General features: G+C 52.1%; 1 long non-coding RNA gene across 1 annotated transcript; it reads right to left on the reverse strand.

The window, feature by feature from the left end:
- Window positions 1-13,233: 13,233 nt before the first annotated feature.
- On the reverse strand, window positions 13,234-58,336 carry LOC147117585 (uncharacterized). The gene is made up of 3 exons (XR_015078485.1): window positions 58,220-58,336; window positions 14,579-14,691; window positions 13,234-14,107 (listed from the first exon to the last, which is right to left on the reverse strand). It is a non-coding gene; the product is annotated as an uncharacterized LOC147117585 (long non-coding RNA).
- Between the last annotated feature and the right edge of the window lie 85,843 nt (window positions 58,337-144,179).

Raw genomic sequence — 144,179 nt, forward strand, 5'->3', positions numbered from 1 at the left:
CGGCAAACAGTTTCAGCCGCTGGGCTGGCTCTTGCTCAGTTCCCCTTACTCGGGCTCTGTCTCTCTCCCGCTCGCTCGGCTCTACCGGCGCTGGGTACACCCCGTTGACGGCGAACAGTTTCAGCCGCTGGACTGGCTCTCGCTCAGTCTCCCTTGGTCAGCTCTGCCTCTCCCGCTCGCTCAGCTCCCAATCGCGCCTCCCAGCCCTCTCGCAGTCCGGTGCTTCCCTCCCCGGCTGCGGCTGAGTTTTTATATCTTCCCGCGCCTACGCTCCCGGTCACAGCGCTTCGTGGCTTCGGTCGCTGCCCGGCCTTTTTCGCCGGTCACGGTCTAGCTGTCTCACGACGCCGTTGCGTCCCCAGCCTGTCTGTACCGCGGCTTCCTTGCTCCACGCTGCCCCAGTCTCAGCGCCTCTGGGCCCGACTTCTGTCCGGCTCCTTTCCCCCTCGACCGTGGTCGAGTGCACCGCCCTTATCCTCCGGTTATTCTTTTTACTTTTCCCTTACTCACAGTCACCGTGGCCGGCTTGCTTCTCGTGCTGATCGGCTCACTCCTCACCGTGGCAGAAGGGACAGTCAGTGCCTGTTGCTGATGGAAGTCTTTGGCCTAGAAATTCAGTGCCCTTAGCGCCGATTTTGCGGCGCTAGAGGGCCTAGCGCTGCAATTGGCGCCGGCGCCGAAATTGCCTGGGGCCCTTCCGCCGCGGTAGACCGGTAGCGCTGCGCCGGCACCGATGACGTCATCGGTGTGCGCAGCATCCCGGTTGCCATGCCGACGGGCCCCAGCGCCGAAATTCAGTTGCGGCCGCCTCGCCCGTGGCAGCCGCAACTAAGACTCTGGCAACAGAGTCTTACATGACTTTGCGCCGGCGCATTAAAGGCCCCGCGGCGGCCGGCTGCTTTCCCGCCGGCCGCCTGGCCGCAGCTCCCTCCCCGGACTTCCCCCCCACCCCCCGGAACAGAAGCAAGCCCGGCACTTGTCCGAGGTGCCGGGCTCATTTTTACAATGATTTTCGCGGGCCGCGGCCGGGTGCAGGCAGCTCCTCCTTAAGGGAAGGAGGAGGCCTGCACTTCCCGAACCTGCCGCACCGCAGCGGGCGCCGCAGCGCCGGAATAGCGCCGATATTCAGCGCGTAGCGCCAGTTTTCAGGCGCAAACAGCTCTCAGCAGCGCCGGCAGCCGTTTGGGCGCAGAACTATTGAATTTTTGGCCCGCCCAGCGCGACTTAGCTCCGGCACTAACTTCCGGCGCTAAAGCCGTCGCTGCGCCAAAACCCAATTTCTAGGCCTAAGTCTCTGAATTCTTCCTCCTTTCCAGCTCTGCAGACTCGAGTTTTCTCCCAGCAGAATGACAAGGGCGGTTGCCTCTTCTCGACGCTCGTTAACTGCTTCGGAAGTATTGTTGCCGCAGGGTACGATCGGACTCGTCGCCACTGTAAAGTCTGTGGGTTGTTTAGTTAATTAATACACAGACTACCAGAGTAACTTAAAACAGGACTTTACTATTCGAAGGTCAGGGCGAATCTGCCCAATAAATCCTGACACAGCACTTATATACCGGTGTGGTCACCGTCGGTATTACAGTATACAGAAGCCAACAAAGTAGTGCAACACCTAAAGTAGTTCTCTTAAAGGTGGACGGTTACATACAATAGTTCTCTTAAAGGTAGACGGGTACATACACTACACATATAGTTTAGGAAGAGTCGAGTAGCTCATGTCAGAAAGGTAGTGGATTTCTTGAGTGCATTCAAGTTAGTTTTCTGGAGCGGTATGTTCTGGAACCAACAAGGTGGCAGGCCATACTAGATTAAAGAATGAGTAATGAGCCAGACTTAGTTACTAATCTAACAGTAAGGGAACATTTATCTAACAGTGATCATAATATGATCGAATTCAATGTTAGGTTTGTAATGGAGAAACTTACAGTTACTAAGATTTTTGATTTTGGTAAGGCTAACTTTAACGGAATGTGACAGAGACGGATGACAGCAAACTGGTCAAAACTGTTATCGGGTAAAACTACAGATGAACAGTGGAAGGTGTTCAAAAAATAATTTAGCTTAATACAGGCCAGTATATACCCCTAAGGGGCAAGAGCCCTACTTACCAAATAAAACAGCCATGTTTGACAAAAGAGGTGAAAGTTAACATAAAACTAAAGTAAAGAGCATATAAAAGTGCAAAGAATAGTGTAGATCCAGGGGACTAGGAGAGATATAATGAACAGCAAAGGAAGACATAAAAGATAGGAAGAGCTTCAAAAAGGGAATATGAAAAGAAATGTATACGAAAAGAAACAGATGCAAGTAATATTGCAAATGAAAATAAGGAAATGGCAGACATGTTGAATTTGTGTCAGTCGTCACTGTAGAGGAAGAGGATAATATACCTGACAATCCAGGGAAACTAATAATGAATCAAGGACAGGAACTCACTAAAGTTATCCTAAGCAAGAAAATAGTATTAGAAAAATTAATGGCACTAAAGACTGACAAGACTTGATGGTTTCCACCCAAGGGTTTTAAAGGAAGTAGGTGAGGAAATTGCAGATGCTTTATCTATAATCTTCCAAAGCGCTCTCTATTCAGGAATTGTCCCTTTAGATTGGAAAATTGGAAATGTAACTCCATTATTTGAGAAAGCTGAGAGAGAGAGAAATTGGGAAATTATGGACCTGATAGTCTAACATCTGTTGTGGGGGAGGTATTGGAATCTATAATTAAGGACATGGGCCTAGAAATTCAGTTGCGTTCGCCAGCCGTTAACGCCTTAGGAGGGGTAGATCTCGAGCGCTAGGCACTTAGCGCCCGGGCGCAGGACGATCTGCGCCTACGCCCAACTTCAGTAGACATTTAGCACCGGCGCAAAGTGTTTGCCCGCGCTCAGCTGCGCACGCAACTTATGACGTCATTTCGTCGTGCAACGCCCTTTGTGCGCCCCAAACTGGAACTTCAGTCGCGCCCGCCCAATGTGGGCGTGGCGGTGTTAAGAACTGTGAAGTGGAACGCAGCAGAGGCCCTGCGGGCCTCGGGGAGCGCTAATTAAAGGGCACTTACACTGAACTATAAAGGCCAGCCATTTTGCTGCAATGACTTTTCTGCAACGGATTTCTGGACAGAGACCAAGGAAGAGACCTTACTGATTTGGCCCAACATAGGAGAGGTATTTTTGGCTTCTGGCCAGAGCTTGGAAATTTGCCTCATTGTGATTTCATTGTTTGCAAGTATATTATGGGGGCTGCATGGGGTTCCAACCCTCAGTTCCAGCATTATGTGCGAAGGGCTCGCAGACGCTGTGTGAGAGGGGCAGCCATGCCTAGACGCAGAGGGGGCATCAGGCATCGGCAACGTAGGCCTTAGCCACTCAGGGAATACCGCCAGCAGGTGTCCTATCTCACCATGACTGCCGCGCAGTGTGTTAAGAGGCTGCGCTTCAGAAGGGAGGTGGTTGCAGAGATCTGCCAGCTGCTTCACAGAGATCTGCGTCCACAGCTGATGTGCAGGACGTCTCTGTCGGTGGAAGTGAAGGTCACGGTGGCTCTGAACTTTTATGCAAGCGGCTCCTTCCAAGCCACTGCTGGGGACATAGCTAACATCTCCCAGTTCGCCGTGCATCGCTGCATCCGGCAGGTCACCGATGCCCTTTTCACAAGGAGACACCAATTCATCTCCTTCCCCATGACCCTAGAGAGGCAGGAGCAGCGTGCAGTCAGATTTGCGAGGATCGCCAACTTCCCCATGGTGCAGGGCGCCATTGACTGCACGCATGTGGCTTTGCGGGCACCTATCGACAATGCCGAGGATTACCGCAACCGGAAGGGCTACCATTCCCTCAATGTACAGCTGGTGTGTGACCACAGGCAGCGCATCCTAGCTGTCAATGCCTGCTTTCCATGCAGCAGCCACGATGCATTTATCCTGCGCCAGACTGCTGTGGCTGACATGTTCCAGGCACAGCCTCCCCCAAGAGGATGGCTTATCGGGGACAAAGGCTATCCTTTGTGTACATGGCTCATGACCCCGCTCCGCGCGCCCAGGACCCCTGCAGAGGAGGCATACAACGAAAGCCATCAAGCCACAAGGAACATCATAGAGCAAACGATTGGCGTCCTCAAGCAACGGTTCCGCTGCCTGGATCGCTCCGGCGGATCTCTGCAGTATTCGCCGGATAGAGTCTCCCAGTTCGTCGTCGTTTGCTGCATGCTGCACAACCTGGCTATCCGCAGGACTCAGGCACTGCCACCTCACGTTGGACCACCACCTCAGGAGGACGAGCAGGAGGACCATGAGGAGGAGGAGGAGGAGGAGAAGGAGTACCAGCCCAGGAGGGAGCCACAAGGTCCAAGGGCCGTCCGTCGGCGGCTTATTGAACGACACTTCTAGGCCCGCTGTCAGGGAATGGCTTGTGGCAATGAAGGCACATGAATGCAGCCGCTCCGCAAGCCCTCAGCCGGTTAACGCAACAACCACTTGAAACATCACACATGGACAAGCTGAATAAAGAAAAAGCTTTATTGAACAAACTCAGGGCCCTTCCCACATGAAACCCAAAAACAGACAACACCCCCAAAAAACAGTCAAAAACATATCTCACTCCCACAACCTGGGGAGGAATAACAAAACTTGTCCATCCAAATGGCCTTCATCCTCGGCCTTACCAAAAGAACCCCCCCCATAGACAACACAACCACCCCCATATAAAAAAACATTTGCCAACACACTCTACTTTGTGTGCCGAGAGGGCGAGTCCTTGTCCAGGCTTTTCCGGCCCCCGGCCGACCTGCTGCTCCGCCTCAACCTGGGCCCTGTGGGTGCTGCAAGGCTGGGGGAAGGCTCCTGAGGGGCACATTGCGTGACGGCAGATGCCCTTGGGGGTCGGCCTAGATGAGCTCTGGCCCTCGAGGGGCCGGCTGCTGACTGCTGCAGCTGTGGCTGGGCAGCATCAGTCCCTCCAGCAGCTCGTCGCAGCTTCGCTGGGGGAGTGGCAGTGGCGGCTGCAGCAATGGGGGCAAGCTGGCTGATGCCAGGCGCTCGCTGCTCGCCTGAGACACTGGCACTCGGCTGGGCTGGCACTGCAGCAAGCGCAGCAATCTGGTGAAGGCCAGACCGCTGTGCTGCTGCAGCGCGGCGGGTGCCCTGGCGATGCCTGCCTGACACAGCGAGTGTGGCAGCAGTGAGTGCCCGTACTGCCCTGGTCTGTGCCCACATCAGACCAGCCAGTGACTGCACGGCACCACTGATCAACTGTCCACTCGCTGCATGTGCTGCCCTGAATTCGTCCCGACTCGTGTCCTGTGCTGCCCTGAATTCGGCCCGACTCGCGTCCTGTGCTGCCCTCAATTCGGCCCGACTCGCGTCCTGTGATGCCCCGAATTCGGCCCGACTCGTGTCCTGTGATGCCCTGAATTGTTCGAGACCCCTGGCCTGTGCTGCCGCGAGTTGTTCGAAACCCCTGGCCTGTGAGGCCCCGAAATCGGACACACTATGAGCCAGGGGCTCAATGGCCTCAGGCAACCGTGCCACAACCCCCATGAACTCGGTGTGCCGACGATCCGAGTCCGCGGACATTTGATCAAGGAGGCGCACCTCCTGGGCGAGGACCGTCTCCGGACTGGAGGCCGGACTCTCCCTCTGGGGAGAAGGCAGCCGAGCTGCCCGACCCTTCCCGCGTGGCTGCACGCCACTGGGCCCAGCAACTACACTCCCCTGCAACACTTCCCCCCTCTGGGGAGAAGGCAGCCGAGCTGCCCGACCCTTCCCGCGTGGCTGGACGCCACTGGGCACAGGAGCTACACTCCCCTGCAACACTTCCCCCCTCTGGGGAGAAGGCAGCCGTGCTGCCCGACCCTTCCCGCGTGGCTGGACGCCACTGGGCACAGGAGCTACACTCCCCTGCAACACTTCCCCCCTCTGGGGAGAAGGCAGCCGTGCTGCCCGACCCTTCCCGCGTGGCTGGACGCCACTGGGCCCAGGAGCTACACCCCCCTGCAACACTTCCCCCTGGCTCTCCTCCAGGGAAGACGTGTCCCCTCCATTGCCATCCCCTGGCGCGGATGAGGGTTCCCCCGATGGGCCGCCTTCCTCTTGCTCCTCCTCGTCCTCCTCTTCCGAGGGACTGACACTCGCAGCTTCAGGGACCTCCTCCTCACCAGCTGAAAGCAGGAAGGCACAAGAGTAGCTTTAGAGTGAGGATAGGGCGTCAGCGAGGGAGGCATGAGTGGTGGCATTCTGCGCATTGGTCGGACAGTGGCAAAGGATGTAGATCTGAAGCGCAAGGGGAACGAGAGAGGTCCAAAAGGTCATGTCCTTACCATTGGGGCCCAGCACAGGGTTGGCATCTCCAATTGCAAAGGGCCCAATCACCCGGGCACCCATGAGTCGACCCACGCGCTCCTCCAGGGGACTGAGCTGCTGGAACTGGGGACGGCCTCCCCCGGTGACAGTCCGGCTCTTCAGATTCTGGGCCAGCTTGGCCTGCAAGAGAAAGGACGGCCTCTAAGTACAGCGTGGTGCCCTGTTGTTGTGTGCACTGCCTCCCATGGTCAAATAGCTTGGCCAGTGTGGTGCCCTGTTGTTGTGTGCACTGCCTCCCATGGTCGAATAGCTTGGCCAGTGTGTAAAGTGCAGAAAGTGCAATTGATGTTCATGCCAGTGCCATAGCTGCTGGATGAGGGCTGGCCATTAGGCCTTTGAGGTCCCTTTGCCCATAATGTGAGATGCACATGCAAGGATGAGGAGGACACTGGAAAGGGTACTCACCCTGACAATCCGAGTGAGGTCGTTAAACTTTTTCCGGCATTGGACAACAGTCCGGGGGACATCGCAGGTGGCTGTGACCCTCTGGACGATATCCCTCCAGGCTCTCCTGTACACCCTGTTGGGAGGCTTCTTGCCACTGTCCGGGAACAAGATATGGCTTCTCTTCTCCAAAGCCCTAACCAGCACCTTTAAATCATGGCCAGAGAAGCGCTGTGCTCGCTCACGGGCCCTCTGCATCCTTCCTGGCGCTATTTCTCTCCAGCAGCAGTGTTTAGGCCTAGCTGGAGGGCTGCAGTATCCAGGGCGTGGCAGCAGACCAAGTCGACCCTTCCCCCTTTAAGAGCTGGCCGGCGCCAGGGTGTCTGCTGTCAATCAAAACATGACCGCACCTGCGCTGCGCCCGGCCTCGGCGGTATCAGTCTGCACCGCCGGCTTAGCGCCTAAGGATAGCCGTGCATCGCCAGTTTTAGCGCTCGAGCAAACTCCTTGGCCAAAGCTACTGAATTTCGGCGAACTGCCCTCCACTTTCCGGCGGGCGCAAACTTTAGCGGCCGCCCGACTTTAGCACCCCAAAAGTGGCTATACTGAATTTCTAGGCCAGAGTGACTGAGAACGTAGAGAAATTTGAGCCGATTAGAGAGAGCAAACGTGGATTTGTAAAGGGTAGTTTATGTCTAACGACCCTAATTGGGTTGTTTGAGGAAGTAACTAAAGCAGCAAAATGTCTGTGGATGTCATTTATACAGACTTCCAGAAGACACTTGATAAGGTTCTGCATTAGAGACTTAGCTAAAATTAAAGCTCATGGAATTGAAGGAAAGTTATTGACTGGTTAGGAGATTGGTAAGGCGGTAGAAGACAAAGAATAGTGATAATGGGTATGTACTTGAATTGGAAGTGACTAGTGGTGTCCCACAAAGATCTGTGCTGAGGCCTCAACTATTGACTATATTTATAAATGACGTGGATAATGTAATAGAGAGCCATATATCCAAGTTTTCTGATGACACAAAGATTGTTGGCATAATAAGTAGTGTAGATGGGAGCATAAAATTACAATAAGACATTGATTGATTAAGTGAGTGGGGAAAACTGCGGCAGATGAATTTCAACGCAAGGTCATCCATTTTGTACAAAAAAAGGTTGGATCCGATTATTATTTAACAGCGTGACTGCTGCCAACAAACTGGAAGCTGCTGCCAATGACCGGAAGCTGCACAGAAGCGTTCTGCGCATAATTCTGTAGTGGTTTAAGTATGAATGTATAATAATATAGTCATATTGCATGCCTAAATCTATGGAATCTATGGGGGCGATTTTCTGACGTCCGAGGAGGCGGGTCTGGTGGCGGGAAAGGCGGGAAAATCAGAAACAATGAGTGTGGGTTCGGAACCCGCCTCCAACCCGCCTCCGCGGGATTTTGCCAGTGCCGGTTTTGGAGCGCGGGAAATGGTCCCGCCTCCAGCTGGCCATAGCGCTTGATAAGAGGATTAAATGCTCATTAAGGGCCTCTCAAAGCCATTTATTCCAACTCTTAGTTTCCTGTCTGCCAACCAGTTCTTTATCCAAGTCAGTACCTTGCCCCCAATCCCATGTGCCTTAACTTTACATGCTAATCTCTTATGCAGGACATTATCGAAAGCCTTCTGAAAGTCCAAATACACCACATCCACTGGTTCTCCCTTATCTATTCTACCAGTTACAGCCTCAAAAAATTCCAGTAGATTAGTCAAGCACGATTTACCTTTTGTAAATCCAAGTTGACTTTGTCCGATCCTGTCACTGTTTTCCAAGTGCTCTGCTATTACATCTTTTATAATGGACTCTAGCATTTTCCCCACTACCGATGTCAGGCTTACCGGTCTGTAATTACCCGTTTTCTCTCTACCACCTTTTTTGAATAGTGGGGTAACATTAGCTACCCTCCAATCCATGGGAACTGTTCCAGAGTCTATCGAATTTTGGAAGATGACCAGCAATGCATCTACTATTTCTAGGGCCACTTCCTTAAGTATCCTAGGATGTAGATTATCAGGCCCTGGGGATTTATCGGCCTTCAATCCCATCAATTTCCCTAACACCATTTCCCTACAAATACTGATTTCATTCAGTTCCTCCCTCTCATTAGACCCTATGTTCCCTGACATCTCTGGGAGATTATTTGTGTCCTCCTTTGTGAAGACAGAACCAAAGTATGTATTTAATTGGTCTGCCATTTCTTTGTTCCCCATTATAAATTCCCCTGATTCTGACTGCAAGGGACCTACGCTTGACTTCACCAATCTTTTTCTCTTCACATATCTATAAAAACTTTTACAGTCAGTTTTTATGTTCCCTGCGAGCTTACTCTCATACTCTATTTTCCCCGTCTTAATTAATCCCTTTGTCCTCCTTTGATGAATCCTAAACTGCCCCCAATCCTCAGGTTTACTGCTTTTTCTGGCCAATTTATATGCCTTCTCTTTGGATCTTAGGCTATCCCTAATTTCCCTTGTTAACCACAGTTGAGTCACCTTTTTTGTTTTATTTTTATGCCAAACAGGGATGAACAAATTCTGTAGTTCATCCATGCGATCTTTGAATGTTTGCCTTTGAGTAACATTCCCCAATCAATCCTACCCAACTTGCGCCTCATACCATCGCAGTTTCCTTTATTTAAATTCAGGACCCTAGTCTCTGAGTCAACTACTTCACTCTCCAACTTAATGAAGAATTCTATCATATTATGATCACACCGACCCAAGGGGCCTCGCACAACAACATTGCTAAGTAATCCTTTCTCATTACATAATACCCAGTCTAAGATGGCCTGATCTCTAGTTGGTTCCTCGACATATTGGTCCAGGAAACCATCTCGTATACACTCTAGGAATTCCTCCTCCACAGTATTGTTGCTAATTTGGTGAGCCCAATCTATATGTAGATTAAAGTCACACATGATAACTGCTGTGCCCTTATTGCACGCGTCTCTAATTTCCCATTTAATGCCATCCGCAACCTCCGCATTACTGTTTGGCGGTCTGTATACCACTCACACTAACGTTTTCTGCCCCTTGGTATTTCTCAGTTCTAACCATACAGATTCCACATCATCAGAGCTAATATCCTTCCTTACTATTCTGTTAATCCCCTCTTTAACCAGCAATGCTACCCCACCTCCTTTTCCTTTTTGCCTGTCCTTCCTGAATATTGAATACCCCTGGATGTTGAGTTCCCAGCCTTGGTCACCCTGGAGCCATGTTTCCGTAATCCCAATCATATCATATCCGTTTACCCTATTTGCGCAGCTAATTCATCCACCTTATTACGAATGCTCCTCGCATTAAGACACAAGGCCATCAGGCTTGTTTTTTTAACACTCTTACACCTTTTAGAATTATTATTTACTGTGGCCATGTTTGATTTGAACCCTTGATTTCTCTGACTGCCACCTTTGTTTTTCTCCTTCCTTTCTTTTGCTTCTATCCTTGTTTCCCTTTCCTCTGTCTCGCTGCTCAGGTTCCCAACCCCCTGCCATTTTAGTTTAAACCCTCCTCCAGAGCACTAGCAAACACTCCCCCTAGGACATCAGTCCCGGTCCTGCCCAGGTGCAAATCGTCCGGTTTGTACTGGTCCCACCTCCCCCAGAACCGGTTCCAATGTCCCAGGAATTTGAATCCCTCCCCCTTGCACCATTTCTCTAGCCACGTATTCATCTGAAATATCCTTCTATTTCTACTCTGACTAGCACGTGTCACTGGTAGCAATCCTGAGATTACTATCTTTGAGGTCCTATTTTTTAATTTACCTCCTAACTCCCTATATTCAGCTTTTAGGTCCTCATCCCATTTTTACCTATATCGTTGGTACCTATATGCACCATGACAACTGGCTGTTCACGCTCCCCTTCCAACATGTTCTGCAGCCGTTCTGGGACATCCTTGACCCTTGCACCAGGGAGGCAACATACCATCCTGGAGTCTCGTTTGCGGCTGCAGAAACGCCTACCTATTCCCCTTACAATAGAATCCCGTATCACTATAGCTTTCCCACTCTTTTTCCTCCCGTCCTGTGCAGCAGAACCACCCACGGTGCCAGGAAGTTGGCTGCTGCTGCCTTCCTCTGATAAGTCATCTCCCTCACCAATATCCAAAGCGGTATATCTGTTTGAGAGGGGGATAGCCACAGGGGAACCCTGCACTACCTGCCTGCGCCTACTATTCTGCCTGATGGTCACCCATTCTCTTCCTGCCTGTGCAGCCTTTATCTGCGGAGTGACCAGCTCCCTAAACGAGCTATCCACGATGTCCTCAGTATCACGAATGCTCCAGTATGTATCCACTCGCAGCTCCAGTGCCACAATGCAGTCTGTTAGTAGCTGCAGCTGGACACACTTCCCGCACACATGGTCATCAGGGACACAGGAAGTGTCCCTGATTTCCCACATAGCACAGGAGGAGCATACCACGGGGCCGAGCTCTCCTGCCATGACCTACCCTTTAATTAATTCGAATTAAATTAAATCAAATCAATCCCACCAATTACACTACAATTAAATGATATACTTAAGGTCCCTGGTTTACCAGCAGTCCCTGCTACACCACAGACACCCTATAAACTATAAACCACAAAATTTAAGTTTGGAAAAAAGGAGAAAGAGAGAAATACTCACCAACCAATCACTTACCTGCTTTCTGGTGACGTCACACTTTGATTACTTTTTACTTCTCTCTCTCCCTTCCTCTGAGCTCAGAGATTGGTAAACCTACCTGCTCTGCCGCCTCTTTATATCCTCAGGCTCCTGCTCCACACAGATCCGCCGCCACTGTGGGGCCTACCTGCTCCGCCGCCTCTTTATATCCTCAGGCTCCCGCTCCACACAGGTCCGCCTCCGCCGCCGCTGTGGGGCCTACCTGCTCCGCCGCCTCTTTATATCCTCAGGCTCCCGCTCCACACAGGTCCACCGCCGCCGCCGCTGTGGGGCCTACCTGCTCCACCGCCTCTTTATATCCTCAGGCTCCCGCTCCACACAAGTCCGCCGCCGCCGCCGCTGTGGGGCCTACCTGCTCCGCCGCCTCTTATATGCTCAGGCTCCCACTCCACACAGGTCCACCACCGCCGGCGCTGTGGGGCCTACCTGTTCTGCCGCTTCTTTATATCCTCAGGCTCCCGCTCCACACAGGTCTGCCGCCGCCGCCGCTGTGGGGCCTACCTGCTCCACCGCCTCTTTATATCCTCAGGCTCCCGCTCCACACAAGTCCGCCGCCGCCGCCGCTGTGGGGCCTACCTGCTCCGCCGCCTCTTTTATGCTCAGGCTCCCACTCCACACAGGTCCACCACCGCCGGCGCTGTGGGGCCTACCTGTTCTGCCGCTTCTTTACATCCTCAGGCTCCCGCTCCACACAGGTCTGCCGCCGCCGCCGCTGTGGGGCCTACCTGCTCCGCCGCCTCTTATATGCTCAGGCTCCCGCTCCACACAGGTCCGCCGCCGCCGCCGCTGTGGGGCCTACCTGCTCCGCTGCCTCCGCTTTATATCCTCAGGCTCCCGCTCCACACAGGTCCGCCGCCGCTGTGGGGCCTACCTGCTCCGCCGCCTCTTTATATCCTCAGGCTCCCACTCCACACAGGTCCGCCGCCGCCGCCGCTAAAGTGGGTACATGCTTTCTGCACTGCACTACAGAACCACACAGAGCAAGCAGGAGCCAGGTTTGATTGCTAGTCTGTACTGTGTTAACCTATCTCAGTCAGGGTCTGTGGAGGGCAGAGGGGGCTAACAAAAGGAAAAAAATCATTCAAGGTTCCCATTCCTGATCAGTATCCAGTAATTTAGGAATGTCCAACTTTTGGAGCTGGGGGTCAGACACATGTCAAACCCAGTAAGTTGGCCAGATATGATTACACAGAAATGCAACCCCCAACACAGGAAATCCTACCGCTTCCACAAACAACATCCCGGCTATCATGCTGAAGACTTGTGCTCTAGAACTAGCCGCGCCTCTAGCCAAGCCGTTCCAGTACAGCTACAACACTGGCATCTATCCGACAATGTGGAAAACTGCCCAGGTATATCCTATCCACAAAAAGCAGGACAAATCCAACCTGGCCAATTACCGTCTCATCAGTCTACTCTCAATCATCAGCAAAGTGATGGAATTTGTCATCGACAGTGCTATCAAGTGGCACTTACTCACCAATAACTTGCTCACTGATGCCCAGTTTGGGTTCCACCAAGACCACTCAGCTCCCGACCTCATTACAGCCTTGGTCCAAACATGGGCCCCCTGACTCCACCATTGTATCTGGCTGATCCTCTGGATAGGGAGTTGTGAGTCAGGATAATGACATGGGTAAAAAGGATCTTTGTCACAGAAAACAACCCAGAGCATGAAGTAAAAACAGTGGAACAAATGGGTTGCCTCATGTGTCGCTAGGCTTGAGGAGAAAGAAGATAATGTGGATTATATTTATATACAATGAAGTAGATAGTACAACCCATTTTCATTTTATTAGTTTATTACAGCTAGCATGAAGATGAATAAACAATACTTCAGGTCGATGCTGCACATGGCATGTCACAGGTCAGAAATCACACTAGTTTATCTCAGTGCTCCTTACTATATTTAGTGGGAAATGGCTGGATACCCTCCAAGAAATTGTAGCATTTGGAAGGTATGAGTGAAAAGAAAAGTTTATTTGTACTTGACCTTGTGTTATTTGCCAAGATTGAATATAATAAAAGAGGAGAGAAATAGACAACTAGAGAGATCTGAAATATTCAACGTGGTTAGGGCTCCCCTATGAGAGTATAAGGATAATATGAGGGTAATTTGTCCAGATTTTCAGTTGTTTTATCAGAATGGCTCGATAAGCAGGTTATTACTATGTTTTCTTGTTTTCACATGTATCTATTGAGTTTTTGTCAAGCCTTACTCCCCACCACAGATTCACACAAGAGCTCAGAACTATTTCACTTCAGTGTCAGTGACTGAGGCTGGGCTGATGGGACCGTGGCTGCTTCAGTTCCCATGTTCAAATAACATTGAGAAACCCGAGTGAAGAGCCAAGGCCCATTGGGCCTATGGCGCTATCCTCATATCTTCATTCCCTTTAAGTCTGAAATCAGTGACTTTCACCCTAAGGTGACATAAATCAGGAAGTAATGATTAGGTGATGCCAAACTTGGGTTTTAAAGCCTGAATATTGCAAGAGGAAACAAATACAGAGAGGAATAAAGCTTTCCACAGTTTTGAGAACATGGAAAAGAATTGAGAAGTCAGTGGAAATAAAAATGGGGAGAGATGTGAAACAGACTGCAAGTCGCCATCATCTGTTTTTCACTATCGCGCAGTCAGAATCAGTCCCTGTGTGTCTGTAAGCATATCAGGTAATTCAAGATTAGTTGGTAGGAAGCACACATGTGCAAACGTACATCAGCTTTCATTTGGCAAACCAACATTTAAAGTAATCACAAGCCTCAAATTGTTCTAAAAGAGTAAGCATGCACCATGTGTACTAGGAAAATAATACAAATAAATCTTATCATATCTGTAACAGAGTACTGACACTATGATAAATTATCTACACTGCTGTGGCTAAATTTAATCATTCTACAAATCTAATATGAGGGTATACAGCCAGTTATAATCATCACAGCAAAGTGTTCTAGCTGAAACTTTTCCAAGAAACTGCAATTAATTAGGTATTTGTAAACTTGTAAATCGAATTCACGCCTCAGGTAGTGTGCTGCGTAACTAACAGGCAGACAGAAAGTGGATCACCTCGATTTTGTAAGCTGATGAAGTTACGAAAACACAGCTTGGAAACAAAATCTATTAATTACCTTGGTAGACAGTGGGCATTCATCTAGTAATAAGGTGATCACGGCACGACCCAAAGGGTCTTCTAAAGGGGGGACGTCAATCAACGAGAGGACGACATCCAGCCAACCACAATCTGGAATAAAAAATCAATTTTAATATAAAGTTAGCTGTTACAGGAACACTAGTCAGCTTGGTGTCACTATTACTGTGGTGACTGATGCAAACACACATTTGCAAAGCTGATGATGACATATTAGGACTGATTTAGGGATGCACACTCCCAGTAGGGATCCTCACTCACTGGAAGTGCATGTTGGTGTGCACCCACAATTTGTCCATTTATTAATTTAACCCACTTCCAACCTTACAGTTGGGGCTTACCATGTGAACACTAGACTTACCATATTTCCTCTACCGTCATCTCAAACTGCAACACAGAAATATTGTGACAACTGAAAGTTTATACTGCTTTCATATTTTGAGAAACAGAAAGGGAAACTCCAAAGGTAGTCCTGAGGTGTGTAGGGAAGGTAGGATGATGGGGGAAGAGTCACATACTAAAATATTGTATAAGACTCAAAATTTTAGATTGTTGGATGGCAACTTCCATACCTGAAAGCCACTTGCAGTAGACCGTGGTTTGTTAATGATGCAGATTTGGAGCACTCATGCATGAACTGAAAACTGTGCAAGAAGCACTTTCAGGGCAAGGTTTTGTAAGGGGTTTTCCTCGAGAGATGTCCCTGAGGTTTCTCTCTCTAGAGGCCTCTCTCTCTTGCACAGTAAAACCTTGAGTGGTTCGACCCACTCGCCCCTTAGATTCTGTACTCTGGACTTTGGGGCAGGAACTACAATGTAGAGAAAACTCTTGTAGACCAAGTTTGATGAAACAAAATGAAATTTTATTGCATAAGGAAAAATATCAAATCAAATGCAAGCAGATAAGAGAGTACATAGGAGGGAAAAACACAAAACAAATCATAACGACACAGTACTAACTAAAGCAAATACAGGCATCTTATACTCTACAAAGATCATCATGAAATAAGGAAACACACGGAACATCGAGGGACAACAACTCATGTTAATTGTACCCTTTAAATCCACCCCCTTATTAAACCTATCTAGATCTGATTGTGAAGGGCCAGAAACATGCTCACCAATCCCACTAGGAAGTGCAAGGTTTTGAAATCGAGTCTGTGTTTGGTCCTTTCAGGCGTTTCGTCTCCATGTGGATTGTGGAGCCCCTGCGAGCTGCGCCACAGCTCTCTCCTGAGGTGGGGGTCGGGGGCGGCTGGACACCAGCGGGCCTGGATGTCGGCGGGGTCGAGGATCGTCGGCTCGACCCTGGTCAGAAGAGCCTTGGGCTGGCTCCCATCGCTTCTTCAGTTTCTTTTTATCTCTTCACCCGAGCCGGGGTGGCTGGAAGGTTTCTTCTCTTAGGGTTTTATTTTTTTGTTTCTTCTCCCAAGTTGGGTCAATGGCCTCTCGTTCCAGCAACGGCCCGGGGATGGTCGATGATCTCCCGATGTGTTTCCCCGGGGCGGGACGCTGGCTTCGAAACGGCCTTCTTGATATTAGCTTGGTTCTTCTTCCTCCTCCGATTGCCTGCTTCTTCTTCTGAGTGTCCGGATTCAAGCTGTGTGTCCAACTGCCGAAAAGTCTTCCAGATATACCTTTCTTCCAGAAACTTCCGTCTCCCGCCCAAAATCAGGTTAGTCTTTGTTTTACTTTTGGCGGGCTGGGAGCACAGCGGGGTAGTTATTATATTTTAAAATGTTTTTGATGGCCGGTAAAGGCCCATCTCTGGTCTAGAATGACCTCCATTGTTTTTAATGTCCTGCTGATCTCGTTATCTAGTCCTGGGTGCTGTTCTCATGAATATGAAATTGCCCCCTTTTGTCTGGGTCAACATTTAGATGGCCTCTGTCACCAGGCCGATCTTGACTGGATCTGCATCTAATCCATATGCATACATGTAGGTTTGGTTTCGTTCTCTCAGAAACGGCTTCCAGAACTTGCTGTGGGTTGAATCCACAAAGTTGTCTGAGGTTGCGCAGGAACCATTTTAAAGTGTCTCAATAAGCTGGTCACATGGTATGGCAGCCATTTTGTATGCCCCTTTTTCTGGGCTTCTTTTAAAACAGTCTTTAAAATCACAGCCTCTTCTGCCATTTGATCCTTATTAATACAAAGTCCAATTTTGCGAATCCTACAGTTTTTATTTTAAAAATTGATGTAAAATTTCAAATGCAGGGGTAAAGAAGGTCAATGTATTCTCATGTTATTGGATGGGCACTGGGATTAAGGATTGTTCCTTTATTTGAGAGCTGGAGAAGGGAGTGAGGCAGTGGTGACAAAGGGAGACTCCATTTGTTCCTCAAATAATTACTGCCACTGTATCAGTGGTGGTAAGACTAGCTACAAGATATCTCGAGGCAGACTGAAAGTAAATGTTTCTTGGCCTACATAGTGATCTTTTTGTACTTTGGGGATTGAGTCAGGACTTTTGCTGCTACTTTTATTCAGCTCTGCACAATGTACTGCTTTTCACTCTAGATTTGGATCTTTCAATGAGAATACCTTTATGTTGATGTTATGAAGCGGAGGAGGATGAAAAATAAAAAAGGCTAGGTTGGAGGATTTCAGAGTGAGGCATCACTGAAGGTATCTCTTCCCAACATCTAGACATTCACTCAATGGGCTAGAAATTTGGCTCCTTTGCACCTGCCACTAGCGACTCCGGAGGGCTTATCGCTGCGGAGGCAGAAAAAGCGCCTCCCGAGAAATTCAGCGGGGCGTTACTGAGGCATTACCCGATAGCGCCGTGCCCCCGCCGATAGCACCCTGGGCCACTGCACCACCCACGGCAGAAATTCAGCTGTGTCCTGCAAGGCTGCCACAGGCACTGTCAGTGCCAGCCTCGCGGGTCGTGAACCGGGCCGACTTCCACTCGAGGGGCGGTATTTAAAGGGGAGATGCGGTCCCGACCCACGCCACCATTTTCTTTTTTTGTCTGACCTCCAGGTTGGCCCTCTGTGGTGTGCCGTGGCGTGGTTATGGCCGTCATTGCGTAGCCCGGCACCGCGTCTCGGCTCCGGGCTGCGGCCGCGGCACCATGCCGCCCTGGTGGCCTACTGTGGGCCATCGGAGGCCCTGCAGAGTATACAGCGGCCCTCCCCTTTAACTGAAGGGGAGGGTCGTTGAAATGCGGCAGTGCTCCGCAGAGCCCCCACGGAGCACTGCTGACCACGCCCCAACATCGTCTCGGTTACCGCCCCACCAGGAAGTGGAACACCTGAGACTGCGCTCCACTTCCTGTGCAGGGTGGCAAGCCGAATTTAGCGGCCGGGGCAGTACTTCCACGCCGGATGCTAAATGTCTGGCCTTAATTCGGTTACCACCTCCAAACGCGGTGTAACTGAATTTTGCTCCCAATATGTCTACAGACAAGAAGGTCTTACTTAGGCATCCCAACATCACGAGAAGGGCGCACAAGGAGAGGAAATAGAACAGGAGATGGAGCAGTCAGGTGCCAAAACAAATAAGTCACTGAAGAGTCTGCGTGCAGGTCATCATAATGCTTTCTTCTATGTACTCCTACTCCTCCACGATAATTGCATGCAAGGGTGTGCCCACAAGGAATACCACACCTGCTTCTGAGAATCCCTCACTGTGAGTGTGGGGGTTGAAAATCTCCCTGTGATCTCACAGGCAGAAGCAAGTCCAGGTCTGTGTAGGCAGAATGTCAGAAGGATTGCTGCAAAAAGTCCCTCACAGGTGTAGAAATCGCTACTGAAACTGTCCACATTATTCAGCCTCACAAACTCCTCACTTTTGCCTGTATCAGCTGATCCTGGCAACACCTGTGCCTTACAATTATCAGACTAACATACACCGAGTACAAGTGTCAGACTAACATACACCGAGTACAATTATCAGACTAACATTCACCTAGTACAAGTGTCAGACTAACATACACCGAGTACAATTATCAGACTAACATACACCGAGTACAATTGTCAGACTAACATACACCGAGTACAATTGTCAGACTAACATACACCGAGTACAATTGTCAGACTAACATACCCCGAGTACAATTGTCAGACTAACATACACTGAGTACAATTGTCAGACTAACATACACCGAGTACAATTGTCAGACTAACATACACTGAGTACAATTGTCAGACTAACGTACACCGAGTACAAGTGTCAGACTAACATACACCGAGTACAATTATCAGACTAACATACACCGAGTACAATTGTCAGACTAACATACACCGAGTACAATTATCAGACTAACATACACCGAGTACAATTGTCAGACTAACATACCCCGAGTACAATTGTCAGACTAACATACACTGAGTACAATTGTCAGACTAACATACACCAAGTACAATTGTCAGACTAACAATCTGATTATATATGTAGAAGCAGGAAAACTTGAAGCTGCATCGTCACCAGCCCACATTCTAATATATGTAAATGAGCTCGGTGGGCATGTCATTGGATGAGCTGAAAAGCACAAAGTGATGCAGCGGTGGGGGGGATCAATTTTGGGGTGGAAAACCAGCGTAAATGGCTTTTGCCCATTTGGTGCCAAAAAGAGTTATTTGTCCGATTGTGCACTGAAATTATGTCAAAAAGAGTGAGTGAGGAATTTTTATGCCAATAATTTCAAATCTCAACTGGCAGTTGTTAAGTCTGTGTGTTCCAGTTATGGTTAATATGAATCACTGCACACAGACCACAAGAATAACTTTAACAGGTCTTTACTAGTCAAAGGTCAGGGCTGAACTGAATACAATATTGTTACACAGTGCTTATATACCGGTGTGGTCACCACCGGTATTACGTATCCAGCAGCCAAAGAAAGTAGTACCTTTCTTAAGGTGGACCAGGCTTAAGTTCTCTTAAGGTGGAACAGGTTACATACACCACAATCCTCCCTTTTTAGCTTAACAGTCATATCCCCAAATAAACATAACATATATACATATGTAACTTCAGGTATAACAGTTCAAAGGTTCAGTCTCTCAGGAGGCTTTCTGATTCGGCTTGGATAACGCCTTTCAGTGGTCTCTGATTCTTGTTGTTGAGGTGCCTCCTCTAGTTGGTTGCCAATGTATTGGGTGTCATCATCATCAAATACATTCTCGGCCGAGGTAGATGCTTCAGGTTCATGAACGTCTTCCACAGCTGTCTCTGTCACAACCATGGGTTCGACCCTTGCTCTCGACTCTACCAGTTGATCCGCATGACGCCTTATCACATTATGACCAATATCTACGGTGTACATCAGAGGTCCTTGTCTGGCCCAGATTGTTCCGGACTGCCATTTGTCGTTTCCATAGCCCCTTGCCATCACTGGTTGTCCTACGTCGAAAGTTCGAGTGGTCTTGCTGTTAATATGCCGAAACTGTTTGTTTTCCACTTCCCTCAGCACATTTGGTTTTAACAAGTCCAACTTGGACCGCAACCTCCTGTTATAAAACATCATAGCAGGACTTTGGTTAGTCACGGCATGATCAGCGTTTCTATATGACATCAGGAACTTATCGACCTTGTGTTGCAGCGGAATCTGATCATCATTCATGGCCTTAATAGCCTTTTTGAATGTCTGGACAAATCTTTCAGCCAACCCGTTTGTCGCCGGATGATATGGGGCAGAGGTATAATGTTTAACTCCATTCTTCTTTAAGAATTGTTGGAATTCTTCCGATACAAACTGTGGTCCGTTGTCCGAACAGATCTGTTCTGGCAATCCGTTCCTTGCGAATATTGTTCTTAACACCGCAATTGTCTTTTCTGAAGTAGTGGTATTCATCTTGATGACTTCTGGCCATTTGGAATGTGCGTCCACCGCGATTAGGAACATGGAGTCCATGAATGGACCAGCAAAGTCAATGTGTACGCGTTGCCATGGGGCTGAAGGCCATTCCCATGGGTGCAGCGGTGCTATCGGAGGTGCATTTTGCACTTATTGACACCCAGCGCAGCTTTTCGTTAACTCCTCAATCTGTTGGTCAATACCCGGCCACCATACGTAAGCCCTAGCAAGACTTTTCATTTTAACTCCCCCCAGATGACCTTCATGTAGTTCTTTTAAAACTCTTTCCCTTAACTTGGGAGGAATAATCACTCTTGTCCCGTACATCAAAGTACCATGGCAGACGGACAGCTGGTCTCGCCTTGCCGAGAATGCCGGTAACAGAGGATCACCCCGTGTTGGCCATCCTTTCACTGTCACCTCGTAGACTCTGGACAGTGTCGGGTCGTTCCTGTTTTCTCTTTCAATACTTGCGTTGGTGACAGGTAAACACTCGATAATGGTCGAATGAAATAACTCAACAGGGTCAACTTCCATCGTGTCTTCATCTTCAGGTAGTGGCAGGCGCGACAGGCCATCAGCATTGCCATGCTGTTTCGTACCTTTGAATTCTATCTGATATTGATGTGCCCCTAAGAAAAGAGACCATCTCTGGAGACGCTGTGCTGTCATCACCGAAACACCCTTCTTAGGGTTAAAAATGGACACCAACGGTTGATGGTCCGTCAGAAGTGTGAATTTTTGGCCCTGTTGGTAATGATTAAACTTCTTCACTCCCCATACAAGGCTAAGGGCCTCCCTATCGATCTGCGCATAGTTGCGCTCAGCGGAGGTCAATGATCTGGATGCAAACGCGACTGGCCTTTCCGTGCCATTTGGCAATTTATGTGAGAGCACGGCCCCAATACCATATGGAGAAGCATCACAAGCCAACCGAATAGGCAGTGTCGGGTTGAAGTGAGCCAACACTTCCTCTGAGGTGATCAATTCTTTGCTTTTGCGAAATGCCTTCTTACAGTTTTTGCCCCAGTCCCATGGTACCCCTTTCTGTAAAAGAGCATTCAACGGATGCAGCACCGTGGATAGATTTGGCAGAAATTTATGGTAGTAGTTAATTAATCCTAGAAACGACCTCAACTGAGAGACATTCTCCGGAGTGGGAGCCTTTACAACTGCCGCTATCTTGTCAGGAGACTTATGAAGCCCCTCCCGGTCAATGACATGACCACAGTATGAGATCCGCTTCTGGAAGAACTCACATTTCTGCCTATTTACCCTAAGTCCATACTCTTTCAGTCTGTTGAGCACCAGTTCCAAGTTAGCGAGATGCTGTTCATCACCATCACCTGTGATCAGAATGTCGTCCAGGTAACATTGTGTGCCTGGAATTCCCTGCAATACCTGCTCCATGGCCCTCTGCCAAATTGCTGGAGCTGATGCCACACCAAAAACCAGCCTATTGTACCGGTACAACCCTCGATGCGTGTTGATCGTGAGGTATTGGCGTGACTCTTCTTCAACCTCCATCTGCAAGTACGCCTGCGCCAGGTCTATCTTGGTGAAGTGTTTCCCACCAGACAGTGAAGCGAAAATATCCTCAATCCGTGGAAGCGAATACTGCACCGTGTGAAGCACCGGATTAACGGTGATCTTGAAATCTCCACAGATGCGAACCTTCCCTGGATCTCCTGGCTTATTGTTCGCAGGACGTTTCATAACGGGAACAATGGGTGTAGCCCACTCACTCCAATCTACTTTAGACAGTACCCCTGAACATTCTAGTGCTTCCAGCTCCGCTTCAACCGCAGGTTGTATTGCATAGGGTACCGGTCTGGCTTTAAAAAATTTTGGTTGTGCATGTTCATCAATCTTGATGTTTGCCGTAATTCCTCTCAGTGTTCCCAGTCCCGGCTGGAACACCTCTTTAGCCTCATCCAATATTCTGGACAATCGTTTAGGTTTGACAGCTGTTTCCCCGGAATCTACCGTTAGTGCTTTCAAGGAGTGCCAGTCCATATTCATTTTCCTAATCCACTCCCGTCCTAGTAGTGGTGGACCTCCTTCAGGTAGCACATATAAGTCCATTACTTGGCTTCCTTCGCCCTTGTGGACCACTTCTACCTCTATTTTTCCGATGGGGTACACTCTTTGCCCCGTGTACGTTTTCAATATAATCTCCGTATCCTGTAAGGGAATATGTTGGAATAACCTTCTGTAATCTTTCTTATTCATGACCGTCAATGCCGATCCAGTGTCCAATTCCATTTTTACTTGGACTCCTGCTATCTTAAGAGTGACCCAAATTGTCTGGAGGTCTGTATCCTTACCAACGTTGTGTATTCTTAAGCTATCCAGTTCATTACTGCTAGCGTCTGAATCTGACTTCTGTTCAGTCAAACTGTTCTTTGTCACCTTGTGTACCTTTGCATATTTTCCTTGCGGTGACTTTTTATTGCTGGTCTTCTTTCCTGACCGGCATACATTAACTATGTGGCCAAACCTGCCACACGTTCTGCATTCTTGGTTTTTAAACCAACACTGGTTCTGATCGTGCGTTGTCTTTCCACAACGATAACATTTGACAGAACTCAAACCCAATTTGTTTGTACCGAGTTCCGGTGGCCGTAGCTGCATTACTGCCATGCCTCTCGCTGCGGCCTCGTGTGCTGCTGCCATAGTGACCGCCTTCTCGAGAGACAGCTCATTCTCCTCGAGCAGTCGCCTTTGTGTATCCTGTTTAAATAAACCACACACAAATCTATCTCGAAGTGCCTCTGTCAGTCCCGTTCCAAACTGACAATATTTTGCTAGCTTACGTAATTCCATCAAATATTCAGCATTGTTTTCATTTTGCCGCTGTCTTCTATCGTAAAATTTAAATCGTTCCGCTAGCATCAGCGGCGTGGGGCTAAGATGATTTTTTAGGACAGTAACAATCTGTTCGAACGTCTTATCCGCCGGTTCATCTGGTGATAACAGGTATTTCAATTGCCCGTATGTCTTCGCACCCATTAAGTTTAGTAATGTTAGTGCTTTATCTGTCTCAGGAATTTTATTTGCCTTACAATAGTTTTGTATGCGTTCTACATACATAGCCCAGTCTTCTATATCACTGTCGAAGGCATTAATGTTCCCATGTTTAGGCATCCTTGCAATCTTCTTGAGAAACAAAAAAAAATTCTCTTTTATTTTAAAATGGCGGTTTCCCTCGCTTGTCTTCTTCCCCCGCCTACTAAAATGGCGGCTTCCCGCGCTTGTCTTCTTCCCCCGCCTATGAAAATGGCGGCTTCCCGCGTTTGCCTTTCTCCCCCGCTGGCTGTAATGGCGATTGCCGTATTGCTGCCGTTCGCGCCTCCCCAGCGGTTCTCAATTCGTGCCTCCCAGCCCCTCTTGCAGTCCGGTCCTTTCCACCGGCTGCGGCTGAGTTCTCCGCGTTTTTTTTAAAATTTTCTCCCGCGCCTTACGCTGTCCCGGTCGCTGCGCCTTGTGGCCTCGGTAGCTGCCCGGCCTTTTTCACCGGTCGCGGTCGAGCTCTCTCTCGACGCTGTTGCGTCTCCCAGCCCGCTTGCAGCCCGGTCTTTTACACCGGCTGCGTTTGCATTCACCGCAGCTCCCGTGCCTTACGCTGCCCCAGTCTCAGCGCCTCTGGCCCCGACTTCTGTCCGGCTCTTTTCCCCGGCCGTGGTCGAGTTCTCCGCCCTTATATCCTCCGTTTTCCCTCCCCTACTCCACAGCCAACGTGGCCGACTTGCTGCTCGTCGCTGATCGGCTTACCCACCACCGTGGTAGAAGGGATGATCACTGCCTGTCGCTGATGGAAGGCTTCGTGTCACGATTCTTCCTTTGCTCTTCAGACCCGAGTCTTTTCTCAGCAGGATGATGAGGGCGGATGCCTCTTCTCGACGCCCGTTAAACTGCCTTGGATGTATCTCTGCCGCAGGGTAAGGTCGTACTCGTCGCCACTGTTAAGTCTGTGTGTTCCAGTTATGGTTAATATGAATCACTGCACACAGACCACAAGAATAACTTTAACAGGTCTTTACTAGTCGAAGGTCAGGGCTGAACTGAATACAATATTATTACACTGTGCTTATATACCGGTGTGGTCACCACCGGTATTACGTATACAGCAGCCAAAGAAAGTAGTACCCTTCTTAAGGTGGACCAGGCTTAAGTTCTCTTAAGGTGGAACAGGTTACATACACCACAGCAGTGTAGTGGCGCTTTGTTTTTGTGTTCGAGTGTGCTGTGCTACAAATTAGTCGGTCACAGGTTTGTAAGAATAGTTTTCAACATTGCAAATTCCCATTCTTGACTGTGATAGCAGAATGAGAAGATGCCAGCCACTTTCACCTTGGGGCAGAGGGAAAACTGGAGGGCAAGTCACCTTGTAGATACTGACACATGTGCCTGCAGCCAGCACAAGAAGCGCTGGTAGAAACTTGACAGGAACTATTTTCCGAAACTCTCAGCTAGGAAATGGCATGTGGCATGCAAAGATTTAAAGTACTCCCCCAGACCTTCCATTCCTTGAAAAAAGAAGGGAAGGAATGCATTTTAAAATGAAAGAAAGAAGTTTAAAAAGTTTTTACTTTAAAGCTTTAAGATAAAACCAACCATTTCCTGCCAGTTCATGAAGTACCATTACCGAATAGGGTGGCTCCAGGTCACGAAAAGAAGCAAAAAACATCAATTACTATTTTCTTGTACAGAAGTTACAGCTGTTTAAAGCTTTCTGAAATCTATGTAGAACTAAAAGAGGTGAATTGGTTTGCGGTTGTGTTTGGGCATATACCGGATGATGTGAAAGCTGCATATCCCACCCAAAATTGGTCCTTGAGCTTCATCTGGTTCCCTCCAATTATGGGCCACCTGTCTCGCCAGCTGCAGCCGCAAGGTATGTCCCAAGAAGAGGGAACCAGCAGCGGCCCGCAGTAGTAATAAGAACTCAGGGAAGGTACTCCTGCTCCATTAAGGTACATTGGGGGAAAAATTCGGTTGGTTCGCGCCTCACGTTAGTGCCTTAAGAGGACACTAATGGGGCGCAAAGCAACTAGCGCCCGGGCGCGGCAATGCCTGCGCCGCTCACAAAATTGACAACACATTTTGCAGCGGCGCTAAACAATATCACCCCGATCTCTTAAGCCCGCAAATCCTGATGTCAGTTGAGCGTGCAACGCCCTTGTGGCGCCCCGGACCGGATATTGAGTGGCGCCCCCCTCCTTTCCACCTGGCGCAAGCAACGACAGGTAGGCTGGAACATTTTCCAGTCGGTGTGGGGCTGGGGGGGGCGCTATTTAAAGGCGGCCTCTTCCTGGCTTTTTCTGTGGTAGACATTTTTGCACCACTCATTCTGACAGAGAGAGAGATTCTGAGAGAGAGGAGAGACTTCTGCATAGAGTCAACGCTGTGTGAAGTAGTTTTGGCTACTGAGCATCACTTTGCAGGTACTTTTGGATTTGACCTTCATTACTTTGATTACCAAGAGACTATGGGGGCTGCACTGATTCAGGGCGTCGTCCTGCGCCTGCAGAATCGGAGGCAACAGAGATGTAGAGAAAGAGTGGCAATCATGGCCAGATGGAGGAGGGCCAACAGGCCTCTGCACAGGAGACCTTACCCTCCCAGGGTATTCCGGGAACAATTCTCCTACATTCATTTGTCTGAGGAGCAGTGTTTGCGCAGGCTGCGCTTCAGCAAGGAGGTGGTCACTGAGCTCTGCCACCTGCTGCAGCCAGATCTGCAGCCTCAACTGAGGACCAGGACGTCTCTGTCAGTGGCAGTGAAGGTCACAGTGGCTCTGAATTTTTATGCCACTGGCTCCTTTCAAGCAGCTACTGGGGACATTGTCAATATCTCCCAGTTCACGGTCCATTGCTGCATCCGCCAGGTCACAAATGCCCTCTATAAAAGGAGACACCAGTACATCTCTTTCCCGATGACCCGGGCCAAACAGCATGAACGCGCATTGGGCTTTGCGAGGATAGCGGGCTTCCCCATGGTGCAGGGCGCCATTGACTGCACGCATGTGGCATTGCGGGCACCGCATAAGAATGCAGAGGATTTCCGCAAATGCAAGGGGTTCCACTCCTTAAACGTCCAGTTCGTCTGTGACCAGAGACAGCTGATACTCACAGTCAATGCCCGCTATACTGGCAGCAGCCACGATGCTTTCATCCTGCGCCAGACTGCTGTGCCAGAACTTTTCCAGGCACCGCATCAGCCAAGTGGTTGGCTCCTCGGGGACAAGGGTTATCCACTCTGCACCTGGCTGATGACACCGCTCCGTAACCCCAACACCCCTGCTGAGCTGCGGTACAACGAGAGACATCTCGCCACCAGGAACATCATTGAGCAGACGATCGGCATGCTCCAGCAACTGTTCCACTGTCTGGACCACTCAGGAGGAGCCCTGCAGTACTCGCCTGAGCGAGTCTCCCTCTTCATAGTTGTGTGCTGCATGCTGCATAACCTGGCAATCCTCAGGACCCAGCCAATGCCACCAGGCCTTGGCGCACCACCAGAGGAGGAGGAGGAAGAGGAGGAGGAAGAGGAGGAGGATGATCATCAGCAGCCCCAAGGTGGGAAGGAGGTGTAGGGGGTTTCTCTTGCTTGCTCTGGTCTCCTGCCAGGCTTCTTGCAATAATTACCCTTGAGTGGTTCGACCCACTCGTCCCTACGGTTCTAGACCTTGGACTTAGGTGCAGGGAACTGTAGTGCAGAGAAAAACTCAATAGACCAGGTTGAATAGCACGAAATGGATGCTTTTATTAAACAGTTTGCAGCATTATAAAATACATGTCATAAGCACAGATTAAAGCTACTACAAGCATGCACACATCTATGAACTTGACTCTATGGAAATGGGGAACACACGGCACATCGTAAAAGGGGTGACACATTACAACTACCCTTAACCCCCTCCCCTAGACCTAACTAAGTTTCGACTTGAGGAACTCGGGATCATGCTCACCACTTTCAGAATTGCGAAAAGGGGTTCGCAGTCTTTTTGGCACAGCTTTCCGTCGTCACGTGGATTTGGAAACTTCTGGCGCAGCTTGTTTTCCTCTTGGTTCTCCCGCGATGAGGCTGCCGATACAGCCTTGGTGAGTGCTCGCCACGGATGAATCCGTTACCGGCGTGGTGTTGAAGCACTGAATGCACCTGTGTTACCGTTACCGATGGGCTGTTGAGGCACTGGAGTGCTGGGCCCGGAGTGTCCTTTTATCTCCGGCCTGGATCGTCGTTTTCCCCGAGGGTGTCTTCTCCTTCGGCCTGGGTCGTCGATGATCTCCCGACAAAAGTACCCGGGCCACCCCCGTCGGCTTCCCGTCGTGGCCGAGCCTTGCCTGGCCGAACACCGACCACCCGAAGTGCTGCCTTAACCGAAGAGTCGTAGAAGTTCCGAAGCTACGAATCATCCTGAAGAAGTGTACTACAAGTGAAGCGTAGTGAATCGTGAAGTGAAGCGTCCCGCAGAAGTTCCGAAGCGTACTCCCAAGCGTTGAGCGTGCTGATGGACCTTTTCAATCCACAGTTATACCTTTTTGGAACATTCTTATCTCCCGCCAAATCATAGTCCTGTCTTTGTAATATTTTTGGCGGGCAGAATTCTCTGCAGGGGTGTTTTGCCTTCATAACGGGAGTCGGTGATAGCTGAACTGGCCTTCCTGGGCCGATAATGTCTTTGCTTTGTCACCGTAACTCGGTTTGTATATTGATCGGTCTGGAGATTGCCCTTGATGGCTGTTAAACGGCTTTTCTTTGTACAGTCAATGGGTTTAAGTGTTCATTCAATTGTCCGCCCATTTCTTGATGGGCCTCATCCTGCTACCCAAATCTGTCCTGTACCTATAATCTAATTAATATGTATACTCAGTTCCATGAGTTTCGGTTTCCCGAAACTGGTTCTCGCGGGCTTACTGTCCTCAATCCACAAGCCTGTCTGACTTGCAGTAACAGAAATTCAAATGGTCCCAGAAACTGGTCACGAGGTCCGGCGGCCATTTTGTGTGCCCTTTTATCAAAGGTTTCCCTGTACAAGCATCTTTTGGTCAATAAAACTGTCTTATTGACCCTATTTTACTGCGTGGTTATTAATGAAAATTTCGAATCTTACAGTGGCCCACAATGTTGAAACTGCAAGGGCCGTCCATCAACGGCTGATAGCAAGCTGCTTCTAGGCTCCTACTGAGGAAATGGCTTCTGCCATGGAGAACAACATGAATGAAACCAACCCGCAACCCCTAAGCCGGCCAAGGCAACAATGATTCCAAAGACCAAGCATGTACATTTTGAATGCAAAAACTTATTTATTTTACAAACTCTGTGGGCTAGACTTTTGTGGAGCCGTCAGGCGGTGTTTCAGGCGTGTGGGGGAGGGGAAATCCCGAATTCGGGGGTCCCGACACCATCCCGCCCAAAAACCCACCCCAAGTAAGTTTCAGGGGCGGCGGGTACCCGCCCCGCACTGGGACCCACCGAAACCAGGCGGGAAGGGATTAGTGCCAATTAACTGCCTGTTAACAGGTAGTTAACAGGCAGTTTTTAGCCTAATCCCTATTTTGAGAGGTTTCGTGTGGATTTCCCGACGGCTCCAAACCACGCCAGGTTAGAGCAGGCGGGCCGTTGGGCTGAAGGAGTTGGAGGGGTCGTGATGTCGGTGCTCAGGTGAGTGATGGGTGCATGAGTGCAAAGGTAAGTGTGTTTGGTGTGTGTGAAGTGTGCAAAGAACTTATATTTACCTGTACTTACCTTAACAGCCTTTCTTCCTGTAGCCGTCGGGAGCCCATCACTCAGCCAGAACTGAAAGCTGAACGGCTGCGATCTGTGAAAAGTGACAGCCCTCAGCTTTGAGTGCCGGTAGGAGTTCCAACTGAGTCTGTGCAGAAGGACTCATGTTAGAACTCAGAGTGTTAGTGTTTCACAGCTTCAAACAGCTGTGAAACACTGATATTTCATCTGTCAAGAACTCTTGACAGATGAAATTGCAGTCTGTGACATCACCTGTTGCCAGGTGGCCCTTAATTGGCCTGCTGAGCCCGCTGGGCGGGCTTAACAAGGTCAATCAAGGGAAAATCGCACGGCTTGGCCGGATGCCGAAGTAGGCGGGTCAAAAACCCGAAAGGGGAAGTCCCGCCTTCTTCCCGACAGGTTCGGGAAAATCTACCCCTGTGTGTGTCATTTCTTCATGACAAACTAATAGAAACAAACACAAAAAATCATTCATTAACATAACTGCTTCTCACAACCTGGAGATAATGGCCCAGAAATTCGGGTCGGGGGCTTCCCGCGGGTGCAAGCCCCCGACCTGCACTTACATACCGTGCCAGCTGTTGCGCTGTGGGTCCCCGTGGGATTTCAATCCTGGGCCTGCTCCAACTGCCGGCGCGCAGTGCTTGCGTATCCCAGGGGCACAGTTAGCTTGATGCGTCCCCTGGGATCACGTGGGCCATGGAGAGCCAATCGGAGCAGGGAATGCTTCATTAATAAGTTTGACAGGGAGAGCTGTCAAAACTTATAAATACTACGGGCCCCAAAACATCACTAAATTTTTAAATAAATTTTAAAAAAACATCACATTTTTTAAATAAACTATAAATTACATGAAATAACTATTTTAAACAATAATTTAAATTTTTGAAAAAAATAATTTTATTTTCTAACGGGGCTAAAAATAAACTTACCTTTCTTTAAAGTATTTAAAAATAATAAACCTGTGGAAAAAATGTTTTAATTTTAATTAATTCACCACTTACCTTGTAAAAAGCAGGCCTTGAGTATGGGTCCTGGGCACCATGCTCCATTAGGAGACGTGCTGAGCCACCTCCCTCCACACTCTTCTGTAGTTGCACGGCAAAGGCCTCCTGCCACTCTCAGGGTATAGATCTTTTGCGCTCCACCGCACCAACCAGAGCCTCCAAGGCCCGCTCGCTGAAGTGCTGAGCTCGTTCTCTCACCCTCTCCATAGTCATTGGCTGAAAAATGTAGTCACAGGTCCCTCCAGACAGAGATTCAAGGCTCCAATGAGCAGGGTGTGGCTGGAGAGCAAGATTGACCCTCCCCTTTGAGAACTGTCCGGCGCCGGTGTGTCTGTGTTCCATCGCTAACTGACATTACCTGCGCTGCGCCCGCGCTCTGAGTTAGCGCTTCGCTCCTCGGCCTTTGCGCCTTAAGACAGGTGTGCAGCACCTGATTTAGTGCTCCAATCACCTCCAGGGGCGATAAAAGCCAAGTTTGCAGTCGGAGGTGATAATTAGAGCCAGGCGCTAAGCTTTGCGCCCGGCCGATAATTGCGCCCCAAACGGGGCGATACTGAATTTCTCCCCTATTTTATAAATTAAACTTCCATTTTTGATGGCGGCCTCTGGCTGCATGTGGACCTGTTTATCCTGAATGTAACAGGCCCGATCCCTGAGGGGAAACAAATTTATGAAATGGGTCCAAAAATAGACATTAAGCCACTTATTAGCATATTCAAGACTCGTAATGTTTGCTTTAGGCAGCTGGCAGGCACGATCCTACAGAATCCGAACCAATATGGTGTCAGACGTATTTCTGACGCTGTTCGGGCTCAGGGTTTGGCCCCCTAAATTGGACGTCTGTGCCCCCAGAAAACAGGTGTAATGTGATATAATTTCACCACAACATTATTTTGTGTATATATATTTAATTTTTTACTAAAGGCTTCTGGCAACCAAACTTCCCTTTATATTCCAACAATTATTATTTTCTTTTAAAAGGTAAAGTGTATTCCTTTTTAAATTAATCTCACTGGCATTATTGCTTAATAGAAATGGAAGCTTTAAAAGTCGATGGAAAAATGCCAGAAAGTCTGTTTCTTCACACCTGCTGTTGCTGAAATGTTGATCAAGCACCATGACAAACTGCTTTCAGCTATCAGCACTCCAGAACTTTATCAGTGATAATAAACAGGAGGAAGTCTGTTAATGATTTCACTGTCCTTATACATACTACAGCTTTGAGAATTCTCAGCTCAGAATTTTATTCTGTAGCAGTGTGTGAACATTATGTTGACACCTTTTTGTAAAGTCTGTAAGTTGTGCAGTAAATAACTTCAGAGACTTAGGAGTACAAACAAAACAGGTCTTTACTATTCAGAGGTCTGGGCGATTTCTGCCCTAGTTAACGTATTCCAACCCTTATATACTGGTGTGGTCACTATCGGTATTACAGTATACATGAGCCAATAAATAGTGCCACCCTGAGTCGTGCTCTTAAAGGCGAACGGTTACATTCTATAGTTCCCTTAAAGGTAAACGGTTACATACACAACACTCCTCCCTTTCTAGCTTATTACTTACAGAATCCCATTAAACATACAATCTTCAACTTATATAGACAGTTTGCAGATATACTCTCGATGGAGTCAACGTCATATAACTTCATGTTTAACATAACATAATAACATATATAACTTCATGTCAAAACAGATCACAGATTCAGTCTCTGTGGAGGTTTCCGGATTCTGTCCGGATAACGCCGCAGTGGTGTCGTCATTCCCAGCGGTCCAGTAGGTGTCTCTGGTAAAGTCGATTCAGCTGGAACAACAGTGTCAGGTTTATCTGATTCTAGTATTACTAGATCAGAAGTAGGTGTTCTGGGTACTTCAGTTTCAACATTACTCGGGTAAGGTGGTGAAGTCGACTGTTCATTTGTGGCGGACCCTATGATCTGGTCAACGTGGCGCCTTATTACCTTGTCCCCAATGTCCACCGTGTACATCAACGGTCCTAGCCTTTTTTTAATAGTTCCAGGCTGCCATTTCTCCGTACGGTAGTCCCGGGCCAAAACTTGTTGCCCCATCTGGAAAGATCTGGTGGCCCTTTCATTCATGCCCTGGAATTGCCGGTTCTCTACGTCCCTTCTTACGTTTGGTTTGAGCAAATCCAGCCGGCATCTTAGGCGTCTATTGTAAAACATCATTGCGGGAGTTTGATTCGTGACCGCATGTGTTGCATTTCGATAGGCCAACAAAAAGCTATCCACCTTATGCTGTAAACTTATGTCTTCATTACTCATGGCCTTTATGGCCTTCTTGAAGGTCTGGACAAATCTTTCAGCCAGTCCATTGGAGGCGGGATGGTATGGGGCTGATGTGTAATGTTTAACCCCATTGCTTTTTAGAAATTTCTTAAATTCCTCAGACACAAATTGCGGCCCATTATCGGAACAGACCTGTTCTGGCAGACCATTCCGCGCAAACATTGTCCTTAGCACCGTAATGGTTTTTTCCGTCGTGGTGGTGGTCATCTTAATTACTTCCGGCCACTTGGAGTGGGCATCTACCGCTATTAAGAACATCGAGTCCATGAAAGGCCCCGCAAAGTCGATGTGTACTCTTTGCCAGGGAGATGAGGGCCACTCCCATGGGTGCAGAGGAGCCTGTGGTGGCGCGTTCTGAACCCTCTGACATCCTAGGCAATTCTTCGTTATCTCCTCTATGTCCCCATCGATGCCTGGCCACCACACAAACGCCCTAGCTAGGTTCTTCATCTTTACGCCCCCCAGGTGTCCTTCGTGCAGCTCCTTGAGTATTTTCTTTTGGAGTTTGGGTGGAATCACCACTCTAGACCCACACATCAGGGTTCCTCGACACACAGACAGTTGTGCTTTCCTCTGTGCGAATGCTTGCAGTGTTGGTTCGCACTGCGCTGGCCATCCCTCCACCGTTAAGTCATAGACTCGTGAAAGAGTCGGGTCATTCCTTGTCTCATTTTCGATCATTGAGTTCGTGATCGGCAAACACTCCACTATTGATGAGTGGAACAACTCTACTGGGTCTACTGTCCTCGCTTCTTCTACCATTGGCAATGGTAAGCGTGATAGCCCATCAGCGTTTCCATGTTGCTTGGACCGTTTGTATTCAATATCATACTGGTGTGCCCCAAGTAAGACTGACCATCTTTGTAGCCTTTGTGCTGTCATGTTGGACACGGCCTTGTTCGGGTTAAATATGGACACCAACGGCTGGTGGTCTGTCAGCAATGTGAACCTCTTACATTGCAAGTAATGGTTGAATTTCTTCACGCCCCACACAAGACTGAGGGCCTCCCTGTCTATCTGGGCGTAATTTCGCTCCGCAGGTGTCAAAGATCGGGACGCAAAAGCCACTGGCCTTTCCGAGCCATTTGGTAGCCTGTGCGAAAGTACTGCTCCAATTCCGTACGGTGAAGCATCACACGCCAGCCGAAGGGGTAATGCTGGGTTGAAATGAGCCAACACTTCTTCAGAGGTAATCAACTCCTTGCTTCTGCGAAAAGCCTTTTTGCACTCCTCACTCCACTTCCATGGTGTCTCCTTTCGCAACAGCTCATTCAGTGGATGCAGCACCGTGGACAAATTTGGTAGGAACTTGTGGTAGTAATTGATTAACCCCAAGAATGATCGTAACTGTGACACGTTCCCTGGAGCGGGAGCCTTCACGACTGCTTCTATCTTCTCCGGTGATTTATGTAGTCCCTCGCGGTCAATGATATGACCGCAGTATGAGATTCGTTTTTGGAAAAACTCACACTTATTGCGGTTAACCCTAAGGCCATACTCCTTTAACCTGGTGAGTACCAGTTTCAAATTCGTGAGGTGTTCCTCTTCATCCATTCCCGTGATTAGGATATCATCCAAATAGCACTGCGTGCTTGGAATTCCTTGTAACACCTGTTCCATGGCCCTCTGCCAAATTGCTGGTGCCGAAGCCACTCCAAAGACCAGTCTGTTATAACGGTACAACCCTCTGTGGGTATTGATAGTTAGGTATTGGCGTGACTCTTCCTCAACCTCCATCTGTAAATATGCCTGAGCTAGGTCTATCTTCGTGAAGTGTTTTCCTCCAGCCAACGAAGCGAAAATATCTTCAATCCTTGGCAGCGGGTATTGTACCGACTGAAGCACCGGGTTCACTGTGATCTTGAAATCCCCGCAGATACGGACCTTCCCCGGTCCCCCTGGCTTACTACTTGGTGAGGATTTCATGACGGGTACAATGGCCGTGGCCCACTCACTGTGGTCTACTTTTGACAGAACCCCTGATCGTTCAAGTTCTTCTAGTTCTGCCTCCACTGCTGGTCGTATTGCATACGGTACCGACCTGGCCTTACAAAACTTTGGGCTTGCATGTTCTGCAATCTTGACCTTTGCTTTAATACCTCGTAGCTTTCCCAGTCCTTGCTGGAATACCTCTTTAGCTTCGTCTAATATTCTGGCCAACCGTTCAGGTTTGACGTCCTCTTTTTCGGGCTCCACCGTCATGGTGTTTAGTGCATGCCAATCCATCTTTATTTTCCGGATCCACTCCCGTCCCAGAAGTGGTGGGCCTCCCTCAGACAACACATACAGCTCCAACCGGTGGTGAACTTTATCTTTGTATTTCACCTTGACCTCTATCTTCCCGATGGGGAATACTTTTTGCCCCGTGTATGTCTTCAGTATCAGATCCGCATCCCGTAGTGGAATATGCTTGAAAAACTTTTGATAATCATGCTTATTCATGACCGTCAACGCCGATCCGGTGTCCACTTCCATTTTTACTGGGACCTTTTCAATCGGTAGCGTTATCCAAATAGTTTGACGGTCGGCTTCATTGCTCACGTTGTGAATTCTTAGACCGTCCAGTCCTCTGCCTTTGGCGTGTGTGTCCGACTTCTGTTCCTTCAGACTCTTCCTATTTGCGTCATGTACCTTTCTGTCCCATTTTTGTGAGGACTCATTATTGTTGCACGTCGTTCCTGACCGGCACACTTTAGCTATGTGCCCGATCTTGCCACATTTCCAGCATTCCTGGTTTTTACCCCAGCATTGCTTTTGGTCGTGTGTTGACTTCCCACAACGATAGCATTTGGTGATATTACCTCGTTTAGGCATCTTCTCTTCTCGAGAACAACACAAGTATTTCTTTACTTATTACTTTTCTGAAATTCTTAATAATTTCCAAGATGGCGGTTTCCCGCTTCTTCCTTCTTCTTCAGCGGTTTTTCCCGAAAAATGGCGGCTTTCCCGCGCTTCTCGCTCTCCCCGCCCACTTCAATGGCGGTTTTCCCGCGCTTCTCGGCTCTCCCCGCCCACTTTAATGGCGGTTTTCCGCTTCTTCCCCTGGCGGGAGGGGTACACTTTCCCCCGCGGGCGACGGCCGCTGGCTACCGGTCCCCAGCCTGTGCGTCGGCTTCAGCGCTCTCCGCTGGCTTTCAGACCCCCAGCCCGCGCGTCGGCTTCAGCGCTCTCCGCTGGTTTTCAGATCCCCAGCCCGCGCGTCGGCTTCAGCGCTCTCCGCTGGCTTTCAGATCCCCAGCCCGCGCGTCGGCTTCAGCGCTCTCCTTCCCGCGGCAGGCAACCGGCTCCGGGTACCCCCGATGACGGCGGACAGTTACAGCCTCTGAACTGGCTCTCGGCCAATTCCCGATTTCTCGGCTCTGTCTCACCCGGCCTGCTCCCGGTCTCAGCGCCTCTGGACCCGACTTTGTCTGGCTCCTTTCCCCCTCGACCGTGGTCGAGTGTACCGCCCTTATCCTCTGGTTTTACTCCTTCCTTATTTTCTTTTACTGTTCCCTTACTCACAGTCCGTGGCAGCCTTGCCTCTCTTGTCGATCGGCTCGCTCCTCACTGTGGCAGAAGGGACCGTCAGTGCCTGTTGCAGATGGAAGTTTTCAATGCCAAAATCTTCCTCTTTGCTATCGCTGCAGCCTCGAGTTTTCACCCAGCAGAACGACGAGGGCGGGTGCCTCACTTTGACGCTCCTTAGTTGCTTAGGAACTACTGTTGCCGCAGGGTACGATCGGCCTCGTCGCCATTGTAAAGTCTGTAAGTTGTGCAGTAAATAACTTCAGAGACTTAGGAGTACAAACAAAACAGGTCTTTACTATTCAGAGGTCTGGGCGATTTCTGCCCTAGTTAACGTATTCCAACCCTTATATACTGGTGTGGTCACTATCGGTATTACAGTATACATGAGCCAATAAATAGTGCCACCCTGAGTCGTGCTCTTAAAGGCGAACGGTTACATTCTATAGTTCCCTTAAAGGTAAACGGTTACATACACAACACTTTTGCCTTTCAAGTTCGTTTAGAAAGCTCTGTAAAAATGGTAAATAGAAGAATGCCATATGAGCAAGTTAAGAGCTAATATGTTATTTATGACAAAAGTAATGGCTGGAATGTTAATCGGGAGGCGGGTTGGGAACGGGCAGGGTGGGGGTGTTTCTCGGAAGCGGTCGGGAAACCCGGGAGAACGGATTTCCCGCAGGCCCTGCCGAATTTAACGGCAGGGCCTGAATTGCATTTGAAATCTCTGTTTCACACACACAGCCAGCCAGATGGAGAGGCTGGCTGCCTGCGGGCGGGTAGACCTGCGGCATTAGGCCGCTGAGAGGAGGGAGGGAGGGAACGAATGGGGGCTGGGGACTCATCGGCAGCCAAACTCGAGCATCAGGGGGCTGGACTCGGGCATCAGGGGGCCGGAGTCTGATCGGGGTGGGGGCCGGACTCAAGCATCAGGGGGCCGGAGCCTGATCGGGGTGGGGGCCGGACTCAAGCATCAGGGGGCCGGAGTCTGATCGGGGTGGGGGCCGGATTCGAGAATCAGGGGGCCGGAGTCTGATCGGGGTGGGGGCCGGACTCAAGCATCAGGGGGCCGGAGTCTGATCGGGGTGGGGGCCGGACTCAAGCATCAGGGGGCCGGAGTCTGATCGGGGTGGGGGCCGGATTCGAGCATCAGGGGGCCAGAGTCTGATCGGGGTGGGGGCCGGACTCAAGCATCAGGGGGCCGGAGTCTGATCGGGGTGGGGGCCGGACTCAAGCATCAGGGGGCCAGAGTCTGATCGGGGTGGGGGCCAGACTCAAGCATCAGGGGGCCAGAGTCTGATCGGGGTGGGGGCCGGACTCAAGCATCAGGGGGCCAGAGTCTGATCGGGGTGGGGGCCGGACTAAAGCATCAGGGGGCCGGAGTCTGATCGGGGTGGGGGCCGGATTCGAGCATCAGGGGGCCGGAGTCTGATCGGGGTGGGGGCCGGACTCAAGCATCAGGGGGCCAGAGTCTGATCGGGGTGGGGGCCGGATTCGAGCATCAGGGGGCCGGAGTTTGATCGGGGTGGGGGCCGGACTCGAGCATCAGGGGGCCGGAGTCTGATCGGGGTGGGGGCCGGACTCGAGCATCAGGGGGCCGGAGTCTGATCGGGGTGGGGGCCGGATTCGAGCATCAGGGGGCCGGAGTCTGATCGGGGTGGGGGCCGGACTCGAGCATCAGGGGGCCGGAGTCTGATCGGGGTGGGGGCCGGACTCGAGCATCAGGGGGCCGGAGTCTGATCGGGGTGGGGGCCGGATTCAAGCATCAGGGGGCCGGAGTCTGATCGGGGTGGGGGCCGGATTCGAGCATCAGGGGGCCAGAGTCTGATCGGGGTGGGGGCCGGACTCGAGCATCAGGGGGCCGGAGTCTGATCGGGGTGGGGGCCGGATTCGAGCATCAGGGGGCCGGAGTCTGACTGGGGAGGGGAGGTGGAGAACATCGGGGGGCCGGAGTCTGACTGGGGGGGGGAGGTGGGGAATATCGAGGGGCCGCAGTCTGACTGGGGGGGGGAGGTGGAGAACATCAGGGGGCCGCAGTCTGACTGGGGGGTGGGGAGGTGGAGAACATCGGGGGCCACAGTCTGACTGGCGGGGGCAGGTGGAGAACATCGGGGGGCCACAGTCTGACTCGGGGGGGAGGTGGTGGAGAACATCAGGGGGCTGGAGTCTGACTGGGGGGTGGGGAAGTGGAAAACATCGGGGGGTCGGAGTCTGACTTGGGGGGGGGAGGTGGAGAACATCGGGGGGCTGGAGCCCCCCCGCTGGAGAACCCCAGCGGTTCTCAATTCCCCGACGCTGCTTTGCCTCGCAGCCCCGCTTGCAGCCCGGTCCTTTACACCGGCTGCGTTTGATTTCTCCGCGGCTCTCGTGCCTTAAGCTGCCCCAGTCGCTGCGCCTCTCGGCCTCGATTGCAGCGCGGCCCTTTTACCGGCCGTGGTCGACTTCTCCGCCCTTATTCCTCCGTTTTCCCTCCCCTACTCCACAGCCAACGCGGCCGACTTTCTGCTCGTGTCGCTGATCAGCTTTCCCACCACCGTGGTAGAAGGGATGATCACTGCCTGTCGCTGATGGAGGGCTTCGTGGTCAGAATTTTTCTTTTTAACCCGGGTTCTCGATGCCTCCCGTGCGATGGTGCTCAGCAGGATGATGAGGGCGGATGCCTCTTCTCGACGCCCGTTCTGAGGACGAAGCTGCCTTGGATGTAAAACTGCCGCAGGGTAAGATCGGACTCGTCGCCACTGTTGAGTCTGTGTGTCCCAGTTATGTTTAGGATCAATCACTGTCCAGGGTCTACGAAGTGACAGTGAAGGGATGGCCAGCACATGGTGATCCACTGTTACCGGCATTCTCAGCAAGACGAGAACAGCTGTCCGTCTGTCAAGGAACATTGATGTATAGAACAAGGGTGATTATTCCTCCTAAGTTAAGAGAGAGAGTTCTAAAGGAACTGCATGAAGGTCATCTGGGGGGAGTCAAGATGAAAAGCCTTGCTAGGGCTTATGTGTGGTGGCCGGGTATCGACCAACAGATAGAGGATCTGACGAAAAGCTGCTCAGGGTGCCAAAAAGTGCAAAATGCACCTCCAATTGCACCGCTACATCCATGGGAATGGCCTTCAACCCCATGGCAACGTGTACATATTGACTTTGCTGGTCCATTCATGGACTCCATGTTTTTAATTGCGGTGGACGCACATTCTAAATGGCCAGAAGTGATTAAGATGACTACCACTACCTTGGAAAAGACGATCGCGGTGCTAAGAACGATATTTGCAAGAAATGGATTGCCAGAACAAATATGTTCAGACAACGGACCACAGTTCGTGTCAGAAGAATTCCAGAAATTCATGAAGAAGAATGGGGTGAAACATTATACCTCTGCCCCATATCATCCGGCTACAAACGGGTTGGCCGAGAGATTTGTACAAACGTTTAAAAAAGCAATAAAGGCCATGAGCGAAGATCAGATTCCACTACAACACAAGGTGGACAAATTCCTACTGGCACATCGAAACGCCACTCATGCAGTGACAAACCAAAGGCCTGCCATGATGTTCTATAACAGGAGGTTGCGGTCCAGGTTGGACTTGTTAAAACCAAATGTGTGGAGGGAAGTTGAAAACAAACAGTTCCAGTATATAAATAACAAGACCACTCGGAGCTTCGAAATAGGACAACCAGTGTTAGCCCGGGACTATAAAAACGAGAAATGGCAATCTGGAACAATTCGGGCCAGACAAGGACCCCTGATGTACACGGTAGATATTGGTGAAAATGTAATACGGCGTCATGCTGACCAACTGGTAGAATTGAGAACAAGGGTCGAACCCATGGTTACGGCAGAGACAACCGTGGAAGAAGTTAGTGAACCTGAAGCATCTACCTCAGAAGTGAATGTACCTGAGGATGATGTCCAATCCATAAGAGACCAACTAGATGAGTCACCCCAGCAACGAGAATCAGAGACCCCTGAAAGGCGTTATCCAACTCGAATCAGGAGGCCTCCTCAGAGACTGAATCTTTGAACTGTTTTGCATGAAGTTGTATATATATATATGTTATTATGTTATGTTAAATGGGGATATAACTGTTAAGCTAAAAAGGGAGGATTGTGGTGTATGTAACCTGTTCCACCTTAAGAGAACTACCTTAAGAGATGTACTACTTTCTCTTGGCTGCTGTATACTGTAATACTGTAATACCGGTGGTGACCACACCGGTATATAAGTGTTGTGTAGGGATTTGCTGGGCAGTTCAGCCCTGACCTCCGAATAGTAAAGACCTGTTAAAAGTTATTCTTGTTGTCTGTGTCCAGTGATTGATCCTAAACATAACTGGGACACACAGACTCAACACCGATAATGACGGCACAACGGCTACAGAGGTGGTCCCTTTTCCTAGGGGCACACCAATATGACATCGATTACAAAGGAACTAAACAGCATGGGAATGCTGATGGATTGTCGCGCCTACCGTTGCCGACGGTGGAAGAAGAACTGGCAGTGGATCCAGTGGAGTTATTCCACTCGACTATAGTCGAATGTCTCCCTGTGACGAATGCAAACATAGAAAAGGAAACACGAAATGACCCGACACTCTCCTGGGTCTATGATTTAACGGTGAAGGGATGGCCAGCACATGGCGAACCACTGCTGCCAGCATTCTTGCTGAGAAGAGAACAGCTGTCAGTGTGCAGAGGAACCTTGATGTGTGGATCCAGAGTAGTAATTCCACCCAAATTGAAGGATAGAGTGCTCAATGAGCTTCATGAGGGTCATCTGGGAGGGGTAAAAATGAAGAACTTAGCCAGAGCATTTGTGTGGTGGCCAGGAATCGATAGAGAAATCGAAGAGATGACCAAGAGCTGTGCAGGATGCCAGAAGGTCCAAAACGCCCCACCACAAGCCCCTCTACATCCATGGGAGTGGCCCTCATCTCCATGGCAAAGGGTGCACATTGATTTTGCTGGTCCCTTTATGGACTCGATGTTTTTAATTGCGGTGGATGCACATTCAAAGTGGCCAGAGGTAATAAAAATGTCCTCAACCACCACAGAAAAAACTATCACAGTCTTACGAACCATATTCGCCAGAAATGGGCTGTCTGAACAGATTTGCTCTGACAATGGGCCACAGTTTGTGTCTGAAGAGTTCCGGAGGTTCTTAAAGAACAATGGTGTTAAGCATTACACATCCGCCCCATATCATCCAGCCACTAATGGATTGGCCGAGAGGTTTGCTCAAACATTCAAGAAGGCTATCAAGGCAATGTGTAATGAAGATATACCACTACAACACAAGGTGGATAACGTCTTGTTTGCCTACCGGAATGCGACACATGCGGTTACCAACCAAACTCCAGCCATGATGTTCTTCAATCGAAGACTACGATGCCGCTTGGATTTGGTTAAGCCAAACGTCAGAAGAGATGTGGAGAACAGGTAGTTTCAGAATATGAATGAAAGGCCGACCAGGAGTTTTAAGATAGGTCAACCAGATTTGGCCCGGGACTACCGCACAGAGAAATGGCAGCCAGGAACGATCTGTACACGGCAAGGACCTCTAATGTATACCATGGACGTTGGAGAGAGCATTGTAAGATGCAATGCTGACCAGATTCTAGAGTCACTGGAAAACGTCAACTCCACACCACGATCTGATACACCTGGCGATGAAACCAAAGTACCAATTGCATCTACCGTAGAATCGGTGATATTGGAAGCAGACGAACCAAACAACGACATTGATCCCGACTCAACCTTGCCGGAAGAACCTGGTATCCCAAAGAGGCGTTATCCAGACAGAATCAGGAAGCCTCCTCAAAGACTGAACTTATAATTGCTTAACTTCAACCAATGTATCTAGCAACCGTAATTGTAATCGTAATTAGTTATTATTTAGTTGTTAAATGAATGTTATGTACTGTTTATCTAAAAGGGGAGGAATTGTTGTGTATGTACCTTTAAGGGAATAACTGGTCTCAGACTGCAGTACCGGCAGTGACCACCCCTGTATAAAAGGCCCTAGCAGGCTTCTGTAGTTTCAGTTTCCAGGTTGTCTCCATTCAGTAAAGACTTGTTATAATTAACTCCTGCAGTCCGTGTCTCAATTATACACGGACATAATAGGGGGGCCGCAGTCTGACTGGGGGGAGGTGGAGAACATCGGGGGCCGGAGTCTGACTGGGGGGGGAAGTGGAGAACATCGGGGGGCCGGAGTCTGACTGGGGGGGGAAGTGGAGAACATCGGGGGGCCGGAGTCTGACTGGGGGGGTGGGGAGGTGGAGAACATCGGGGGGCTGGAGTCTGACTGGGGGGGGGAAGTGGAGAACATCGGGGGGCCGGAGTCTGACTGGGGGGGGAGGTGGAGAACATCGGGGGGCTGGAGTCTGACTGGGGGGGAGGTGGAGAACATCGGGGGGCTGGAGTCTGACTGGGGGGGGAGGTGGAGAACATCGGGGGGCTGGAGTCTGACTGGGGGGGAGGTGGAGAACATCGGGGGCCGGAGTCTGACTGGGGGGGGAGGTGGAGAACATCGGGGGCTGGAGTCTGACTGCGGGGGGGAGATGGAGAACATCGGGGGGCTGGAGTCTGACTGGGGGGGAGGTGGAGAACATCGGGGGCTGGAGTCTGACTGGGGGGGGAGGTGGAGAACATCGGGGGGCTGGAGTCTGACTGGGGGGGGAGGTGGAGAACATCGGGGGGCCGGAGTCTGACTGGGGGGAGGTGGAGAACATCGGGGGGCTGGAGTCTGACTGGGGGGGGAGGTGGAGAACATCGGGGGGCTGGAGTCTGACTGGGGGGGGGCGGTGGAGAACATCGGGGGGCTGGAGTCTGACTGGGGGGGAGATGGAGAACATCGGGGGGCCGGAGTCTGACTGGGGGGGGCGGTGGAGAACATCGGGGGGCCACAGTCTGACTGGGGGGGGAAGGTGGAGAACATCGGGGGGCTGGAGTCTGACTGGGGGGGGAGGTGGAGAACATCGGGGGGCTGGAGTCTGACTGGGGGGGGGAGGTTGAGAACATCGGGGGGCCGGAGTCTGACTGGGGGGGGAGGTGGAGAACATCGGGGGCTGGAGTCTGACTGGGGGGGGAGGTGGAGAACATCGGGGGGCTGGAGTCTGACTGGGGGGGGATGTGGAGAACATCGGGGGGCCACAGTCTGACTGGGGGGGGAGGTGGAGAACATCGGGGGGCCGGAGTCTGACTGGGGGGGGAGGTGGAGAACATCGGGGGGCTGGAGTCTGACTGGGGGGGAGGTGGAGAACGTCGGGGGGCCGGAGTCTGACTGGGGGGGCAAGTGGAGAACATTGGGGGGCCGGAGGCTGACTGGGGGGGTGAGGTGGAGAACATCGGGGGGCTGGAGTCTGACTGGGGGGGGAGGTGGGGAACATCGGGGGGCTGGAGTCTGACTGGGGGGGAGGTGGAGAACATCGGGGGGCCGGAGTCTGACTGGGGGGGGGTGGAGAACATCGGGGGGCCGGAGTCTGACTGGGGGGGGGGAAGTGGAGAACATCGGGGGGCTGGAGTCTGACTGGGGGGGGCGGTGGAGAACATCGGGGGGCTGGAGTCTGACTGGGGGGGGAGGTGGAGAACATCGGGGGGCCGGAGTCTGACTGGGGGGGGGCGGTGGAGAACATCGGGGGGCCGGAGTCTGACTGGGGGGGGGAAGTGGAGAACATCGGGGGCCGGAGTCTGACTGGGGGGGCGGTGGAGAACATCGGGGGGCCGGAGTCTGACTGGGGGGAGGTGGAGAACATCGGGGGGCCACAGTCTGACTGGGGGGGGAGAGGTGGAGAACATCGGGGGCTGGAGTCTGACTCGGGGGGAGGTGGAGAACATCGGGGGGCTGGAGTCTGACTGGGGGGGGGAGGTGGAGAACATCGGGGGGCCGGAGTCTGACTGGGGGGGGAGGTGGAGAACATCGGGGGCCGGAGTCTGACTGGGGGGGAGGTGGAGAACATCGGGGGGCTGGAGTCTGACTGGGGGGGGAGGTGGAGAACATCGGGGGCCGGAGTCTGACTGGCGGGGGGAGGGGGAGAACATCGGGGGGCCTGAGTCTGACTGGGGGGGGAGGTGGAGAACATCGGGGGGCTGGAGTCTGACTGGGGGGGAGGTGGAGAACATCGGGGGGCTGGAGTCTGACTGGGGGGGGAGGTGGAGAACATCGGGGGCCGGAGTCTGACTGGGGGGCGAGGTGGAGAACATCGGGGGGCCGGAGTCTGACTGGGGGGGGAGGTGGAGAACATCGGGGGCCGGAGTCTGACTGGGGGGGAGGTGGAGAACATCGGGGGGCTGGAGTCTGACTCGGGGGGGAGGTGGAGAACATCGGGGGCCGGAGTCTGACTGGGGGGGGGAGGGGGAGAACATCGGGGGGCCGGAGTCTGACTGGGGGGGGAGGTGGAGAACATCGGGGGCTGGAGTCTGACTGGGGGGGAAGGTGGAGAACATCGGGGGTCTGGAGTCTGACTGGGGGGGAGCTGGAGAACATCGGGGGCTGGAGTCTGACTGGAGGGGGAGGTGGAGAACATCGGGGGGCTGGAGTCTGACTCGGGGGGGAAGGTGGAGAACATCGGGGGCCCGGAGTCTGACTGGGGGGGGAGGTGGAGAACACCGGGGGCTGGAGTCTGACTGCGGGGGGAGGTGGAGAACATCGGGGGGCCGGAGTCTGACTGGGGGGGGAGGTGGAGAACACCGGGGGCTGGAGTCTGACTGCGGGGGGAGGTGGAGAACATCGGGGGGCCGGAGTCTGACTGGGGGGGGAGGTGGAGAACATCGGGGGCTGGAGTCTGACTGGGGGGGGAGGTGGAGAACATCGGGGGGCCGGAGTCTGACTGGGGGGGGAGGTGGAGAACATCGGGGGCTGGAGTCTGACTGGGGGGGGAGGTGGAGAACATCGGGGGGCTGGAGTCTGACTGGGGGGGGAGGTGGAGAACATCGGGGGGCCGCAGTCTGACTGGGGGGGGAGGTGGAGAACATCGGGGGCTGGAGTCTGACTGGGGGGGGGCGGTGGAGAACATCGGGGGGCCACAGTCTGACTGGGTGGGGAGGTGGAGAACATCGGGGGGCCGCAGTCTGACTGGGGGGGGAGGTGGAGAACATCGGGGGGCCACAGTCTGACTGGGGGGGGAGGTGGAGAACATCGGGGGCTGGAGTCTGACTGGGGGGGGAGGTGGAGAACATCGGGGGGCTGGAGTCTGACTGGCGGGGGGAGGTGGAGAACATCGGGGGGCCGGGGTCTGACTGGGGGGGGAGGTGGAGAACATCGGGGGCTGGAGTCTGACTGGGGGGGGAGGTGGAGAACATCGGGGGGCTGGAGTCTGACTGGGGGGGGAGGTGGAGAACATCGGGGGGCCACAGTCTGACTGGGGGGGGGAGGTGGAGAACATCGGGGGGCCGGAGTCTGACTGGGGTGGGAGGTGGAGAACATCGGGGGGCCGGAGTCTGACTGGGGGGGCAAGTGGAGAACATTGGGGGGCCGGAGTCTGACTGGGGGGGTGAGGTGGAGAACATCGGGGGGCTGGAGTCTGACTGGGGGGGGAGGTGGGGAACATCGGGGGGCTGGAGTCTGACTGGGGGGGAGGTGGAGAACATCGGGGGGCCGGAGTCTGACTGGGGGGGGGGAAGTGGAGAACATCGGGGGGCTGGAGTCTGACTGGGGGGGGCGGTGGAGAACATCGGGGGGCTGGAGTCTGACTGGGGGGGGAGGTGGAGAACATCGGGGGGCCGGAGTCTGACTGGGGGGGGGCGGTGGAGAACATCGGGGGGCCGGAGTCTGACTGGGGGGGTGAAGTGGAGAACATCGGGGGCCGGAGTCTGACTGGGGGGGCGGTGGAGAACATCGGGTGGCCGGAGTCTGACTGGGGGGAGGTGGAGAACATCGGGGGGCCACAGTCTGACTGGGGGGGGAGAGGTGGAGAACATCGGGGGCTGGAGTCTGACTCGGGGGGAGGTGGAGAACATCGGGGGGCTGGAGTCTGACTGGGGGGGGGAGGTGGAGAACATCGGGGGGCCGGAGTCTGACTGGGGGGGGAGGTGGAGAACATCGGGGGCCGGAGTCTGACTGGGGGGGAGGTGGAGAACATCGGGGGGCTGGAGTCTGACTGGGGGGGGAGGTGGAGAACATCGGGGGCCGGAGTCTGACTGGCGGGGGGAGGGGGAGAACATCGGGGGGCCTGAGTCTGACTGGGGGGGGAGGTGGAGAACATCGGGGGGCTGGAGTCTGACTGGGGGGGAGGTGGAGAACATCGGGGGGCTGGAGTCTGACTGGGGGGGGAGGTGGAGAACATCGGGGGCCGGAGTCTGACTGGGGGGCGAGGTGGAGAACATCGGGGGGCCGGAGTCTGACTGGGGGGGGAGGTGGAGAACATCGGGGGCCGGAGTCTGACTGGGGGGGAGGTGGAGAACATCGGGGGGCTGGAGTCTGACTCGGGGGGGAGGTGGAGAACATCGGGGGCCGGAGTCTGACTGGGGGGGGGAGGGGGAGAACATCGGGGGGCCGGAGTCTGACTGGGGGGGGAGGTGGAGAACATCGGGGGGCCGGAGTCTGACTGGGGGGGGAGGTGGAGAACATCGGGGGGCTGGAGTCTGACTGGGGGGGAAGGTGGAGAACATCGGGGGTCTGGAGTCTGACTGGGGGGGAGGTGGAGAACATCGGGGGCTGGAGTCTGACTGGAGGGGGAGGTGGAGAACATCGGGGGGCTGGAGTCTGACTCGGGGGGGAAGGTGGAGAACATCGGGGGCCCGGAGTCTGACTGGGGGGGGAGGTGGAGAACACCGGGGGCTGGAGTCTGACTGCGGGGGGAGGTGGAGAACATCGGGGGGCCGGAGTCTGACTGGGGGGGGAGGTGGAGAACACCGGGGGCTGGAGTCTGACTGCGGGGGGAGGTGGAGAACATCGGGGGGCCGGAGTCTGACTGGGGGGGGAGGTGGAGAACATCGGGGGCTGGAGTCTGACTGGGGGGGGAGGTGGAGAACATCGGGGGGCCGGAGTCTGACTGGGGGGGGAGGTGGAGAACATCGGGGGCTGGAGTCTGACTGGGGGGGGAGGTGGAGAACATCGGGGGGCTGGAGTCTGACTGGGGGGGGAGGTGGAGAACATCGGGGGGCCGCAGTCTGACTGGGGGGGGGAGGTGGAGAACATCGGGGGGCCGGAGTCTGACTGGGGTGGGAGGTGGAGAACATCGGGGGGCCGGAGTCTGACTGGGGGGGCAAGTGGAGAACATTGGGGGGCCGGAGTCTGACTGGGGGGGTGAGGTGGAGAACATCGGGGGGCTGGAGTCTGACTGGGGGGGGAGGTGGAGAACATCGGGGGGCCGCAGTCTGACTGGGGGGGGAGGTGGAGAACATCGGGGGCTGGAGTCTGACTGGGGGGGGGCGGTGGAGAACATCGGGGGGCCACAGTCTGACTGGGTGGGGAGGTGGAGAACATCGGGGGGCCGCAGTCTGACTGGGGGGGGAGGTGGAGAACATCGGGGGGCCACAGTCTGACTGGGGGGGGAGGTGGAGAACATCGGGGGCTGGAGTCTGACTGGGGGGGGAGGTGGAGAACATCGGGGGGCTGGAGTCTGACTGGCGGGGGGAGGTGGAGAACATCGGGGGGCCGGGGTCTGACTGGGGGGGGAGGTGGAGAACATCGGGGGCTGGAGTCTGACTGGGGGGGGAGGTGGAGAACATCGGGGGGCTGGAGTCTGACTGGGGGGGGAGGTGGAGAACATCGGGGGGCCACAGTCTGACTGGGGGGGGGAGGTGGAGAACATCGGGGGGCCGGAGTCTGACTGGGGTGGGAGGTGGAGAACATCGGGGGGCCGGAGTCTGACTGGGGGGGCAAGTGGAGAACATTGGGGGGCCGGAGTCTGACTGGGGGGGTGAGGTGGAGAACATCGGGGGGCTGGAGTCTGACTGGGGGGGGAGGTGGGGAACATCGGGGGGCTGGAGTCTGACTGGGGGGGAGGTGGAGAACATCGGGGGGCCGGAGTCTGACTGGGGGGGGGGGGTGGAGAACATCGGGGGGCCGGAGTCTGACTGGGGGGGGGAAGTGGAGAACATCGGGGGGCTGGAGTCTGACTGGGGTGGGCGGTGGAGAACATCGGGGGGCTGGAGTCTGACTGGGGGGGGAGGTGGAGAACATCGGGGGGCCGGAGTCTGACTGGGGGGGGCGGTGGAGAACATCGGGGGGCCGGAGTCTGACTGGGGGGGGGAAGTGGAGAACATCGGGGGCCGGAGTCTGACTGGGGGGGCGGTGGAGAACATCGGGGGGCCGGAGTCTGACTGGGGGGAGGTGGAGAACATCGGGGGGCCACAGTCTGACTGGGGGGGGGGGAGGTGGAGAACATCGGGGGCTGGAGTCTGACTCGGGGGGAGGTGGAGAACATCGGGGGGCTGGAGTCTGACTGGGGGGGGGAGGTGGAGAACATCGGGGGGCCGGAGTCTGACTGGGGGGGAGGTGGAGAACATCGGGGGGCCGGAGTCTGACTGGGGGGGGAGGTGGAGAACATCGGGGGGCTGGTGTCTGACTGGGGGGGGAGGTGGAGAACATCGGGGGCCGGAGTCTGACTGGGGGGGAGGTGGAGAACATCGGGGGGCTGGTGTCTGACTGGGGGGGGAGGTGGAGAACATCGGGGGCCGGAGTCTGACTGGCGGGGGGAGGGGGAGAACATCGGGGGGCCTGAGTCTGACTGGGGGGGGAGGTGGAGAACATCGGGGGCTGGAGTCTGACTGGGGGGGAAGGTGGAGAACATCTGGGGGCTGGAGTCTGACTGGGGGGGAGGTGGAGAACATCGGGGGGCTGGAGTCTGACTGGGGGGCGAGGTGGAGAACATCGGGGGGCCACAGTCTGACTGGGGGGGGAGGTGGAGAACATCGGGGGCTGGAGTCTGACTGGGGGGGAGGTGGAGAACATCGGGGGCCGGAGTCTGACTGGGGGGCGAGGTGGAGAACATCGGGGGGCCACAGTCTGACTGGGGGGGGAGGTGGAGAACATCGGGGGCTGGAGTCTGACTGGGGGGGAGGTGGAGAACATCGGGGGGCCGGAGTCTGACTGGGGGGGGAGGTGGAGAACATCGGGGGCCGGAGTCTGACTGGGGGGGGAGGTGGAGAACATCGGGGGCTGGTGTCTGACTGGGGGGGGAAGGTGGAGAACATCGGGGGGCCGGAGGCTGACTGGGGGGGTGAGGTGGAGAACATCGGGGGCTGGAGTCTGACTGGGGGGGAAGGTGGAGAACATCGGGGGGCTGGAGTCTGACTGGGGGGGAGGTGGAGAACATCGGGGGGCTGGAGTCTGACTGGGGGGGGAGGTGGAGAACATCGGGGGCTGGAGTCTGACTGGGGGGGGAGGTGGAGAACATCGGGGGGCCGGAGTCTGACTGGGGGGGGAAGTGGAGAACATCGGGGGGCCGGAGTCTGACTGGGGGGGCGGTGGAGAACATCGGGGGCTGGAGTCTGACTGGGGGGGGAGGTGGAGAACATCGGGGGGCCGGAGTCTGACTGGGGGGGGAAGGTGGAGAACATCGGGGGATGGAGTCTGACTGGGGGGGGAGGTGGAGAACATCGGGGGCTGGAGTCTGACTGGGGGGGCGGTGGAGAACATTGGGGGGCTGGAGTCTGACTGGGGGGGGAGGTGGAGAACATCGGGGGCTGGAGTCTGACTGGGGGGGGAGGTGGAGAACATCGGGGGCCGGAGTCTGACTCGGGGGGGAGGTGGAGAACATCGGGGGCTGGAGTCTGACTGGGGGGGGAGGTGGAGAACATCGGGGGGCTGGAGTCTGACTGGGGGGGGGAGGTGGAGAACATCGGGGGCTGGAGTCTGACTGGGGGGGGAGGTGGAGAACACCGGGGGGCTGGAGTCTGACTGGGGGGGGAGGTGGAGAACATCGGGGGATGGAGTCTGACTGGGGGCGGAGGTGGAGAACATCGGGGGGCTGGAGTCTGACTGGGGGGGGAGGTGGAGAACATCGGGGGGCTGGAGTCTGACTCGGGGGGGAGGTGGAGAACATCGGGGGCTGGAGTCTGACTGGGGGGGAGGTGGAGAACATCGGGGGGCCGGAGTCTGACTGGGGGGGAGGTGGAGAACATCGGGGGGCCGGAATCTGACTCGGGGGGGAGGTGGAGAACATCGGGGGGCCGGAATCTGACTGGGGGGGGAGGTGGAGAACATCGGGGGCTGGAGTCTGACTGGGGGGGGAGGTGGAGAACATCGGGGGCCGGAGTCTGACTCGGGGGGGAGGTGGAGAACATCGGGGGCTGGAGTCTGACTGGGGGGGGAGGTGGAGAACATCGGGGGGCTGGAGTCTGACTGGGGGGGGGAGGTGGAGAACATCGGGGGCTGGAGTCTGACTGGGGGGGGAGGTGGAGAACATCGGGGGGCTGGAGTCTGACTGGGGGGGGGAGGTGGAGAACATCGGGGGCTGGAGTCTGACTGGGGGGGGAGGTGGAGAACATCGGGGGGCTGGAGTCTGACTGGGGGGGAGGTGGAGAACATCGGGGGGCCGGAGTCTGACTGGGTGGTGAGGTGGAGAACATCGGGGGGCCGGAGTCTGACTGGGGGGGAGGTGGAGAACATCGGGGGGCCACAGTCTGACTGGGTGGGGAGGTGGAGAACATCGGGGGGCCACAGTCTGACTGGGGGGGGAAGTGGAGAACATCGGGGGGCTGGAGTCTGACTGGGGGGGGAGGTGGAGAACATCGGGGGGCCGGAGTCTGACTGGGGGGGGAGGTGGAGAACATCGGGGGGCTGGAGTCTGACTGGGGGGGGAGGTGGAGAACATCGGGGGGCTGGAGTCTGACTGGGGGGGGAGGTGGAGAACATCGGGGGCTGGAGTCTGACTGGGGGCGGAGGTGGAGAACATCGGGGGGCTGGAGTCTGACTGGGGGGGGGAAGTGGAGAACATCGGGGGCCGGAGTCTGACTGGGGGGGGAGGTGGAGAACATCGGGGGGCCGCAGACTGACTGGGGGGGGAGGTGGAGAACATCGGGGGGCTGGAGTCTGACTCGGGGGGGAAGGTGGAGAACATCGGGGGCTGGAGTCTGACTCGGGGGGGAGGTGGAGAACATCGGGGGCTGGAGTCTGACTGGGGGGGGGAGGTGGAGAACATCGGGGGGCCGGAGTCTGACTGGGGGGGGGAGGTGGAGAACATCGGGGGCTGGAGTCTGACTCGGGGGGGAGGTGGAGAACATCGGGGGGCCGGAGTCTGACTCGGGGGGGAGGTGGAGAACATCGGGGGGCCGGAGTCTGACTGGGGGGGGAGGTGGAGAACATCGGGGGCCGGAGTCTGACTGGGGGGGGAGGTGGAGAACATCGGGGGCTGGAGTCTGACTGGGGGGGGAGGTGGAGAACATCGGGGGCTGGAGTCTGACTGGGGGGGGCGGTGGAGAACATCGGGGGGCTGGAGTCTGACTGGGGGGGAGGTGGAGAACATCGGGGGGCCGGAGTCTGACTGGGGGCGGAGGTGGAGAACATCGGGGGCTGGAGTCTGACTGGGGGGGAGGTGGAGAACATCGGGGGGCCACAGTCTGACTGGGGGGGGAGGTGGAGAACATCGGGGGGCTGGAGTCTGACTGGGGGGGGAGGTGGAGAACATCGGGGGGCCGGAGTCTGACTGGGGGGGGAGGTGGAGAACATCGGGGGCCGGAGTCTGACTGGGGGGAGGTGGAGAACATCGGGGGCCGGAGTCTGACTGGGGGGGGAGGGGGAGAACATCGGGGGGCCTGAGTCTGACTGGGGGGGGAGGTGGAGAACATCGGGGGCTGGAGTCTGACTGGGGGGGGAGGTGGAGAACATCGGGGGCTGGAGTCTGACTGGGGGGGGAGGTGGAGAACATCGGGGGGCTGGAGTCTGATTGGGGGGGGAGGTGGAGAACATCGGGGGGCCGGGGTCTGACTGGGGGGGAGGTGTAGAACATCGGGGGCCGGAGTCTGACTGGGGGGGAGGTGGAGAACATCGGGGGCTGGAGTCTGACTGGGGGGGAGGTGGAGAACATCGGGGGCCGGAGTCTGACTGGGGGGGAGGTGGAGAACATCGGGGGCCGGAGTCTGACTGGGGGGGAGGTGGAGAACATCGGGGGGCCACAGTCTGACTGGGGGGGGGAGGTGGAGAACATCGGGGGCTGGAGTCTGACTGGGGGGGGAGGTGGAGAACATCGGGGGGCCGGAGTCTGACTGGGGGGGAGGTGGAGAACATCGGGGGGCCACAGTCTGACTGGGTGGGGAGGTGGAGAACATCGGGGGCTGGAGTCTGACTGGGGGGGAGGTGGAGAACATCGGGGGGCTGGAGTCTGACTGGGGGGGGAGGTGGAGAACATCGGGGGCTGGAGTCTGACTGGGGGGGGAGGTGGAGAACATCGGGGGGCCGCAGTCTGACTGGGGGGGAGGTGGAGAACATCGGGGGGCCGGAGTCTGACTGGGGGGGGAGGTGGAGAACATCAGGGGGCCGCAGTCTGACTGGGGGGGAGGTGGAGAACATCGGGGGCCGCAGTCTGACTGGGGGGGAGGTGGAGAACATCGGGGGGCCGCAGTCTGACTGGGGGGGGGAGGTGGAGAACATCGGGGGCTGGAGTCTGACTGGGGGGGGAGGTGGAGAACATCGGGGGCTGGAGTCTGACTGGGGGGGGAGGTGGAGAACATCGGGGGGCTGGAGTCTGACTGGGGGGGAAGGTGGAGAACATCGGGGGGCTGGAGTTTGACTGGGGGGGGAGGTGGAGAACATTGGGGGGCCGGAGTCTGACTGGGGGGGGGAGGTGGAGAACATTGGGGGGCCGGAGTCTGACTGGGGGGGAGGTGGAGAACATCGGGGGGCTGGAGTCTGACTGGGGGGGGAGGTGGAGAACATTGGGGGGCCGGAGTCTGACTGGGGGGGGGAGGTGGAGAACATCGGGGGCCGGAGTCTGACTGGGGGGGGAGGTGGAGAACATCGGGGGCCGGAGTCTGACTGTGGGGGGAGGTGGAGAACATCGGGGGCTGGAGTCTGACTTGGGGGGGAGGTGGAGAACATTGGGGGGCCGGAGTCTGACTGGGGGGGGGAGGTGGAGAACATCGGGGGCCGGAGTCTGACTGGGGGGGGAGGTGGAGAACATCGGGGGCCGGAGTCTGACTGGGGGGGGAGGTGGAGAACATCGGGGGGCCACAGTCTGACTGGGGGGGGAGGTGGAGAACATCGGGGGGCCGGAGTCTGACTGGGGGGGGAGGGGGAGAACATCGGGGGCTGGAGTCTGACTGGGGGGGGGAGGTGGAGAACATCGGGGGGCTGGAGTCTGACTGGGGGGGGGAGGTGGAGAACATCGGGGGGCCGGAGTCTGACTGGGGGGGGTAGTGGGAGAACATCGGGGGCCGGAGTCTGACTGGGGGGGAGGTGGAGAACATCGGGGGCTGGAGTCTGACTGGGGGGGGGAGGTGGAGAACATCGGGGGGCTGGAGTCTGACTGGGGGGGGAGGTGGAGAACATCGGGGGGCCGGAGTCTGACTGGGGGGGGAGGTGGAGAACATCGGGGGGCCGGAGTCTGACTGGGGGGGGAAGTGGAGAACATCGGGGGGCCGGAGTCTGACTGGGGGGGGAGGTGGAGAACATCGGGGGGCCGGAGTCTGACTGGGGGGGGAGGTGGAGAACATCGGGGGCTGGAGTCTGACTGGGGGGGGAGGTGGAGAACATCGGGGGGCCGGAGTCTGACTGGGGGGGGAGGTGGAGAACATCGGGGGCCGGAGTCTGACTGGGGGGGAGGTGGAGAACATCGGGGGGCTGGAGTCTGACTGGGGGGGGAGGTGGAGAACATCGGGGGCTGGAGTCTGACTGGGGGGGAGGTGGAGAACATCGGGGGGCCGCAGTCTGACTGGGGGGGAGGTGGAGAACATCGGGGGCTGGAGTCTGACTGGGGGGGAGGTGGAGAACATCGGGGGCCGGAGTCTGACTGGGGGGGGAGGTGGAGAACATCGGGGGGCCACAGTCTGACTGGGGGGGAGGTGGAGAACATCGGGGGGCCGGAGTCTGACTGGGGGGGGAGGTGGAGAACATCGGGGGGCCACAGTCTGACTGGGGGGGAGGTGGAGAACATCGGGGGCTGGAGTCTGACTGGGGGGGAGGTGGAGAACATCGGGGGCCGGAGTCTGACTGGGGGGGGAGGTGGAGAACATCGGGGGGCCACAGTCTGACTGGGGGGGAGGTGGAGAACATCGGGGGGCCGGAGTCTGACTGGGGGGGGAGGTGGAGAACATCGGGGGGCCACAGTCTGACTGGGGGGGAGGTGGAGAACATCGGGGGCTGGAGTCTGACTGGGGAGGGAGGTGGAGAACATCGGGGGGCCGGAGTCTGACTGGGGGGGAGGTGGAGAACATCGGGGGCCGGAGTCTGACTGGGGGGGGAGGTGGAGAATATCGGGGGGCCGGAGTCTGACTGGGGGGGGGAGGGGGAGAACATCGGGGGGCTGGAGTCTGACTGGGGGGGAGGTGGAGAACATCGGGGGGCTGGAGTCTGACTGGGGGAGGAGGTGGAGAACATCGGGGGGCTGGAGTCTGACTGGGGGGGGAGGTGGAGAACATCGGGGGGCCGGAGTCTGACTGGGGGGGAGGTGGAGAACATCGGGGGGCTGGAGTCTGACTGGGGGGGAGGTGGAGAACATCGGAGGCTGGAGTCTGACTGGGGGGGAAGGTGGAGAACATCGGAGGCTGGAGTCTGACTGGGGGGGAGGTGGAGAACATCGGGGGGCTGGAGTCTGACTGGGGGGGAGGTGGAGAACATCGGGGGCCAGAGTCTGACTGGGGGGGAAGGTGGAGAACATCGGGGGGCTGGAGTCTGACTGGGGGGGAGGTGGAGAACATCGGGGGGCTGGAGTCTGACTGGGGGGGAGGTGGAGAACATCGGGGGGCTGGAGTCTGACTGGGGGAGGAGGTGGAGAACATCGGGGGGCTGGAGTCTGACTGGGGGGGGAGGTGGAGAACATCGGGGGGCCGGAGTCTGACTGGGGGGGGAGGTGGAGAACATCGGGGGGCTGGAGTCTGACTGGGGGGGGAGGTGGAGAACATCGGGGGGCCGGAGTCTGACTGGGGGGGGAGGTGGAGAACATCGGGGGGCTGGAGTCTGACTGGGGGGGGAGGTGGAGAACATCGGGGGGCTGGAGTCTGACTGGGGGGGGAAGTGGAGAACATCGGGGGGCCGGAGTCTGACTGGGGGGGGAGGTGGAGAACATCGGGGGGCCGGAGTCTGACTGGGGGGGGAGGTGGAGAACATCGGGGGCTGGAGTCTGACTGGGGGGGAGGTGGAGAACATCGGGGGGCTGGAGTCTGACTGGGGGGGGGAGGTGGAGAACATCGGGGGGCTGGAGTCTGACTGGGGGGGGGAGGTGGAGAACATCGGGGGGCTGGAGTCTGACTGGGGGGGGGAGGTGGAGAACATCGGGGGCTGGAGTCTGACTGGGGGGGGGAGGTGGAGAACATCGGGGGCTGGAGTCTGACTGGGGGGGGAGGTGGAGAACATCGGGGGGCTGGAGTCTGACTGGGGGGGGAGGTGGAGAACATCGGGGGGCCGCAGTCTGACTGGGGGGGGGAGGTGGAGAACATCGGGGGCCAGAGTCTGACTGAGGGGGAGGTGGAGAACATCGGGGGCCGGAGTCTGACTGGGGGGGGAGGTGGAGAACATCGGGGGGCTGGAGTCTGACTGGGGGGGAGGTGGAGAACATCGGGGGGCTGGAGTCTGACTGGGGGGGAGGTGGAGAACATCGGGGGGCCGGAGTCTGACTGGGGGGGGAGGTGGAGAACATCGGGGGCCGGAGTCTGACTGGGGGGGAGGTGGAGAACATCGGGGGGCTGGAGTCTGACTGGGGGGGAGGTGGAGAACATCGGGGGGCCACAGTCTGACTGGGGGGGGAGGTGGAGAACATCGGGGGGCTGGAGTCTGACTGGGGGGGAGGTGGAGAACATCGGGGGCTGGAGTCTGACTGGGGGGGAGGTGGAGAACATCGGGGGCTGGAGTCTGACTGGGGGGGGAGGTGGAGAACATCGGGGGCTGGAGTCTGACTGGGGGGGAGGTGGAGAACATCGGGGGCTGGAGTCTGACTGGGGGGGGAGGTGGAGAACATCGGGGGGCTGGAGTCTGACTGGGGGGGGAGGTGGAGAACATCGGGGTGCCGGAGTCTGACTGGGGGGGGAGGTGGAGAACATCGGGGGGCTGGAGTCTGACTGGGGGGGGAGGTGGAGAACATCGGGGTGCCGGAGTCTGACTGGGGGGGGAGGTGGAGAACATCGGGGGGCTGGAGTCTGACGGGGGGGGGAGGTGGAGAACATCGGGGGCTGGAGTCTGACTCGGGGGGGAGGTGGAGAACATCGGGGGGCTGGAGTCTGACTGGGGGGGGGAGGTGGAGAACATCGGGGGCTGGAGTCTGACTGAGGGGGGAGGTGGAGAACATCGGGGGGCCGCAGTCTGACTGGGGGGGGAGGTGGAGAACATCGGGGGCTGGAGTCTGACTGAGGGGGGAGGTGGAGAACATCGGGGGGCCGGAGTCTGACTGGGGGGGGAGGTGGAGAACATCGGGGGCTGGAGTCTGACTGAGGGGGGAGGTGGAGAACATCGGGGGGCTGGAGTCTGACTGGGGGGGGAGGTGGAGAACATCGGGGGGCTGGAGTCTGACTCGGGGGGGAGGTGGAGAACATCGGGGGGCCGGAGTCTGACTGGGGGGGAGGTGGAGAACATCGGGGGGCCGGAGTCTGACTGAGGGGGGAGGTGGAGAACATCGGGGGGCCAGAGTCTGACTGAGGGGGGAGGTGGAGAACATCGGGGGGCTGGAGTCTGACTCGGGGGGGAGGTGGAGAACATCGGGGGGCCGGAGTCTGACTGAGGGGGGAGGTGGAGAACATCGGGGGGCCGGAGTCTGACTGGGGGGGAGGTGGAGAACATCGGGGGCTGGAGTCTGACTGGGGGGGGGAGGTGGAGAACATCGGGGGCTGGAGTCTGACTCGGGGGGGAGGTGGAGAACATCGGGGGGCCGGAGTCTGACTGGGGGGGAGGTGGAGAACATCGGGGGCCGGAGTCTGACTGAGCGGGGAGGTGGAGAACATCGGGGGCTGGAGTCTGACTGGGGGGGAGGTGGAGAACATCGGGGGGCCGGAGTCTGACTGGGGGGGAGGTGGAGAACATCGGGGGCCGGAGTCTGACTGAGCGGGGAGGTGGAGAACATCGGGGGCTGGAGTCTGACTGGGGGGGAGGTGGAGAACATCGGGGGGCCGGAGTCTGACTGGGGGGGGAGGTGGAGAACACCGGGGGCTGGAGTCTGACTGGGGGGGGAGGTGGAGAACATCGGGGGGCCGGAGTCTGACTGGGGGGGGAGGTGGAGAACATCGGGGGGCCGGAGTCTGACTGGGGGGGGAGGTGGAGAACATCGGGGGGCCAGAGTCTGACTGGGGGGGAGGTGGAGAACATCGGGGGGCCGGAGTCTGACTGGGGGGGGAGGTGGAGAACATCGGGGGCCAGAGTCTGACTCGGGGGGGAGGTGGAGAACATCGGGGGGCCGGAGTGTGACTGGGGGGGGAGGTGGAGAACATCGGGGGGCCGGAGTGTGACTGGGGGGGGAGGTGGAGAACATCGGGGGGCCGGAGTCTGACTGGGGGGGGGAGGTGGAGAACATCGGGGTGCCGGAGTCTGACTGGGGGGGGAGGTGGAGAACATCGGGGGGCCGGAGTCTGACTGGGGGGGAGGTGGAGAACATCGGGGGGCCGGAGTCTGACTGGGGGGGAGGTGGAGAACATCGGGGGGCTGGAGTCTGACTGGGGGGGGGGAGGTGGAGAACATCGGGGGGCTGGAGTCTGACTGGGGGGGAGGTGGAGAACATCGGGGGGCCAGAGTCTGACTGGGGGGGGGGAGGTGGAGAACATCGGGGGGCTGGAGTCTGACTGGGGGGGGAGGTGGAGAACATCGGGGGGCCAGAGTCTGACTGGGGGGGGAGGTGGAGAACATCGGGGGGCCAGAGTCTGACTGGGGGGGGGGAGGTGGAGAACATCGGGGGCTGGAGTCTGACTGGGGGGGAGGTGGAGAACATCGGGGGGCCGCAGTCTGACTGGGGGTGGGGAGGTGGAGAACATCGGGGGCTGGAGTCTGACTGGGGGCTAGGGGGGAGGGGGAGAACATCGGGGGCGTCCTGAAGATCAATGGTGGGGGCTGGCCGGGAAGGCGATCAGAGGCCTGGGAGGGGGGAATCAGAGACCGAGCAGGGGGGATCCAGGAGTGGGTTAGGCAGGGACACTGGATCCAGGAGATAAGTATAAAGGCACTTACTTCCTCGACCCAGCACTCCACGCCTTCCTCCCGACACCTCCGAAACCCGACCAGCCACCGTTAAATTTAAAATGATGGTTACATTTGAGGCATTCCAGCCTCATTATAATATTTAAATGGCTGACCCGCCTCTTGGAGTGGTTTGGCTGCCCGCCCCCCATCCCACCTCCATTAAAACCGGAAGTGGGTGGGTTGGAGGTGGGTTCTGGTCAAGATTCAGATTTTAAACACTTTGGGCTACAAATTTGGTACATTTGCACCTCCCTTTAGCGCCATCCTAATAAAAGCCATTTAATAACACAGAGAATACAGAATAGCAATAATTCCCACAAGTTTTGGGCTATTACCAACTTATTAGAATCAGTAATTAATATAAAGTAACACATGACCACAGGTAGAAAAAAAAAGAAACCCTCCAAAATCGATTGAGAAATAAGGATTCTGCAAATCTGCATATCTGCTGGCCTTCTGCCTTTTCATCAGCTCCTAGCAACCACAAGCACCTGTTTTAATACTGGTCTCAATATGATTGGGTGCAACTGGGACAGTGTCGATGAAAAATGATACGATGTCGCTATTTCGTTATTATGTCATTTTAACGTGCCCGCCCAATATCCTTCCCCACCTGCTCGAGAAAAAGGCTGTAAAACTCAGAGGGGGAGAAATTCGGTTGTTAGCGTCACCTAAAGAGGCTGAGAAGTGGGGTGCTAGCCAATTTCCGGGCGGGCGCAGGGCGCCTAGCGCCTCGCCCCATATTGAGCATGCATTTAGCGCCGGCGCTAAATCTTAGCGCTCGCTTATGGGCGCAGGCTGATTATGACGTCATTTGAGTGTGCAACGCCTTTTGGTGCCCCGGACCGGAAATTCAGTGGCGCCCCCCTCCGTAGCACCTGGCGCTAATAGTGACAGCTTACCTGGAACCTTACCAAGTCGCTCTCGGGCTGGAGGAGCGTTATTTAAAGGGGACTGGTGTGGTTTAAAAGCGGCAGCCATTTTTGGAGCACAACTTCCTCGAGAGCTACAAAGAGTTGCTGAGCTGCACACTGAGAGCCATTTGACCACTGAGCCAGCACAGGCAGACGATCTTCAGCCTTCTGACCATCACCTTGCTGTTGGTGAGCCTTGACAACGGGGAAACTTCCTGTGGGCACTTATTATGGGGGCTACATTGGAGGGGAACATCCTGCTGCTGAATCATCTGGAAAGGGCACTGAGACGCTGGGAGAGGGGGGCGGGTATGGCCAGACGGAGGAGAGCCAACAGACGTCGCCGCAGCAGACCTTACGCTGGCAGGGTTTTCCGACAGCAGTTTTCCTACATGAACATGCCGGAGGAGCAGTGTGTCAGAAGGCTGCGATTTAGAAAGGAGGTGGTGACTGAGCTGTGCCAGCTGCTTCAGCCAGATCTGCAGCCTCAGATAAGGTGCAGGACATCTCTGTCGGTGGCTGAGAAGATGCCTGCTGGCCTGAACTTCTACGCGAGCGGCTCTTCTCAGGCTGCGCGTCAGAGGCTGATCAGAAGTAGCTTCTAGGCCCCTCTCATGGAATGCTTGCTGCCATTCCAAGAACAGGAATGGAACCGGTCTGATACCCCCAAGCCTGTGAAGGGCAAGATGCATGTAAATAGCAGGCATGGCCATTGTAAATGAAGAAAGTGTTTCATTACACAAAATGTGGTTCCTTCAAACATGAGAAAGCTATGGCAATAGAAAGCAAAACTAATACACTGACACATAACTGGCTCTCACACCCGGGAGACTGTCCAAAACATAAATCACATTCCGGCCATCTTCCTTGGCCTTGATCCCACTGCGCCAACCAAAGCATCCAATGCCCCATCAGTGAGGCGTTCCGCCCTCTGCCTCACCCTTTCCATGTCTTGCTAGGCTGGTGCGCCACAGGTAGGCTCCCACCGCTTTGAAGGCCTACAAGGCAGTGAGTGTGTCTGGTGATGCCAATTGACCTGCCCCTTTAAGAGTTGGCCAGCGCCAGTGCATCTCAGGGAAAGTGATTATTGACAGCACCTTCGCTGCACCCCACCGCCGCGAAATTGGGTTGCGCCGCCGGGTTAGCGCCTTAAGAGTAGCGTGCAGCACCTGATTTAGCGCCGCAATCACCTTTAGGGGCGCTGCAACCCAACATCGCGCTAGGTGGCGCTAAATTGCGCCTGGCGCTAAACTTTGCGCATCGCCAGGACTAGCGCCCCAAACGCGGCTATACCGAATTTCTAGGCCAGATCTCGGGCTTGAGTTTCAACAGGCATCACAGTTGAGTACAATCCTGTTTTCGCCCAACGTCCTGGTCTGTATGGTCAACTGTTAACTATCTCAACCTTCTGAGCCATCAGGAGAGTCATGTTTAGGCATTCTACATTCAGTTTCTAGTCAGCGTCTATTCACAACAAAGAAAAACTAGCCAAAAGGTTGTAATTCTATAGATTGCAATGTTTTCCAACAGCAGAACAGTATGAAGAAAGTGGCATGCTTTTTCTAATGTTAGAAATGGGAAACTGAAGATGCTATGATAAAGCCAATTAGGTTATTTACTGATTTTTATCTCATTAAGTGGACCATGTTGTTGTTTCTGCACAATTAGGGAGCTTGCAGGCCTGTTATGCCCAGCTTGGAGCAGTCACTAAAGGAAATAAAGTCTTCATCAAACCCAGAAGCAGCACAGCTGCCATCATTTTTTCTGATGCTAAATCAACTCTATTATGCCACTTTTTAAAAAGCCTATTTTGTGATTTTTGTGCTCTTCAAGGTGAGGGATATTAGTGCTAGGGAATTAAATAGTTTCAATTTTCAGCAACCAGTGTCAACATTGAGAACTCCCAGGTCAGATATGGCATGATTCAAAATAAAGTAAAGCTCTCTTTACTCTGCCCCAACAAGATACTGAGGCCTAGAAATTCGATAGCCCCCGAAAACGGGCGCGGGGATTGGCATGCAATTGATACCCACGCCAGTTCGGACGACTGCAGGCAGCACATAACAATCATGCTGCCTGCTAATTAACATGATTGTAGCGTTCAGCCGAGCCCAAGTTCGTGCGAGGCTAGCTCCTATTAAAGCTAGACTGCACTACTTAAAGGCAGTATGCACTTCTTAAAGTGGAGGTGCCTTCTGCCTGCAACTGGTGATAAACGTGGTTGTGAAGGCTGCTATAAGGAAAACAAGATTGAGTAATGGCTCAACAGGCCAGAGAAAGGGCTCCGAGATTCTCAGATGCAGCACTGGAGGCGTTGGTCCAGGAAGTCAACTCCAGGAGAGAGGTCCTCTTCCCACAAGGGGCCAGGATGATCAGGCAACAGATGAGAGTGCAGCAGGAGCAGATAGCCAATGTGGTCAATGCCAGCAATATAGCCGTGAGGACCTGGACTCAATGCAGGAAGAAGGTTAATGACCTCACATATGTCGTAAAGGTCAGTAAATTCATCTTCAAATGCTACATTCCACGATCTGCACCACTGGCCTCACACACTACTCAATGCACCACACCCCCATCACTCACCTACCAAGAATCTCTACCAAATACGACTTGTTATGAATCTTATGATCCATGAAGACTCATGAAATAACACTGGACGGCCAGCTGGTGGCGCCGTCCAAGGAGTATAAATACTTGGGCGTGGGCCCAGCTTTCCCAGGACATTTTGTAAACAGGAACTAGTGAAAGATAACTAGACCTCCATGTTTTGAAACAAGTTGATTAAAGCCTTGCTTTATACTCAAACCAAGTGCGTAGTGAATTTTATTACGTCAATTTAATCAACTTGGTATCGACTCCACGCTCTGGGTGATTTTGTAACAGCCAGCTACGACTCGAATCGTAGAAGGGAACTCAGACAAGTAATCGATCCAACATGGGGAAACTACTCAGACCCGCCCATCTCGACCTGAACCCGAATTCACTTACAGCTGCTAAGGTATGGAAACACTGGTATCGTACCTTTAGCAACTTCCTTGAGAAGTGTGGTGAGAATGTTCCTAATAAGCTACGAATGCTTGCTAATTATGTATCCCCTCATGTGTTTGACTATATGGAAGACTGTGTAGACTATGACGCCGCTATCCAAATACTACAGCAACTATATGTCAAGTCCCCAAACGAAATTTTTGCTTGGCATCTACTGGCCACAACTCGACAACAACCCAGGGAATCACTTGACTAATTCCTTCAGAAACTTCGCAGGCTCAGCAAGGATTGTAATCTTAAAGCAGTTACAGCTGAGCAGTACCAGGGGGAGTTAATTCGTGATTCCTTAATTAATGGGATTGCGTCTCCCTTCATACGTCAGTGTCTGTTGGAGAATAAAACCCTCAAGTTACAGGCTGCCTATGACCAGGAATGTTCTCTGGACTTAGCAAAGAGGAATGCAGATACCTATCTTTCACCATGTGCACGGGCTGCCACTATCACTTTTAGTGACTCCTTCAATAGGCCTCGGGCGGAAGCCCTCATGGATGATGACTCCAACCTGGCTGATGACAACCCTACCCTAGAAGCCTTCACTGATGACGACCCTGCCCTAGCGGCATCTTGGCAATCTGGAAGGAAGTGTTTCTTCTGTGGAGGTGCGTTCCATTATAGGAAATTTTGTCCTGCTCGTGACGCAACCTGCAATCATTGCAGCAAGAAAGGTCACTTTTCTATGGTATGCCAGTCAAGAGTCTCTGTTAGTAAGAAAGGCCACTTTTCTAAGGTATACCGGTCGAGAGCTCCTGTTAGTTTTACAGCTGCTATCTATGAAACTGCTCTTCCCCCAAGAACCACTACTAAGGTGATGCACTATCAATTACTCATAAAAGACTGAGAGTTAAGAGAGTAACTAAAGGCTTTTATTAACAAAAGAATGAAGGTCTGCCTCGAGTGGCCGACCGGTCCAGAAATACAAAGGGCTGGGGAGCAGTCACCTTTATACTAGGACTTGTGGGAGGAGTCAGCCGAGGCATGTCCAGGCATGTACACAGTGGAATACAAACAGTGGTTTACCACATTCACCCCTTGTTTAAAATTGAGTCCGGCGGGGTGAAGTGTATTAAAACTTAGTGTATTGGAGTCTCTCCGGAGGTCTTGTCTGCTGCTGTGATCGGCATGGCGACGGCAGGGGTAGTGGAGCTTCTGGCGTCGAGTCCTGCGTGGGCTGTGGCACAGGCGTGTCGTCCTCGTAGATGTCGAGCGGGTCGCGGGGCCCAGGCCTGCCGTCTGCTGGGGCTGGATATCGGATCGTGGGGGGGGGTGGTAGTGAGTAGTGGGTTACTGCGGCCCCCGAGGGTGCAAGGTCTCTTATGGAGACTGTGTCCTCCCGCCCGTCCGGGTATGCAATGTAAGCATACTGGGGGTTGGCGTGGAGGAGGTCGACCCTCTCGACCAGGGGGTCCGTTTTATGGGTCCTCACGTGTCTTCTCAGTAGGACCGGCCCTGGGGACGTCAGCCATGGCGGTAGCGATGTCCCCGATGTGGACTTCCTTGGGAAGACAAACATTTTCTCATGAGGGGTGGCGTTAGTGGCAGTGCAGAGCAGTGACCGAATAGAGTGGAGTGCATCGGGGAGCACATCCTGCCAGCGGGAGGTTGGAAGGCTCCTAGACTTTAAGGCTAGCAGGGCGGCCTTCCAAACTGTCGCATTTTCTCTTTCCACCTGTCCGTTCCCCCGGGGGTTGTAACTGGTGGTCCTGCTTGTGGCAATACCCCTAGTTAGCAGGTACTGACGGAGTTCGTCGCTCATAAACGATGAGCCCCGGTCGCTATGGATATAGCTGGGGAAACCGAACAGGGTGAAGAGGTCGTTCAGACATTTAATGACCGTGGCACTGGTCATGTCCGGGCAGGGGATGGCGAACGGGAAACAGGAGTACTCATCAATAATATTGAGGAAGTACACATTGCGGTCGGAGGAGGGGAGAGGCCCTTTAAAATCAACGCTCAGGCGCTCGAAGGGGCGAGTGGCTTTTATCAGGTGGGCCCTGTCTGGTCTATAAAAGTGCGGTTTGCACTCAGCGCAGACTTGGCAGTTCCTGGTCATGGTCCTGACCTCCTCAATAGAGTAAGGCAGGTTGCGGGCCTTGATGAAGTGGAAGAACCTGGTGACCCCCGGGTGGCAGAGGTCATTGTGGCGGGCCCGCAGTCTATCGATCTGCGCGCTGGCGCAGGTGCCACGCGATAGCGCATCCGGGGGTTCATTGAGCTTCCTGGGCCGGTACAAGATCTCGTAATTGTAGGTGGAAAGTTCGATTCTCCACCTCAAGATCTTGTCATTTTTGATTTTGCCCCTCTGCTTGTTGTTAAACATGAAAGCAACTGAACGCTGGTCAGTGAGCAGGGTAAATCGTTTTCCGGCCAGGTAGTGCCTCCAATGACGCACAGCCTCCACAATCGTCTGGGCCTCCTTCTCAACAGCGGAGTGTCTGGTCTCCGGGCCTTGGAGGGTTCGTGAAAAGAAGGCCATGGGTCTCCCCGCCTGATTGAGGGTAGCGGCCAGGGCAAAGTCGGATGCGTCGCTTTCCACCTGGAAGGGGATGGATTCGTCCACTGCGTGCATGGTGGCTTTGGCAATGTCCTCCTTGATACGGTGGAAGGCTAAGCGGGCCTCTGCCGTCAAGGGAAAGGAGGTGGACTTGATCAGCGGACGTGCCTTGTCCGCATAGTAGGGGACCCACTGGGCGTAATAGGAGAAAAACCCTAGGCACCTCTTCAGGGCCTTGAGGCAGTGGGGCAGTGGGAGTTCCATAAGGGGACGCATCCGGTCGGGGTCGGGGCCGATGACTCCATGTTCCACAACACAGCCAAGGATGGCGAGGCGGTTTGTGCGGAATATGCACTTCTCCTTGTTATATGTCAGGTTCAGGAGTTGGGCGGTGCGGAGGAATTTTTCGAGGTTTGCGTCATGGTCCTGCAAGTCACGGCCGCAGATGGTCACATTGTCCAGATATGGGAAAGTGGCCTGCAACGCATTTTGATCGACCATCCGGTCCATCTCCCTTTGGAAGACGGAGACCCCGTTGGTGACGCCAAAGGGAACCCTAAGGAAGTGATAGAGGCGGCCGTTTGCCTCAAAGGCAGTATACTGGCGGTCCTCAGGGCGGATAGGGAGCTGGTGGTACGCTGATTTCAGGTCAATGGTCGAGAAGACGCGGTCTGATTGACCATATCAGCTATGCGGGGGAGTGGGTAGGCATCCAGCAGGGTGTAGCGATTTATTGTCTGGCTGTAGTCGATGACCAGGCGCTGCTTCTCGCCGGTCTTAACGACCACAACCTGGGCTCGCCAGGGGCTGGTGCTGCCCTCAATAATCCCTTCCTTCAGGAGCCGCTCCACTTCGGTTTTAATGAAAACCCTGTCCCCGGCACTGTATCGCCTGCTCTTTGTGGCGATGGGCTTACAGTCGGGGGTGAGGTTAGCAAACAGTGGTGGGGGGGTGACTCTGAGTGTGGAGAGGTTGCACCTGGTGCGCGGCGGGCAATTTGGAAGCTGCTGGCTGCGGACTGTGAGTGGGGGTAGGGGTCCACCGTACGCCATCGTAACACTTTTAAGGTGGCACTGAAAATCTAGCCCCAGCAGGACGGCAGCGCAGAGGTCGGGCAGGACCAGAAGTTTCAAATGATCATACACAGTCCCGTCTACTACGAGTGTCACCACGCAGTAGCCGCCGATGTCCGCCGACTGGGACTCGGAGGCCATAGAAATCCGCTGGTGCGCAGGCAGGACTGGGAGAGAGCAACGCCGCACCGTGTCGGGGTGGATGAAGCTCTCCGTGCTCCCAGAGTCAAAAAGGCAGATTGTATCGTGACCATTTACCTTAATGTCCATTGTGGAACTGGCCAGCTGGTGCGGTCTCGCTTGGTCCAGTGTAACGGATGCCAGCGTAGGGGTCGGTGTGTCACTGCGGGTATCAGATGAGGCGGTGTTGGGGGCCTGCTGCGTTCCGGCTGCCATCCAAGATGGCGGCGTCCATGATCCCCATGTGGCTGGAGGCATCCAAAATGGCTGCTGTACTGGTGGTTCGCACATGGCCGGGGAGGCCCAAGATGGCGGCCCGCATGGCCCACATGCGGCGCTGCTGGGGTTCGGGGTGGCTTTGGCCCTGCAGACGCTAGCGTAGTGTCTCTTCTTCCCGCAGCCCGAGCAGATCGCGTTTTTCGCCGGGCAGCGCGCTCTGGGGTGTTTTGCCTGGCCACAGAAGTAGCATTTCTGGCCTTGGGGCACTGCTGTCTGGCCTTGGGACACTGCTGCGGTAGTTGGGCCGTTGCTGGGGTGTGGCTGGGGTGGCACGGCGCTATGAGGCGGTCCTACCGTGTCCCAGGCTGTCATTCCCCGTGGCGTCCACGGTGCAGAGGAGTAGGCATCCATGCCCCAGTAGGCTGCATCCAATGATAGTGCGAGTTCAGAGGCCTTGTTGAGGTCGAGGTCACTCTGCTCCAACAGTCGCTGTCGGGTGTAATTGGATCTGTGGCCCGCTACAAAAGCGTCCCGGATAAGTTCCTCTGTGTACACGGCGGCCTTTACATCCTTACAACCACAGGCCCGGCCAAGCACAGACAGTGCCTGAAGGTATTCCACGGTCGATTCCCCAGGTTGTTGTTTACGACTCCCCAGAAGGTGCCTGGCGTACACTTCGTTCACTGGGCGCGTGTACTGGTCCTTGAGGAGCTTGATAGCGTCCGCATACGAGGTCGCATCTTGGATGACCGAGTACACTCGGTGGTTCACTTTGGAGGTCAAGACATCCAGTCTGTCCTCGTCCGATTTGATTGCTGCGGAGGCGGTCAGGAATTTTTCGAAACACTTAAGCCAGTGAGTAAACTTGGTGGATGAGTCCGCCTCCCGATGATCTAAGTCCAGGCATGCTGGTGTGAGGATCTTCTCCATTATAAAAATTTTGTTAATAAAATTGATGCGCTATCAATTACTCATAAAAGACTGAGAGTTAAGAGAGTAACTAAAGACTTTTATTAACAAAAGAATGAAGGTCTGCCTCGAGTGGTCGACCGGTCCAGAAATACAAAGGGCTGGGGAGCAGTCACCTTTATACTAGGACTTGTGGGAGGAGTCAGCCGAGGCATGTCCAGGCATGTACACAGTGGAATACAAACAGTGGTTTACGGCATCTTGGCAATCTGGAAGGAAGTGTTTCTTCTGTGGAGGTGCGTTCCATTATAGGAAATTTTGTCCTGCTCGTGACGCAACCTGCAATCATTGCAGCAAGAAAGGTCACTTTTCTACGGTATGCCAGTCAAGAGCCTCTGTTAGTAAGAAAGGCCACTTTTCTAAGGTATACCGGTCGAGAGCTCCTGTTAGTTTTACAGCTGCTATCTATGAAACTGCTCTTCCCCCAAGAACCACTACTAAGGTTACAGCTGTCAAGGGTAAAACTGCCCCTCCTCCCGTCACAGCTGTTTTTCCCCAAAGTCTGTCCCATGCAGCCACAAAGGTTTCGGTAAATGGACACATTCTGAGCGCACTAATCCACTCATGCAGCTCTGACAGCTTCATTAGTGAGCGGGCTGTCAGTAAGTTAAAACTGCGTATTTATCCCTCAGACAGGGAAATTGCAATGGCTCAGACGACACTGACCGCCAATTCTTCCGGCTTTTGTCTTGTCGACCTTATTCTCAATGGCCACACTTATTTCTCCACCCGGCTCGGGGTGCTCAAAAACCTATGCAGTGATGTGCTCCTGGGACAGGATTTCCAGAAACAACACAAAAGGCTCACTTTTGAGTTTAGAGGGTCAAAGCCAGAGCTTACTATTTCCAACGTACCGTTTTGTGCGCTTTCGGCGGCTTCGCTCGACGAGCCCTCCTTGTTTGCCAATCTTTCCCCCCGATGTAAGCCCATAGCCACTAAATCATGGCATTTCAGCCAAGATGATCGATCCTTTATCGAGGCAGAAATCTCTCACCTTCTAGCTGACGGTATCATTGAGCCATGTTCATCTCCCTGGCGGGCTCAAGTCGTCATTGTTAAAAATTCTCTGAAGCAACACAAGAAACGTCTTTGCATCGATTACTCGCAAACTATTAACCAGTATACCGACCTGGATGCCTACCCACTACCACGCATCGATGACATGGTCAATAACCTTGCCAACTACAAGGTATTTTCAACTTCTGATTTAAAGAGCGCATACCATCAAGTGCCATTAAAGGACTCTGACAAAAAGTATACGGCCTTTGAGGCCAATGGTCGGCTTTACCAGTTTTGTCGCCTTCTATTTGGGGTCACCAGTGGGGTGGCTGTCTTTCAACAGGCAATGGCTAGCTTAGTCAAACAGGAGAACTTAACGGACACGTTTCCATATCTAGATAATATCACCATTGCTGGTCCTGACCAAAAGGAGCATGATGCCAACCTCCAGAAATGTTTTGACGTTCTCCGTCGTCGCAACTGAACCTTAAATGAGTCCAAATCTGTGAAATCAGTACCATCAGTCAACATCCTTAGCTACTGGGTGGGCAACAGTGTCATCAAACCAGACCCGGAGCGACTTTGTCCGCTTCAGGAGCTCCCGCCCCCTACGAATCTCGGCTCTCTTCGTCAGGCACTCGGCATGTTCGCCTATTATGCGAAGTGGATAGTTTTTAATGTCCTGGTGATGTCCTTAATGGGCCCTTGATGCTCTTCTCATGAATATGAAACTGTTCCCTTTTGTCTGGTTATACATTTAGATGGCCTTTATCTACAGGCCGATCTCGACTGGATCTGTATCCAATCTATATGTATATGTGGGTGTCTGGTTTTGTTCTCTCAGAAACGGCTTCCAGAACTTACTTTGGGCTGAATCCACAAAGCTGTCTGAGGATTTGCAGGAACCATTTTAAAGTGTCCCAATAAGTTGATCATGGGGTCTGGCGGCCATTTTGAATGCCCCCTTTTTCTGGGCTTCTTTAAAAACTGTCTTTAAAATCATGGCCTCTTCTGCCATTCGACCCTTTATAAGATAAAGTACAATTTTGCAAATCCTACAGAGGCCATTTGGCATTGGCACCACACTCCCTCATATTCACCCTCTACAGATGAGCGCCGCTGCTGGTGCAATCTGGACCTCAAGATCCTCCTGCTCCTCCTCCTCATCTTCCAGCTGATGCTCCTCCTCCTCCACCTCCTGCTCCGAAGAGGCTGTGCACTTTGCGCCTTGCTCCTTGCTCCTCAAGCTCTAATCCTCGTTGCTGTGCTATGTTGGGCAGCGTGCAGCATACAACTATGATTCTGGAGACTCTGGCTAGTGCATACTGAAGGGCTCCTCCAGGTCTGTCAAGGCATCTGAAGCGCATCTTGAGCATGCCTATTGTTTGCTCTATGACACATCTGGTGAACATGTGGCTTTCATTATAATGCTCCTCGGCCTCACTGCTTGGCCTCCTCCAGGGTGTCATGAGCCACGTCTTTAATGGATAGCCCTTGTCTCCAAGCAGCCAGCCAGTAAGTGGGTTTGGTGGTGAAAAGAGCTGAAGGAGGGTGGACTTGCGCAGGACGAAAGAGTCATGACAGCTGCCAGGGAATTTGGCGCACATATGCATGATGATTTTCCATAGGGTTGCAGATGAGCTGCACATTGAGGGAGTGGAAGCCCTTGTGGTTCACAAACTCTCCTGGGTGATATGGGGGTGCCCTGATGGCCACATGTGTGCAGTCGATGATGCCCTGCACCTGTGGGAAGCCAGCCAGAGCAGCAAAGCTGAGCGCACGCCCAATAACACTGGCTTCATCAGTGGCAAAGTTCACATAATTGGCTGACTTGTTAAACATGGCATCGGTCACCTGGGTGATGCATCTGTGGGCCGCCGACTGTGAGATGCTGCAAATGTCTGCTGCAGATCCATGGAAGGAGCCTGAGGCGAAGAAGTTGAGGGTGCTGGTGACTTTGATAACCACTGGTAAGGAGTGTCCACCAGGTCCTCTAAGCTGCAGGTATTGCTCCAGTAAACTGCCAATGTCTGCGACGATCTGGCACGATAGCCTGAGCCTCCTTTGGCACTGTTGCTCCATCATGTTGCAAAAGCTCATCCTCTGCCTGTATACCCTGTGTTGGGGGTATCGCCTCTGGTGCGGTGCAGCCCTGCGCTGATGCTCTCTGTCCTGTGCAGCATCAGGTTATTGAGAAGGTTGATGGTGATGTTGCTGCTGCTGCTGGTAGTGGGGCTCATCCTGGACCGATTCTGAGGACCAAGGTGAAACAGTATAAACGACACCCATGCTGATTTAATAAATGGCAGGCCAAGTAGAGATCAGAGGACCAATCTGTCAAGGTTGTGATAGTTACTAGCAATGTGGTGTGAGTGGCTTCTGAGGTTGCAGAAAAGACTAGCAGGGGGCTAAATTTGGTTGATTTGCGCCTCCCGGCGCTAACGGGGTGCAAATTTACTAGCGCCTGGGCGCAGCGCCGCGAACGCCTCCTGCAAAATTCAGCGGGAAGTTACCAGCAGCGCTAACCGTTTGCGCCACATGACGCTGCACCACCGGTGATGACATCATCACCATGCACAGCGCCCCGCTCACACTCGGCTATAATATTGGGTGGCGCCCCCCAACTTACCGTCGGACACTATGTCCGCTGGGGTCAGGGGGGCCTAGCTGTGGCCAGGGCAGTGCTAGTTAAAGGGGAGGTGGCGGGTGGCCATTTTTGTTGCTGGCCGCCTGCCAGCACCTGCCCCCGTTGCTGTCCCCAGCCCCCGTGAAGCTCCCCCGCGGGATGCCGGCTGCTCTCCATGAGCCCGGCACTCCTCTTGAGTGCCGGGCTCATTTGCCAGCACTCCCAATCCCTGGTGGCCCAGCTAGGCGCCGAGGCGTGCTGCGCCAGGCCCCACCCCTTTAATATTGGCTCGCAGTGCCCCAAGAGGATGCGGGGAGCTTCCAGTAGTGCCCCTCCTCCCTCTCGGGGCGCTACATCGGAAAATCGGCCGCGGGGGCGCTAACTTTTTCGGGGCGCAACCCAATTTTTACCCCGCAAACTCTAGACACCTAAATCTGTGCTCAATGTGGAGTCAGCAAGAGCCTTTCCCTTGGGCAAGTGGGAAGGTATCACATGGGAGTATTTATTTGGATTTCAGTGCTCCCCATTAATGACATTGCTCAATGGCCACTGACATGTTGACAGATGCGTGATTCCCGTGGTCACCCAGTAAAAATCTAAAGGCCTGGTTAAAATCCCATTCAGGGTCTCACAACAAGGATTTAATGAGCTTAATTAGGTCATCCGTCTCTCTCGATCGGTTCCATGGCGCACTGGCAAATGTGCCCGAGTTAAAGGCACGAGGAGGTGTGATGACGGCGAGTTCCCAACGAGCTTGCAATTTCGGCAACTTTTACTGCCGACCCACCTCCAAACCCACACGCTCGGCAGTGAGAAAACTCCCGCCAGGGTATTGAGTTGTATTAATAGAACCATTCAGTATAAATGAAAGGACACCATTTTGACGCCATAGAGGTTGCTGTTCAGACCGCATCTGGAGTACTGTGCCCAGTTTTGTCCCCCGACAAGGTGGGTGATATAATGGCCTTGGAAAAGGTCCAGAGGAAAGCTGCAGAAAAGATTTCTAGCTTTTAAAGGACCTCAGCTACTCGGATAGGCTCAAGAACCTTGGTCTATTTACTTTACAGAAGCGTCGACTTAGAGATGACCTGACAAGGTCTATAAAATAATTAAAGGGCTGGATAGCGTCCCTATTGATAGATTTATCCAGTTTAACAGATTGGGGAGGACTGGGGGCACAAGTTTTATACTATGTCAGAATAGGAATAGACTGGATGTTGGGCGGTTCTTCTTCTCCCAGATAGTAATGAACCTCTGGAATAGACTGCCGGCTGGTGTGGTGGGTGCTGACTCTCTGCAGGCCTTCAGGTGGGAGCTGGACTGGTTCTTGACTGGGACAGAGATCGCAACATATAAATAACACTTGGTGCATGTGATACCCTAGCCTGGTTAATATTGCCTGAGGGTGTCGGAGAAGAATTGGCCCAGGGATTTTTAAATCTGTTTTTTGCCGCTCCCAGGAGATTACATAGCTGCGGGGTTGGGCGGGGGGTGGTTGAGATATGGAAGAAATGTTTAGTCATGATGGTCAGGCCATCATGGTGTGGGGCAGGCTTGATGAACCAGCTGGGCTTTTCTTGCCCGTTAATTTCGTATGTACATACTGCCCCACTGGAGTATTATTTCAAATATTTATCATTATGAAAAGTTCTTTCTTACATCTCTTTTAAATGTATGTCCTCTTAATTTAAATGTACTTCTTCTAGTCATATTTTCCTGGCTAAAGTAATATCCTGCATTTATTGAACCTGTACCATTTATTATTCATTATAGCTCAATGAGGCTGACTGTTAATTGCCTTCTTTCTAGACTATAGAACATTCTGTTTTTTATTATTATTATAAATACTCTCTGGCCTGTCCCTTAGAACAGACTCCATTACTTAACAGGTATTCTTCCAGAATGGATTTCATTTTGATGCTTTTACTGTTAGACTAATGGCCCAGTAATTACCTAAACAGTTTTGTCATCCTTTTTAAGTATAGACATCATATTTCCTTGCTTCCAGTCCCGCACCACACCAATACCCAGTGATTTCTCTATGACAATAGACAGTACCCAACAAATCTCCTCCCTTGTTTTTAAGATACTTTTGGGGAAAAATTCAGTATCGACCCATTTGGGGCGCGATTATCGGCCGTGTGCAAAGTTTAGTGCCTGGCGCTAATTATCGCCTCCGACTGCAAACTTGGCTTTTATCACCACTGGAGCTGATTGGAGCGCTAAATCAGGCGCTTCACACCTGTCTTAAGGTGCAAAGGCCGAGGAGCGAAGCGCTACCTCAGAGCGCTGGCGAAGCTCATGTGATGTCAGTCAGCAATGGAACGCAGACACAATGGCACCGGCCAGTTCTTAAAGGGGAGGGTTGATCTTGCTCCCATCCACATCCTGCTCATTGCAGCCTTGAATCTCGGCCTGGAGAGACCTGTACATCAAATCTGCTGGAAAGAACAGTGGAGAGACCCAGGGAAAGAGCTCAGAGTGCAGCACCCACAGATTCTTCTAAATCGATACAAGGAAGGGCAAATCAAAATGAACCTGCAAAGTGCTGCTCAGTACCCAAAGCTCCTAAACACAGCGTTGACTCTCTCCAGAAGTCTCTCTCTCCCTCTCTCAAAATGCATGGTGCAAAAATGTCGCCAACAAAAAAAGGCAGGAAGCGGTCGCCTTTAAATAGCGCTCCCCCAGTCCCTTCCTGACTGCAAAATGCTCCCCTCAACCTGTCGTTGCTAGTGGCAGGCGGTAAGGCAGGGGGCGCCATTCAATATCCGGTCCAGGGCGCTACCGGGGCGTTGCACACTCGACTAACGTCACGATCTGCCAGCACAGGAGATCGTGGCGGTAGTGTTTAGCGCTGCCGCAAAATGTCTAGTTAATTTTGTGAGCGGCAGAAACATCGCCGCGCCCGGACGCGAGTTGCTTTGCGCCCCATTAGCGCCCTCTTAAGGCACTAATGGGAGGCACAAAATGTGGTAAACCACTGTTATTGTTGTTCACCGTTGTTGTTGCACACTGTTGTACCTATGCATGCCTCAGCATGTCTCTGCTGGCTCCGCCCCTGGCTCCACCCACAGGCCCAGGTATAATGGTGACTGCTCTGCAGCCCCCTGCCTTCTTGGAACCCAGTCAACCACGAGAGGCATGCTCTGTTCTTTGCTAATAAAAGCCTTTTAGTTACTCTCCTAACTCTCCGTCTTTTATGAGTAATTGATAGCACATCAATTTTACTAGCAAAAACAAAATGTTGGCAACAAACGCTGAGCAGCAGGCTGCTGCACCAAATGCTGAGCAGCAGGAGCTGCTGCGAGCCCTCAGACCAACATGCCTGGACCTAGACCCCCAAGAAGCGGGTTCGGCTACCAAATTCGCGCATTGGCTGCGTTGCTTCGAGGCTTACCTGCAAGCCTCAAATGTGACCCTGGACGAAAACAAGCTGGAAATCCTGGCCTCAAAGGTGAGCCACCAAGTTTATACAATAATCCAGGACGCGACGACCTGCGCGGCGGCTATCGATCTGCTAAAAGGGCAATACGCACGCCCGGTAAATACGGTCTATGCCAGGCACCTCTTAAGATCCCGCAGACAGCAGCCCGGGGAATCGGTGGAGGCCTTCCTACGGGCACTACGGATACTCGGCCGAGGCTGCGATTGCAAAGAAGTATCAGCCGCAGCTCACACGGAGGGACTGATCCGAGACGCTTTCGTTGCGGGTCTAAGGTCCGACTACTCCCGGCAGAGACTGTTGGAAAAGGGAGAAATGGACCTGAGAAAGGCAGTGTCCCTCGCGCTCTCGCTCGACGCGGCCCACAGGAATATGGACGCCTTCTCCCCTAACCGCTCCGCAACGTGGACGCCACAACCTTGGGTCATGGGACCGCCACCTTCAACTGCTGCTGCGCTGTCCAAGGCACAGAAATGTTATTTTTGTGGCCAGGCAAAACACCCCAGAGCACGCTGCCCGGCGAGAAACGCTACCTGCTCCGGCTGCGGGAAGAAAGGACACTATGCCAGTGCCTGCAAAGGTAAAACCGCTAACGCCAGCAGCGCTGCGTGCGAACCGTGGGGGCAGCCATCTTGTCCGCCATCTTGGGCTCCCCCAGCCACGTGAGGATCGGGATCATGGGCGCCGCCATTTTGTCCGCCATCTTGGACGTCTCCAACTTCAACCACGGGGGACCCGGACTCAACCACCGCCTCATCTGATGACCACATCGACTCGCTCGACCATACGCTGGCCTCCGTGACGCTGGACCAATCTCTCCCTCATCAACTGTCCAGGTCCATGATGGACATTACGGTAAACGGCCGCGCCACTACCTGCCTTTTTGACAGCGGGAGCACGGAGAGCTTTATCCACCCCGACACGGTGCGCAGTTACTCTCTCCCGGTCCTGCCGACGCGCCATCGGATCTCTTTGGCTTCCAAAGCCCAGTCAGCGGACGTCGGTGGCTACTGTGTAGTGACCCTTTCAGTACGGGGCACAGAATACAAACATTTTTAACTTCTGGTCATGCCACATCTCTGCGCTGCCGTTCTACTGGGGTTGGATTTTCAGTGCCACCTTAAGAGTGTCACATAAGCGTACGACGGACCCCTCCCCCCACTCACAGTCTGCAGCCAGCAGCTTTTAAATCGCCCGCCGCGCACCATTTGCAGCCTCTCCACCCTTAAAGACCGCCCCCCCTCCTTGTTCGCTAACCTCACCCGCGACTGTAAGCCCATCACTACCAAAAGCAGGCGTTACAGTGCCGGGGATAGGAGCTTCATTAAATCCGAGGTAGCGAGACTCCTGAAGGAAGGGATTATTGAAAGTAGCACCAGCCCATGGCGAGCACAAGTGGTGGTAGTGAAGACTGGCGAAAAACAGCGCCTAGTTATTGACTACAGCCAGATGATCAATCGCTACACCCAACTAGATGCATACCCACTCCCCCGCATATCTGACGTGGTCAATCAGATAGCACAATACCGGGTGTTCTCGACGATTGATCTGAAGTCGGCATACCACCAGCTCCCCATCGGGGCTGAGGACCACCAGTACACAGCTTTTGAAGCTGACGGTCGTCTCTACCACTTCCTCAGAGTTCCCTTCGGCGTCACCAACGGGGTTTCAGTCTTCCAACGGGAGATGGACCGGATGGTTGACCAGAACGCGCTCCAGGCCACTTTCCCCTATCTAGACAACGTCACCATCTGCGGCCACGACCAGCAGGACCATGGTGTTAATCTAGAGAAATTCCTCTGTACGGCCCAGCGGCTGAACCTAACATACAACAAGGACAAATGTATGTTTCGTACCACGCGCCTTGCCATTCTTGGCTGTGTAGTGGAGAACGGAGTCATCGGCCCCGATCCCGACAGGATGCGCCCCCTTATGGAGCTCCCCCTCCCCCACTGCCAAAAAGCACTGAAGAGATGCCTAGGGTTTTTCTCGTACTATGCTCAGTGGGTGCCCAACTATGCGGACAAAGCCAGGCCCCTCATCAAGTCCACCTCCTTCCCCCTGACAGCAGAGGCCTGTGCAGCCTTCACTCTCATAAAAAGAGATATTGCGAGGGCCACGATGCACGCAGTGGATGAGTCCATCACTTTCCAAGTGGAGAGCGACGCATCCGACTTTGCCCTAGCTGCAACCCTTAACCAGGCGGGGAGACCCGTGGCCTTTTTCTCAAGGACCCTCCAGGGCCCCGAGATTCGTCACTCCTCTGTCGAAAAGGAGGCCCAGGCCATTGTGGAAGTTGTGCGACATTGGAGGCATTACCTGGCCGGAAAACGATTTACCCTGCTCACTGACCAGCGTTCAGTAGCTTTTATGTTTAATAATAAGCAGAGGGGCAAAATCAAGAATGACAAGATCTTGAGGTGGAGAATCGAACTCTCCACCTACAATTACGATATCTTGTACCGGCCCGGGAAACTCAATGAGCCCCCAGATGCCCTATCACGTGGTACATGCGCCAACGCGCAGGTTGATAGACTGAAGACCCTCCACAATGACCTCTGCCACCCGGGGGTCACCAGGTTTTTTCACTCCATCAAATCCCATAACCTGCCCTACTCCATCGAGGAGGTCAGGACCATGACCAGGAACTGCCAAATCTGTGCCGAGTGCAAATCGCATTTTTATAGGCCAGACAGAGCAAGCCTGATCAAAGCCACGCGCCCCTTTGAATGGCTGAGCGTCGATTTTAAAGGGCCCCTCCCCTCCTCTGACCGCAATGTGTACTTCCTCAACATAATTGACGAGTACTCCCGTTTCCCGTTTGCCATCCCTTGCTCAGACATGACCAGTACCACGGTCATTAAATGTCTGAATGACCTCTTCGCCTTGTTCGGTTTCCCTAGCTATATTCATAGCGACAGGGGCTCATCCTTTATGAGCGATGAACTTCGTCAGTACCTGCTCGCGAGAGGCATTGCTACAAGCAGGACCACCAGCTACAACCCCCGGGGGAATGGCCAGGTGGAAAGGGAGAATGCGACGGTCTGGAAGGCAGTCCTTTTAAACTTGAAATCTAAGGGCCTTCCGACCTCTCGCTGGCAGGAGGTCCTCCCTGCGGCGCTCCATTCCATTCGGTCACTGCTCTGTACAGCCACCAATGCCACCCCTCATGAGAGAATGTTCTCCTTCCCCAGGAAGTCCACAGCGGGGATCTCGTTACCGACATGGCTGACTTCTCCAGGACCCGTCCTACTGCGGAAGCACGTGAGGTCCCATAAGACGGACCCCCTGGTCGAGAGGGTTAGCCTCCTCCATGCCAACCCTCAGTATGCTTACGTGGTGTACCCGGACGGGCGGGAGGACACAGTCTCCATACGAGACCTCGCACCTTCGGGTGCTCCCGAAACACCTCCTTCGCCACCCACCACTACCCACGCCTACCCCCAGTACGCTTACGTAGCGTACCCGGATGGGCGGGAGGACACAGCCTCCACACGAGATCTCGCACCTTCGGGTGCCCCTGAAACACTACCATTGCCATCCACCACTACCCACAACCCAACCCCGCTAGACGGCATGCCGCAGCCCCAGGACCCGTCATTGACCACCCAACCACTCAATGAGACGCCTGATTCAACGTTGGATGCTGCACCATCACCGCCGCCACCACGACGATCAGGACGGCATACAAGGCCACCTGATAGACTTACCTACATGAACCTTTAGTACACTTCACCCCGCCGGACTCAATTTTAAACAAGGGGTGAATGTGGTAAACCACTGTTATTGTTGTTCACCGTTGTTGTTGTTGTTGCACACTGTTGTACCTATGCATGCCTCAGCATGTCTCTGCTGGCTCCGCCCCTGGCTCCACCCACAGGCCCAGGTATAAAGGTGACTGCTCTGCAGCCCCCTGCCTTCTTGGAACCCAGTCAACCACGAGAGGCATGCTCTGTTCTTTGCTAATAAAAGCCTTTTAGTTACTCTCCTAACTCTCCGTCTTTTATGAGTAATTGATAGCGCATCACAAACCAACTGAATTTTGCCCCCTTGCAACCTGGCTGTGGCAACTTGTTAGTCTTAAGTCCCTTTAACTTTTTTAAGGGGGAGAAATTCGGTATCGCCCCGTTTGGGGCGCAATTATTGGCCAGGCGCCAAGTTTGGCGCCTGGTGCTAATTATTGCCTCTGACTGCAAACCTGGCTTTTATCACCCCTGGAGGTGATTGAAGTGCTAAATCCGCTGCTGCACACCTGTCTTAACACGCAAATCTGTTTTTTGCCTCTCCCAGGAGATTACATAGCTGCGGGAGTGGGCGGGGGGTGGTTGAGGTAAGGAAGAAATGTTTAGTCATGATGGTCAGGCCATCATGGTGTGGGGCAGGCTTGATGAACCAGCTGGACTTTTCTTGCCCGTTAATTTCGTATGTACATACTGCCCCACTGGAGTATTATTTCAAATATTTATCATTATGAAAAGTTCTTTCTTACAGCTCTTTTAAATGTATGTCCTCTTAATTTAAATGTACTTCTTCTAGTCCTATTTTCCTGGCTAAAGTAATATTCTGCATTTATTGAACCTGTACCATTTATTATTCATTATACCTCAATGAGGCTGACTGTTAATTGCCTTCGTTCTAGACTATAGAACATTCTGTTTTTTATTATTATTATAAATACTCTCTGGCCTGTCCCTTAGAACAGACTCCATTACTTAACAGGTATTCTTCCAGAATGGATTTCATTTTGATGCTTTTACTGTTAGACTAATGGCCCAGTAATTACCTAAACAGTTTTGTCATCCTTTTTAAGTATAGACATCATATTTCCTTGCTTCCAGTCCCGCACCACACCAATACCCAGTGATTTCTCTATGACAATAGACAGTACCCAACAAATCTCCTCCCTTGTTTTTAAGATACTTTTGGGGAAAAATTCAGTATCGACCCGTTTGGGGCGCCATTATCGGCCGTGTGCAAAGTTTAGTGCCTGGCGCTAATTATCGCCTCCGACTGCAAACTTGGCTTTTATCGCCCCTGGAGCTGATTGGAGCGCTAAATCAGGCGCTTCACACCTGTCTTAAGGCGCAAAGGCCGAGGAGCGAAGCGCTACCTCAGAGCGCTGGCAAAGCTCATGTGATGTCAGTCAGCAATGGAACGCAGACACAATGGCACCGGCCAGTTCTTAAAGGGGAGGGTTGATTTTGCTCGCCATCCACATCCTGCTCATTGCAGCCTTGAATCTCGGCCTGGAGAGACCTGTACATCAAATCTGCTGGAAAGAACAATGGAAATACCCAGGGAAAGATCTCAGAGTGCAGCACCCACAGATTCTTCTAAATCGATACAAGGGCAAATCAAAATGAACCTGCAAAGTGCTGCTCAGTACCCAAAGCTCCTAAACACAGCGTTGAATCTCTCCAGAAGTCTCTCTCTCCCTCTCTAAAAATGCGTGGCGCAAAAATGTCACCAACAAAAAAAGGCAGGAAGCGGTCGCCTTTAAATAGCGCTCCCCTAGTCCCTTCCGGACTGCAAAACGCTCCCCTCAACCTGTCGTTGCTAGCGGCAGGTGGTAAGGCAGGGGGCGCCATTCAATATCCGGTGCAGGCGCTACTGGGGCGTTGCACACTCGACTAACGTCACGATCTGCCAGCACAGGAGATCGTGGCGGTAGTGTTTAGCACTGCCACAAAATATCCAGTTAATTTTGTGAGCGGCACAAACATCGCCGCGCCCGGACGCGAGTTGCTTTGCGCCCCATTAGCGCCCTCTTAAGGCGCTAATCGGAGGCACAAATCAACTGAATTTTTGCCCCTTGCAACCTGGCTGTGGCAACTTGTTAGTCTTAAGTCCCTTTAACTTTTTGAAGGGGGAGAAATTCGGTATCGCCCCATTTGCGGCTCAATTATTGGCCGGGTGCCATGTTTGGCGGCTGGTGCTAATTATTGCCTCTGACTGCAAACCTGGCTTTTATCACCCCTGGAGGTGATTGGAGTGCTAAATGAGGCGCTGCACACCTGTCTTAACACGCAAAGGCTGAGGAGCGAGGCGCTAACTCAGAGCGCGGGTGCAGCGCATGTGATGTCAGTTAATGATGGATCACAGACACACTGGTGCCAGCCAGTTCTTAATGGGGAGTTTTGATCTTGCTCTCCAGCCACACCCTACTCATTGGAGCCTTGAATCTCGGCCTGGAGAGACCTGTGCCTAAATTTTCCAGCCAATGACTGTGGCAAGGTGAGAGAACGAGCTCAGCAAGCGGGCCTTGGAGGCTCTGGTTGGCGCGGTGGAGCGCAGAAGATCTATACTCTACCCTGACAGTGGCAGGAGGCCTTTGCCGCGCGACTACAGAAGATTGTGGAGGGAGGTGGCTCAGCACGTCTCCGCCTGGAGCATGGTGCCCAGGGCCCATACTCAATGTCGCAAAAAGTTCAACGAGCTTGCAATTTCGGCAACTTTTACTGCCGACCCACCTCCAAACCCACACGCTCGGCAGTGAGAAAACTCCCGCCAGGGTATTGAGTTGTATTAATAGAACCATTCAGTATAAATGAAAGGACACCATTTTGACACCATAGAGGTTGCTGGTCAGACCGCATCTGGAGTACTGTGCCCAGTTTTGTCCCCCCACAAGGTGGGTGATATAGTGGCCTTGGAAAAGGTCCAGAGGAAAGCTGCAGAAAAGATTTCTAGCTTTTAAAGAACCTCAGCTACTCGGATAGGCTCAAGAACCTTGGTCTATTTACTTTACAGAAGCGTCGACTTAGAGATGACCTGACAAGGTCTATAAAATAATTAAAGGGCTAGATAGCGTCCCTATTGATAGATTTATCCAGTTTAACAGATTGGGGAGGACTGGGGGCACAAGTTTTATACTATGTCAGAATAGGAATAGACTGGATGTTTTGCGGTTCTTCTTCTCCCAGATAGTAATGAACCTCTGGAATAGACTGCCGGCTGGTGTGGTGGGTGCTGACTCTCTGCAGGCCTTCAGGTGGGAACTGGACTGGTTCTTGACTGGGACAGAGATTGCAACATATAAATAACACTTGGTGCATGTGATACCCTAGCCTGGTTAATATTGCCTGAGGGTGTCGGAGAAGAATTGGCCCAGGGATTTTTAAATCTGTTTTTTGCCTCTCCCAGGAGATTACATAGCTGCGGGGGTGGGCGGGGGGTGGTTGAGATATGGGAGAAATGTTTAGTCATGATGGTCAGGCCATCATGGTGTGGGGCAGGCTTGATGAACCAGCTGGGCTTTTCTTGCCCGTTAATTTCGTATGTACATACTGCCCCACTGGAGTATTATTTCAAATATTTATCATTATGAAAAGTTCTTTCTTACAGCTCTTTTAAATGTATGTCCTCTTAATTTAAATGTACTTCTTCTAGTCCTATTTTCCTGGCTAAAGTAATATTCTGCATTTATTGAACCTGTACCATTTACTATTCATTATACCTCAATGAGGCTGACTGTTAATTGCCTTCTTTCTAGACTATAGAACATTCTGTTTTTTATTATTATTATAAATACTCTCTGGCCTGTCCCTTAGAACAGACTCCATTACTTAACAGGTATTCTTCCAGAATGGATTTCATTTTGATGCTTTTACTGTTAGACTAATGGCCCAGTAATTACCTAAACAGTTTTGTCATCCTTTTTAAGTATAGACATCATATTTCCTTGCTTCCAGTCCCGCACCACACCAATACCCAGTGATTTCTCTATGACAATAGACAGTACCCAACAAATCTCCTCCCTTGTTTTTAAGATACTTTTAGGGAAAAATTCAGTATCGACCCGTTTGGGGCGCCATTATCGGCCGTGTGCAAAGTTTAGTGCCTGGCGCTAATTATCGCCTCCGACTGCAAACTTGGCTTTTATCGCCCCTGGAGCTGATTGGAGTGCTAAATCAGGCGCTTCACACCTGTCTTAAGGTGCAAAGGCCGAGGAGCGAAGCGCTACCTCAGAGCGCTGGCGAAGCTCATGTGATGTCAGTCAGCAATGGAACGCAGACACAATGGCACCGGCCAGTTCTTAAAGGGGAGGGTTGATCTTGCTCGCCATCCACATCCTGCTCATTGCAGCCTTGAATCTCGGCCTGGAGAGACCTGTACATCAAATCTGCTGGAAAGAACAATGGAAATACCCAGGGAAAGATCTCAGAGTGCAGCCCCCATAGATTCTTCTAAATCGATACAAGGAAGGGCAAATCAAAATGAACCTGCAAAGTGCTGCTCAGTACCCAAAGCTCCTAAACACAGCGTTGAATCTCTCCAGAAGTCTCTCTCTCCCTCTCTCAAAAAGCGTGGTGCAAAAATGTAACCAACAAAAAAAGGCAGGAAGCGGTCGCCTTTAAATAGCGCTCCCCCAGTCCCTTCCTGACTGCAAAACGCTCCCCTCAACCTGTCGTTGCTAGTGGCAGGCGGTAAGGCAGGGGGCGCCATTCAATATCCGGTCCAGGCGCTACCGGGGCGTTGCGCACTCGACTAACGTCACAATCTGCCAGCACAGGAGATCGTGGCGGTAGTGTTTAGCGCTGCAGCAAAATGTCTAGTTAATTTTGTGAGCGGCACAAACATTGCCGCGCCTGGACGCTAGTTGCTTTGCGCCCCATTAGCGCCCTCTTAAGGCGCTAATCGGAGGCGCAAACCAACTGAATTTTTGCCCCTTGCAACCTGGCTGTGGCAAGTTGTTAGTCTTAAGTCCCTTTAACTTTTTGAAGGGGGAGAAATTCGGTATCGCCCCGTTTGCGGCACAATTATTGGCCGGGTGCTAAGTTTGGCGGCTGGTGCTAATTATTGCCTCTGACTGCAAACCTAGCTTTTATCACCCCTGGAGGTGATTGGAGTGCTAAATGAGGCGCTGCACACCTGTCTTAACACGCAAAGGCCGAGGAGCGAGGCGCTAACTCAGAGCGCGGGCGCAGCGCAGGTGATGTCAGTTAATGATGGATCACAGACACACTGGTGCCAGCCAGTTCTTAATGGGGAGTTTTGATCTTGCTCTCCAGCCACACCCTACTCATTGGAGCCTTGAATCTCGGCCTGGAGAGACCTGTGCCTAAATTTTCCAGCCAATGACTGTGGCAAGGTGAGAGAACGAGCTCAGCAAGCGGGCCTTGGAGGCTCTGGTTGGCGCGGTGGAGCGCAGAAGATCTATACTCTACCCTGACAGTGGCAGGAGGCCTTTGCCGCGCGACTACAGAAGATTGTGGAGGGAGGTGGCTCAGCACGTCTCCTTCAGGAGCATGGTGCCCAGGGCCCATACTCAATGTCGCAAAACGTTCAACAACCTCACTTAGTCATCAGGGCGAATGGCTTTTTTTCAATACCTCTCCATCCCTCCATCTCAACCTTACTCTATGACAAGAGGGTCTTAAAATCCTAATGCCCAACACTCATCCAACACCTATGGCCCTCTGATAAAACACACACGCACATTCCACACCTTGCATACAGTAAGGGCTATTCAACTATGTGAGGCACATCAGGCAAGACCATGGCTGTATATTGTAAGGGCTATTCAACTATGGGAGGCACATCAGGCAAGACCATGGCTGTATATTTACTCAGACGCCATCCTTTTTCTTGCAGGCCAAGCTATCTCATAACAGGAGACAGCAGCAACGGACGGGTGGAGGGCGGCCTCAGCTGCAATCCCTCAGCGCTCTTGAGGCACGCGTCCACAGGATTGTGGCAAGCCAGGCGATTGGTCTCGTCGCCCCTGGAGAGGTCGACCCCGTTACGGACAGCAATGGTGAGGTCATCAGCTTTCTCTCCTCTCTCATTCCACTTTTCCCTCACAACACCAGCCTTTGACACTTTCAATCCAGCTTACTAAATTGCTCCACTCCTTCCTCCCTTACTGCCCCCTGTCCTCACGCTAAAGCCACTCTTGTACCTCCCTGCTTTCAGATGGTGATTCACCAGATGAGGAGACGGGCCCTCAAGCTGCCAGTGGGAGCGAAGCTGCAGGCGAGGAGGAAGAGGAAGCCAGAGCCTCAGTGCCAGCATTTTCCGAGGAAGCCCATGCCCACACTGGGAACATGTCTTCCCTGGAGGGGAGCAGGGGGGAAGGGTCTGATGAGGGAGAAGCCCCAGGACCCAGCGGGCTACAGCAACACAATGGTGGTAGGGAAGCTCGGGGGCTTCTCCCCGGAGGGAGAGTAGGCCAGCGAGTCCTGCTGCACTGGACGCAGAGGAGGAGCGGCTTATCGCTGAAAAGAACACCCAGGTGGAGCAAAGGCACACTGAGCTCATGGGTGCAGTGGGAAGGGTGCCCAAAAGCATTGATGCACTGGCAAGGAGTGTGGAGCACTACTCTGTAGCACAGGCGGATGCCACACAAATGCTTAGTGCTGCAATTCAGTCACTGGCTGCCGTGATCCCATCTCAGACTGGTCTCATGCAGTCTCAGATTGAGGCCACGTAAGCACTGACTGCTGCCATTGTCGCTGGTTCGGACACATTTCCCCGGGGCTCTCACCGCACTACAGCAGGCCAGCAATCTGTGCTCCAGCAGATTGCTCCCTATTCTAAGGTGCTGCCCCGTGGGAGTGGCAGTGTGTCGGTCGAGCAGGGTGGTGCTGTCCTCTCTCAAGAGGACAGCATTCCTGTTGCCACCACTGTCGCTTCCCCATTGCACTTGCCACTGCCTGTAGCCCAGACTGCTGCCGCCCATGCAGAGTTGGTGCAGTCTGCAGCCGGGCCCTCCAGTCCCAGAGCTGGTCAAGGCCGTCCTTCAAGGACATCTGTAGTCTCAGGTTCTGACATTCAGCAGCTTTCCACTAGCCTTGCTGCAGCCACTGGGACCCCCTTACAGAGGAGCAGTAGGGTGGGAAGGGGGGAAGTGCGCAAGGGAAGGAGATCACCCTCGAAGGGCAAAAAGTAGGAGGTCTGACAAAATGTTGGGAATGTTTTTATTAAAGGCTGAGGTTGGTGTTAAAACTTTTGTTTAGTGTTTTGGCCATTATCTCCAGGTTGTGAGAACCAGTTATGTTAATGAATGATTTTTTGTGTTTGTTTCTATTAGTTTGTCATGAAGAAATGACAAATGACACACACAGAGTTTGTAAAATAAAAATGTTTTTGTATTCAAAATGTACATTTTTGGCCTTTGAAATCATTGCTGCCTTTGCCGGCTTTGATGTTGCAGGTTGCTTTCCATCATGTTGTTTTCCATGCCAAAAGCCAATTCCTGAGTAGGGGCCTAGAAGTGGCTTGTTATCAGTCGTTGATGGACGGCCCTTGCAGTTTCAACAATGTGGGCCTCCCTCCCGCCTTGGTGCTGCTGCTGATCATCCTCCTCCTCTTCCTCCTCCTCTTCCTCCTCCTCTGGTGGTGCACCAAGGCCTGGTGGCATTGGCTGGGTCCTGAGGATTGCCAGGTTATGCAGCATGCAGCACACAACTATGAAAAGGGAGACTCGCTCAGGCGAGTACTGCAGGGCTCCTCCTGAGTGGTCCAGACAGCAGAACCGTTGCTTGAGCACGCCGATCGCCTGCTCAATGATGTTCCTGGTGGCAAAATGGCTCTCATTGTACTGCAGCTCAGCGGGGGTGTTGGGGTTACAGAGCGGTGTCATCAGCCAGGTGCAGAGTGGATAACCCTTTTCCCTGAGGAACCAACCACTTGGCTGATGCAGTGCCTGGAAAAGGTCTGGCACAGCAGTATGGCGCAGGATGAAAGCATCGTGGCTGCTGCTAGGATAGCGGGCATTGACAGCGAGTATCAGCTGTCTGTGGTCACAGACCAACTGGACGTTTAAGGAGTGGAACCCCTTGCGGTTTCGGAAAACCTCTGTATTCTCATGCGGTGCCCGCAATGCGACATGTATGCAATCAATGGCGCCCTGCACCATGGGTAAGCCCGCTGTCATAAATCGCAACTTCTACAAGAAGTAACTCAGGAAGTACTACTGAACGGCCAGCTGAGGGCGCCGCCCGAGGAGTATAAATACTCGGGCGTGGGCCCACCTTGGCCAGAGACAGTCTGGAAACAGGAAGCTAGTGACTACTAACTAGACCTCCATGTTTTGTTACAAGTCGATTAAAGCCTTGCTTTATGTACAACCAAGTGCGTAGTGAGTCTTTATTACATCAATTTAATCGACTTGTTATCGTCTCCACGCCTTGGGTGATTCAGAACAACCAGCTGCAACTCGAACTGCAGAAAGGGACCTGGGCAAGAAACTGATCCATCATGGAAAAACTCCTTAGACCCGCTCGTCTCAACCTGGACCCTAATGCACCTGCGGCAGCGAAGGTATGGAAGCATTGGTTTCGTACCTTTAGCAAATTTCTGGAAGAATGTGGGGCGGGTGCCTCTAATAAGTTATGAATGCTTATTAACTATGTATCCCCTCATGTGTATGATTATATTGAGGACTGTATAGACTATGATGCTGCTATCGAAATTTTACAGCAGCTATATGTCAAGTCCCCGTATGAAATCTTTGCTCGACACCTACTGGCCACAACTCGGCAGCAGCCTGGGGAATCACTCGATGAATTCCTCCAGAAACTTCGCAGGCTCGGCAAAGATTGTAACCTTAAAGCGGTTACAGCTGAACAGTATCAAGAGGAACTAATCCGCGATTCCTTTATCAATGGGATTACGTCCCCTTTTATACGTCTGCACCTGCTGGAAAATAAAACCCTCAATTTACGGGCTGCTTATGACCAGGCGTGTTCCCTGGACTTGGCCAAGAAGAATGCAGACACTTATCTCCCACCACGTGCACAGGCGGCGGCTATCACCCTTAATAAGTCTTTCGATAGGTCTCGGGTGGATGCCCCCGCTGATGATGACTCTACTCTAATGGACGACGACCCTGCCCTAGAGGCCTTTGCTGATGACGACCCCGCCCTAGCAACATCTTGGCAATCAGGAAGAAAATGGTTTTTTTGTGGAAGCACGTTCCATTACAGAAAATTTTGCCCAGCTCGTAATGCGACCTGCAATCATTGCAGCAAGAAAGGACACTTTTCCAAGGTATGCCAGTCACGGGCCTCTGCTAACAAGAAAGGCCGCTCCTCTAAAGTATACCGGTCGAGAGCTCCGATTATCTTCACAGCTGCTATCTATGGAGCTGCTCCTCCCCCAAGAACCACTATTAAGGCTACAGCTGCCGAAGGAAAAATTACCCCTCCTCCCATCACAGCTGTTTTTCCCCAAAGTTTGTCCCATGCAGCTACGAAGGTTTCAGTGAATGGGCACACTCTAAGTGCGCTAATCGACTCCTGCAGCTCTGACAGCTTCATTAGTAAGCGGGCTGTCAGCAGGTTAAAACTGCGCATTTATCCCTTGGACAGGGAGATTGCAATGGCTCTGACGACTCTGACCACCAATTCTTCTGGCTTCTGTCTTGTCAACCTCATCCTCAATGGTCGCACGTATCCCTCCACCCGGCTCGGAGTACTCAAAAACTTATGTAGCAATGTGCTTCTGGGCCAGGACTTCCAGAAGCAGCACTAAAGACTCACTTTTGAGTTTGGAGGGTCGAAGCCGGAGCTTACCATTTTTAAGGTGCCGTTTTGTGCGCTCTCGGCGGCCTTACTCGGTGAGCCCTCTCTGTTTGCCAATCTCTCCCCCGCTGCAAGCCCATAGCCACCAAATCGCGGCGCTTTAGCCAAGACGACCGAGCATTTATTGAGGCAGAAATCTCTCACCTTTTAGCTGACGGTATTATCGAGCCATGTTCATTCCCCTGGTGGGCTCAAGTCGTCATTATGAAAAACCCTTTAAAACAACATAAGAAACGTCTGTGTATTGATTATTCGCAGACTATTAATCAATATACCGATCTGGATGCCTACCCGCTACCACGCATAGATGACATGGTCAGCAACCTTGCCAAATACAAGGTATTTTCAACCTTCGATTTAAAGAGCGCGTACCATCAGGTACCACTGAACGACTGACAAAAAGTATACGGCCTTTGAGGCCAATGGTCGGCTTTATCAGTTTCGTCGCCTTCCATCTGGGGTCACCAATTGGGTGGCCGTCTTCCAATGGGCAATGGATGGCCTAGTCCGGCAAGAGAACTTGACGGATACCTTTCCGTATTTAGACAATATCACTATTGCCGGCCATGATCAAAAGGAGCATGACGCCAATCTTCAGAGGTTTTTTGACGTTCTCCATCGTCGCCACTTAACGTTAAACAAATCCAAATCGGTGAAATCGGTGCCATCAGTGAACATTCTCGTCTACTGGGTGGGCAACGGTGTTATTAAACCGGACCCAGAGCGATTTCGTCCACTTCAGGAGCTCCCTCCCCCTACAAATCTCAGCTCACTTTGTCGGGCACTTGGCATGTTTGCTTATTACGCAAAGTGGATGCCTCACTTCTCCGATAAAATACAGCCCCTGCTTCATGCGAAGTCTTTTCCATTAGAAGCAACGGCTATTTCTGCCTTCAACCTCCTCAAACGACAGCTGGAGAAAGCCACGCTTCGCTCCATTGACGAAAACCTTCCTTTTGTGGTTGAATGTGATGCATCGGAGGTGGCGATTGTAATGATATCAGCAAATAGTGATGTTATTTGCCTGTTTGATTATCATGTCTTACCAGCATAGTTGCCTGATTGATTACTTATGCCTGACCAGCAGAGGTCATGTGACAGAGACAAGCAGTTTGGTTTAGTTTCAGTTTCGTTCCAGATGCATCACTAGCTTGATGTCTCCTGTAAATGCTGTATAAAGAGTTGAACAGACTTTAGATTAAAACTCATTCTCTTTCATGAATGTGTCATCATTGAACCCACAAAGAAATCAATACATGGTGTCAGAAGTGATTGAAAGAGATGAAGAGGAAAAATCTGAAGTTAAATCAGCTCTCCACAGATTAGCAAGCCAAAAGAGAACATCGTTACTTACCATTAGAGAATAGCTAACGAAGTGAGAAAATGGAAGGTTTACACCCACCGGCGACGCTTCAGTTGACAGGTAATGTGGCTGAAAATTGGAGGAGATTCAAACAACGTGTGGGGTTCTATTTAGCGGCAATCGGAGCTGATGAGAAAAGTAATAAAAGGAAATCATCACTATTGATCAGTATGTGACTGAACTGAGAAACAGAAGCAAATCGTGTGAATTTGGGGGACTGACAGACTCACTGATAAAAGACAGACTGGTGTGTGGTATTCCAGATAATGGTCTAAGGGAAAGACTGCTAAAAGAGCAAGATCTAGACCTGGGAAAAGCCATAGCACTGTGTAGGGCTACAGAGACTGTGAAGTTGCAGGCAAAGGAGCTGTTCAGTGACAATAGCTGCAACGTGGATGCAGTGAGAAAGAACGGATACAAACCGTTTAACAAAACGAGCGCCAATGTGAAAAAAGAGGCATGGCCAGCGAACGAAAATGAAAGGGACAATCGAAAGTCATGTAGTCGATGCGGTACACAGCATACACCAAAAGAGTGTCCAGCATATGGTAAAAAATGCAATAGTTGCAACAAAAACAACCATTATGCCCATTGCTGTAAGAACCAAGCGCAACAAAGCAAGGTCCATGCAGTAGATGAAAGCGGGATAGAGGAGTTCAATGTGGATGTTGTGTCTGAAAACAAAAAAGAAGAAAGAGACTGGATGTTGACACTAAAAGTGAATGACATACACATTCCATTTAAATTGGATACTGGAGCACAAGTTAATGTGATATCAGAGACTGATTTTAAGAAAATTAGACCCAGACCAAAGATACATGGAATAAACGTGAAAGTGACCGGATACTCAGGTACTGATATACCAGTGAAAGGAAGATGCATTGTCAAAGTGACACACAAGGACAGAGAGCACACGCTAGCATTAATCGTGGTGCCAAAGGATGTGCAAGCCATACTAGGTTTAAAAGCCTGTGAGAGACTGAACCTGGTAAAGAGAGTCCTCGTTGTGGAAAGCGAAGGAGAGACAGTCTATGATGAACTGAATGTTGCGTACACACCGGGTAAGCTGATGTATACAGCAGACACATTGTCCAGAGCTGTTGACCCAGGAGAGCCCGCAAACACAGTGAAAAGACTGATGTACAAGGCAAAAGACAGTGGAACTGACTTCTACCAGAGCATGCTTGTATACCGCACAATGCCGCTCGAGTGTGGTAAGTCACCAGCCCAACTCCTGATGGGACGTCGGCTAAGGTCAAACCTACCCATCCCGGAGAACCTCCTGAAAACAAAAGAGGGGGAGAAAGTGAGGAAGTTCAAAGAACAACAGAAAGAAAAGCAAAAGTACTACTATGACAGAGGAACACAAAACCTACCTGAACTCCACACTGGTGACCAAGTATGGTTCAAAGACAAAACAAACATATGGGCTCAGAAGGGAACTGTCCTGAGTGAAGTTCAACCAAGATCATACACCATTCAGACAGATGAGGGTGCTGTTCTGAGAAGAAATCGTCGAGATCTTCTCATGGAACCAGCCACAGCAAGTCATAAGACTGATACTGTTGAACAACCTGATCACACAGCAGGTCAAGAGACTGATACTGTTGAACAACCTGATCACACAGCTGAGAACCAATCAGAAAATCCTCAAGACACATGAAGCCTCCTGAGAGACTCATTGAGCAAATTTAAGGACTATTGTTATAGAAGGAAGTAATGTTATCTTATTCTTTCTTCAAGTTCTAGTGTATTGACATATTTCATGTGAACACACAAAGCAAGGTTAAAAAACCTTGATCATGATAATGATAATGTAAGTTCATTAAGTGTTACAGTTAAAATGCAGATTAATACAAAGAAAACATGTTGTTAGTTAAAAGTAAAATACTTTTGTTTTAAGAAAAGGAGATGTAATGATATCAGCAAATAGTGATGTTATTTGCCTGTTTGATTATCATGTCTTACCAGCATAGTTGCCTGATTGATTACTTATGCCTGACCAGCAGAGGTCATGTGACAGAGACAAGCAGTTTGGTTTAGTTTCAGTTTCGTTCCAGATGCATCACTAGCTTGATGTCTCCTGTAAATGCTGTATAAAGAGTTGAACAGACTTTAGATTAAAACTCATTCTCTTTCATGAATGTGTCGTCATTGAGCCCACAAAGAAATCAATACAGCGATCTCAGCTACCTTGAATCAAGGTGGTCGGCCCGTGGCATTCCTATCCAGAACCTTACAGGGTAGCGAGCTCCATTACCCTCCCCATCGAGAAGGAGGCTACAGCCATCATCGAGGCTGTACGCCAATGGAGTCATTTTCTTGCTCAGCATCATTTCACACTCATAACTGACCAGCGCTCCGTGGCCTTCATGTTGGATAACCGGAAGTGCACGAAAATCAAAAATAATAAAATTCAACTCTGGAGGATGGAGCTGGCCGCCTTTGTATATACTATCCGTTACCGACCCGGCAAACAGAATGTGGCCCCAGATACCTTCGCACGGGCATTTTGCTCTTCAATGTCAACATCGACTCTGGCGGATCTGCATATGGACTTATGCCATCCTGGCATTACCCGTATGTTGCACTTTGTGCGCTCCAAAAATCTACCATTCTCAACAGAGGATGTAAAGAAAACATGCTCCTCCTGTAGGATTTGTGTAGAATTGAAACCACAATTCTTCCGCCCATCAGATGACTTACTCATACATGCAATGCAGCCTATGCAGAGGCTCAGCATAGACTTTAAAGGGCCATTGCCTTCGTCGACGCGGAACACCTACCTACTTACGATGGTAGACGAGTATTCACGCTTTCCCTTTGCCTTCCCCTGTCTTAATATGCTTACCTCTACGGTAATTAAATGCCTCGATCAGGTCTTTTCCCTTTGCAGGACGGCCAATTTTATCCACACGGATCGGGGTCCCACCTTTATGTCGAGTGAACTTAAAAGCTATTTCTCCCAACGGGGAATCGCCTCAAGTAAGACGACACCATATCACCCAATCGGCAATGGACAGGTTGAACGATACAATGCCATCGTCTGGAGCACTGTCCGTCTGGCACTGAGGTCACGCAACCTACCAGACCAGCAGTGGGAAACTGTGCTCCCCGACGTGTTACACTCTATCAGGTCTCTTCTCTCCACATCCACTAATGTCACACCTCATGAGCGATCCTTCAAGTTCTGGCGTCGCTCTACACATGGGACATCTCTACCGCCATGGTTGGTGGCTCCAGGCCCTGTGCTACTCCGGAGGTTCGTCCGGTCGGCCAAGAACGACGCTCTCGTTGACGAGGTGGAGTTAACAGAGGTAAACCCCACGTATGCGCACGTGCGGTACCCCGATGGCCGGGAGTCCACCGTCTCGCTCCGAGATCTGGCTCCCTGCCCAACCGGTCACATGGGCCCGAATGATGTAGGATCCCACGACGATGATGTCAACACTCCGCACCCCTATGAAGATGATGCCCTACCTGGGGCATCGAGGGATATGCCAGCAGTGCTACTGGATCAACTCAGGGAGCCGAACGCTCCCCGTAGGATGGCCACCCGAAATCAGGACACCGGACAATCTCCGGCTATGACCCAGGATGAGGCCAGCTCTGCACCTGTGGGAACCCATACCCGGAGTCATGATATTCCCAGGCCTCCACAGGACGATCAAGACGACGTGGACTCTACCGACTTACCGGTACGGGCCAAGTGACCCAGGGACCAGGACACGGTCCGGGGAGACGTGCCTTCCGGTCACAAGCAGAAAGCTAAACGACTACGGCTGTTTTTGGTCCGCCTAGTCCGTTAAAGGAAGACTGGACTTCCAAACCTTTTAGGGAGGAAGAATGCCATAAATCGCAATTTCTACAAGAAGTAACTCAGGAAGTACTACTGAACGGCCAGCTGAGGGCGCCGCCCAAGGAGTATAAATACTCGGGCGTGGGCCCACCTTGGCCAGAGACAGTCTGGAAACAGGAAGCTAGTGACTACTAACTAGACCTCCATGTTTTGTTACAAGTCGATTGAAGCCTTGCTTTATATACAACCAAGTGCGTAGTGAGTCTTTATTACGTCACCCGCTATCCTCGCAAAGCCCAATGTGCGTTCATGCTGTTTGGCCCGGGTCATCGGGAAAGAGATGTACTGGCGTCTCCTTTTATAGAGGGCATTTGTGGACGGATGCAGCAATGGACCGCGAACTGGGAGATATTGGCTATGTCCCCAGCAGCTGCTTGAAAGTAGCCGGCGGCATAAAAATTCAGAGCCACTGTGACCTTCACTGCCACTGACAGAGACGTCCTGGTCCTCAGTTGAGGCTGCAGATCTGGCTACAGCAGGTGGCAGAGCTCAGTGACCACCTCCTTGCTGAAGCGCAGCCTGCGCAAACACTGTTCCTCAGACAAATGAATGTAGGAGAATTGTTCCCGGAATACCCTGGGAGGGTAAGGTCTCCTGTGCAGAGGCCTGTTGGCCCTCCTCCGTATGGCCATGATTGCCACTCTCTCTCTACGTCTCTGTTGCCTCCGATTCTGCAGGCGCAGGACGACGCCCCAAATCAGTGTAGCCCCCACAGTATCTTGACAATCGAAGTAATGAAGGTCAATTCCAAAAGAACCTGCAAAGTGATGCTCAGTAGCCAAAACTACATCACACAGCGTTGACTCTATGCAGAGGTCTCTCTCTCTCTCTCTCTCTCTGTCAGAATGAGTGGTGCAAGAATGTCTACCACAAAAAAAGGCAGGAAGAGGCCGCCTTTAAATAACACCCTACCACCCGCCACCCCCCCACCCCCCCAGCCCCTCACCAACTGGGAAACGTTCCACTCTCCCTGTTGTTGATTGCGGCAGACAAAAAGGAAGGGGGTACCACTCAATATTTGGTCCGGGGCGCCACCGGGGTGTTGCACGCTCGACTGACGTCACGATCTGCGGGTGCAGGAGATCGGGGCGGTGGAGTTTAGCACCGCCGCAAAAACAATGGTCAATTTTGCGAGCGGTGTAAACATTGCTGCGCCTGGGCGCTAGGTGCTTTGCGCCCCATTAGCACCCTCTTAGGGCGCTAACGGGAGGCGCAAAGCAACCGAATTTTTTCCCCTAAGTATCTTTGGGTTATTGGGAGCACTACATAGATTTCAGCAAGTTAGGATTTCACACCCAATTTTATCTTTTAGAATTCTAACTTCCTCTCTAATTTTTATTGTTATGACACTAGGACATTGCTTTAGCATTGTGCTTGACATCTAGCTACACATCTCTAGGCCTCTTTTCGCACTTGCATCATATACTGCAGTTCCAGACAAAAGTTTGAAACCTCATATTTCAGCAGCTTTGCTGCTTTCCCCTACTTTCTCCAACTCAAACATGCTTGCATTGTAATATTCATGATTTCCATAACTATTGAATGATTGCAAGAATAATAAACATATATACCAAAGTTAGAAGTACGGATCACAATGATTTTACCATAAAGCTGAAGTCCAAAGATGTGCGGGTTAGGTTGATTGGCCATGATAAAAATTGGCCCTTAGTGTTAGGGGGGATTAAATACGTGGGGTTACGGGGTTACAGGGATAGGGCTTGGGTGGGATGGCTGTCAGTGTAGGGACCGGGTGCTAGGGTTTGGATGATCAGCCATGATCTCGTTGAATGGCGGAGCAGGCTCGAAGGGCCAAATGGCCTACTCCTGCTCCTACCTTCTATGTTTCTATGTTTCTATGTAACTTCACTGTGGTTAAATAAAAATCCATATGCCCCTTGCCCATTTTAAAACTGTCTGAATCTGTCTGTGCTGAGTTAACTGATCTCATCCAAGAAGGCAGTGCAGGATGCCACAATTGGCCTTTAGCATCCCTAGGTTAGAGAGACAAAAAACAGTCAGGATTGCTGCTCCTGATTCATAAAAAGACATTCATTTATATAGCAGCGTTCACAACCTCAGGACGTCCCAAAGTGCTTTACAGCCAATGAAGTACTTTTTTGGAGTGTAGTCACTATTATAATGTAGGAAATAAGGCAGCAAAATTGCACACAGCAAGCTCCCACAAACAGCAATGTGATAATGATCAGATAATCTGTTTTAGTGATGTTGATTGAGCGATAAATATTGGCCAGGACACTGGGGATAACACTCCTGCTCTTCTTTGAAATAGTGCCATGGGATCTTTTACGTTTACCTGAGAGCAGACAGAGCCTCGATTTAACGTCTCATTCGAAAGACGGCATCTCCGACAGGTAGCACTCCCTCAGTACTGTACTGTAGTGTCAGCTTAGATTATTGTGTTCAAGTCTCTGGAGTGGACTTGAACCCACAACCTGTTGACTCGGAGGCGAGGGTGCTACCAACTTAGCCATGGGTGACCCATATCCACAGAAATGCCAACTATTGCAATTTAATCTCGAGTCTTGTGTGATTTTAAGGAAAACGCACCTCAACTTGTGATCTTGTGGTTCCACTCGGATTAATCATGATTTTTTTCTTGTTCGTCACTGCCTCCTGTGATTGGCTGCTGGGGACACGTGGGTTGGGACAGGGGTTCTCAACGGGGGAGTCCGCTACCCCCTAGTGGTCCGCTAGAAGGTTTCAGGGGGTTCCCGAGATGGTTTGTCCCATAACTACTGTCTCCCATTGGTTTTCCATGAGCAGTCTCCCCCCTGGTTCCCTGCGTGATTGGAATAGTCTGAGATACAAAGGCCAGAATTTTCTTTACCTGGGCGGGTCGGGTGCAGGGGGGGTTAGCATGGCGGGTTGCGACCCCATTGCTGCTTCCATCCCGCTGCAGAAATCGACTTTGCGGTAATGGAGCCTATTAAGCCTGCCCTGCGCGTTACCCAGCCCTATTAAATGGAACGGGTCTGATGACATCATCAATGATGCGTTTTTAGCCGGGATATTTAAAGAAGCCATGGCCACATTGCATTGGAAGGTTCATCTAGGAGAGTGCAGGCAGTACACTGGAAGTTTTGATTGCTCCAAGCAGTTGGAGAGATGACTGTGCAGAGGCTTCACCCAGGTTCTCCAATGACTCCCTCTTGTGGAGGGAGTGAGAGCACGCTGGGAGGTCCTCTGCCCCTCGAATGGGCGGAAGAGACCTCCCCCGGGGACAAAAGGAGCCTGGCACCAAATTGCAGAGGAGGTGAACAGCAGGGATGTGTTCAGGATGACCTGGGTGTAGTGCCGGAATTGTTTCAATGATCTATTAGCTCAGGAAAGGTGAATGCAGAGCCACACTCAACTTCATCCTGCTGTGCCTCTCATCACATCCCCATCAGTCTGCCTTCCCAACCATACTCCTGCACACCCTTACTCACACCAACATACCTTGCACGTCCACCCATCCCTCTCTCTCTAACTAAATTATCACATTCCTATCTTACTGGCCATCCCTCACACACACCCTCATCCTAATGCAATCATACCAACTAACAACATGCAAGGAGGCCACTTGGCATTGCCACCTCAATCCATCATAGTCTCCCTCTAAAGATGTAACCCATCCATTCCTTACACTCATTCCATCACTCTCACTCAGCCTTCTCTTCTTTCCCTCTTTGCAGCAAAAGTGAACGCACAATAAGAGGGAGAGGGAGAGAACTGGAAGTGAGCCTCCATCATTTGTCACACTCACAACAGCAGAGGAGGCTGCGTTGGAGGTAACGGGAGTGGCCGAGCGGTTGGAGGCGGGAGACGGAGAGAGGACATCTCAGCAACCTGGTGACAGAATTACATACCATACAGCTACATGGCATACAACAGTCACTCATATGGGGACTGATGTCATCAGCCACTGAATGGGCATCATGTGCATAATGGTGTGTGTACCCATTCTTTTAAAAAAAATTTGTTTATGGGATCTGGGCATCATGGCAAGGCCAGCATTTATTGCCCATCCCTAATTGCCCTTGAGAAGGTGGTGGTGAGCCACCTTCTTGAACTGCTGCAGTCCGTGTGGTGAAGGTACTCCCACAGTGCTGTTAGGTAAGGTGTTCCAGGATCTTGATGAAGGATCGGTGATATACTTCTAAGTCAGGATGGTGTGTGACTTGGAGGGGAACTTGGAGGTGGTGGTGTTCCCATGCGCCTGCTGCCCTTGTCCTTCTAGGTGGAAGAGGTTGCGGGTTTGGGAGGTGCTGCCGAAGAAGCCTTGGTGAGTTGCTGCAGTTCACCTTGTAGATAGAAACATAGAAACATAGAAGATAGGAGCAGGAGTAGGCCATTCGGCCCCTCGAGCCTGCTCCGCCATTTAATGAGATCATGGCTGATCATCCAAATTCAGTACCCTGTCCCTGCTTTCTCCCCATATCCCTTGATCCCTTTAGCCTTAAGAAATATATCTAACTCCTTCTTGAATATATTTAATGAATTGGCCTCAACTGCCTTCTGTGGTAGAGAATTCCACAGGTTCACCACTCTTTGGGTGAAGAAATTCCTCCTCATCTCAGTCCTAAATGTCCTACCCCTTATCCTTAGACTGTGGCCACTGGTCTGGACTCCCCTGCCATCGGGAACATCCTTCCAGCATCTAGTCTGTCTAGTCCTGTTAGAATTTTATAAGTTTCAATGAGATCCCCTCTCATTCTTCTAAACTCTAGTGAATATAAGCCGAATCGACCCAATCTCTCTTCATACATCATTGCTGCCATCCCAGGTATCAGTCTGGTGAATCTTTGCTGCAATCCCTCCATGGCAAGAACATCCTTCCTCAGATAAGGTGACCAAAACTGCACACAATACTCAAGCTGTGGTCTCGCCAAGGCCCTGTACAACTGCAGCTAGACATCCTTGCTCCTTTACTCAAATCCTCTCGCTACGAAGGCCAACATACCATTTGCCTTCCAAACCGCCTGCTGCACCTGCATGCTTACCTTCAGCGACTGGTGCACAAGGACACCCAGGTCTCGTTGCACTTCCCCTTTTCCCAATCTATTGTCATTCCGATAATATCTGTCTTCCTGTTTTTGCCACCAAAGTGGATAACCTCACATTTATCCACATTATACTGCCTCTGCCATGCATCTGCCCAATCACCCAACCTGTCCAAATCATACTGGAGTTTCTCTGCATCCTCCTCACAGCACACACACCCACCCAGCTTTGTGTCGTCTGCAAATTTGGAGATAATATATCTAGTTCCCTCGTCTAGATCATTAATGTATATTGTGAATAGATGGGTCCTAGGACCGATCCCTGCGGTACCCCACTAGTCACTGCCTGCCATTCGGAAAAAGACCCATTTATTCCAACTCTTTGCTTCCTGTCTGCCAACCAGTTCTCTATCCAAGTCAGTACCTTACCCCCAATCCTGTGTGCTTTAACTTTGCATGCTAATCTCTTATGCGGGACCTTATCGAAAGCCTTCTGAAAGTCCAAATACACCACATCCACTGGTTCTCCCTTATCTATTCTACCAGTTACATCCTCAAGAAATTCCAGTAGATTAGTCAAGCATGATTTACCTTTCGTAAATCCATGTTGACTTTATCCGATCCTGTCACTGTTTTCCAAGTGCTCTGCTATTACATCTTTTATAATGGACTCTAGCATTTTCCCCACTACTGATGTCAGACTTACCGGTCTATAATTCCCCATTTTCTTTCTACCACCTTTTTTAAATAGTTGGGTTACATTAGCTATCCTCCAATCCATGGGAACTGTTCCAGAGTTTATAGAATTTTGGAAGATGACCAACAATGCATCTGTTGTTTCTAGGGCCACTTCCTTAAGTACCCTAGGATGTAGATTGTCAGGCCCTGGGGATTTATCGGCCTTCAATCCCATCAATTTTACTAACACCATTTCCCTACAAATATTGATTTCATTCAATTCCACCCTCTCATTAGACCCTATGGCCTAGAAATTCAGTATAGCCACGTTCGAGGCGCTAAAGTCGGGCGGCCGCTAAAGTTTGCGCCCGGCGCAAGTTCGCGCCACCTTCGCCGATATTCAGTCGCATCGCCCCAAGAGGTTGCTGCTGCGCTAAAACAGGCGATGCACGACTATCATTAGGCGCTAAGCCGGCGGTCCGGGGCGATACCCCCGAGGGCGGGCGCAGCACAGGTGCGGCAAGTTGCTGATTGACGGCAGACACGCTGGCGCCGGTCAGCTCTTAAAGGGGGAGGGTGGATTTGTTTGCCTGCCACGCCCTGCACACTGCAGCCCTGAAGCTAGGCCTGACCACTTCTGCTTCATCTGCGCAACGCCCAGGGCTATGGAGAAGGCCAGGGAGAGAGCGCAGCGCTTCAGCGAGGGCGACCTGAGGGTGCTGGTTGGCGGAGTGGAGCGCAGGCACCATGTTCTGTTCCCTGAAGGTGGCAGGAGGCCGCTGCCCAGCGCCTACCGGAAAGCCTGGAGGGAGGTCTCAAACAGGGTGACTTCCAACAGCGTGGTTGCCAGGACTCCTGTGCAATGCCGGAAAAAGTTCAACGACCTCACTCGGGTTGTCAGGGTGAGTACCCTTTCCAGTGTCCTCCTCATCCCTGCATGTGCACCTCAGTTTATGGGCAAAGGGACCTGAAAGCCCTAATGCCCAGCCCTCATCCAGCAGCTATGGGACTGTCATGAAAATCACTTGCACATTCAGCACTTTACACACTGTACAAGCTATTCCACCATGGGAGGCAGTGCAGCCAAGATCAGGGCTTCACATTGTCAGGGCCAGTCCACCATGGGAGGCAGTGCAGCCAAGATCAGGGCTTCACACTGTCAGGGCCAGTCCACCATGGGAGGCAGTGCAGATAAGATCAGGGCTTCACACTGTAATTAGAGGCTGTCCTCACTCTTGCAGGCCAAGGTGGCGCACAGCCGTAGGAAGCAACGAGAGACCGGGGGAGGCCGTCCTGACATCAAAGAGCTCTCCGACCTCGACCAGCGTGTGCAGCGCATTATGGCAGGATGGCTGATTGGCCCCGTCGCCAGTGGAGATGCCGACCCTGTTCTGGGCACCAATGGTAAGGGCATCACCTTTTTGACCTCTCTCTTTCCACTTGCGCCTCAGATCAGCATCCTTTGCCACTGTCCGACCAATGCAGTGAATGGCACCACTCATGCCTCCCTCGCTGGCGCCCTGTCCTCACTCTAAAGCAACTCTTGTGCCTCCCTGCTTTCAGATGGTGAATCGCCAGGTGAGGAGGCGGGCCCTCAAGCTGCCACTGTCAGCAATTCAGAATTCGAGGAGGTGGAAGAGGAAGCCGGCCCATCAGTGCCACCCTCAGCCGCGCCAACCCATGGCGGTGAAGGGGACACGTCTTCCCTGGAGGGGAGCCGGGGGGAAGGGTCGGAGGAGAGTGAAGCTCCAGGGCCCAGCGGCCTGCAGCAATGCGGGAGGGGTGGGGAAGCTCGGCGGACTTCTCCCCAGAGGGTGAGTGCGGTCTCCAGTCCTGCGACGGTGAGCGCAGAGGAGGTGCGGCTCCTGGAGGAAATGGCCGTCCAGGCTGAGCGCAGGCACACTGAGCTCATGGCTGCAGTGGCAAGGATGCCTGACTCCATTGAGTCTCTGTCAAGGAGTGTGCAGGAATTCGGAGCAGCACAGGCCAGGAGTCTGCAACAATTCAGTGCAGCACAGGCCAGGAGTCTGCAGGACTTCGCAGCAGCACAGGCGGCTTCTAGCCAAGTGCTCAGTCGTGCCGTTCATTCACTGGCTGGTGTCATGCGGACACAGACCAGGGCCACACGGGCACTAACTGCTGCCACCCACGCTGGATCGGCCAGGCATCGCCAGGGCACTCGCCGCGCAGCAGCAGCCCAGCAGTCTGTTCTTCAGCTGTTTGCTGCACATGCTGCAGTGCTGGCCCGTGCGAGTGCCAATGTCTCAGGCGACCAGGGAGTACCTGCGATCTGTCAGGTTGGCACCATTCCTGCAGCCGACACTGCCACTCCGCCATTGCAGCTGCCACGAGCCGCTGGACAGACTGCTGCCGCCCAAGCAGAGTTGGAGCAGTCAGCAGCCGGCCCCTCCAGGGCCAGAGCTGGTGCAGGCCGACCCCCAAGGGCATCTGCCGTCTCGCCATCTGACCCTCAGCAGCCTTCCCCCAGCCTTGCTGCAGCCACTGGGGTCCCATTGAGGAGGAGCTGCAGGGCAGGCAGGGGCCAGTCACGGATGCGAAAGGCATCGCCCTCGCAGGGCAAAAAGTAGAAGGTCTGGCCAAATGCTTTGTGTTTGTTGAAAGGCCGAGACTGGTGTAGTTGTGTTTTTGTAAGGCCAAGACTGGTGTAGTTGTGTTTTTGTAAGGCCGAGACTGGTGTATTTCTTTGTTTTGTAAGGCCGAGACTGGTGTCTTTCTTTGTTTTGTAAGGCCGAGACTGTTCGTTTTTTGTTTTTGGTTCTCTCCATTAGTTTGTAATGTGGGAAGGGCAGAGGTTTCCAAGTAATAAATGTTCTTAAATCGCACTGCCCATGCTTTATTTTGCAAGTCTTGGTTGCCCTGCTCGGCTGAGGGCTTGTGGAGCGGCTACATTCATCTGGTGACATTGGCACAAGCCATTCCCTGAGAGGGGGCCTAGAACCGACGTTCAATAAGCCGCCGACGGGCGGCCCTTGCACTTTCTGCCTCCCTCCTGTGCTGGTCCTCCTCCTCCTCCTCCTCCTCCTCAGGTGGTCCTCCAATCTCTGGTGGCAGTGGCTGAGTCCTGCGGATAGCCAGGTTGTACAGCATGCAGCACACGACCACGAAATGGGAGACTCGCTCCGGCGAATATTGTAGGGCTCCACCGGAACGATCCAGACAGCGGAACCGTTGCTTCAGGACACCGATTGTTTGCTCAATGATGTTCCTGGTTGCTTGATGGCTTTCATTGTATCCCTCTTCAGCAGGGGTGCTGGGCGCACGGAGCGGGGTCATCAGCCAGGTACACAAAGGATAGCCTTTGTCCCCGAGAAGCCATCCTCGTGGGTGAGGCTGGGCCTGGAACATGTCTGCCACAGAAGTCTGACGCAGGATGAAGGCATCGTGGCTGCTGCCTGGAAAGCGGGCATTGACAGTTAGGATGAGCTGCCTGTGGTCACACACCAGCTGAACGTTGAGCGAATGGTAGCCCTTCCGGTTGCGGTAATCCTCGGCATTCTCCAGAGGTGCCCGCAAAGCCACATGCGTGCAGTCAATGGCGCCCTGCACCATGGGGAAGCCCGCGAATGCTGCAAAGCCCATTGCACGCTGTTGCTGCTTGACAAGGGCCATGGAGAAGGAGATGAACTGACGTCTCCTTCTGAAAAGGGCATTGGTCACCTGGCGGATGCAGCAATGCATGGCGAACTGGGAAATGTTGGAAATGTCCCCAGTAGCGGATTGGAAGGAGCCGGTAACATAGAAGTTGAGAGCCACCGTCACCTTCACTGCCACCGACAGAGACGTCCTGCTCCTCAGATGTGGCTGCAGATCACCGCCAAGCAGGTGGCAGATCTCAGTGACCTCCGCCCTTCGGAATCGCAGCCTCCGAACACACTGCTCGTCAGACATGTTCAGATAGGAGAACTGCTGGCGGTATACCCTGGGTGGGTAAGGCCTCCTTTGCCGACGCCTGTTGCCCCCTCTCCGTCTGGCCAGGACTGCCACTCTCTCACGGCGTCTGTGAGCCCTTTGAATGCAATGGAGTAGGCCAGCGTTTGCACCCATTGCAGCCCCCATTATATGTTTGCAAACAATGATATGACACTGAAGGCAAAGACAAGTGGAAAGCTGTGGCCTGAAGCCACAAGTACCTGTCCGAGTGTTGAGCCAAAGCAGAAAGCTCTCTACCTTTGTCTCTCTGCAAAGATCCGTCTCTCAAAAAGGAGTGCTGCAAAATGGCAGCCTTTTCTACTGCAGGAGGTGTGCCCTTTAATTTGCGCGCCCCGCATCGACTAAGAACCGTTCCCCTCTACCAGTCGCTAGGGGCGCCAGGCACACAATAGGGCGTCGCCACTGAATTTCCGGTTTGGGGCGCACAAAGGGCGTTGCACGAGGAAATGACATCAGGATCTGCGCGCGCAGCTGAGCGCGCGCAAAGACTTTGCGCCGCCGCTAAATCTTGAGTGAAGTTGTGGAGAGGCGCAGATCGCGCTGCGCCCGGCCGCTAGCTGCCTAGCACCCAACATCTCCTCCTCCTAAGGCACTACCGGCTGGCGCAAGCAACTGAATTTCTAGGCCTATGTTCCCTGACATCTCTGGGAGGTTATTTGTGTCCTCCTTTGTGAAGACAGAACCAAAGTATGTATTTAAGTGGTCAGCCATTTCTTTGTTCCCCATTATAAATTCCCCTGATTCTGACTGCAAAGGACCTACGCTTGCCATTACCAATCTTTTTCTCTTCACATATCTATAGAAGCTTTTACAATCTGTTTTTATGTTCCCTGCAAGCTTACACTCATATTCTATTTTCCCCCTCTTAATTAATCCCTATTTCCTCCTTTGATGAATCCTAAACTGCTCCCAATCCTCAGGTTTTCTGCTTTTTCTGGCCAATTTATATGTCCTCTCCTTGGATCTTATGCTATCTCTAATTTTCCTTGTTAGCCACGGTTGAGTCACCTTTTTTGTTTTATTTTTATGCCAAACAGGGATGAACAAATTCTGTAGTTTATCCATGCGATCTTTGAATGTTTGCCATTGCCCATCCACCGTCAACCCTTTGAGTAACATTCCCCAATCAATCCTAGCCAACTCGCGCCTCATACCATCGTAGTTTCCTTTATTTAAATTCAGGACCTAGTCTCTGAGTCAACTACTTCACTCTCCATCTTAATGAAGAATTCTATCATATTATGATCACTCCTCCCCAAGGGGCCTTGCACAACAAGATTGCTAATTAATCCTTTCTCATTACATAATACCCAGTCTAAGATGGCCTGATCTCTAGTTGGTTCCTCGACATATTGGTCCAGGAAACCATCCCGTATACACTCTAGGAATTCCTCCTCCACAATATTGTTACTAATTTGGTTAGCCCAATCTATATGTAGATTAAAGTCATCCATGATAACTGTTGTGCCCTTATTGCAAGCGTCTCTAATTTCCCATGTAATGCAATTCCCAACCTCAGCATTACTGTTTGGAGGTCTGTATACAACTCCCACTAATGTTTTCTGCCCCTTGGTATTTCTCAGCTCTACCCATACAGATTCCATATCATCAGAGCTAATATCCTTCCTTACTATTGTGTTAATCTCCTTTTTAACCAGCAATGCTACCCCACCTCCTTTTCCTTTTTGCCTGTCCTTCCTGAATATTGAATACCCCTGGATGTTGAATTCCCAGCCTTGGTCATCCTGGAGCCATGTCTCCGTAATCCCAATTATACCATATCCGTTTACATCTATTTGCGCAGCTAATTCATCCACCTTGTTATGATTGCTCCTCGCATTATGACACAAAGCCTTCAGGCTTGTTTTTTAACACTCTTAGTCCTTTTAGAATTATTATTTACTGTAGCCCTGTTTGATTTACACCCTTGATTTCTCTGCCTTCCACTTTTGCTTTTCTCCTTCCTGTCTTTTGTTTCTATCCTTGCTTCCCTTTCCTCTGTCTCTCTGCACAGGTTCCCAACCCCCTGCCATTTTAGTTTAAACCCTCCCCATGGCACACACTGCAGCCACAGTATGCCAGTGGTGGAGGGAGTGAATGTTTAAGGTGATAGATGTGGTGCCAATCAAGCGGGCTGCTTTGTCCTTGATGGTGTCGAGCTTCTTGAGTGTTGTTGGAGCTGCACTCATCCAGGCAAGTGGAGAGTATTCCATCTCACTCCCTACTTGTGCCTTGTAGATGGTGGAAAGGTTTTGGGGAGTCAGGAGGTGAGACACTCACCACAGAATACCTAGCCTCTGACCTGCTCTTGTTGCCACAGTATTTACGTGGCTGGTCCAGTTAAGATTCTGGTCAATGGTGACCCCCAGGATGTGGATGGTGGGGGATTCGGCAATGGTAATGCCATTGAGTGGTAGTTAGGCTCTCGCTTGTTGGAGATAGTCATTGCCTGGCACTTCTGTGGCACGAATGTTACCTGCCACTTATCAGCCCAAGCCTGAATGTCATCCAGGTCTTGTTGCAAGTGGGCGTGGACTGCTTCATTATCTGAGGTGTTGTGAATGGCACTGAACACTGTGCAGTCATCAACGAACATCCCCATTTCTGACCTTATGTTGGAGGGAAGATCATTGATGAAGCAGCTGAAGATGGTTCGGCCTAAGGCACTGCCCTGAGGAACTCCTGCAGCGATGTCCTGGTACTCTGATGATTGACCTTCAATCACCACAACCATCTTCCTTTGTGCTCGGTATGATTCCGGCCAGTGGAGAGTACCCCCCCCACCCCCATTGACTTCAGTTTTACTGGGGCTCCTTCATGCCACACTCGGTCAAATGCTGCATTGATGTCAAGGGCAGTCACTCTCACTTCTCCTCTGGAATTCAGCTCCTTTGTCCATGTTTGGACCTAGGCTGTAATGAGGTCGGCAGCTGAGTGGTCTTGGCGGAACCCAAACTGGGCATCAGTGAGCAAGTGCCGCTTGATAGCACTGTCGATGACACCTTCCATCACTTTGCTTTGAATGAGAGTAGACTGATGGGGCGGTAATTGGCTGGATTGGATTTGTCCTGTTTTTTGAGGACAGGACATACCTGGGCAGTTTTCCACATTGTCAGATAGATGCCAGTGTTGTAACTGTACTGGGGCACGAGGCACGGCAAGTTCTGGAGCACAAGCCTTCAGCACGATAGCTGGGATGTTGTCAGGACCCATAGTCTTTGCTGTATCCAGTGCGCTCAGTTGTTTCTTGATATCACATGGAGTGAATCGAATCGGCTGAAGACTGGCTTCTGTGGACTTCAAGAGGAAGCCGATATGGATCATCCACTCAGCACTTCTGGCTGAAGATGGTTGCAAATGATTCAGACTTGTCTTTTGCACTCACGTGCTGGGCTCCGCCATCATTGAGAATGGGAATATTTATGGAGTCTCCTCCTCCCATTAGTCCACCACCATTCATGACTAGATGTGGCAGGACTGCAGAGCTTTGATCGGATCCGTTGATTTGTGGGATCGCTTAGCTCTGTCTATAGCATGCTGTTTCTGCTGTTTACTGTGACTTCATGGGGTCCGGAGTCAATGTTGAGGACTCCCAAGGCCACTCCTTCCCAACTCTATACCACCGTGCCGCCGCCCCTGGTGGGTATGTCCATGGAGGAGTTTGGGAGTTTGGGACATTGGCTGAAAGGTATGATTCTGTTAGTATGACTATGTCAGGCTGTTGCTTGACTAGTCTGTGGAACAGCTCTCCCATTTTTGGCACAAGTCCTCAGATGTTCGTGAGGAGGACTTTGCAGGGTTGACTGGGCTGGGTGTGCCGTTGCCATGTCTGTAGCCGGTGCCTAGGTCAATGACGGGTGGTCCGTCTGGTTTCATTTTTATTATTTTGTTTCGTAGCGGTTTGTTACAACTGAGTGGCTTGCTAGGCCATCTCAGAGGGCAGTTAAGAGTCAACCACATTGCTGTGGGTCTGGAGTCACATACAGGCCAGACCAGGTAAGGACGGCAGATTACCTTCCCTAAAGGGCATTAGTGAACCAATGGGTTTTTGCGACAATCCGATAGTTTCATGGTTACCATTACTGATGCTAGCTTTTTTATTCCAAATTTATTTAATTAACTGGATTTGAACTCACATCTCCTGGATCATTAGTCCAGACCTGCTGGATTACTGGCCCAGTGACATTACCACTATGCTACCGTTCCCTAGATATGGCATATCTAACTCATCTCTTTACTCCCCCACAGCTCATCAAGAGCACCACCCCACTGTCCAGGAGGAAGAGGAAGATGACTCCTCAGATGAGCCTCCAGCCTCTGATGGCGCAGCGTCACCAGACATGAGCACACCCAGCACCAGTGCAGAGACACACATCTCGGTGGGTCCCACACAAGATAGAGTAGTGTTGTCACCAGGTATATCACAAGTCACAAGTGAGCAAGAGCAGATGGTGGAGACAGGGACAGAGTTGGAGACACCTTGCTCGAGGGCACAGGACACTCCCAGCTCTGCTCAGCTGACTTCAGACGCTGAGCCTTGGGGGCCATCCAGAAAGAGGGAGATCCTGGAGATGCAGGAAGAAGTGCAGGAGGCTCTGGCAGGTTTTGCAACCATGATGTCTGCAAATGTTCAGAGAATGGAGGAGTCCATCTCCAACATGAACACCACCGTGTTGCAGGCGATGGTGACTGTAGGCTCTTCCATGGTTAGGATGGCCACCTGCATGGAGCAGCTAATGTGCCACTCACAGGAGCACATGGTCTCTATGGAGAATAGATGGCTATCTATGGAGCATAGATGGCAGAGGCTCATAGACATCCTGTCTAGGAGGGATGTTAATGTAGATGTAGGTCCTTATGGCCCCACTGATGTGCAGCAAGGTGCTCTCCAGCTCCTTGCTAGCAGGGAAGTGCAGGTGGCCCATGAGAGGGATGATGGTGAGAGGAGACATGGAAGTGTGGGCTCCTCTCAAAGCACTTACACTTCTCCCCCATTGCCACCCCCTCAGTCAGAGTACCAGATGGCTCCTCGGATCGCGATGGCCGAGTCTGCCCCTGCACAGTCACAGGAGGAGCAGACTTTGGCGGGGCCATCACAGGCTCCAAAACCCAGAGGATATCTGCCAAGAGTGTCTAAGCAGTTGCAGTAGGGAAGTGAGCAGGCTGCCTCTACCTCAACTAAAGCCACAGGGGTAGCACCTCATAGAATCACGTGGAAGAGAAAGATGACACACAGGTAGATTCACAAGGGTAGCCACTTGGGTGTTTTATTCAATGTTAATGTCAAGTTTCCGTTAATGTATTGTCAACCATCTTTATTTTCACCACTCTCCTGTCTTGGAAAAATTTGTGTGCACCTTTGGAAGTGACTTAGTGAGTTGCAGTGAATGGTGAAATATACCTCCAGCAATGGTGGTCAGTGTGAAAGGAATGGCTTGGTCATGGTAGGGATCCTTTATGGTGTTGCTGTGGGGTGGTGCCAACCTGGCGCAGCATGTGGCAGCTATATGGGTGCAATGCAGGAAGTTAAGTAAGTCTGGCCATGCTGAGGCTATCCCTGGCCTCCCAGGCAGCAATGTGCTCCGCTGCAGGTGCCATCTGGACCTCAGGTTCCTCCTGCTCCTCCTCCTCATCTTCCAGCTGATGCTCCTCCTCCTCTGAAGAGGCAGTGCGCTCAATGCGCTGCTCCTCATGCAGCACTAATCCTCGCTGCTGTGCTATGTTGTGCAGGGCACAGCAGACCACAATGTTTCTGGAGACCCAGGCTGGTGCGTACTGAAGGGCTCCTCCAGATCTGTCAAGGCATCTGAAGCGCATTTTGAGCATGTCTATTGTCTGCTCTATGACACATCTGGTAGAAATGTGGCTTTCATTGTATCTCTCCTGGGCCTCACTATTGGTCTCCTCAAGGGTGTCATGAGCCATGTCTTCAGTGGATAGCCCTTGTCTCCAAGCAGCCAGCCAGAAAGTCTGTTTGGAGGAGCGAAGAGCTGAGGGAGGATGGACTGGTGAAGGAAGAACGAGTCATGGCAGCTGCCAGGGAATCTGGCACACACATGCATGATGATCTTCTTATGGTTGCAGACCAGCTGTACATTGAGTGAGTGGAAGCCCTTGTAGTTCACAAAGACTCTTGGGTGATGTGGGGTGCCCTGATGGCCACATGTGTGCAGTCGATGATGTCCTGCACCCATGGGAAGCCAGCCAGAGTGATGTGGTTCCCGAGCTGCGTGAATCCCGTGGGCACCCAAGGAAATTTGAAAAGTAGGTTGAAAAAGGTGCTTAACGGTCTGACGACTACCTGTTAATGATTTGAATTAGGTCGCCCGCCTCTGCCGGTCAGGTCGCTGCCGTACCGGCAAATGTGCCCAAGAGAAAGGTGCATGGGGGTGGGATGATGGCGGGTTCCTGACCTGTTGCAACTTATTTCAAATTTCCCACCTGCCCTGCCCCCAATCGCGCCCGCACAGACCCCAGAAGATTCCGGCCAAAGACTGCATCCGCACACTGGACACCATTGCAACGTGGTTGGGCGAGTTGGAAGTTTGAACTGCAGCAGCGGCAGTGCGGACCTGAGAGGAGCAGTGGTGGTGATAAAAGGAGAGCCCGAGGCGCAGGTAGGCCCCACAGCAGCAGCAGCGGCAGTGCGGACCTGGGAGGAGCGGCGAGGCGGCGGCGATAAAAAGAGAGCCCGAGGCGCAGGTAGGCCCCACAGTAGCAGCAGCGGCGGCAGCAGTGCAGACCTGGGAGGAGCGGCGAGGTGGCGGCGGCTATAAAAGGAGAGCCCGAGGCGCAGGTAGGCCCCACAGCAGCGGCAGTGCGGACCTGGGAGGAGCGGCGAGGCGGCGGCGATAGAGAGCCCGAGGCGCAGGTAGGCCCCACAGCAGCAGCAGCGGTGGCGGCAGTACGGACCTGGGAGGAGCGGCGAGGTGGCGGCGGCTATAAAAGGAGAGCCCGAGGCGCAGGTAGGCCCCACAGCAGCAGCAGCGGTGGCGGCAGTGCGGACCTGAGAGGAGCAGCGGCGGTGATAAAAGGAGAGCCCGAGGTGCAGGTAGGCCCCACAGCAGCAGTAGCGGTGGCGGCAGTGCGGACCTGGGAGGAGCGGCGAGGCGGCGGCGGCGGCGATAAAAGGAGAGCCCGAGGCGCAGGTAGGCCCCACAGCAGCAGCAGCAGCAGTGCGGACCTGGGAGGAGCGGCGAGGTGGCGGTGGTGATAAAAGGAGAGCCCGAGGCGCAGGTAGGCCCCACAGCAGCAGTAGCGGTGACGGCAGTGCGGACCTGGGAGGAGCGGCGAGGCGGCGGCGGCGGCGATAAAAGGCGAGCCCGAGGCGCAGGTAGACTTACCAATCTCAGAGCTCCGAGAGCGGGAGAGAGAAGTAAAAAGTAATCGAAGTGTGATGTCACCAGAAAGCAGGTAAGTGATTGGTTGGTGAGTATTTCTCTCTTTCACGTTTTTTCCAAATTTAAATTTTGTGGTTTATATTTTCTAGGGTCTCTGTTGTGTAACGGGGACTACTGTTAAACAAGGGCCCTTGAGTATATCATTTAATTGGAGTGTAATTGGTGGGATTGATTTGATTTAATTTAATTTGAATTAATTAAAGGGTAAGTCATGGCAGGACGGCTTGGTGCTGTGGTATGCTCCTCCTGCACTATGTGGGAAATCAGGGGCGCTTCCTGTGTCCCTGATGACCATGTGTGCGGGAAGTGTGTCCAGCTGCAGCTACTGGCAGACCGCATAGCGGCGCTGTAGCTGCGAGTGGATACATACTGGAGCATTTGCGATGCTGAGGACGTCGTGGAAAGCACGTTAATGAGTTGGTCACACCACAAGTAAAGGCTGCACAGGCAGAAAGGGAAAGGGTGACCACCAGGCAGAGTAGTAGGCTCAGGCAGGTAGTGCAGGGGTCCCCTGTGACCAACCCCCGCTCAAACAGATATACCGCTTTGGATATTGGTGAGGGAGATGGCTTATCAGGGGAAGGCAGCAGCAGCCAACTTCCTGGCACTGTGGGTGGCTCTGCTGCACAGGACGGGAGGAAAAAGAATGGGAGAGCTATAATGATAGGAGATTCTATTGTAAGGGGAATAGATAGGCGTTTCTGCGGCCGCAAACGAGACTCCAGGATGGTATGTTGTCTCCCTGGTGCAAGGGTCAAGGATGTCTCGGAGCGGCTACAGAGCATTTTGGAAGGGGAGGGTGAACAGCCAGTTGTTGTGGTGCATATAGGTACCAACGATATAGGTAAAAACCGGGATGAGGTACTAAAAGCTGAATATAGGGAGTTAGGAGGTCAATTAAAAATTAGGACCTCAAAGGTAGTAATCTCAGGATTGCTACCAGTGCCACGTGCTAGTCAGAGTAGAAATAGAAGGATATTTCAGATGAATACGTGGCTAGAAGAATTTTGCAAGGGGGAGGGATTCAAATTCCTGGGGCATTGGAACCGGTTCTGGGGGAGGTGAGACCAGTACAAAACGGACGGTTTGCACCTGGGCAGGACTGGGACCGATGTCCTGGGGGAGTGTTTGCTAGTGCTGTGGGGGAGGGTTTAAACTAAAATGGCAGATGGTTGGGAACCTGTGCAGGGAGACAGAGGAAAGGGAAACAAGGATAGAAGCAAAAGACATGAAGGAGAAAAGCAAAAGTGGCAGTCAGAGTAATCAAGGGTTTAAATCTAATATGGCCACAGTAAGTAATAATTCTAAAAGGTCTAAGGCCTAGAAATTCAGTTGCTTGCGCCACCAGTTTGCGCCCAAAGAGGCCACTCAGAAGCTTTAGCGCCACTGGCCACAACCACCGCGATATTTAGCGGGGTGCTAATGGCGGCGTTAGCCTGTAGCGCTGCGCCGCCACCGATGACGTCATCGGTGTGCGCAGCGCCCCGCTACCGCCCCGACCGCCATATTAGGTCGCGCCCGCCTCTTCCGCGCCGGCCGCAAATAGCGACCAGTACACAGGGGCCAACCTGTGGCGGTAGTGGCGCGAATTAAGGTGGAGGTGCGGCCGGCTGCTTTTTCGGTGGCTGCCTGCCCGCACCTCCGTCCCCGGCCTCCTCCCCCCCCCCCCCCGCGGCATTGCCGGCTGTTTCCCGAGAGCCTGGCACTTCTCCTTGGTGCCGGGCTCATTTGCCGGCACTCGCGAGCGGGGATCGCGCTGTTGCAGCCACCTCCCCCTTAACAGTGGGAGGAAGGCCTGCAGTACCGCAGCGTGCCGTGCTGCAGCGGGTGGCGCTGCGGCACTTTGCGCGCTGATATTCAGTTTCAGCGCCCCAAGCGGGGCGCGGGAAGCCTCGTTTAGCGGCCGGCTTCCATTTGGGGCGCAGAAACTGAATATCCCGATGGCGCAAGTGGCTCCGCGTGCAGCAGTAATTCCGGCGCCCAGGCGAGCTTGGCGCCCCAAACTGAATTTTTAGCCCTAAGGGTGTTAAAAAAACAAGCCTGAAGGCTTTGGGGGAGAAATTCGGTATCGCCCCATTTGGGGCGCAATTATCGGCACCTACTGCGAAATTGGTCTGTTTCACCCCATGAGCTGATTGCAGCGCTAAATCAGGCGCTGCACCACTCTCTTAAGGCGCTAAGCCGAAGGAGCGAGGCGCTAACTCAGAGGGCGGGTGCAGCACAGGTGCTGTTAGTTAGCGATTGCACACAGACACGCTGGCGCCGGTCAGCTCTTAAAGGGGAGGGTCGATCTTGATTTGCAGCCACACCCTGCACATCGGAGCCCTGAATCTCGGCCTGGACAGACCTGTTGCCAAATCCTGCAGCCAAGGACCATGGAGAGGGCCAGGGAGCGAGCGCAGCGTTTTAGCGAGGGGGCCTTGGAGGCTCTGGTTGGCGCGGTGGAGCGCAGGCGATCTCTCCTGTACCCGGAGAGTGGCAGGAGGCCTCTGCCCAGCGAGTACCGAAAAGCTTGGAGGGAGGTGGCTCACAGAGTGACCTCTAGCAGCATGGTGCCTAGGACCCCTGTGCAATGCAGGAAGAAGTTCAACGACCTCACTCGGGTCGTCAAGGTGAGTGCCTTTTTCAGAAACCTCTTCATCCCTCCATCTCGACCTCGCTTTATGGCCAAAGGGTCTTGAAAGCCCCAATGCCCAGCACTCCTCCAACACCTATGGCCCTTTCAGGAAACTCACACGCACATTCAGTACTTTGCATACAGTAAGGGCTATTCGACCATGGGAGGCATTTCAGCCAAGATCATGGCTGCACACAGTAAGGGCTATGCGACCATGGGAGACATTTCAGCCAAGATCATGGCTGCACACAGTAGGGGCTATTCGACCATGGGAGGCATTTCAGCCAAGATCATGGCTGCACACAGTAAGGGCTATTCGACCATGGGAGGCATTTCAGCCAAGATCATGGCTGCACACTGTTATATCCGTGTATCTTAATGTTGTGTCCTTCAATAATCAGACAACAGACTGCAGGGAACGATTCAACAGGTGTTTACTGAATGAGGGTTACTCTAGAACTAACTGTACAGATCACTACTCAGGGTTTATATACAGGTGTGGTCACTGCCGGTACTACAGTATACAGGAGCTGTAAAAAGTAGTTCTCTCCCTTAAGGTATATATACATTACATACATTACAATTCCTCCCCTTTTAGATTAACAGTACCATAATACTCATTGAACAATTAACATTTTTAATATACAATGTTATATGAAAATAGTCCATTCATATATTCAGTCTCTGGGGAGTCTTCCTGATTCTTTCTGGATAGCGCCTTTCCCGAGTGTCTCGCTCTTGGTGCGGAGGCGATTTTAGCACCCTGTCGTCAGTTGATTCATCAGCTTCCAATGCTATTGTTTCTGAGGTAGATGCGACCTGTACGTCGGGTTCCTCACCAGGTACGTATGGCCGAGACATGGGGTTGACTCGTTCCTGTGACTCTAGGATCTGGTCAGCATGGCGTCTCACAATGTTCTCCCCAACATCCACTGTTTACATTAGTGGCCCCTGCCGTGTGCATATCGTTCCTGGTTGCCATTTCTCTGTTCGGTAGTCGCGGGCCAAGACTGGTTGCCCTACATTGAAGCTCCTTGTCGGCTTCTCATTGATGTGCTGGAATTGCTTACTCTCAACATCTCTTCGTACATTTGGTCTGAGCAAATCCAGACGAGATCTCAACCTTCAGTTAAAGAACATCATGGCCGGAGGCCTGGTTGGTGACTGCATGTGTCGCATTTCCGTAGGCTAACAGGAAATTGTCCACCTTATGCTGCAGTGGAATGTCGTCATCGCACATGGCCTTTACTGCTTTTTTAAAGGTTTGTACGAACCTCTCAGCCAATCCATTTGTGGCTGGATGTTACGGGGCGGATGTGTAATGCCTTACCCCATTCCTTTTCATAAATCTTCAAAACTCTTCGGACACAAACTGTGGTCCGTTATCAGGGCAAATCTGCCCTGGCAAGCCGTTCCTGGCAAAAATGGTCCGTAGGACTGCAATAGATTTCTCCGTGGCGGTGGAGGACATTTTGTTCACCTCAGGCCATTTCGAGTGCGCATCCACGGCTATTAAAAACATTGAGTCCATGAATGGATCAGCAAAATCAATATGCACCCGTTGCCATGGAGATGAGGGCCACTCCCATGGGTGTAGAGGGGCATGTGGTGGTGCATTTTGGACCTTCTGGCATCCTGAGCAGCTCTTTGTCAGGTCCTCGATTTGCTGATCGATCCAAGGCCACCACACATAAGCCCTAGCAAGGCTTTTCATTTTCACCCGTCCCAGATGACCTTCGTGAAGCTCATTGAGCACTCTCTCCCTTAACTTGGGTGGAATTACCACTCGGGATCCACACATCAAGGTCCCCTGGCATACTGACAGCTGTTCTCTTCTGGATGAGAATGCTGGCAACAGTGAGTCGCCATGTGCTGGCCATCCCTTCACTGTCAAATCATATACCCGAGACAGTGTCGGGTCATTTCGGGTCTCCTTCTCTATATCAGCGTTAGTTACTGGCAAGCATTCAATTATAGTCGAATGAAATATTTCGACAGGATCCACTGCTGGTGCTTCCTCCGCAGTAGGCAGTGGCAGGCGTGATAGCCCATCAGCGTTTCCAAGCTGTTTCGTGTCGTTATACTCAATGTCATATTGGTGCGCCCCTAGAAAAAGGGACCATCTTTGTAGCCGTTGGCAGTCATCACCGGAACGCCCTTCTTTGGATTAAAGATGGAGACAAGTGGTTGGTGGTCAGTCAGCAAGGTGAACTTCTGCCCGTGCAGATAGTGATTGAACTTTTTCACTCCCCACACTAGGCTGAGGGCCTCCCTGTCAATCTGGGCGTAGTTACGCTCGGCTGAGGTTAGTGACCGAGACGCAAAGGCTACTGGCCTCTCCGAGCCGTCCGGGAATTTGTGCGACAGCACCGCTCCAATGCCATAGGGTGATGCATCACACGCCAACCGAATTGGTAGAGCTGTGTTGAAATGAGCCAACACCTCTTTTGATGTGATCAATGCTTTGTTCTTCTGGAAAGCTCGTTTACATTCGTCACTCCACTTCCATGGTACCCCCGTTTTCAGTAGGGTGTTCAGTGGGTGTAGTACGGCAGACAAGTTCGGCAAGAACTTATGGTAGTAGTTCACCAGCCCGAGGAACGACCTCAGTTGTGACACATTTTCCGGTGCTGGAGCCTTGACTACCGCCTCAATCTTTTCAGGGGACTTATGTAACCCCTCTTTATCAATAACGTGGCCACAATACGAGATCTGCTTCTGGAAAAACTCGCATTTGTGGCGATTAGCTCGGAGCCCATATTCCTTCAATCTAGTGAGCACCTGCTCCAGGTTGGCGAGGTGATCACTGTCATTTTTGCCCGTGACCATGATGTCGTCCAAATAACACTGGGTCCCTGGAATCCCTTGCAGGACTTGTTCCATTGCCCTTTGCCAAATAGCCGGAGCTGATGCTACCCCGAACACCAGCCGGTTGTATTGGTAGAGACCTTTATGAGTGTTGATTGTGAGGTACTGTTTCGAGGCGTCTTCCACCTCCATTTGCAGGTACGCCTGGGCCAGATCAATCTTAGTGAAGCATTTCCCTCCAGATAGCGAGGCGAAAATATCTTCAATCCGCGGAAGCGGATATTGTACAGTGTGAAGGACTGGGTTCACTGTCACCTTAAAGTCCCCACAGATGCGAACCTTCTTTGGTTCCCCATGCGTATTACTCAACGACCTCTTCATTACAGGAACGATGGGTGTAGCCCACTCGCTCCAGTCCACTTTGGACAATACTCCTGAACGTTCCAAACCTTCGGGCTCTAGCCCGCCATTGTCCAGGAAGGGTCTGCGCAGTACCTGTTGCCAGCCCGTTTCGCTGGACCACCGTGACTGGAAAGCCAAGCCTGGCTCTCGACAGCCTCCCCTGCGATGCTCAAATCTCCACTGGATGACTGGGCGGTTGCCCGTGGTCGACGCCCGTGCTTCTGGACTCGACCTTCTTCCACTGTTCTCCAGGAGCGAATCCCTGGGAGGTGATGCAGAGTTGCAGGTAGGTTCGAATCTGCGTCGTCGCCAATGTTATGTCCGTGTATCTTAATGTTGTGTCCTTCAGTAATCAGACAACAGACTGCAGGGAACGATTCAACAGGTGTTTACTGAATGAGGGTTACTCTAGAACTAACTGTACAGATCACTACTCAGGGTTTATATACAGGTGTGGTCACTGCCGGTACTACAGTATACAGGAGCTGTAAAGAGTAGTTCTCTCCCTTAAGGTATATATACATTACATACATTACACACACAGTAAGGGCTATTCGACCATGAGAGGCATTTCAGCCAAGATCATGGCTGCATCTTTAATCAGACCCCGTCCTTTTTCTTGCAGGGCAAGCTGGCGCATAATAGGAGACAGCAGCAATGGACTGGGGGAGGCCGGCCTCACCTTCAAGCCCTGACCGATCTGGAGCAGCAAGTCCACCGGATTGTGGCAAGCCGGATGCTTGGTCCCGTCGCCACTGGAGACGCCGACCCCATTCTGGCCAGCATGGTAAGGTCATCACCTTTTTGACCTCTCTCCTTCCACTTGTTCCTCACAACAGCATCCTTGACACTCTCGATCCAAATCAGTACATCGCTGCACTCATGCCTCCCTTGCTGTCACCTTGTCCTCACGCTAAAGCCACTCTTGTGCCTTCCTGCTTTCAGATGTTGATTCACCAGGTGAGGAGACGGGCTCTCAAGCTGCCACTGGAAGTGAATCTGAAGGCGAGGAGGAAGAGGAAGCCGGACCATCAGCGCAACCCTCTGCCGAGGCAGCCCATGGCCATACTGGGGACACGCCTTCCCTGGAGGGGAGCGGGGGGGAATGGTCTGATGAGGGTGAAGCTCCAGAACCCAGCGGGCTGCAGCAACGCGAGTGGGGTAGGGAAGCTCGGGGGCCTTCTCCCCGGAGGGAGAGTATGGCCTTGAGTCCTGCTACAGTGAGCACAGAAGAGGTGCGGCTCATTGCTGAAATGAGCACCCAGGCGGAGCAAAGGCACGCTGAGCTCATGGCTGCAGTGGCAAGGATGCCCGAATCAATTGAGTCACTGGCAAGGAGTGTCCAGGATTTCGGTGCAGCAGAGGCGTCTGCCATGCAAATGCTAAGTGCTGCAATGCAGTCAGTGGCTGGTCTCATGCAGACGCAGATTGAGGCCACACGAGCACTAACTGATGTCACCCTCGCTGGATCAGGCAGGTTTCCCCGGGGCCAGCAATCTGTGCTCCCGCAGATTGCTCTGCATGCTGAAGTGCTGCCCCGTGGGAGTGCCAGTGTGTCGGTCGAGCGGGGAGTTGCTGTCCTCTCTCAGGATGACAGCATTCCTGCTGCCAGCACTGTCACTTCTCCACTGCAGTTGCCACCACCTGTAGGACAGACTGCTGCCGCCCATGCAGAGTTGGAGCAGTCAGCAGCCGGGCCCTCCAGGCCCAGAGCTGGTGCAGGCCGACCCTCAAGGGCATCTGCAGTCTCAGTTTCTGACACTCAGCAGCCTTCCCCCAGCAGCCTTGCTGCAGCCACTGGGGTCCCAGTGCGGCGGAGCTGCAGGGTGGGAAGGGGGCAATTTCGCAAGGGAAGCAGATCACCCTTGAAGGGCAAAAAGTAGAAGATGTGGCAAAATGTTGTTCATTGTTTTATTGAAGGCCGAGGATCGTGGTCATATTTTTGTTACTGTTTTGGACATTGTCTCCAGGTTGTGAGAGCCAGTTATGTGATTGACTGTTTCTTTGTGTGTTTCTTTCTATTACTTTGTCATGCAGGAAGGATACACAGTTTTGTAAATAAAGAAGTGTCTTTATTCAAAATGTGCATGTTTGTTCTTTGCACTCATTGTTGCCTTGACCGGCTTAGGGGTTGCGGCATGGTTCCATTCAGGTTCATTGAATGGCAGAAGCCATTCCCTCAGTGGGGGCCTAGAAGCGACTTGCTATTAGCCTTTGACGGACGGCCCTTGCACTTAGTGCCTCCCTCCCATCTTGGTGCTGCTGCTCCTCCTCCTCCTCTGCTGGTGCTCCAAGGCCCAGTGGCATTGGCTGGGTCCTGAGGATTGCCAGGTTATGCAGCATGCAGCACACAACAACAAAGTGGGAGACTCGCTCAGGCGAGTACTGCAGGGCTCCTCCAGAGTGGTCCAGACAGCGGAACCGTTGCTTGAGCATGCCGATTGTGAGCTCAACGATGTTCCTGGTAGCTTGATGGCTCTCGTTGTATCGTTCTTCTGCAGGGGCACTGGGTGAACGGAGCAGGGTCATCAGCCAGGTGCACAGAGGATAGCCCTTGTCCCCGAGAAGCCAGCCTCCTGGGTGAAGTGGGGCCTTGAACAGAAGTCTGGCGCAGGATGAAGGCATCTTGGCTGCTACCTGGAAAGTGGGCATTGACAGCAAGTATCAGCTGTCTGTGGTCACAGACCAACTGGACGTTCAAGGAATGGAAGCCCCTTCGGTTGCAGAAATCCTCAGCATTCTCTTGCGGCGCCCGTAAAGCCACATGGGTGCAGTCAATGATACCCTGCACCATGGGGAAGCCCGCTATTCTTGCAAAGCCCACTGCACACTCTTGCTGCTTGTCCGGGATCATGGGGGAAGAGATGTACTCTCGTCTCCTTTTAAAGAGGGCATTTGTGGCTTGACGGATGCAGCAATGCACCGCGAACTGGGAGATATTGGCAATGTCCCCAGTAGCAGATTGAAAGGAGCCAGTGGCATAAAAGTTGAGAGCCACTGTTACCTTCACTGCCACCGACAGAGACGTCCTGCTCCTCAGTTGAGGTTGCAGATCTGGCTGGAGGAGATGGCAGAGCTCAGTGACCACCTCCTTGCTGAATCACAGCCTTCGCAAACACTGCTCCTCAGACATATTGATGTATGAGAACTGTTGTCGAAAAACCCTGGGGCGGTAAGGTCTCCTGTACCGACGCCTGTTATCCCTCCTCTGTCTGGCCATGATTGCCACTCTCTCTCTGCGTCTCTGTGCCCTCTCAATGTGATGGAGAAGCATGATGTTCCCATCCATTGCAGCCCTCATAATATGTGGGCAATCAAAGTTAGGCGGTGAAAAAGCAAAGCAACCGCAAACTTATGGTCAGAAGCCAAAACTACCTCAGACAGCATTGACTCAATGCAGAAGTCTCTCTTTCTCCCTTTGTCTCTCTGCAAATCTCTCTCTCTCTCTCAGAACGAGTGGTCCAAAAATAGCTAGCACACAGCAGACAGGAAGAGCCCCCTTTGAATAGCGGCCCCCCCCAGCCCCACAGCGCCTGGAAAGCATTTCAGTCAATGTGTCGTTGGTAGCAACAGGCAGAAAGGAGGGGGGCGCCACTGAATTTCCGGTCCGGGGCGCTCCAAGGGCGTTGCACTCTGGAATGACGTCAAGATCTGCGTGCGCAGGAGAGCGGGCGGAATGGTTTAGCGCCATCACTAAATGTCCGCTCAATTTCGCAAGAGGCGCAGGTATTGCCGCGCTAGTTGGTTAGCGCCCCACTTATCGCCCTCTTAAGTTGCTAACGGGTGGCGCTCACAACTGAATTTCTCCTCCTTTGTGTCTTAATGCGAGGAGCATTCATAATAAGGTGGATGAATTAGCTGTGCAAATAGATGTAAATGGATATGATATGATTGGGATTACAGAAACATGGCTCCAGGGTGACCAGGGCTGGGAACTCAACATCCAGGGGTATTCAATATTCAGGAAAGACAGGCAAAAAGGAAAAGGAGGTGGGGTAGCATTGCTGGTTAAAGAGGAGATTAGCACAATTGTAAGGAAGGATATTAGCTCTGATGATGTAAAGTCTGCATGGGTAGAGTTGAGAAATACCAAGGGACAGAAAACGTTAGTGGGAGTTCTATACAGACCCCCAAACAGTAATGCGGAGTTTGGGGATGGCATTAAACGGGAAATTAGAGACGCGTGCAATAAGGGCACAGCAGTTATCATGGGTGACTTTAATCTACATATAGATTGGGCTAACCAAATTAGTAACAATACTGTGGAGGAGGAATTCCTGGAGTGTATACGGGATGGTTTCCTGGACCAATATGTCGAGGAACCAACTAGAGATCAGGCCATCTTAGACTGGGTATTATGTAATGAGAAAGGATTAATTAGCAATGTTGTTGTGCGAGGCCCCTTGGGGCGGAGCGATCATAATATAATTGAATTCTTCATTAAGATGGAGAGTGAAGTATTTGACTCAGAGACTAGGGTCCTGAATTGTAGTAAAGGAAACTACGATGGTATGAGGCACGAGTTGGGTAGGATTGATTGGGGAATGTTACTCAAAGGGTTGATGGTGGATAGGCAATGGCAAACATTTAAAGATCGCATGGATGAACGACAGAATTTGTTCATCCTTGTTTGGCATAAAAATAAAGCAAAAAAGATGAATCAACCGTGGCTAACAAGGGAAATTAGGGATAGCATAAGATCCAAGGAGAGGACATATAAATTGGCTAGAAAAAGCAGTAAACCTGAGGATTGGGAGCAGTGTAGGATTCAACAAAGGAGGACAAAGGGATTAATTAAGAGGGGGAAAATAGAGTATGAGAGTAAGCTTGCAGGGAACATAAAAACTGACTGTAAAAGCTTCTATAGATATGTGAAGTGAAAAAGATTGGTGAAGTCAAGTGTTGGTCCCTTGCAGTCAGAATCAGGGGAATTTATAATGGGGAATAAAGAAATGGCAGACCAATTAAATACATACTTTGGTTCTGTCTTCACAAAGGAGGACACAAATAACCTCCCAGAGGTGTCGGGGAACATAGGATCTAATGAGAGGGAGGAACTGAAAGAAATCAGTATTTGTAGGGAAATGATGATAGGGAAATTGACGGGATTGAAGGCCGATAAATCCCCAGGGCCTGATAATCTACAACCTAGGGCATCTTCCAAAATTCTACAGACTCTGGAACAGTTCCCATGGATTGGAGGGTAGCTAATGTTACCCCACTATTCAAAAAAGGCGTTAGAGAGAAAACGGGGAATTACAGACCGGTAAGCCTGACATTGGTAGTGGGGAAAATGCATTATAAAAGATGTAATAGCAGAGCACTTGGAAAACAGTGACAGGATCGGACAAAGTCCACATGGATTTACAAAAGGTAAATCGTGCTTGACTAATCTACTCGAATTTTTTGAGGATGTAACTGGTAAACTAGATAAGGGAGAGCCAGTGGATGTGGTGCATTTGGACTTTCAGAAGGCTTTCGATAAAGTCCCGCATAGGAGATTAGCGTGTAAAGTTAAGGCACATGGAATTGGGGGCAAGGTACTGACTTGGATAGAGAACTGGTTGGGAGACAGGAAGCAAAGAGTTGGAATAAATGGGTCTTTTTCCGAGTGGCAGGCAGTGACTAGTTGGGTACCGCAGGGATCGGTCATAGGACCCCAGCTATTCAAAATGTATATTAATGATCTAGACGAGGGAACTAGATGTAATATCTCCAAGTTTGCAGACAACACAAAGCTAGGTGGGCGTGTGTGCTGTGAGGAGGATGCCGAGAAACTCCAGTATGCTTTGGACAGGTTGGGTGATTGGGCAGATGCATGGCAGATGCAGTATTATGTGGATAAATGCGAGGTTATCCACTTTGGTGGCAAAAACAGGAAGCCAGGTTATTATTTGAATGGCAACAGATTGGGAGAAGGGGAAGTGCAACGAGACCTGGGTGTCCTTATGCACCAGTCGCTGAAGATAAGCATGCAGGTGCAGCAGGCACTTAAGAAGGCAAATGGTATGTTGGCCTTCGTAGCGAGAGAGTTCGAGTACAGGAACAAGAATGTCTTGCTGGAGTTGTACAGGGCCTTGGTGAGACCACATCTTGAGTATTGTGTGCAGTTTTGGTTGCCTTATCTGAGGAAGGATGTTCTTGCCATGGAGGGAGTGCAGCGAAGATTCACCAGACTGATACCTGGGATGGCAGGAATGACGTATGAGGAGAGATTGGGTCGATTGGGCTTATACTCGCTGGAGGTTAGAAGAATGAGAGGGGATCTCATTGAAACTTATAAAATTCTAACAGGACTAGACAGACTAAATGCAGGAAGGATGTTCCCAATGGCTGGGAAGTCCAGAACCAGGGGTCACAGTCTAAGGATAAGGGGTAAGCCATTTAGGACAGAGATGAGGAGGAATTTCTTCACCCAGAGAGTGGTGAACCTGTGGAATTCTCTACCACAGAAGGCAGTTGAGGCCAATTCATTAAATATATTCAAGAAGGAGTTAGATATATTTCTTAAGGCTAAAGGGATCAAGGGATATGGGAAGAAGGCAGGGACAGGGTACTGAATTTGGATGATCAGCCATGATCTCATTGAATGGCGGAGCAGGCTCGAGGGGCCGAATGGCCTACTCCTGCTCCTATCTTCTATGTTTCCATGTAAGTGTATGAGTGAGTCACTGACTGTGATGAAATAACTCCGTGTTCTGGCATTTGCATTGTTGTTGTTGTTGTACATTTTAATGTCTGGAATGTTCCACCAGTGTAACCACTAATGCTCCTCCCTAGCCCCGCCCCTCTTCTGGAATGTTCTACCAAGGGCTGGGTCAGTGATGACTGTGTTAACTTGATGCCATGTTCTTTAGTCTTAAGCTTTAACCTCATGGATTCAGGCAGTTATTTGGCACATCAATTTTATTAAGTAACAACTTTTGGAAGATGGATTGATTTTTGAAACCAGAGCGTCTGGATATCGATCCCCAGTCGGCAGACGCGTCAAAGAAATTTACGCATTGGCTTCGATGTTTTGAACACTTCATCGCATCGGTTGATTCGACGGTTAACAAGTTGGGTCTTCTAACCAACTTGGTAAGTCATCAAACTTACTCGATAATTGAAGATATTACTACATATGAAGAGGCCCTCGCAGCCCTTAAGGCCCAGTACCTTAAGTCGGTTAACGAAGTATACGCCAGGTATCTTTTGTCTACTCGCAGGCAATTACCTGAGGAATTTCTGGACGATTTCCAGCAGGACCTTAAGGCTTTGGCTAAGGATTGCAACTACAAGGCTGTCTCTGCCATAGTGTATCAGGAAGAAGCCATCTGCGATTCTTTCATACCTGGCCTCCGATCTAATTATATTACACAGAGACTCCTCGAGAACGACTCGTTAGTTTTAAAAACGGTCGTCGCTACTGCTCGATCGTTAGATGTAGCCCAGAAGAATTTAGAAGTGTATGCATCAGCCCATGCGTCTCTCTCAGCCTCGTGTGTTCCGAGTATGGAGGCATCCATAACAGCAATGGAGCCTCCACTTAATCCTATTGTTGCGGCTGTACCCCATGGGTCTAAGTGTTATTTTTGTGGCCAATCTAAACACCCCAGGCAAAGATGCCCAGCCAGAGAGGCTACCTGTTTTAAATGTAAGAATCGGGGACATTTTAGTAAAGCATGTAAGGGTAATCCTGTACCCGATGTCTTCTCTGCTGCCGCCCTTCGTTTTACTCTAGCCTCGGCTACGGTTGACCAGACCATACCGTGTTCCTTGTCGAAATCTATGATGGACATCAAGATTAATGGTCATCCTACTGGGTGTTTGATAGACTGTGGCAGTACTGAAAGTTTTATACACCCCAACCTTGTTAACTCCTGTTCATTGAAGGTGTATCCTACTCGAAGTGAAATTGTGATGGCGTCCAAGTCCCTTACTTCGGAGGTAACTGGATATTGTAAAGTCACATTGACCATTAAGGATACGGAGTATAAGGACTTTAAACTCCTCATATTACTTCAGCTGTGTGTGAACTTAATTTTAGGCTTGGACTTCCAGTGTCAGCATGAGAGCGTTACCCTTAAGTATGGTGGATCTCAGCCTCCACTCACAGTCTGCGGCCTTTCTACTTTAAAAGTAAGTCCGCCTTCTTTGTTCGCGAACCTTGCTCCTAATTGTAGACCTATAGCGACTAAGAGTCGACGGTATAGTTCAGAAGATAAAACACTTATAAAAGAGGAAGTGGACAGGCTTCAACGGGAGAGAATCATCGAACACAGTAATAGCCCGTGGTGTGCCCAGGTGGTGGTGGTTAACACTAATGAACAGAAAAGACTTGTGGTCGATTATAGCCAGACTATAAACTTGTATACCCAATTAGACGCCTATCCTTTGCCTCGTATTTCTGAGATGGTGAACCAGATAGCTCAGTACCGCGTGTTCTCCACCATTGATTTAAAGTCTGCCTACCATCAACTCCCCATTAAAATAGAAGACCGACGTTATATGGCCTTCGAAGCTAATGGGCGCCTGTACCAATTCCTTAGGGTGCCCTTTGGGGTGACGAATGGGGTATCCGTCTTCCAACGGGAGATGGATTGTATGGTGGATGAATATGCATTGGAAGCAACATTCCCGTACCTGGACAATGTTACTATCTGTGGGCACGACCAACGGGAGTGTAATGTATATACCTTTCAGGGGGGAACTACTTTTTACAGCTCATGTATACTGTAGTACCGGCAGTGACCACACCTGTATATAGCACTGAGTAGTAATCTGTACAGTTCAGTTCCAGAGTGAGCCACGTTGAGTAAACACCTGTTGTACCGTTCTCCTGCAGTCTGTGTCTTACTACTGACGGACACAACATTGGCGACGAGGCAAATTTGATCCTACCTGCAACTCTGCGTCACCTCCCAGGGATTCGTTCCTGGAGACCAGTAGATTGGAGGTCAAGGCCAGAGACACGGGCGTCGACCACGGGCAACCGCCCAGTCATCCAGCAGAGACTCGAGAATTGTGGGGGAGGCTGTTGAGAGCCAGGCTTGGCTTTCCAGTCGCGGTGGTCCAGCGAAACGGGCTGGCAACAGGTAGTGCGCAGACCCTTCCCGGACAGCGGCGGGCTAGAGCCCGACCGAGCGGCACAGCAAAGGGCCGAGCAGCGACGATGGGAGAGAGAGAGAGAGGGCAGAGCACACAGGACGCAGCCGGTGTTCAGGGGCCGAGCAGCATCGAGGAGAGGGAGAGAGACGCGCAGAAACCCGCGAGGCGCCGCCATTGCCACGAGGACCGCCGAGAGCGGCGTTGGCAGCAGCGGGGGACGAAGGAAAGCGCGGGAGACGCCATTTTAAGCCATTGGGAGACGCCATTTTAAACCACACCCAAAATGCTGAAGAGTGGCAGTATCACCGCATTTGACAATGAAGTCAAAGATTGGGCTACATATGTCGAACGAATAGAGGTATACTGCAAGGCAAATGAGGTGTCCGATGACAAGAAAGGGCCGGTATTGTTAAATTTAATGGGTGCAAAGACGTATGGCTTATTACGGAATCTAGTAACCCCAGCGAAGCCAGCGGAAAAGAGTTTTGGAGACATAGTGACGATATTACAGGAACATTTAAACCCCACACCGCTGCTGATAGCAGAAAGATTCAAGTTTCACAAACGGAACCAGCATAAGGATGAAAGCAATGCTGAATATTTAACAGAACTGCGCAAACTATCGAAACACTGCCAGTTTGGAACGGGACTGGCAGATACCTTAAGGGACAAGTTTGTGTGTGGGCTTCAAAGTGAAGAAATCCAGAAACGGCTTTTATCTGAAAAGGACCTTACGCTGGGCAAGGCTTTCAGCATTGCGGTATCATATGAAGCAGCAGCACGGAGCGCTGCAGAGATACAACAGAGACCGCAAGAATATGGCACAAACGAAAAGTCATACAGAACAGAGACGTGCTATCGCTGCGGCAGAACAACACACGACCACAATGATTGCTGGTTCAAAGACAAAGTGTGCAGACAGTGTGGAAAAGTAGGACACATAGCACGAGTCTGCAGGTCGGGAAAGAAAACCAGCAATAAGAAATCTCCAAAAGAAAAGTACAAGAAGGTACATAAGGTGACGGAGAATAGTTCAGACGAACAAAAGAGTGATACCGACTCCGAAAGCAGGGAGCTGAGTTGTCTGAAACTACATAATGTGATCAAAACGGAGGATCACCGAACCATTTGGGTCACTCTCAAGATAGCAGGAGTCCAGGTAAAAATGGAATTGGACACAGGATCAGCCCTAACAGTCATAAACCGACGGGACTACGAGCGGCTATTCTCACACATACCTTTGAGAGACACAAAAATTATTTTGAAGACGTACACGGGGCAAAAAGTCTACCCCAAAGGAAAAATAAGGGTGACCGTTATATATAACGGTAAGGAAACACCAAAACTAGACCTGTATGTATTGCAAGATGGAGGACCACCATTACTGGGACGTGAATGGATCCGGAAAATACAGCTGGATTGGCATTCCATACAAGCACTGACTGTGGCTGCCAAAAAGGATGACGACGTCACACCTGGGCGACTGTCAAAGATCCTAACCGACACACAAGAAGTGTTCCAGCAAGGACTCGGAACACTAAAAGGCATGACAGCAACAATTAAAATCGAAGAAAATGCAAGCCCAAAATTTTTTAAGGCCAGATCTGCCCAGCTGTCGAAGCAGAGCTGGAGAGTTTGGAATGTTCAGGAGTACTGTCCAACGTAGACTGGAGCGAGTGGGCTACACCCATTGTCCCTGTGATGAAAAAGTCGTTGAACAGCACGCCTGGGGAACCAAGGAAGGTTCGCATCTGTGGGGACTTTAAGGTAACAGTGAACCCAGTCCTTCACACCATGCAATATCCACTTCCGCAGATTGAAGATATTTTTGCCTCGCTATCTGGAGGGAAACGCTTCATTAAGATTGATCTGGCCCAGGCATATCTGCAAATGGAGGTAGAAGAAGCATCAAAAAAATACCTCACAATCAACACTCTACCAATACAATCGGCTGGTATTCGGGGTAGCATCAGCTCCGGCTATTTGGCAAAGGGCAATGGAACAAGTCCTGCAAAGGATCCCAGGGACCCAGTGTTATTTGGACGACATCCTGGTCATGGGCGAAAATGACAGTGATCACCTCGCCAACCCGGAGCAGGTGCTCAATAGATTGAAGGAATATGGGCTCCGAGCTAACCGCCCCAAATGCGAGTTTTTAAAAAAACAGATCTAGTATTGTGGCCACGCTATCGATAAAGAGGGGTTACATAAGTCCCCAGAAAAGATTGAGGCTGTAGTCAAGGCTCCAGCACCGGAAAACATGTCACAACTGAGGTCGTTCCTCGGGCTGGTAAACTACTACCATAAGTTCTTGCCAAATTTGTCTACAATACTACACCCACTGAACACCCTACTGCAAACTGAAGTGCCATGGAAGTGGAGTGATGAATGTAAACGAGCTTTCCAGAAGAGCAAAACACTAATCACATCAAAAGAGGTATTGGCCCATTTCAACCGAGCACTACCAATTCGGTTGGCATGTGATGCGTCACCCTACGGCATTGGAGCAGTGCTGTCACACAAATTCTCAGACGGCTCAGAGAGGCCAATAGCCTTTGCGTCACGATCACTAACCTCAGCCGAGCGTAACTATGCCCAGATTGACAGGGAGGCCCTCAGCCTAGTGTGGGGAGTGAAAAAGTTCAATCACTATCTGCACGGGCAGAAATTCACCTTGCTGACTGACCACCAGCCTCTTGTCTCCATTTTTAATCCGAAGAAGGGTGTTCCGGTGATGACTGCTCAACGACTACAAAGATGGTCACTCTTTCTAAGGGCGCACCACTATGAGATTGAATATAAGGGCACAAACAGCATGGAAATGCTGATGGGCTATCACGCCTGCCACTGCCTACTGCAGAGGAACCAGCAGTGGATCCTGTCGAAATATTTCATTCGACTATAGTTGAATACCTACCGGTAACTAACGCTCGTATAGAAAAGGAGACCCGAAATGACCCGACACTGTCTCGGGTATATGATTTGACGGTGAAGGGATGGCCAGCACATGGCGACTCACTGTTGCCAGCATTCTCGACAAGGAGAGAACAGCTGTCAGTGTGCCGGGGGACCTTGATGTGTGGATCCCGAGTGGTAATTCCACCCAAGTTAAGGGATAGAGTGCTCAATGAGCTTCATGAGGGTCATCTGGGAGAGGTAAAAATGAAAAGCCTTGCCAGGGCTTAAGTGTGGTGGCCGGGAATCGATAAACAAATTGAGAACCTGACCAAGAGCTGCTCAGGATGCCAGGTAGTCCAAAATGCACCACCACATGCCCCTCTACACCCATGGGAGTGGCCGTCATCTCCATGGCAATGGGTGCATATTGAATTTGCTGGTCCATTCATGGACTCAATGTTTTTAATAGCCGTGGATGCGCACTCGAAATGGCCTGAGGTCATCAAAATGTCCTCCACCACCACGGAGAAAACGATTGCAGTCCTACGGACCATTTTTACCAGGAACGGCTTGCCAGAACAGATTTGCTCCGATAACGGACCACAGTTTGTGTCCGAAGAGTTCCGGAGGTTTATGAAGAAGAATGGGGTAAGGCATTACACATCCGCCCCGTATCATCCAGCCACAAATGGATTGGCTGAGAGGTTCGTACAAACCTTTAAGAAGGCAATAAAGGCTATGTACAATGACAACATTCCGCTGCAGCATAAGGTGGACAATTTCTTGTTCGGAATGCGACACATGCAGTCACCAACCAGGCCCCGGCCATGATGTTCTTTAACCGAAGGTTAAGATCTCACCTGGATTTGTTCAGACCAAACGTACGAAGAGATGTTGAGAGTAAGCAATTCCAGCACATCCATGAGAAGCCAACAAGGAGCTTCAATGTAGGGCAACCAGTCTTGGCCCGCGACTACCGAACAGAAAAATGGCAGCCAGGAACAATATGCACACGGCAAGGGCCACTAATGTACACAGTGGATGTTGGGGAGAACATCGTGGGACGCCATGCTGACCAGATCCTAGAGTCACAGGAACAAGTCAACCCCATGCCTCGCCCATACGTACCTGGTGAGGAACCCGACGTACAGGTCGCATCTACCCCAGAAACAGTAGCATCGGAAGCTGATGACCCAACCAACGACAGGGTGCCAGAATCGCCTCCGCACCAAGAGCGAGACACTCGGGAAAGGCGCTATCCAGAAAGGATCAGAAAGCCTCCCCAAAGACTGAATATATAAATGGACTATTTTCAGCTAACGTTGTATGTTAAAAGTGTTAATTGTAATTAGTTTGATATTGAATTGTTCAATGAGTGTTATGGTACTGTTAATCTAAAAGGGGAGGAATTGTAATGTATATACCTTTAAGGGGGGAACTACTTTTTACAGCTCATGTATACTGTAGTACCAGCAGTGACCACACCTGTATATAGCAGAGTACTAATCTGTACAGTTCAGTTCCAGAGTGAGCCACGTTGAGTAAACACCTGTTGTACCGTTCTCCTGTAGTCTGTGTCTTACTACTGACAGACACAACAGGGAGCATGATCAAAATCTCGCGAAGTTCCTAGAGACGGCAAAGAGGTTAAACCTGACCTACAACGAAAACAAGTGTACCTTCAATACTACACGTTTGTGTATTCTTGGTTGCGTTGTGGAGAATGGGGTAATCGGGCCAGACCCTGAAAGATTACGCCCACTTAAGGAATTACCTTTACCTCACACTGTAAAAGCTTTAAGAAGGTGTCTGGGATTCTTCTCGTACTATGCCCAGTGGGTGGCTAACTACTCCGATAAAGTACGACCTCTTATTAAGTCGACGTCTTTTCCGCTATCGGCGGAAGCTCAGGAGGCTTTCCTTACTATCAAACGGGACATTGAGAAGGCAGTGGTATGTGCCGTGGATGAGAAGATCCCTTTTCAAGTGGAAAGTGATGCATCTGATTTTGCGTTGTCAGCAACTCTTAACCAAGCTGGTAGACCAGTAGCTTTCTTCTCTCGTACATTGCAAGGACCAGAAGTTCGACATTCTTCAGTGGAAAAGGAGGCACAGGCGATTATCAAAGCAGTCAGGTATTGGAGACATTATCTCGCTGGCCAACGTTTTACGCTCATTACTAACCAGCAGTCTGTGGCCTTTATGTTCAACACTAAGCAGAGAGGCAAGATCAAAAATGATAAGATTTTAAGATGGCGAATAGAACTGTCAACATATGACTATGATATTCAGTACAGGCCTGGAGTAATTAATGAGCCATCGGATGCTTTGTCACGAGGAGTATGTGCTAGTCTAGGTATAGATAAGCTTCAAAGTCTCCACGACGCACTCTGCCACCCTGGGGTTACCAGAATGAACCACTTCATTAAGTCTCACAATCTACCCTACTCTATTGAGGAGGTCCGGACAATGACCAGAACCTGTCGTGTTTGTGCTGAATGCAAACCCCGCTTCTATAAGCCGTCCAAGCCAGCTCATCTTATTAAAGCAACTCGACCATTTGAGCGTTTGAGTCTCGATTTTAAAGGTCCCCTTCCATCAAGCGACCATAATGTCTATTTTCTTAATATTATAGACGAGTACTCTCGGTTCCCTTTTGTTACCCCCTGTCCGGATGTGACTAGTGCTGTTGTAATTAAATGCCTCTGCCAGCTGTTTTCCTTGTTTAGCATGCCTAACTATATACATAGTGATAGGGGTTCTTCCTTTATGAGCGAAGAATTGCAACAGTTTTTGCTATCGAAAGAGATTGCAACAAGTAGAACTACCAGCTATAACCCTCGTGGTAATGGGCAGGTCGAGAAAGAAAATGCGACAGTGTGGAAGGCTATCGTACTGTCTCTGAAGTCGCGAGGCCTGCCGACCTCTCGCTGGCAGGATGTCCTGCTAGACGTGCTGCATTCCATAAGGTCTCTTTTGTGTACAGCGACGAATGCCACCCCTCATAAAAAGATGTTTAGTTTTCCAAGAAAAGCTACTAACGGAGTAATGTTACCCACATGGTTGACGACCACGGGCTCTGTGTTGTTGTGCAGACATGTGAGAGGCCACAAGACTGATCCACTGGTGGAGGAAGTACAACTCCTCCATGCTAATCCCCAGTATGCGTATATTCAATATCCGGATGGGCGAGAGGATACGGTCTCTATTAAAGATCTTGCACCTGCTGGAGCTCGAAAAGAGTTCGACTCTGAGAGTAGAGTTTTCAATCGTGGTATTGGACCTTCAGAGACACAAACCCTCAGTGTGGAAAATACTGATGATTCTGGGAATTCGAATGAACCGGAGTTAGTACTCCGGGAAGAGCCTCAGCAAGAGTTACGTCATTCCCAGAGGATTATCAGACCTCCTGACAGACTGAATCTATAGCAGGGGGTGAATGTGATGAAATAACTCTGTGTTCTGGCATTTGTATTGTTGTTGTTGTACTTGTTAATGTCTGGAATGTTCCACCGGTGTAACCACTAATGCTCCTCCCTAGCCCCGCCCCTCTTCTGGAATGTTCTACCAACGGCTGGGTCGGTGATGACTGTGTTAACTTGATGCCATGTTCTTACTTAATAAAAGCCTTTAGTCTTAAGCTTTAACCTCATGGATTCAGGCAGTTATTTGGCACTTCACTGACTTTTTTATGATTTATCTCAGTAAGTAGTTTTTTTGATTCAGGAGAACCAATTGCAACCCTTTTTAAAAATAATCTATATATTAAAAAAAATAATTAAATGAGAAAGGACAAAAAGTTCCGTGTTTGTGAGCCATGGGTCTAAATGTGTTTTTTTTAAATTGAAGAAATTTGATTGAATTTGGTTCCTGGTGATACATTTCAGGCTGCAGCACTATCCCACTAGTAATCAACTCAACTGGTAGCAGTAACGAAAGAATTACAAAAGCAACTTCTTGGGCTTTTGTGCAGATGCGATCTCTCCAGTGAACGACCAGACTGGAAAAGAAAATTAGGTTTAATGTCTGCAGTAATGAGAATGCCGGAGATGAAAGAGTTTCCAGGGAAACCTAACTTGCTTGCCTCCAAGCTCCTGGGCCATCCTGTCTGCATTGCGGCCCTTTCTCTACCTGCTGTTTGGACTGTTCGGCGCTGGCTCCCTTCCCGTTGGCATGTATGAAAAACAATCTGCCTGCTCATTGGTCCGCTCAGCTGTGGAACCAGGAAGTTGTAAATTCAGTATCTGGTCTGCGCTGATCAAGCTTCAGTAAAAACAGGCAGTAGAGGGATGCTACCATTGGGCTCAAATCAACACAACCATATCCCAATGCTTGGGGAGACAGTAAGGAGAAAATATATACTTTTAGCGCCCCGATGAAGTTATCACCCCAAAGGGGGCGCGAGCCAATTTTCCCCCCTAAATGTTTTCAATTTTTTCATCCCAGCCCGAGTGGAATCATTAAAATTTGACGGCAAAACCCTCCACCATGTTGGTGTGCAAAGTACAGGAAGGCGTTCTGCTTCTGAAATTTAAAGCGTCTTTGCCCACACTCTGGCCATGTAATAAACCTTGCAATTTTACCTAAAATATATCCAGCGTTTGCCACTTTTTTTTAGCATTGCATGATTAAATTTAAAATAATGCAATTAAAGTAAAGTTTCACCCACATCCTCTTTTGGAGTGCCAAATCGACTGGCTTCAGCTGGCTAATAGCAATCACTGTGGTTGCCCATCTGTTGCAACCAATAAGGTGGTTTTGCGATCTTACACTAGATTGCACAACATAAATGGGAAGGTGTTTTTGATTTTTCCCCCTCAAAACTTACCTTTGGCAGCTGCAGAGATTGCATTGCATGGTGTTTGTGTTGGGAGTGGCTGAAGAGAGTGGGGCGAGGCAAGGCAAGGAGTGGAGCGGAGCAGACGAGGACAAGGCGAGGCCGTGAGCGGAGTGGCGGACAAGTCTGGGAGTGGATCGGTGGATGAGGCGAGGCTAGGAGTGGAGCGGCTGAAGAGGATGAGGACAAGGCGAGGCCAGGAGCGGCTAATTAATATTTCCTTGCAGAGCATTGTATCCGTCTTTTAGTCATGTCAGAAAAAGGACATCTAAGCAAGCGACGTCACTACAGGTACAAATACAGTGCTGACTGGAGAAGTTCCAATCCAGTAAAAAACAGCATTTTCTCTTGTTTGATCTGAGGACATCAGCATTGGGAATTCTGGAATAAACTACCTCAAAAAACACCTGGAAACTTATAAGCATGCAACTTGGACTGAGCCCTCGAAAATGCAATAGTCGATAGCAGGCTTTTTTAGCCAAGTTCGGCAGACTTTAGGCCAGAAGGCTACAAATACTTAAGTACTTTTTTGCTAAGCCATTGGGGAACATGGATTCCCCATTGCATTTGCAGATCATTTCACAAAACTCATAAAGTTAATGTTTCCTGACTCAAGTATTGCAGGAGAATTTTCCTGTGGGAGAACAAAAGCTACTGCAATAATAAAAGCTCTTGCCAACCACCATTCTGAATCAGTTGTAACACATGCTAAAACAGGCCCAGATGAGAGTAATGATGTTTGCAGTGATAAGGAGGCTTGTATTAGCATTAGGTACTTTCACCAGGCTCTTAAATTTGTAAAAACAGACCTCTTGGCCATGAAGTTATGTAATACAGTACAGGTAGACTACCTTTTATCCGAACTTCCGAAAACCGAAACCCTCTAAAAACCGAAGGTTTTTTCGTTCAGCGTAAGTCGTGCGCACGACATGACCAGAATGGCGCACGACTTACGCTGAGCAGAGGGTCAGCGTAAGTCGTGCGCACGACCCCGACCCCCGCCGACGACCCCCCGTGGACCCCCCCCGACCCCGACCCCCGCCGACCCCCCGCCGACCCCGACTCCCGTCGACCCCCCCGCGGACCCCCACCGAGCCCCCCCGCCGACCCCCGCCGAACCCCCCGCGGACCCCCGCCGACCCTTCTGCGGACCCCCGCCGACCCCCCCGCCGACCCCGACCCCCGCCGACCCCCCCGCTGACCCCCACCCCCGACCCCCACCCCCGACCCCCCGGCCGACCCCCACCGACCCACCCCCGACAAATTTCCCAGTCTTATAAAATACCTTCCGAAATCCGAAATTTTCCGAAAACCGAAACACGGCTGGTCCCGAGGTTTTCGGATAAAGGATAGTCTACCTGTATAGCAAATGCAGAAAACCTGTTAAGTGTAATAAATTCTGTTTTTGCCAATCACCACATTCCATGGGAGAATGTTATTGGCTCCTCTTCTGACACTGCCAATGTCATGATTGGAAAAAGTAACTCTGTTTTAAGTCAGATAAAACAGCAATCAAGTTCCGTGTACAGTCTGCCTTGTGTTTCCCACATTACGCATCTTGCAGCAAAAATGCTGTTAAACCAATTTCAAAACCAGTAGAAGATCTGCTAGTGGACATTTTTTATTATTTTAATGGTAGCGCAAAATGAAAAGAGTACAAGGAATACCAGCACTAGTGTGATGCAGATGAGCATCAACCAGTAAAACACAGAGGTACAAGGTGGCTCCATCTCCGCCAAGCAGTCACAAGATTTAGTAACCAGTGTGAGCAGCTTCAAGCCTATTTTGGAAGCTGTAGTGAAATTGAACAACCTGGCTGAGTTCAGCGAATTTACACCTACATACAAGACTAGCTGAAGTGCCCGGCGGTGCCGAGGCTTTTTCGAGGGCATGTTGTTGTTGGAAGAGAGAGAGAGAGCGACTGGGGGGAAGAGAGAGAGCGACTGGGGGGAAGAGAGAGAGCGACTGGGGGGAAGAGAGGGAGGGGAGGGGTGGGGGGAAGAGAGGGAGGGGAGGGGAGGGAGGGGAGGGGAGGGGGGGAGGGAGGGGAGGGGGAGGGGAAGGGAGGGCGGGGAAGGGGGGGGAGGGCGGGGAAGGGAGGGCGGGGGGGAGGGGAGGGGGGAAGGAAGGGAGGGGGGGAGGGAGGGGGAAGGGAGGGCAGGGGAGGGGAAGGGAGGGCGGGTGGGAGGGGAGGGAGGGGAAGGGAGGGCGGGGGTAGGGGGAGGGAGGGCGGGAGGGAGGGAGGGGGGGGAGGGAGGGCGGGGGAGGGGAGGGGGGGGATGGAGGGCGGAGGGGGAGGGAGGGCGGCGGGCGCCCCCCCCCCGAGGGTCGCGACCCCCCCCGAGGGTCGTGCCCCCCCCCCCCCCCGGAGGTGAAGACCGCCGATTGCGCGCGCAGCAGGAGCTGAGACGCGGCGTCTCTCTCGGCCGGCGGGCCCGGTTGCCAGGGCAACCGTGACGCTGACCAAGCCAGAGAGAGAGACGCCGCGTCTCAGCTGCTCCTGCTGCGCGCGCGCGGCCCCCCCCCCCGAGGGTTGCGCCCCCCCCCCCTGAGGGTCGCGGCCGCCCCCCCCCTCCCCCCGAGGTGAAGACCGCCGATTGCGCCCGTTGCCAGGGTAACGCTGGACGCTCAGCAAGCCCCGGCAGAGAGAGACATCTCAGCTCCTGCTGCGCGCGCAACCCTAGCGGCGCTGGGCTGAGGCTCGGCCCTCCAGCCTTCGAGTGGGGCCGGGAGGTGCCTAGCTCGGGCGTGGGTGCGGAGGAGACGCCGAGGCTTCTAGGCCTACCTGGAAAAACGGGGAAAGGTAGGAAAATTAATGAGATTAGATAAGTTAATTACTTTCTAAATCATTTTTTAAAAAAACAATATGTGTTTTAAAAGCAACGTTTTTTTTTAAGACGCAGAAAGCGGGAAAAAGAAAGGAAAAGTTTGGAATCAAGATGGCGGCGACTCACCTCGGTTCAGAACGATAAAGCCCGGCCACACGCGCACCGATTGGCCCGGCGGCACACGCCAGCAACCCGGCGTACGATTGGTCGAGCTCGAGGTCACTCTGTCGCTAATGAGCGGATAATGAGATGCTAATGAGCGGAATGTTGAAGGTTTTTGGGATACCGCGGGCGCAATTTTAGCCCGGCCGAAACGTAAATATGCTTAAAACCGTCTCGGAAGCGTAAGCTTTCTTTGGAGGTAACGCGCGCATAGGTACGCCCTGTAACTTTCGAGTGCATACCCGCAACGCACACGCGATGACAGACAGATAGACAGATAGACAGATAGACAGATAGAAAGACAGAATGACAGAAGTACCGATTTATATATATAGATGAGGAAATACACCTTTACTTTCTTTTGTTGGAACATGGGCTGGATGATTATTAGTCTACAATCTTTTTTTTCAAGCCAAGGATTTGAGAGTTGTCTACCACTGGGAAGAAAGCATTAGACTGCTAAAAATGCTGATCAATCGATTTGTGAAGTCGGATGTGGTATGCAATGCCAATGATGCAACCATGGTGGATTTCCAAGATTTAACAAAACAAGAATTGGCATTAAAGCTAAAATGTTTATTGCTGCTAATGGAGATTTAGACAGTGCTACATTTCAGAGGTTCTATGCTGGTGTCAGAGGCCGTGATTTTGCGCCTGGTGGCGGGTCCGCTGGTTGGCGGGTTCTGGACCCGCTCTCGGTTCCTGCCGGCCTGCAGTTGAAATTTTGCATTGATTGACCTCGTTAATGCCGACGTGCGGGTTCTCCAAGGCAATTGCTGGGTGCGAGTCAGCTGCTCACGTCTGATGACGCGATGTTGGACTGATTATTTAAAGGGGCCACGTCCCCTCTGCGGATTAATTTCCATTTTGTTCCCTGAAGTGCTGGCTGCTGCAGGTATGGCAGCGAAGAAACCTAAGGCTGCTCCCCACTTCGATCAGGACTCCCTCCATGCACTTGTGGAGTGAGTAAGAGGACGTAAGGAGGTCCTCTTCCCTGGAGATGGAAGGAGGAGGCCTCCTCAGCATTTCAAGGCAGCTTGGCTGCAAATTGCTGAGGAGGTCAGTTCGAGGTTGGTCTGCATACGCACCTGGGTGCAGTGTCGCAAGAGATTTAATGATCTGTTGTGATCAGCAAAAGTAAGTATAACATCACACTTACCTTCCATCTGCCTCCCATCTCTTCTCATCCCCATCATTCTGCATTGGCAACCTTCCCCTTCATATCCCAACTCACTCTAACATCCCTTGCACCCCCACCCACCCCTCTCTTTCTCTGTACAGAATCACGTCACCATCTTACTATGCACCACTCACACTCTTATGCAATGCCAACAATTAACAACGCACAGGGCAGGAACTTGGTTTGTGTACCTCACTCCTTCATAGTCTCCCTCTACACATCTATGTCATCCATTCTTTACACTCACTTCATCAATCTCTCTCAAACTCCACTTGTGTCCCTCATTACAGGAGAAGAGAGCCCACAATAAAAGGGAGAGGGGGGAGGACAGGAGGAGGCCCACCATCCCTGACGCACCTAATGAGCGCTGAGGAAGCAGCCCTGGAGATCGTCGGAGGTGCAGAGGAACTGGAAATGGGGGACGGAGAGACGGGCGTAGAAGAGCAAGCTGGTGACAGAATTGATTTCCAACCCTCTGATTTAGCATTCATGAGTAACTAATATGGGATATGATGTTCACAGAGATTGAGTGCTAAGCATCTGCACAATGGGATGTGTCTGCTACATTAATATCACATGTCTAACTCATGCCTCTACTCCCTCACATGGCCATCGAGAGCCCCACTCCCCACTGTCCAGGAGGAAGACAGGAGCACTCCTCAGAGGAACCACCAGCCTCTGAGGGAGCAGCATCACCAGCATTCAGCACCAGTGCATACGCATACCTCAGTGGATTTTTTGCTAGCTAGAGTAATGTTGTCACCTGGTGTATCACAGCTCACGAGTGAGCAGGAGCAGATGTTGGAGACAGGCACAGCAGTGGAGAGTCCTCATTGGAGGACGCAGGGCTCTCCCAGCTCTGCTCAGCTGTATGTAGACGTTAAGCCTCTGGGGCCATCCAGAAGGAGAGCCATCCTGGAGTTTCAGGAACAAGTGCAGGAGGCACTGAGTGTGATTTTTTCAATGATAACTGCGAGTGTGCAGAGAATGGAGGAGTCCATCTTAAACATTGGCAATGTCATGGTGAACGCTATGGGCAATCTAGGTGCCGCCAGGGAAAGGATGGCAACCTCCATGGAGGATCTAACTCGCCAGACACAAGCAAACATGGTGGCTCTTCTAGATAGTTGGGCAGCTATGGAGGATAGAAGGCCATCTATCGTGGAGAGGAACCAGAGGTACATGGACATCCTGGTTATGAGGACTGTCAGTACAGAGACGGGTCCACCTGGCCCCACTGATGTGCAGCAAGGTGCTCTCCAGCAACTTGCTAGCAGTGAAGTGTGGGGTGACCCATGAGAGGGATGGTGGTGTTCAAGCACAAGGAAGTGGGGGCTCCTCTCCAAGCGCTCACACTCCCTTGCCACTGCTGAGCCCTCGATCAGAGCCCCATCTTCCTGAGCCAACAGAGATGACCGAGTCTGCCCTGGCACAGCCGCAGGAGCAGACTTTGGCGGGGCCCTCCAAGGCTCGCAAAACCAGAGGACAGCCGCCAAAGGCATCTAAGCAGGAGCAGCAGGTGAGTGAGCAGGCTGCCTCCATATATGCTGAAGCCACAGAGGTCTCACTACATAGAAGCACGTGTAAAGGAAGATGTCACGTTAATAATCACAAGGGTTCTGACTTGGGTGTTATGATAGATTTATTTGTAAAGTTTCTGTTCTTTGCCAATATTGTAATCAATGTATGTAGAATGAAGGTTTGGCATCGTTGCCAATTGTGTACTGACAACTTGAGGTGGCACAGTTTAGGGTAAGTGCGCCTTTAAAAAGCAGCAATGCCGGTGACAGTGGATCGATAGTGCACAACACACACTTGCAGCCTAAACACAGAATATGCCCCCCAAATTATTCAATCACCAACCTCACAGGTTTCTAAATGCCAAGATTTGAGAGTGCAGCTTTTACACTGCAGTTGCAGCTGTGATGTCTTTCCCGCCGCTTGGTGTCAGTTCCGTTTGCAAATTGGAGACCCAACATTCGGGAAAGATGCGTGGAGGCGGCTTCGGAACCCGTCGTCAATCATAGCGAGTTTAACCTCTGACCCGCCTCCAATCCCGCCCTCGGAGCGCTGGCAAAATTCCAGCCAGAAAGTTTTATGATGTAGTTGTCCAGAACTATTAAAAAACCTACCAATAACAGACAAAATTCTTCAGGCATTGAGACTGCTACATCCAGCTAAAAAACTGGATTATGATGAAAATACAGTTATTAATCTACTGACACAATTTCCATGTGTAACAAAATCTGAGAATGAAAAACAAGCAATTGTGAATGAGTGGAACCAGTATCAAGTAAATTTTCAGCTGCCTGACTTCCAGCCAGGGGTAACAAAACTGGATGCGTGGTGGGGACAAGTGCTGGATCTTAACAAAATTGAGACGCAAGCAAAGTGGTATCCAGCCCTTTGGAAATTGATTACTACACTTCTGATTCTCCCTTATGATCAGGCTAGCATGGGGTGTGTTTTCTCCCTAATGCAGAGAATCAAACCACTTTTCGATTCAGAATGAGCAGCGAAGTTTTATCTGCTGTACTTGTAACAAAAACAAATGGTCCGGCCTGCTATGAACTGAAACCTTCCCAACAGCTACTGGAAATTGGTAAATGTGCAATATTCCAGCAGATGTCATCCCAATCACAGTCTTTGTAACCTTAAACTGAGATGCATGGCAGCATGATGATAAAGGGTAGGATTTTTTTAAAGTATTTTGTAAAGCATTTTCAGATGCAGTAATATAGTTTTTGTAAGGAGCTGTGACCTGTTAGAGATTAAATAAAGCCAATAATGGACCTAGAAATTGGGCTGCTTACCACCATCCATTTGCACCACTGTCCTGGTGAAAAATGGCAGCCACCATTATAGTGCCCTTCTCTGGCACGGGACTCAATGGCCGCCATTTTGGTGAGGGCCTTAGTACTGCCGATAGCAGCGCTGGCCCTGGAGATGTAAATGAAAAAAACCTGATGTCAGTCGGCGTGCAATCCCTACTTGATGCCATGTCTGTGAACTTCGACCTTAGTGCTGAGTTCAACGCTGGGTCCTAATCTCGCTCTGCAAACTGAACATTCAGCAGACTGACGGAGACGCTGTCAGCACTTCTTAAAGGGACACAAACATCTTTCAGGTAAGTTTGCGTTTAAGATTTTGGACTGGATTTTTTTATTTTATTGAAGTAGTGACTTGGTGCAATACATGCTAAAAGGTTTTAAGTGTTCAGGGAATGCAGGGAGTGCTGCTAGATGCTTGCAAAGCCTCTGATGGTCAAGGAAGGCCTCTGAGAAGGCAGAAAATGCTGGAATTACTCAGCAGGTCAGAGAGAAACAGAGATCATGGGCAGGATTTTAACTCAGGTGCGGGATGGTGTCGTGTTATCCGCATTTCGTGTTATCCACACGAATCTAAATGGCTGCGGGAGATTGATGCAATTTGAACTTAATTGTTCAATTGATTTCCAACATGTGGGAACCCTTGGCAAATGGGTTTTTCATGGTTGAGAGTCGCCTCCAATGACGTCATCATTGCTGCTGCATTTAAGGTCAACAGCAAGCCTTGCTTCTTCTGCAGGCTTCCAAGCTTTCTCCATTTGGTGTCAGAGGGACCTGCAGCAAAGATGACAAGTGGGAGGCCCAGATCAGTTCCTCGTTTCGACGAGGTGCCCCTGCAGGCACTGGTGGGTGGGGCTAGGGCCAACAGGGAGGTGCTCTTCCCTTCCTCGGGGAGGAAGAGGCCTCCCAAGCAGACTAAGGCAGTGTGGATGCAGGTGGCTGAGGAGGTCAACTCCTTGAGAGTCACACGGCGAACCTGGATTCAGTGCCGGAAAAGATTTCATGACCTTCAGCGCACTGGAAAAGTGAGTATGAATTTCCCATCACCCTCAATCTGACCCCCATTGCCTTTCCTCACCAGCACTCAGCTTTAGCAATCCCACTTGACACTGACATCCATGCACCCTTACCCATTCCCTCTCTCTCTATGCTCACATTCACATAACTATTCGACTATGTAGCCCTCACACTCCCTATCACTCTGATGCTATGAAAACAACTGACAACACACAGGGAGGGCCCTTGGTCTTGCCACCTCACTTCATCTTTGTCTCCTTCTAAGCATCTATGCTATGCAATCTCTACACTCACTCCTTCATTCTCACTCAACCGCCACTTATCTCTGTCATTGCAGGAAAAGAGAGCTTACAACAAAAGAGAGCGAGGGAGGACAGGAGGAGGGACAGCCTCTATAGCCCACCTGACCCCCTGGGAGGAGGCGGCACTCGAAATAGTGGGACTGGAGGAAGAGTCGCGCATGTGGGGGACGGACAGACGGGTGCAACACAGCAAGCTGGTGACAGAAAAGTTTCCCATCTCTCTCTTTGACATTGCATGAGTCACTGATAATGATTGTGAAGTGTAGTGTATGTAACCTGTACCACCTTAAGAGACTACCTTAAGGTGATGAACTACTTTCTGATGGCTCCTGTATATTGTAGTACCGGTGGTGACCACACCGGTATATAAACCCTGTGGAGCAATTTGTATTTCAGTTCAGCCCTGACCCTCAATTACTAAAGACCTGTTTAAGTATCCTGTTGTCTGTGTCCAGTTATTCAGCATAACTACATTTGGAAAACACAGACTCAACAGTGGCGACGAGTCTGATCGTACCTAGCGGCAGTTTTGCATCCAAGGAAGCTTCGTCCTCAGAACGGGCGTCGAAAAGGGGCATCCGCCCTCATCATCCTGCTGAGCACTGCATCGCACGGGAGGCATCGAGAACCCGGTTTGGATTTGCTGGCCACGAAGTCCACCATCAGCAACAGGCAGTGATCATCCCTTCTACGACAGCGGCGGGTAAGCCCGATCTAGCGACACGGAGAGAAAGTCGGCTGAGTTGTCAGTGGGAGAAGGGGAGGGAAACCGAAGAAAAGGGCGGAGAACATGACCGCAGCCGGTAAAAAGGGCCGGACTGCAATCGGGCAGAGACGCGCAGCAGCCAGAAAAGCGTTAATGTCCACGAGGTCCGCGGGAGCGGCGGGGAACAAGAGCAGCAGCGTTGGGGGAAATAAGGACCGCTGGGAGGCGAGAACGGCAACAGCGCGGTAATCGCCATTTTAGTTGGCGGGGGAAGAAGATAAGCGCGGGAAAAGCCGCCAAGCGCGGGAAGCCGCCATTTTGGAAAAATAAATAAAATAAAGGAAACTCAACAAGATGCCAAAAACGGGTAACATCACTGCTTTTGATAGCGATGTAGAAGATTGGGCCACATATGTGGAACGCGTTGAAGTTTACTGTACAGCGAATGAGGTACCGGCGGATAAGAAAGCACTAACCATATTAAACTCGATGGGTGCGAAGACGTACGGGTTATTAAGGCACCTTGTAACACCAGATAAACCGGGAGGAAAGAGTTTCGCTGAGATTGTTACTATCCTGCAAGAGCATTTAAACCCCACGCCGCTGCTGATAGTGGAACGATTTAAATTTTACAAAAGAATTCAGCTTAAAGAGGAAAGCAACGCTGAATTCTTAATCGAACTGCACAAGTTATCAAAGTACTGTCAGTTCAGTACAGGACTAGCAGACGCTCTGAGAGATAAGTTCGTGTGTGGGCTACTAAAGGAAGGAACCCAGAAGCGACTGCTAGAGGAAAAGGATCTTACGCTGGACAAAGCTATCAGCATTGCAGCATCGCACGAGGCAGCAGCACGAGGCACTGCGGAAATGCAGCAAAGGCCATCGGAATTCAGCACCAATGAAATGGCATTGGGTGCAGCAAAGTGTTATCGTTGTGGAAGGACAACGCATGATCAGAACCAGTGCTGGTTCAAAGATAAAGAATGCAGGAAATGTGGCAGACTTGGTCACATAGCGAAAGTATGCCGGTCAGGAAAGAAGACCAGCAACAAAAAGTCGCCGCAGGAGAAGTACAAGAAAGTACACAAGGTGACAGAGAACAGTTCGGATGAACAAAAGACGGATTCAGACTCCAGCAGTAAGGAACTGGGTTGTCTAAAAATACATAATGTGGGTAACACAGCAGACCACCAAACTATCTGGGTCATGCTTCGGATAGCAGGAGTCCAAGTGAAGATGGAATTGGACACTGGATCGGCATTGACGGTCATGAATAAGCAAGAGTACAAAAGGTTATTCTCACACATTCCCCTGAGGGATACGGAGATTGTATTGAAAACATACACGGGGCAAAGAGTATACCCCATCGGAAAGATAAAGGTAAAGGTGGTCTACAATGGTAAAGAAAGTCAGGGAATGGACTTGTATGTGTTACCTGAGGGAGGTCCACCACTACTGGGACGGGAATGGATCCGGAGAATAAATATGGACTGGCATTCCTTACAAGCACTGTGATAAAAATAATAACTTCCGGGAAGTTATGTCATCACTTCCTGTGAACTGTGAACTATGAACTATGAACTGTGTACATACCTCACTTCCTGTCATATGTCACTTCCTGTTGGACTGGTATAAATACTGGTCTGTTCAGTATTGTAAGAGGCTTCTACCAGAGGCATGGTAAAGACCTCTCTTGTATATAGTGTGTTTATAAGTTACTTAAAGCTTACTTTAAAGTTACTTGATGGTAAGTCTCCTTTTTCTTACATCAATTTAAGTAACTTAGTATTTACACTGACAAATACTAGACCTTCAGACAAACTCGGAAGTTAAGGATCCAGGGAACCACCCATCATGGAGAAAATCCTTAGACCTATTCGTCTGGACTTGGACCCGAATATACCAGCAGCTGGCAGGGTATGGAAGCATTGGTATCGTACTTTTGAGAATTTTCTGGATGAATGTAAAGCGGATGCTCCTGCTAAATTGAAGATACTTGTCAATTATGTGACCCCAGAAGTGTTCGAATATGTTGATGAATGGGATAATTACGAAGAGGTGATTCGGGCACTTAAGAAACTGTATGCGAAGACCCCAAATGAGGTCTATGCTAGACATCTACTGGCCACAGCCCGACAAGGGCCAGGGGAATCAATTGACGAATTCCTGCAAGAACTTCGCAGGCTCAGCGTAGATTGTAACTTTCAGGCAGCCTCAGCTGAGCTGTACCGCCAAGAAATGATTCGTGATGCTTTCATCTGCGGGATTGCCTCTCCATTTATACGCCAGCGTCTACTAGAAAGTAAAACACTTGAGCTACAAAAAGCTTTTGACCTAGCTTGTTCACTGGATTTGGCAAAGAGAAATGCAGACCTCTATCAGCTGCCCAGATCTCGATCTGTTGCTGTAGCTGCAACCAGACAATTCAAGCGGTCTCAGGTGAACCCTATCATGGGGGAATCTAATTCTGATAATTCTGATGAAGAAGAGGAGGACGACCCCACTTTAGCAGCCTCTTGGCAATCTAGGAAG

The sequence above is a fragment of the Somniosus microcephalus genome, chromosome 5, assembly GCF_052327205.1.
Source record: "Somniosus microcephalus isolate GS21.2 chromosome 5, FLI_Smic_1.0, whole genome shotgun sequence".
Lineage (NCBI taxonomy): Eukaryota > Metazoa > Chordata > Chondrichthyes > Squaliformes > Somniosidae > Somniosus > Somniosus microcephalus.